The following is a 144,179-nucleotide window of genomic DNA, read 5'->3' on the forward strand; positions in this document are numbered from 1 at the left end:
AAAAAGTAAAAAAGATCTCCACAGTGGCATCGCATTTTTTGAATATGCATGGTGGTACACCCCGTGGGTTACATGTGGTTGGACTCCAAAAGGTCCAGCCCAACCCATGGTGCCTGGACTATTCCAACCAACATTTAAAATTGGAGTCCAGGTGGATCTACACCATGGACTCTGTACCACCTAAAGGCATTAATGAAGAACATTACTTTACAGGCTTTTTGATTAAATAGAATATAACAATATATAATGTAGTCTAATGAAACAGTGTCTTAACATCCTAACCGGTGGTTTATTTTTGAATCAATTGCGAAATAGCCTTTGACAGTTACGCTTTTTTAATGATATCATGTGCTTTGGAATTTGGTGTTTACCCCCTTTTAGTCCATATGCGGGCCCTTTGGATATTGATTGGGGATTCTGTGGCTGTGCCTTCCCATACGGTTTTTGGTGGTCTTTGGCTTCTTGGATATGGCTCCCTCATTAATCATCTGTTATATATGCATACAGTGTGGTTGGATCCCCCTTGGTTGGGCAGAGGGGATCAATAGGGGCCATTTGAGTCACGGTTGTACCCCAGGAATATGTAACTTGTTTCTTTTTATTGGATCCCTGCCCCTGGATTAATGGTTCTTTTGCACTATCCAATATATCTTTATGCCTGTTGTGTTGTTGGATCTCCCCTTTATTGGAGTTGTTTTATTTGTCTCCCTGTTATCCACCAGGGTTAATGTTGGCCCATATATACTTGTCTGAGCCCATTTTGTACTTATTGTTTCTTTATATGATGATCTATTACTTTTGTGTATCCATGTATGTTTTCACTTTTTCTGCATGTTTATGACTCGCCCCCTGGGCCGTGGGGCACTCGGATCCGGGCAATTAGGGAAACGATGGGAGTAGTAGTGGCAACCCGGTTCCGTGGCTCAGGGTGGTCAGGCCAGTGGTAGTCCGTTAGGTGCTATTGATAATGTCCGACTACGCCACCCGTGGATTTGCGGTCATTAGGTACCGCCGCTGCAAGGCAGACCGCTGGGGCTGATGAGGTGTGCAGCTGGGATGGTGTGACCCCCCACGGGAAGAGTGCGGCCCCAGGGCAGTGTAGTGTATGGTGGGAGTGATGGTGGTGAGAGTCCCAGTACCGGTAGTGCTGGAGGCGCGAAGGAGCACACAGACAATAGGTTGCAGTCCAGGGTCTTTACTGAAACAGGTAAACTGACCCATAAACAGTCCCAGCTAGGAGGGGACCTGGATGTCTGAGAGTAACGGGGAAATTGGCCCTGGTCAGGGTGAGGGTGTAGGCCTACCGTGCTTTCTGCGCTCCTTCTGGCTATCTCCTCCTGATAGGGTAACAGCCCACGTTTCCGAGCTTTCCGTGTATTCTCGCCTGTATGGCCTGCGACGTGGGTTCCTTTCTGCTCCCAGCCTTGTACGGCTTTACTGGTCCCTTCGGTTGTGGCAGGGCCTCCAGGCTTCTTAGGCCAAGGAATATACAGTCCCTTGCGGACTGGTTCTCTGCTGGGGGATGTGGAATCCTTCCAGCCTCAGACACCAAAGTCTGGTAGATTAAGTCTGTTATCTGCCAAGACAGGCTCTCTTTGCCTCTTGTCTCTGGCTTGTGGCTCTCCTCCTGCCACACTTCCTCTTAGGTTACAATGCAACTGTCTGTCCCTGCTCTGCTGAGACACGTCTCAGTCCTGAGACAGGTCATCTAGTTCTCCCTAACCCTGCCCCCAGTACCAGCTTTTATAGGGGCAGCCAGCTCCCCCTACTGGCCTGAGACAGGAGGCATTGCATGCTAATGTTCCCCTGACCAGAGAACCTCCCCCTTGCTCTCAGACACAGCTATATTTACACTTGTGGCATCCAGGCCAGGGTGACACATTTACACACAAGTATTATTTAGCTAGCACAGCGCATTTCATATTTATCTCCACAGGTCCCCTATCTATGGGGAACCTTGCGTTCCACATTGTTGGGACGCATGTACCGCTGTAACGGGTCTGGGAGGTGGAACCTCTGAGCAACGATACAAAGGGGCAGTCCTTGTAAGGAAGCGGGTGGCTCCCAGGGTAGGCGGGCAGGTAGTCACGGCAAGTGACGGGGACAGTCTCTGGGTAGAAGGGCAGGAGGTCACGGCAAGTGACGGGGACAGTCTCTGGGTAGAAGGGCTGGAGGTCACGGCAAGTGACGGGGACAGTCTCTGGGTAGAAGATCACGGCAAGTGACGGGGACAGTCTCTTGACAGGCGGGTGGTCACGGCAAGTGACGGCTAAGCCTCCAGATAGGCTAGCAGGCGGGTAGCAGGTGGACGCTCCCAGGTGAGCGGGCAAGAGTCTCTGGACAGGCAGGTGGTCACAGCAGGTGACGGCAGAGCCTCCAGGTAGGCTAGCAGGCAGGTAGCAGGCGGACGCTCCCAGGTGAGCGGGTAAGGGTCTCTGGACAGGCAGGTGGTCACAGCACGTGACGGCAGAGCCTCCAGGTAGGCTAGCAGGCAGGTAGCAGGCGGCCGCTCCCAGGTGAGCGGGTAAGAGTCTCTGGACAGGCAGGTGGTCACAGCACGTGACGGCAGAGCCTCCAGGTAGGCTAGCAGGCAGGTAGCAGATGAGCGCTCCCAGGTGAGCGGGCAATCAGATCCATAGACAGACTGGCAGGGCTGGTAGGCAGACTGTCGGACCGCAGGAATGCAAGTAGATAGACAATTATCAGGTAGGTATCAAGCAGGAATCTGGCAGGTAACTGGCAGGTAACTGGCAGGTATCTGGTTACGGGACCTGAGGGCTGAAACAGAGTGATAGGCTATGCAACAACATTGCTCGGGCACCTCCATCTTGGAGGAGGTGCCTTATATATGGTGAGGTCCTCCGGCCATTGGCCGGGGACTCCTTAGGACGGCGCACGCGGCCCCTTTAAGAGAAGGGGAGCACGCGCGCGCGCGCCCTAAGCACAGTGGCCGGGAAGCAGCGCGCGCTGCCAGCAGAGCGGGAGGAAGACGCCGGGCACGGAGCGGAGAGGTGAGGGGAACAGCGTCCCTGCCTAGCAGGAGGCAGGGACGCTGACGCTACAACTGCTCTGCTATAGGGTTGTATCACTTCCGGCTGGAAGTGACGTTCATTGCATTCCACCTCTATCTCTTGGTGGAGCGCCTGTAGTGCCGGACCGGAAGTGACGTCAATTATGTCCCATATACAAATCCGGACGGAAATAGTGTCTGCTGCGTTCCACAGCCGCTGTGGTGAGATGCACTAGGTCCACTTACAGGATGCATGCATTAGCTGCCATCTACAGTAGCGGTCAATGCATGTATCCACCCTGGATCCATTCAATAAACTTAAATACACTTATCAATTAACCTCCTACAACTGGCTTTTTTCCCTGACCCACCTATATACAGTGGTGGCCAAAAGTATTGGCACCCCTGCAATTCTGTCAGATAATACTCAGTTTCTACTTGAAAATGATTGCAATCACAAATTCTTTGCTATTATTATCTTCATTTAATTTGCTAGCAAGGAAAAAACACAAAAGAGAATGAAGCAAAAATCAAATCATTGATCATTTCACACAAAACTCCAAAAATGGGCCAGACAAAAGTATTGGCACCCTCAGCCTAATACTTGGTTGCACAACCTTTAGCCAAAATAACTGCGAACAACCGCTTCCGGTAACCATCAATGAGTTTCTTACAATGCTCTGCTGGAATTGTAGACCTTTCTTCTTTGGCAAACTGCTCCAGGTCCCTAATATTTGAAGGGTGCCTTCTACAAACTGCCATTTTGAGATCTCTCCACAGGTGTTCTATGGGATTCAGGTCTGGACTCATTGCTGGCCACCTTAGAAGTCTCCAGTGCTTTCTCTCAAACCATTTTATAGTGCTTTTGGAAGTATGTTTTGGGTTATTGTCCTGTTGGAAGACCCATGACCTCTGAGGGAGACCCAGCTTTCTCACACTGGGCCCTACATTATGCTGCAAAATTTGTTGGTAGTCTTCAGACTTCATAATGCCATGCACACGGTCAAGCAGTCCAGTGCCAGAGGCAGCAAAGGAACCCCAAAACCTCAGGGAACCTCCCCCATGTTTGACTGTAGGGACCGTGTTCTTTTCTTTGAATGCCTTTTTTTTTTCCCTGTACACTCTATGTTGATGCTTTTTCCCAAAAAGCTCTACTTTTGTCTCATCTGACCAGAGAACATTCTTCCAAAACGTTTTAGGCTTTCTCAGGTAAGTTTTGGCAAACTCCAGCCTGGCTTTTTTATGTCTCGGGGTAAGAAGTGGGGTCTTCCTGGGTATCCTACCATACAGTCCCTTTTCATTCAGATGCCGGCGGATAGTACGGGTTGACACTGTTGTACCCTCGGACTGCAGGGCAGCTTGAACTTGTTTGGATGTTAGTCGAGGTTCTTTATCCACCATCCGCACAATCTTGCGTTGAAATCTCTCGTCAATTTTTCTTTTCCGTCCACATCTAGGGAGGTTAGCCACAGTGCCATGGGCTTTAAACTTCTTGATGACACTGCACAGGGAAGACACAGGAACATTCAGGTCTTTGGAGATGGACTTGTAGCCTTGAGATTGCTCATGCTTCCTCACAATTTGGTTTCTCAAGTCCTCAGACAGTTCTTTGGTCTTCTTTCTTTTCTCCATACTCAATGTGGTACACACAAGGACACAGGACAGAGGTTGAGTCAACTTTAATCCATGTTAACTGGCTGCAAATGTGATTTAGTTATTGCCAACACCTGTTAGGTGCCACAGGTAAGTTACAGGTGCTGTTAATTACACGAATTAGAGAAGCATCACATGATTTTTCAAACAGTGCCAATACTTTTGTTCACCCCCTTTTTTAGGTTTGGTGTGGAATTATATACAATTTGGCTTTAGGACAATTCTTTTTGTGTTTTTTCATTGAAGACAAATTAAATGAAGATAATAATACCAAAGAATTTGTGATTGCAATCATTTTCAGGAAGAAACTGAGTATTATCTGACAGAATTGCAGGGGTGCCAATACTTTTGGCCACCACTGTATGGACAATCCACCACACTTATGGATTACCCCTGACGAAGCTGCCAGTGGGCAGCGACACGCGTTGGGTGACTACAGCAGGTAGACTATACTGATCTCTCAATGGTGTACATGTATTTCTATCTGTGCCCTATTTACCATTGAATTTATACCTCTATTTATCTGCACATTGGGCTGTTTATTGTTAACCTCATGGTCAGTATTACTTTTAACCTACACATTATCTAATACTATAGTCTATTCTGTGGTGTATTTCACTCATACCTGCTGTTGCATGTTTGGGATGATTCTACCCTTGCATGGGATTATATGTTTTAAATGTTTTTAATCTTTTTGTGTGTGGTCACATTGTCCTTGTTATTTATTGTCTAAATAAAATTTGCTATATTTTCCAATATATTTTTGCATGTGCTCAGTTCTTTGTACCTGTGGCTTTTTCTTTGCTCTACACTGTGTTCCAAATTATTATGCAAATAATATTTTCTCAGATTTTCCCAAATTACCTATATGAATTGCAGTCATTGTAATTTTCCAGTCAAATAACTATTAGAGTACAATTGAAAGGTTTTTGTACAAACTGCCTATGATAACAGTATATTTTTAAAAAAAATAAAAAACTCAAACTGCACTCAAAATGCATGTTCCAAATTATTATGCAAAGCAGAGTTTTCAACCTTTTCATTTTAATAAAGAACAAAAAAATGTTCATTTTTGAAATTATAAGCATTAGCAGGTTATTACAAACTGAAATCAAACAGTTTTCAACTCAAAACTTTATTCTAGGTGATGTTACATTTGCACATAGGACCGCTTTTTCGAAAGGAGCTTCTGAACTCTCTCATTCATTGAATTTGTCAGGTTTTGGATGGTTTCTGCTTCAATTGTTTTGCATGAGGACAGAATACCCTCCAAGAGCTGCTGCTTAGATGTGAACTGCCTCCCGCCATCATAGACACTCCTTTTGATGATGCTCCAGAGGTTCTCAATGGGGTTGAGGTCAGGGGAGCATGGGTGCCACACCATAAGTTTGTCCCCTTTTATGCCCATAGCAGCCAGAGATGCAGATGTGTTATGTGCAGCATGAGACGGGGCATTATCATGCATGAAAATGATCTTGCTGCGGAATGCACGGTTCTTCTTCTTGAACCATGGAAGGAAGTGCTGTTTGAGAAACTCAACATACATTATGGAGTTCATCTTTACCCCTTCAGGGATCCTAAAAGGGCCGACAATCTCTCTCCTCATGATTCCAGCCCAAAACATTACTCCACCTCCTCCTTGTTAGCGCCGTAGCGGTGTTTGCATGGGGTGTCCATCAACCAGCCATCCTCCACTCCATCCATCTGGACCATCGAGATCATTTCATGCATGATAATGCCCCGTCTCATGCTGCACATAACACATCTGCATCTCTGGCTGCTATAGGCATAAAAGGGGACAAACTTATGGTGTGGAACCCATGCTCCCCTGACCTCAACCCCATTGAGAACCTCTGGAGCATCATCAAAAGGAGTGTCTATGATGGCGGGAGGCAGTTCACATCTAAGCAACAGCTCTGGGAGGGTATTCTGTCCTCATGCAAAACAATTAAAGCAGAAACCATCCAAAACCTGACAAATTCAATGGACGAGAGAGTTCAGAAGCTCCTTTCGAACAAGCGGTCCTATGTGCAAATGTAACATCACCTAGAATAAAGTTTTGAGTTGAAAACTGTTTGATTTCAGTTTGTAATAACCTGCTAATGCTTATAATTTCAAAAATGACCATTTTTTTGTTCTTTATTAAAATGAAAAGGTTGAAAACTCTGCTGTGCATAATAATTTGGAACATGCATTTTGAGTGCAGTTTGAGTTTTTTATTTTTTTAAAAATATACTGTTATCATAGGCAGTTTGTACAAAAACATTTCAATTGTACTCTAATAGTTATTTGACTGGAAAATTACAATGACTGCAATTCATATAGGTAATTTGGGAAAATCTGAGAAAATATTATTTGCATAATAATTTGGAACACAGTGTATACTACATGAGACAAAAATTGAGCATTTTGACATCAACTCAACTCGCCGTGTTTGGAGGAAGAGAAATGTTGCCCATGACCTAAAGTACACCGTCCTCACTGTCAAGCATGGAGGTGGAAACATTATGTGGCGCCCCTGGGGGTTCAGTCGCCACAGAGGTACTGCACCTCACCCAGAGGTGTGGTATCTCCTTCTCACAGGTAAGGAGGGAGTGCTGCCTGGAACCTCAACACCCGCATTCAACACTACACTGCTCCAGGCCGGCTGGAAGGGCAAGATGCAATGTGTTTCCTGCTGAGCCCTGTCCCTGGCTGGAGTGGGGGGAACCAAAGGTAGGAGGAACCAGTAGTGGGTGTGGGTGGAGGATGTAGAGTAGGGGAGCACCATTGTAGGAGATATATAAAGGGAGGCCATCTAGGGTGGCAGTTCAGTCACTGAGGACAGTCAGTCAGTGAGCAGAGTCTCGTTAGGAGCTCTGCTCCACAAGTGGGGCCTAGTGATAGAGGCCCAGGAGCAGAGCAGAGGAGGAAGGCTCTGTTCTAAAGAAGGGATCCCAGGGGGTACGGCGAGTGCAGAACGGCACCCGTACGCCCCGAATCTGCCTGGTGTCAGAGGGATCAGGCCGCAAGAAGGGGACCGGCCCCTGGACCAGCCGTGTTACTCCAGGTCTCGGCTGGAAATACCGGAGGCTTCTGCACTTTCATGGTGCAGTCGCCACAGTCTCATCCTAGTCACCGTGAGGGTCAAGCAGGTCCGGGAACTCCAGGTTGCCCAGAGGGACTTCAGAGCACCCGATCAGGATTGAGTGTGTGGGAGGTGCAGGGCAGGAGGGAGAAGACCCAGCGCAGGAAGTCAGTCTAGTTAGGAACATAAAGAAAGCGGGGTTCCGTCAAGTGCTCCTGACATATCTGAGGAAGAGTTGAACCCCTGGTCTGGTAGACGCAGTGCGACGCGGAGGCGGACACCCATACAGTGTACCTGAGAACCTTGTACAAGTAAAACTCAGATGACTGCACTGTACTGCCTCAGTCAATTATTTCAGCTGTGCCGTCCATCCCGCCTGCACTACAAATCCCAGCACCACCCACCACCAAACTCCAAACAGCCCCAGGGGCCCGATCCGCCTGTGGGGAGCAGAAACATCCCAGCTGCCATCCCATCACCCCCCTGGAGGTCTGCAGCAGCGCTGGTAATCCTTACCAGGTACCACAGGTGGCATCATGAACTATTTACTTTATTTTTATTTTCTATCCAAGTTCCAATCCCCTTTTTCAAGAGTGACCCCAGGGTACGGGCCCGGGAGCCGACCACCTCGACACCCCCAAACCAGACAGAGGCCAGGGTACCGAGTCGTCCCCATCCCCTGGGTGCGTCAATTATGTTTTGGGGGGGTGTGGCGCCCCTGAGAGTTCGGTCGCCACAGAGGTATTGCATCTCATCCAGAGGTGTGGTATCTCACTCTCAGGTAAGGAAGGAGTATGGCTCGGGACCCTAACACCTGCATTCACTACACCACATTTCCGGGGGAGAGGGCGAGATTGCTCCTACGGGACAGCACAGTCCCTGATCCCTGGCTGGAGTGGGGAGGAACCACTTAGAGAGGGGGAACTATGTAGTGGATGGGGTGGAGGACGTAGATCCTGGGAGCACTTGAAAAGAAGCTGTATATAAACTAGACACCATCTTAGATCAGTGTGGAGTTGGTTCAGTCCAGTCAGAAGAGAAAGGTGACAGGAGCAGAGGCTCTGCACGAGCACTGCTCCGGAGGCGGGCCTAGCAGTGAGGCCCAAGTCTGAGAGGAGAGTGGCAGGACTGCTCCAGGAATGAGGAGTGAAGGGACCCCAGGGGTACGGGCCGTGCAGCAAGCCACCCGTACGCCCGCCGCTACTAGGAGGTAGGGGGGTCACGCCAGAAAAGGGGAACCGGTCCCTCAACTAGCACAGAGCTACAAGGCCCAACTGGGAAACCGGAGGCAGCAGCATTTCAAATACTGCAGGCCACAAGTCCACACCAGTACACTAAGAAGGTAGCCGCATAGGACCCAGGGGACGGAACACACGTCGCCCGCCAAGGCCCGAGGACACCGGATAGAAGTGCTACTTGGTGTGAGGTGCAGGGAGCAGGCCAGAGAGAGGACACACAGAAGGGGGTCCTGTAATATGCTCTGCAGTTACCTGAGGGTCGACTGAGCCCCTCACTGCGTGGGCCCCTACACTGGCCCTGTATCTGGAACTGCTACAATTGTGAGTAAAAGACCTGGGACTGCACTACCTGACTCCGTGTCATTACTGATTACCTGCACTACAACCACCATCATCCATACACGCTGCCCTGAAGCGCCACTCTTCCTGTGGGGAGTTACATCACCTTGCTGTGACGCGCCCCCTGGGCCATGTTCAAGTGATTACCCGGAGCCGGATCTGGATAGGGGTAGTAGTCCTTGTGGCGGTGACCCGGTCCGTGCCCAGGGTGTCAAACTAAGCGGCAGTCTATGGCAGTAGATGTTAGAATATGTGTCGACTACGCCACCCGTTGAGTGCGGCTTTGAAGCCGCCGCTGCAGAACAGTCCGCTGAGGCCGGTGGTATGGGTGCAGCGATGATGTGATAACCCCCAACGGGAGGGGTATGGCCTCAGGGCAGCAGATGAAGATGATAGGGGTTGTGACGGTGCAGTAAGAAGAGTCAGAGTCAGGAGATGCAGTTTCAGGGGTTTTACTCACAAGTGTTCTCTCAGTCACTCTGGCTTTGAGTGACCACCCGAGCCGTGCTGCGTCCACCAGGTCCTGGACTCGGCTAACCCCCAGGCAGTTCTGGAGCGTGGTCCTGAGCTCCCTTCTCCCTCTCTGTCTCTGGCCATTCCCACCAGGGATCCACCTTTGGCCGGCTCCCTCGGGTCTCTTAGTGGTCAAACCTCCTCTGGGTTCCCTGACCCTATGCTTGGTGTGCCTTTCTGGTGGATTTGGTGAGGGTCGTGGCAAATCTTGACCACGACCTCCGGTTCCTGGCTGAGGATAAGTGGCCTCCACCAGTTCGGGTTCCGGTACCCATGTCCGCCAACCCTTCACCCTTTTTGGTCTGATTCTGGGTTCTTAGGGTTCCCTCTGATCTTCCACTCTGGGCCTTTCTTTCTCCTCTCTCCTCTGCAGGCTTGGCTCTGGAGCTGGGCCCAGCCGGAGCCACAGCTCCCTGTCAGCCCTCCTGGCTGAGCTCCCCTGCTAAAAAGACCCTGTCCTAAGATGGTGCCCACCATATATACTCCCTCTATGTGTGAGACCAGGTGACTAGCACCCAATGAGCTCCTAGCTTTACCCAGAGTACTCCCCCTATCTGCCCCTACACTACTGGGATGTTCCACCCCCCTCCCACTCCAGCCAGGGACAGACGCTGTCGTACCTGCACATATACTTGGTGGGAGTACCGTAGTTCTGTCCCCCGGAAATGGGATGTATGTAGTGCATGCAGCCTACTGAGCTCAGTCCCACACTCCATCCTTACCCGGGAGTGGAATACCACACCTCTGGAGTGAGGTGCAATACCCCTGTAGCAGCCGAGTCCTCAGGGTGCTACATTCCCCCCTGGTAAATCACAGCACGTCCTCGGGCTGTAAAAGAATAAAATATCCAAAAACATACAATTTTTTTTTCAAAACATACAAGAACATATCAAACATTAAACATTATCAGATTTAAACAAGATAAACTTTTTCTTTCATATAAAACTCTTTCATAATAATGTTCTTTGAGTTACTGGCCACTGTGCGCTTGTGACCAGGTAGAAGTGCAACAGTCAGTTCAAGAACAACAGTTTCCTATAAAACCAGTAGGGGGCGCCTTAGAAAGCGCAACTATATACAAGGGGAGGTGGCCGCTCTCAGTCCTCGGCCAGTGGGGAAAAGGAATGGCTGCTCACAGTCCTCAGCCTGGTAAGGGATAGGGGACACACGGGTAACAGTTCACACTTGTCCCAACGGGGAACATATTTAAATTAGCAGCAGTTCTTATACCCTTACGGATAACTATGTACAGTTCTTTTTTACCGTACTCTAATAACGGCGTCCTCCTGATGCTTCCTCCCTGTATTCTTCAGACCCGTCCGGGTCCTCTTGCTCCTCCTGACACCTCAGCTCTTTCTCTGTCAACCGGTGTACATGAAGGGCATAGGGTCCTTTGGCACATTGGTGCCGGGTAAAGGTGACCTCGTCACCCAGGTATAGGTCACGACCTCTGTGTCCCTCCGGCAGGTGGGACTCAACATCTCTGCGGGTCACGAAGACGTCGCCTGGCGTGTGGTGATCCCGGATGAAGCCCCAACCGTGCTGCAGTTGGAATTTGATTACAGTCCCGGTGGCACGGGGAAGGTGGGCTGCACGGGGGTTCCGTCGGGTCCGGCTCTTCTGCTCTGCACTCTTCACTTGCAGCCGCTCCTCGCGGACCCGCCTCTCTCGCCGTTCCCGGTCGAAAACCTCTAACTGCTGCCGGCAGCACTCTGCACGCTCAGCTGCAGCCGCCCGGGTCTCTTGAGTGAACCCGATGAGGTCTCCTCCAGTGGGGTCCCACGCAAACTGCGCTTCCTCCAGCGAGAGTGGGGTGATCTTAGCGGGCGCCGGAGCCAGGATCAGGGGCTCATCCAGGGGCCTCTCCTTCCGGAGTCGGGGATGGTAGTACTCCGGTGGCCACTCAAAAGGCTGCCCATCCGGGCAAGTGTGCTGGGCAAACAAGTCTTCACCCAGGTGCGGCACTGTGGAGGTTGAGGGCACGGTGGTGGCAGCGGCGCCCGGGATCACTAGGCCTTGCGACCAGGCTTGGGGTACCCTGAAGGTAAAGGGCACCGTGAAGACGGCGGCGCCCGGGGGTACTTGACTTTGCGACCAGGCCGGTGGCTCAGTAGAGGGCGCTGTTGGTACTGCGGCGCCCGGGGGCACTCGGCCCTGCGACCAGGCCGGTGGCGTCTCCTGCTTGGCCGCGCTCAGGGTTGAGGCGCGTGACATCACAGGGGGCGTGGTCGCGGCTCCTGCTTGGGGCCTAGTCTGGAGCGGTAGCGGTGCGGCAACGGGCACGATCGGTGGGATTTCGGGCTCTGCGACGGGGAGCGGGGGTAGGCTTACGGTGGCTGGGCTTGGGGTAGTGACGTCCCCTTTACTTGCCTCCGTCTCTTCAGCTCCCTCTGCGGCATCGTCTCCAGCCTCCGTCCCTTCTGCATCCTCTTCAGGGGCAGGCGTGCTCCTCGTTGCGGGTGGTGTGCTCCGCTGGCGGGTTCCAGCCTGCTGGGCCATCTCCCTGCTCCATTCCGTCAGCGTTTCTCGCTGCACCTGGGCCATCCTCCTTGCGAGGCCCTCCAGCGCGGTCTGTGCACGCTCCCGGTCTCGGGGGAGCTGTGCCAGGATCTCCACCAGGTCTTGTGGGGTGGTTGCTTGCATCAGGCTCCTGACCACAGGGTCGGTGCTGCCTGCCTCTCCCTCCATCTCCGGGTACGGCTCCTCCAGACTCCTCCAGGCTGCACCCATCTTCGCTCTTTTATTCTGTCTCCGCCCACACTCAGGGCGGTCCTGGGGCAACTTGGTGATTGTCAGTTCCAGGGGCAGACCCCCCACGCTGATGGACATCTCAATCATTGCAGTCTCTGCTGGTGGGGGCGGTCTTCGTTTTTGGCGCCATTCTTGGTCCTGGCCCACGATGGGAGGTCGTCTCTTACCACCCTCTGGCACGCCCATAATGGCGTCCGCTCTGCCAGGGCGGGAAATCTTCTCAGATGGCGGGAATCGCCTCCCAGTGGCGGGAAACTCTGTGGATGGCGGGAAAAAGCTGCAGATGGCGGGCAACCGGCGGGAAACGACCCGTGATGGCGTCCGATGGCGGGGACCCTCCGGAATTGGCGGGAGACTTCTTTTTGAGGTAAATGTGAACTTTTCTTCAGGCACGCAGTACCCGGTGGTTGCGGGCACGGAATCCTGCCGACTACGCCAAAGTTGACGCACCCCCTGGGCCATGTTCAGGGGATACCCGGAGCCGGATCTGGATAGGGGTAGTAGTCCTTGTGGCGGTGACCCGGTCCGTGCCCAGGGTGTCAAACTAAGTGGCAGTCTATGGCAGTAGATGTTAACTTGATCGACTACGCCACCCGTTGAGTGCGGCTTTGAAGCCGCCGCTGCAGAACAGTCCACTGAGGCCAGGTGTATAAGGATGTGCAGCGTGGTGGTATAACCCCCAACGGGAGGGGTATGGCCTCAGGGCAGCAGGTGAAGATGAGGGGGGTTGTGACGGTGCAGTAAGAAGAGTCAGAGTCAGGAGATGCAGTTTCAGGGGTTTTACTCACAAGTGTTCTCTCAGTCACTCTGGCCTTGAGTGACCACCCGAGCCGTGCTGCGTCCACCAGGTCCTGGACTCGGCTAACCCCCAGGCAGTTCTGGAGCGTGGTCCTGAGCTCCCTTCTCCCTCTCTGTCTCTGGCCATTCCCACCAGGGATCCACCTTTGGCCGGCTCCCTCGGGTCTCTTAGTGGTCAAACCTCCTCTGGGTTCCCTGACCCTATGCTTGGTGTGCCTTTCTGGTGGATTTGGTGAGGGTCGTGGCAAATCTTGACCACGACCTCCGGTTCCTGGCTGAGGATAAGTGGCCTCCACCAGTTCGGGTTCCGGTACCCATGTCCGCCAACCCTTCACCCTTTTTGGTCTGATTCTGGGTTCTTAGGGTTCCCTCTGATCTTCCACTCTGGGCCTTTCTTTCTCCTCTCTCCTCTGCAGGCTTGGCTCTGGAGCTGGGCCCAGCCGGAGCCACAGCTCCCTGTCAGCCCTCCTGGCTGAGCTCCCCTGCTAAAAAGACCCTGTCCTAAGATGGTGCCCACCATATATACTCCCTCTATGTGTGAGCCCAGGTGACTAGCACCCAATGAGCTCCTAGCTTTACCCAGAGTACTCCCCCTATCTGCCCCTACACTACTGGGATGTTCCACCCCCCTCCCACTCCAGCCAGGGACAGACGCTGTCGTACCTGCACATATACTTGGTGGGAGTACCGTAGTTCTGTCCCCCGGAAATGGGATGTATGTAGTGCATGCAGCCTACTGAGCTCAGTCCCACACTCCATCCTTACCCGGGAGTGGAATACCACACCTCTGGAGTGAGGTGCAATACCCCTGTAGCAGCCGAGTCCTCAGGGTGCTACAGCTGCACATACCACCAGCTTCAGCGGACTGCTCCGCAGCGGCGGTTCCCAATAACCGCATTCCACAGGTGGCGTAGTCGGACTATATATAACCTATACACATAGACTACCCTGGTTTGACCGCCCTGGGTCACGGACCGGGTCGCCGCCACGGTGACTACAACCCCCAGCATCTACAAGGCCCGGCACCAGGTGCCCCACGGCCCAGGGGGCTCGTCATAAGCAGAACACCACCATTATGTACATTGTGTAGAGGCCGGTACCAGATACTGGAGATCAGATCCTATTCAAGAAGTGGCCAATAAACCATGTACAAACCTGCGTCGTTCCACTCCATACATTGGTTAGATACAGCCGCTGCCGGAGCAGATAATCACCTACTCAGGGTGTCAAACCCTCACCAATCGCTTATAGATTAACTACCACAGATAGGTCAGAGATGTTAGTCCCGAACAACCCTCCCCCTTTTCAGCTTTTTACTTAAAAGCAATTGAAAGAAGGGACCCACAATGGTAATATTAGTTGTAAGTAATTCTAGGAAGATTTGTGATCATAACTGAACATGAGCAGACGAGGCCTGCAAGATAACAAGATTTTAGTGAATGCTTTAGGAATAGTTCATGTGGCTGCGGTAAAATATAGAAGCAATATTGGATCCAGCTCACCGTAGGGAACATCTTGGAAGTGTTCGGAGCACGGAAATGTCACGTTGTGGCGTAACACAGTCATAAAATGAAGGTAATCCAGATCATCGTACCATGAATAGGCTTTTATTCACAAAGTGCATAACAGAGGCAGGATCAAGCAGTAGTTTGGAGAAATGTGAGAAAGCGTTTCAGGTGACAGCCCACCCTTATTGACTGGTGGTGGGCTGTCACCCGAAAACTGTTGACGCATTTCTCCCAGCTGTACTGCTGATCCTGTCCTCTGTTATGCACTTTGCGTGAATAAAAGCATTCACAGTTCGTTGAGCTGGATTACCTTCATATCATGCGGTAAAGTATACCTCTAAATGAAGTTAATAAATGTTCAGTCGAGATGGTTACCTCCATAATCATGTAAAAAAATCTGTTTTGTAATTATTAAAAATATTATAAGTGATACATTTGCTTAAAAGGGAACATGAAAGCAGACATGGACATCATGCATCAGGCGCTGGCTGTATGATCTCAGCCAGGTATGTTTGACTTTCATACACTGCAGCGTTTTAGAGAAAAACAGTCTAAAAACCGAGACGCGCTATAAACTAGTCAAAAAGACCGGTCCCCGGCAACTTCTCCCGCCCGCTACCAGCAACTCACAGGCCCCTGCGTGTATGTGTAGCACCCCGAGGGTTCGGTTGCTACAGGGGTATTGCACCTCAACCAGAGGTGTGATATTCCACTCCCAGGTAAGGATGGAGTGTGGACCAGGGCTCAGTTAGCTGCTCATACACATACACAGTGACCCCATTTCCGGGGGACAGCTTGACGGTGCTCCCATCTTATTGCAGGCACAACTGACCATGTCCCTGGCTGGAGTGGGGAGGGGGAAGAGAATCCAGTGGTGTAGGAGCAGAAGGGGACGGTTTCTGGAGCATAGGAAGGAGCTCATTGGGTGGAGGTCACCTGAGCTCAGACACAGAGAAGCAGATAAAAGGTGGGAGCCATCTTAGTTCAGTTCAGAGAAGCAGAGCAGAGTGAAGGAGGAGAGAGCTGACAGGGAGCCAAGGCTCAGCCTGAGCTCAGCTCCACGAGGCAGGCCTAGAAAAAAGGCCGGGGCCAGAGAGGAGAAGAGAAGAAGGAGAAGGAGGAAGAGAAGGAAGGAAAGAGGAGAGACAGAGGAGTAGAAAGGCTCCAGAAAAAAGAAGGCAGAAGGGACCCTAAGAGAGCAGAACGGACAGCAACCGTTGCAAACCCGCGTTATATCGGGTGAAGGGTCAGGCTGTGGAAGGGTACCGGATTCCCAAGTTGGTGGAGATAAATTATCCCTCAGCCAAGATTCGGAGGTCATGATCATTTATTGGTGCGACCCCCCGCCAAACCTGCTAGGAAGGCGCCATATAGGATAGCGGGAAGAGGAGGCCAACGCTTACCCGACACGGTCCGCGGTAGCTGGACAGAAGTTTGGTCACTGGTGGGGCACGAGAGGCCAGAGAAAGGACAGAAGGGGGTCCTGTGCCATACTCCTGAATTGCCTGGGGGTTGACCGAGCCCCTCACCTGACAGAAGTGACTTGGATAACAACTGTGAGTAAAAGACCCTGGACTGCACCATTGGACTCTGTGTGATTTCTGCTGTGCCTGCACCATCACCCCCAGCGTCCACTTACACTGCCCTGAGGCTACACTCTTCCCGTGGGGAGTTATCCTATCCCTGTGCTGCACACCAACACCAGCCTCAGCGGTCTGCCTTGCAGCGGCGGTTATCCCTGACCGCAATCCACGGGTGGAATAGTTGGACATTCAAAACATCTATAAATAGACTGCCACAACATTGCTCTGACAGCCCTGAGCCACGGGACCGAGTTGCCACTACTACCCCCATCAGCACCGTACACCAGAAGGCCCGGTTCTGGGTACCCCACGGCCCAGGGGGCGAGCCAGCTTTGGCGTAGTCGGCAGGATTGTGACCAACCCGCCACAAACGGGTATTGCGTGCCTGAAAAGAGACTGTTTCACTGTATTGAAAATGGCGCCCGCCCCGGCAGAACGGACGCCATAATGTGCGCGCCAAAAGATAACAGGAAGCCACCTCCCATCGTGGGCCAGGTCCCAGAATGGCGCCAAAGAAGGAGCCCACCCCCAACAGCCATGAGTGCGGCTGTACAGATGTCCATCAACGTGGGGGGGCTGCCCCTGAGAGTGATTGTCAGCAGATTGTCCCCGGGACCACCCCCAACAGGGGTGGAAAGGGAAGAAAACCGAGGGGCAGGGTGTGGTTTGGATCAGTCTCGCCAGATCACACCCGGAGATGGAGAGGAGCATCAACTCCAGCACCCTGGCAAGAGGCCTGCAGCAGGCCGAGGCGTCCCCGTACAACCTCACGGAGCTGATGGCTCGGCTCCCCGCAGAAGACCCTGAATTCCTGCGGACAGTGCTGGAGGAGTTGGATCGGAGGATGGTCCGGGCGCAGAGGGAAGTCATCGCCGGATGGAGAGAGGAGATGGCCCGGTGGGTCGCGACCCGGCAGCAAGAGACGCTGCCATCATAAGGCAGCGCGCCTGCCCCCGAGGACAGAGAGAGAAGTCTGGAAGCCGAGAACAGTGCTGCCGTGGAGGCAGGTAAGGTAGACACCCCTGCCCCGGGTCCTGACGCCGTAGGCTTACCCCTGGTTCCCGCCGCGGAGCCAGAAGTCCCGGGAACCGCTGCAGCTTCCACGCTCCCTCCGCATACACCTGGGCCTCAAGCCGCGAGCACTGCCGCTGAACCACGCCTCCCGTCGTGCCCCCTGACCCCGGGTGCGGTCGGAAGCGGCCCTCTCCAGGCCCGGTCGCAAGGCCTGGCCTTCCCAGGCGCCCCCCAACCGCATGCGCCCCCGGTCCCGAAGCCACCACCCCTTGGGACTGACCTGTACAGTCAGCTCGCTGAACCCGATGGAGAGCCGGTCCCGGTACCAGAGGGGTGGGTCCACCCTTGTCTCCGGGAGGCCCTGTCCGCAGAGGACGGAGCCCTGCTTCGCCCGCTCCTGCCTGCTCCACAGCCCGTTGATGTCCCCCAGCTCCCGATCGAAGAGGTCCAGTACGAGTGGGACCAGGCCGGGGAGGACCTCATGGGGTTCTCGCAGGAGACGCGGGCAGCCGCAGCCCGCAGGAGGGAGATCTGTGAGCAGCTTGCGAAGGAGGAGCGGGCACGGCGCCGGAAGAGGGAACAGCTGCAGGCCTGGAGCGCGGAGGAGAAGACACGAACCCACCGAAACCCCTATGCAGCACGCGGTCTTAAAACAGCTGGGACCGTGGTGAAGTTCCACCAGGAGAAAGGGTGGGGGTTTATCCCGGACTCTGCCACAGCCACAGACCTCCATGTCGACAGGAGGGATGTGGAGGGTCACCTGCCAGCGGGTCACCCGAAGCAGGAGTTGTTCCCAGGAGATCGGGTAATATATACCCGACATCGAGGCCTAAAAGGGTGGTATGCCCTCAGTGTCCAGAGGGTGGAGGAGGAACAGTACCAGGAGCATTGCTACCCAGAGGACCCGGACGGGTCTGAAGAATATTATGAGGAGGAAGAAGGTGCGCAAGGAGGACACCGCTACTAAGGAGCGGCAGCGTACCAATGTGTATAGTTACCCGTCAGGGTAAAGAAACTGTTGCATAGAGTTACCAGGAATCGGGTCAGTTAAAACCGGCTGAGGACTTGGAGCAGCCAACTTATTGAACTATCCGGCCGAGGACTGGGAGCGGTCAATCATGTACATAATTGCACTTCTTAAAGTGCCCCCTACTGGTTTTATAAGAGACTACCACAACAACTGACATCAGAACAAAAACCCGTTAGAGGTGGCAGAAGACGAGGTCCAGCAGCTGGATCAGCTACGCCCTGCAGCAACCCCAGGGCCTACGTTGAGGGCTTACGAACGGGTCCCTCGTGTTTGTGTTCATGTGTTTGCACTTAATAGAAAGATGGACACCTGGTTGCAAAGTGCACTGTGACCAGTTAACCAAAGTTTTACCTGAAGAATGTTTACAAGAAAAATGTTTTATATGTGACAGATGTGGTTATAAAAGTGAAAAGAGTTTTATAATGTTTTATATATGTGAAGAAAGTCTTATAATAATTGCTGAAACAGAAAATGTGCCAGTAACGTTAAAAGAAAAAAAAAATTGCCTCCCATAAACGGATGAGTTATAATGGTTTATAATCTTATATGTGAATGCATTCTAAAAACTTACATGTCTTTGAATTGCCTTTTTCTCTGTTCCAGCCTGAGGACGTGCTGTGGTTTACCAGGGGGGAATGTAGCGCCCCAACGGTTCGGTTGCTACAGGGGTATTGCACCTCAACCAGAGGTGTGATATTCCACTCCCAGGTAAGGATGGAGTGTGGACCAGGGCTCAGTTAGCTGCTCATACACATACACACTCACCCCATTTCCGGGGGACAGCTCGACGGTGCTCCCATCTTATTGCAGGCACAACTGACCATGTCCCTGGCTGGAGTGGGGAGGGGGGAGAGAACCCAGTGGTGTAGGAGCAGAAGGGGACGGTTTCTGGAGCATAGGAAGGAGCTCATTGGGTGGAGGCCACCTGAGCTCAGACACAGAGAAGCAGATAAAAGGTGGGAGCCATCTTAGTTCAGTTCAGAGAAGCAGAGCAGAGTGAAGGAGGAGAGAGCTGACAGGGAGCCGAGGCTCAGCCTGAGCTCAGCTCCACGAGGCAGGCCTAGAGAAAAGGCCGGGGCCAGAGAGGAGAAGAGAAGAAGGAGAAGGAGGAAGAGAAGGAAGGAAAGAGGAGAGACAGAGGAGTAGAAAGGCTCCAGAAAAAAGAAGGCAGAAGGGACCCTAAGAGAGCAGAACGGACAGCAACCGTTGCAAACCCGCGTTATATCGGGTGAAGGGTCAGGCTGTGGAAGGGTACCGGATTCCCAAGTTGGTGGAGGTAAATAATCCCTCAGCCAAGAATCGGAGGTCGTGATCATTTATTGGTGCGACCCCCCGCCAAATCTGCTAGGAAGGCGCCATATAGGATAGCGGGAAGCGGAGGCCAACGCTTACCCGACACGGTCCGCGGTAGCTGGACAGAAGTTTGGTCACTGGTGGGGCACGAGAGGCCAGAGAAAGGACAGAAGGGGGTCCTGTGCCATACTCCTGAATTGCCTGGGGGTTGACCGAGCCCCTCACCTGGTGGACGCAGCACGGCTTGGGTAGTCATTGCTAACAGAAGTGACTTGGATAACAACTGTGAGTAAAATAATAATAATAATAATAATAATAGTTTATTTTTATAGCGCCAACATATTCCGCAGCACTTTACAAATTTTAGGGGGGACTTATACAGACAATACAGAATAAGCATATCTCATATCGAACGGAGTGAGGGCCCTGCTCGCGAGCTTACAGTCTATGAGGAAGTGGGGGAGACACAAAAGGTAAAAAGTACATATATTGTATAATGCAGCCTTGATATACTGAATAGGATAAATAATAATACATGGACTGGTCGCCAGCCAGTATGTGTGCAGTCCTGACAGAGGCTTTTATGTGCATGGTTGGTTTGAACCCGAAGTTGAAGAAGATTTTAATATGGGGGAAAGCTGGGATGGACAGAGTGTGTTTAGGTGATACGCCAGTCTAAAGAAATGTGTTTTTAGGGTTCGCTTGAAACTGTGGGTATTGGGAATTAATCGAACTGTCCTGGGTAGTGCATTCCAGAGAATTGGCGCAGCACGCGAGAAATCTTGGAGACGGGAGTGGGAAGTTCGGATTATGGAGGATTTTAGTTTCAAGTCATTTGCAGAACGGAGGGCACGTGTAGGGTGGTAGACTGAGACAAGGGAGGAGATGTAGGGGGGTACTGAAGCATGGAGCGCTTTGTGGGTAAGCGTGATAAGTTTAAAACGAACTCTATATTGGATGGGCAACCAATGCAATGACTGGCACAGGGAAGAGGCATCTGAGTAGCGGTTGGCGAGGAATATGATCCTGGCTGCTGCGTTCAGGACGGATTGGAGAGGGGAGAGTTTAGTAAGAGGGAGACCGATTAGTAGAGCGTTGCAATAGTCAAGACGAGAATGAATAAGAGCGACAGTAAGAGTTTTTGCCGAGTCAAAGGTGAGAAAAGTCCTGATTCTTGAGATGTTTTTGAGGTGTAGATGACATGAACGAGCGAGTGATTTGATGTGAGGAGTGAAAGAAAGATCTGAATCAAAAATGACCCCAAGACAGCGGGCTTGTAGCTGGGGAGTAATGGTTGAGCCACAAACGGAGATGGCAATATCGGGCACAGGTAGATTAATGGAGGGAGGAAAGACGAGTAGTTCAGTTTTTGACAGATTCAGTTTTAGGTAGAGGGAGGACATAATGTTAGACACAGCAGAAAGACAATCACTGGTCTTTTGTAGTAATGCAGGGGTGATGTCCGGAGCAGAGGTGTATAATTGGGTGTCATCAGCATAGAGATGGTACTGAAAACCGAATCTACTGATTGTTTGTCCAATAGGAGCGGTGTATAAGGAGAAAAGAAGGGGGCCTAGGACTGATCCTTGAGGAACCCCGACAGTAAGAGGAAGTAGGGAGGAGGAGGAGCCGGCAAAAGACACAGAGAAGGAGCGGTCAGAGAGATAAGAGGAGAACCAGGAGAGAACCGTGTCCTTGAGGCCAATAGTGCGGAGCATAGTGAGGAGGAGCTGGTGATCCACAGTGTCAAATGCTGCAGAGAGATCCAGGAGAATCACCCTGGACTGCACCATTGGACTCTGTGTGATTTCTGCTGCGCCTGCACCATCACCCCCAGCATCCACTTACACTGCCCTGAGGCTACACTCTTCCCGTGGGGAGTTATTCTATCCCTGTGTTGCACACCAACACCAGCCTCAGCGGTCTGCCTTGCAGTGGCGGTTATCCCTGACCGCAATCCACGGATGGCGTAGTCGGACATTCAAAACATCTATAAATAGACTGCCACAACATTGGTCTGACCGCCCTGAGCCACGGGACCGGGTTGCCACTACTACCCCCATCAGCACCGTACACCAGAAGGCCCGGTTCCGGGTACCCCACGGCCCAGGGGGCGAGCCATATGCGAGTGCAGGGAGAAGGGGCCGGGACCTCACTGTCCGACTAGTCTTACATGCGACTTTCACCAGCGGCTTTTAAATTATTTTCCAAAACGTCACAGCATTTCCGAGTCCTACAGTCAGTGCCTGATACTCGCTGCCCGATTCCCCTTACGCCTCATTGACCCGTTCATGTTTAAACACGTATGTGTAAAAAGGTACCAGTGTCATCAGTCTGTTTTTACCATTGGGGATTTTCACGGATGAATTAAGAAATAAACGACAAAGTTCCTCCTATACGTTGCAGTGTTATATACGGATAGCATACGGACGCTATCCATGTGCTGTATGTGTTTTTCATGAACCTAAAGACTCATATTCATCCGTGCTGCCATAAAAAAACTTTGACAGGTGAAAAGCATCATAGAACACGTACCCAATATAGCCTATCCGTGAAAAACACACACGTACGTGTAACATGGACGTCTGAATGAGGCTTAACAGTACTTAGTCTGTTATTTCCACTGTTATTGACTCTGCGTTTACTGCATCTTACGGCAGGGGCACTCCACCAACCATGCAGAACCTCTCCGGTTTATTACTGATGCCCCCGACGTATTAAACCTTAGAATATTTTAAAATCTTCATATACCAATCTTTTCGTCGAATATTGATATCTTGTATCGCTTGTATTTTGGCAGTATGGCGGCGATATCACAAGGAAGATGAAACTGCTGAAAAGACAAGCTGAAGGCAAGAAAAAAATGAGGAAAATCGGCAATGTGGATGTGCCTAAAGATGCATTCATTAGTGTATTAAAGAGAAGGTTGGACAAGTGACACCGTAGACCTAACACTACCTCCTCAGCAGACTATGGATGTAGAAAAGCAGAAATGCAAGTCTGGTTGGGACAAAGATTTCCCAACGTGCTGCCATACCTCAGGCTAGGAAACCTAATAAAACCTGATCTTTAAGGGGTTTTTGCAAATCTTTTCATTTTAGAACCAACAAACCCCAGATAAATGGCATTAGCATCCTGTGCATTCCTGGTTCAAATTCAAGCGAGGGGGGTCATTAATTTTTAAGGGGGCCGTCTGGTTACCTGTAGTTTATTTTTAGAATGGTAGAGTTCTGCATTCAGGGCTATTTTTTTTCAGTTCTAAAAATTATACAGTACACGGACCCCCGTATAAATCAATGGGGCCCCTCTACTTCTGTTTGAAACGAGATGTTAATTTAGTTTATCTGGAAGAAGTTTGTGTGTTCTCCCTGTGAGTTTCCTCCCACACTCCAAAGAGATTGACAGGGGATCTAGATTGTGAGCCCCAGTGGGGAGAGCGATGATTGTAAAGCGCTGCAAAATATGATGGCGCTATATGCGCAAAGCATAATAAATCTGTTCCATTTGTCTGTTCTATATGGTATCGACAAACAAAAGATAAGCGGACATGTAACAATTCTGAGGGGAGGATTTGTAACTTTTGTCTTTTGTAGTGTAAATCTATGTAATGATACTGTTTATTTTCTTCTTTATAAACAAACTTAGTTCTCACATCAATATGAATAATCATATTGCCATTTTTTATGGGTTATTGACAAGTTTATAATTTTTTTGGAATGGCTGGGGGTTGGGTAAGGATTGCACAAAACTACAACAGCTGGCAAATATTATGGAATCACCGGGCTCGGAGGATGTTAATTCAATGTTTAATGTTGAAAAAAAGCAGATCACCGACATGGCACAAAACTAAAGTCATTTCAAATGGCAACTTTAGGGCTTTAAGAAACACTGAAAGAAATCAAGATTAAAAATGTGGTACTCATTAAAGGTAATTATTTCAGACCAAGCAGAGGGAAAAAATTATGGAATCACTCAATTCTGAGGAAAAAATTATGGAATCGCCCTGTAAATTTTCATTTCCAAAATTAACACCTGCATCAAATTAGATCTGCTCGTTAGTCTGCATCTAAAAAGGAGTGATCACACCTTGACAGCTGTTGCACCAAGTGGACTGACATGAATCATGGCTCCAACACCAGAGATGTCAATTGAAACAAAGGAGAGGATTATCTAACTCTTAAAAGAAGGTAAATCATCACGCAATGTTGCAAAAGATGTTACATAGTTACATAGTTTATAAGGCCAAAAAAAGATAAGCGTCCATCCAGTTCAGCCTATTTCTTGTGCACTGCAGCTATTCCGCAGCGTTGATCCAGGGGAAGGCAAAAAAAACCCATGCGGTATAGGCCAATCTACATCACTGAGGAAAAACTCACTTCCCGACTCCAATCTGGCAGTCAGATTAAATCCCTGGATTAATTAACTATCACTAAGCATAAGATGTAATTTTATTGTTCTCAAGAAAGGCGTCCAGGCCTCTCTTGAACTCATTAAGTGAGTTGGACATCACCACTTCCTCTCCCAGAGAGTTCCAGAGTCTCACGGCTCTGACCGTAAAGAATCCCCTTCCATGCTGGTGCAGGAACCTCCTTTCCTCCAGACGGATAGTGTGCCCCCTCGTCTTTGTCACCATCCTTGGTATAAACATGTCATGGGAGAGATCTCTGTACTGCCCCCTGATGTATTTATACATGTTTATGAGGTCTCCCCTAAGCCTTCTCTTTTCCAACGTAAATAGGCCTAATTTTGACAACCTCTCTGGGTATTCTAGTCCCTCCATTCCCTTTATTACCTTAGTCGCCCTCCTTTGTACCCTCTCTAGCTCCAATATGTCTTTCCTGAGCACCGGAGCCCGGAACTGTGCACAATATTCTAAGTGCGGCCTTATCAGCGCTTTATACAGAGGAAGAACAATGTTCTCATCATATGCCCCTATTCCTCTTCTGATGCATGCCATGACTCTATTTGCCTTCTCAGCTGCTGCCTGACACTGTTGACACTGCTGCCTGACACATGTTGGTTGTTCACAGTCAGCTGTGTCTAAAATCTGGACCAAATACAAACAACATGGGAAGGTTGTTAAAGGCAAATATACTGGTAGACCAAGGAAGACATCAAAGCGTCAAGACCGGAAACTTAATGCAATATGTCTCCAAAACAGGACATGCACAACAAAACAAATGAGGAACGAATGGGAGGAAACTGGAGTCAATGTCTGTGACCGAACTGTAAGAAACCGCCTAAATGGGATTTACATACAGAAAAGCTAAACATAAGCCATCATTAACACCTAAACAGAAAAAAACAAGGTTACAATGGGCTAAGGAAAAGCAATCGTGGACTGTGGATGACTGGATGAAAGTCATATTCAGTGATAAATCGCGAATCTGCATTGGGCAAGGTGATGATGCTGGAACTTTTGTTTGGTGCCGTTCCAATGACTTCATCTTGCAGGAACTGCTGACACACTCCAGCCACATGAGGTCTGGCATTGTCCTGCATTAGGAGGAACCCAGGGCCAACCGCACCAGCATATGGTCTCACAAGGGGTCTGAGGATCTCATCTCGGTACCTAATAGCAGTCAGGCTACCTCTGGGGAGCACATGGAGGGCTGTGCGGCCCTCCAAAGAAATGCCACCCCACACCATTACTGACCCACTGCCAAATTGGTCATGCTGAAGGATGTTGCAGGCAGCAGATCGCTCTCCACGGCGTCTCCAGACTCTGTCACGTCTGCTCAGTGTGAACCTGCTTTCATCTGTGAAGAGCACAGTGCGCCACTAGCGACTTTGCCAATCCAGGTGTTCTGTGGCAAATGCCAAGCATCTTGCACGGTGTTTGGCTGTGAGCACAACCCCCATCTGTGGACGTCGGGCCTTCATACCACCCTCATGGAGTCGGTTTCTAATGGTTTGCGCAGACACATGTACATTTGTGACCTGCTGGAGGTCATTTTGCAGGGCTCTGGCAGTGCTCCTCCTGTTCCTCCTTGCACAAAGGCGGAGGTAGCGGTCCTGCTGCTCGGTTGTTGCCATCCTACGGCCCCCTCCATGTCTCCTGGTGTACTGGCCTGTCTCCTGGTAGCGCCTCCAGCCTCTGGACACTACGCTGACAGACACAGCAAACCTTCTTGCCACAGCTCGCATTGATACCTGAGCAACTTCTGTGGGTTGTAGAGTCTGTCTCATGCTACCACAAGTGTGAAAGCACAACCAACATTCAAAAGTGACCAAAACTTCAGCCAGAAAGCACTGGTACTGAGATGTGGTCTGTGGTCCCCACCTGCAGAACCACTCCTCTATTGAGGGTGTCTTGATAATTGCCAATAATTTCCATCTATTGTCTATTCCATTTGCACAACAGCATGTGAAATTGATTGTCAATCAGTGTTGCTTCCTAAGTGGACAGTTTGATTTCACAGAAGTTTGATTTACTTGGAGTTATATTCTGTTGTTTAAGTGTTCCCTTTATTTTTTTTGAGCCGTGTACTTTTTTTCCCCACTGTATATAGACAAGATGTACAGCCCAAAAAGGGTGTTCCGTGTACCTATGGTCCCTGGAACTTGTAGGGTCTTATTTGTGAACCTAGGAAGGGGATAATATTAAAAAAATCGCCAAATCACCTCCCAAACCAGTGCCCTCTTATACTCATTGTTGCGTATCCCGCCATTCTTCTGACATAAACATCTGGCAGAGCCGTCATGTGAGCACTACTTCTTCTGGCTTAGATGAAATATGAATGCTGCAACCAATCAGAAGCTGAAACACTCGTGTTGCCCCCACCGGTTGTTAACCTCAGGTAACTAGTGGGGTATGCAGCGCTGGTCTGGAGATATCAATTTCTTTTAGTTTTCTCACCTCCCTTGGCCCATCAATAGTTGGTGTCTAGTAGTGGATAACCCAATTAAAGGGTTATTTCCCTCTCAGATATATCCACCGAATAAGCCATGAATGGCTAATAGATGTTGGCTCCATCTCTGTAGCCCCCCGCAGCTATCGAGATAAGGCTGTATCTCTAGTTAATATGAACATAGAAGTGGCTGGGCATGATCGGCTTTCTCCATTCACTTCTATGGAGGTTCAGAATAATACAAAGGGTTGTAGATGTGTTAATAAAGACTACAATGGAAGTCTAATGACAATACATGGGCACTGATTCCCTGTGGGCACCTGAGATCAGCCACTGAAGCTGTAGGGGGGCAGTGTTAGCTTATATATGCACATTTATATGGAAGGTGTTTGTACATATCCCTATGGACCTGTCCCTCATCTATGGATTATTTTACATAAATGAACACTGTCCCATTGTGCAGCAAGGTCTATACAATAAACTATGTACACCGCTGTCTAATGAGGATAATAGAACTGTACTGGTTATTGTATCATTATAAGATCTAATTGATGGCTGTCGTAGCGCAGTGTTTTAATAATTAATTTACTACATCTTTTTACAGAAAACAACATTGGCAGTGCGGCATATACAGTAAAATGTTACATACATATCACATCAAGTGAAAAATCCCCATGGAAATGCCTCTACTAAAGCACGCTGCTATAAAAAACACTCTGTAAAGTAAGTCCACGCTGCAGCATGAATATAACGTGCGAACTAGAAAACAGGTTTGGCAAAAAAATGTATCCATCAGATAGATGTCAACTGTATACTTTTATAATATAGATCCGGACAGGGGTATATATAGCATAGACAGGATTGGGTTTATTAAGGATTGCATTCATAAGACAACCCTACAAGGGAACCTGTCACGTGAAAGAAAGGCTATTAACCTGCAGATATGCGGTTAATCTGCAGGTTATTTGTCAAATATATATACAGGTCTCAAAAAGTCAGAAATCATAAAGGGATCTAATAATAAAATGTAACCTTTATTTATACAATGCTAAAAAGTCATAAATATGATCTAGGACATAAACAAAAACAGCACCCAAAACGTGAAAATATATGAAAGAAAATTATCATTTTTAAAACCAATTCAAATTGCTGTATGTGAACCTCTCTGATGACCCTCAAATGCTCCCATGGAGGGAGGAAAAAAAGCCCCATGTTTAGGAAGTGGGTGAAATGATGTTGAAGGGAAAGGATCTAGCATGAGGTCCTGGAGCCATGGATGAATCGCCTATGGAGTTTGGAGATCGGTTGCTCACTGGGCTGGATAAATGTGCTACAGTTGTGGAATCTGTCGTCTGGATTTGATGAACTTTCTTAAGGACTGTTGCTACTGGATACCTGTGTTTCTATTGTTTTATCTTGTCATCTGGAGGAGCGAGGAATGTGAATATAGACTATACTGGTTGGCGATACGAAATCTGTGAGCCAACCAAAAGTTGGGAAACAGTGAGTATCGCCAGGTACAAAGGCAGTTGAACTACCGCCCCAGGAAGGGTATCTTGTGAACTGGGAGCAATGTATTTTGGCCATTTACCTAGAGTTGTAGTAAAACCTTGGATGTAAGAGATAAAATATTGTTGCATCGTTAACCTGTCTAGGTGATTATTGTAACCCACAACCTCAGAACTTCACATACAGGATTAGAAAAACATGGTTGTTTTCTTTCAAAAGCAATACCACATCTGTCCATAGATTGTGACTGGCATTGGACTTCAGCTCTACTGATATAAATGGAGCTGAGCTGCAATACCACACAGAACCTGTAGACAGGTTGTGGTGCTGTTTTTAGGAAAAAAAACAAGTTTCTAATCATGGACAACACCTTTGAAGAGTTAGGCTGCATGCCCTCTATGTGGTTTTCAAGCCTTTTTGACGCGGAATTTCCGCAGCGAAAACGCTTAAAAAAACGCTTGGTAATACGTGCCCCATGGTCCCCAATGATAATCCGCAAGTGCTGTGCACATGCTGCGGAAATTTCCGCTGTGGATTATCGTTGCGGAAAAATACGCATGTCCATTAATTTTGCGGACACGCAGCGTAATTTCCGCCATTGACTTGCATTGAATCGTTTAATATCCGCATGACTACATGTGCACATGCGGATATTAAGCGATTCAATGTGCGGATGGTACCCGGGTCTGGAGAAGAGAAGACACTCATCCAGACTCGGGTACCATAGACCGTCGCGTGACCTGTCACATGACTAAATGACGTCATGAAAGGTTCTTTTACACCACCGCGAGCCGTATAAGAGACCGGACGCAGCGGAGAAAAGAGCGGGGGCCATCAGAAGATAAGTATAATGTTTTTTATTTTTTTTATTTTTTACCATTTTTATTCTTTTTTTCAACTATTAACTTGGTCAAACTATATTAATCCATGCCGGTTGCATGGATCTATATAGTGTGACACTCTCTTGTCTGCTATAGACACTCTCTTGTCTGCTATGACATATGGAATCTGATTGGGCAACTGCTCCACTTTTCCACGTCATTTTCGGGTGGAAACTTCCGTGGAGATGGCCTGAAAAAGCGCAAACTAAACGTTAAAAAGAATGAACATATGAACTGCAATGTCAGTACAACCTGCTGTGCACATGCTCAGGCCTCTTTGCGTCTTTTAACTGCTTCAGGAACACCAAGGGGTTAAAAGAAGTGACCCGACCATTCTTCTGGGGTTTTTCTGCTCGGAAGTCAATGGGAAAGCTCAAAAGACCCCAGAAAAATTCAGCTGCATGGAAAGAACACATTCTAAAAATAATAGCAAGTGTTCACATAATATACACATCTCTGCTGCATAAAGATTGTCATACAGGTCTGCTGTAGGCAGATCACAGACCCGCGTCATACACAATCTCCTGTATGCACAAGTACACAAATACTGCTATTGTCAGCACACACAGCTCTGCTACATCCATAATACAAAAAAGGGGTTTGGTACAGTGTTAGCCACTTAAAAAAAAATGTTGCTCAGTGGGAAAAACAAGATTATCTTGTAGTTATGATACCTTTTAATTGCTAACAAAAATAAAATAAATGATGTTACAAAACAAGGTTTCGGGACTTCTTAGGCTCCTTCCTCAGGCATGGAAAAAAACAAAATATCTGAAGAAACACAAATACATGCACACAAAGAAAAAAAGAACCGGGCTGACACACAGCTCTGCCACACCCATTGCACAGACACACACAGCTCTGCCACACCCATTGTATAGACACACACAGCTCTGCCACACCCATTGTACAGACACACACAGCTCTGCCACACCCATTGTACAGACACACAGTTCTGCCACACCCATTGCACAGACACACACAGCTCTGCCACACCCATTGTATAGACACACACAGCTCTGCCACACCCATTGTACAGACACACACAGCTCTGCCACACCCATTGTATAGACACACACAGCTCTGCCACACCCATTGTACAGACACACACAGATCTACCACACCCATTGTAGACACACACAGCTCTGCCACACCCATTGTACAGACACACACAGCTCTGCCACACCCATTGTACAGACACACACAGCTCTGCCACACCCATTGTACAGACACACACAGCTCTGCCACACCCATTGTACAGACACACAGCTCTGCCACACCCATTGTACAGACACACACAGCTCTGCCACACCCATTGTACAGACACACACAGCTCTGCCACACCCATTGTACAGACACACACAGCTCTGCCACACCCATTGTACAGACACACAGCTCTGCCACACCCATAGGACAGACACACACACAGTTCTGCCACACCCATTGTATAGAAACACACAGCTCTACCACACCCATAGGACAGACACACACAGTTCTGCCACACCCACTGTACAGACACACACAGCTCTGCCACACCCATTGTACAGACACACACAGCTCTACCACACCCATAGGACAGACACACACAGCTCTGCCACACCCATTGTACAGACACACACAGCTCTGCCACACCCATTGTACAGATACACAGCTCTACCCCACCCATTGTACAGACACAGCTCTGCCACACACATTGTACAGACACACACAGCTTTACCACACCCATAGGACAGACACACACAGTTCAGCCACACCCACAGGACAGATACACACAGCTCTGCCACACCCATAGGACAGACACACACAGTTCTGTCACACCCATTGTATAGACACACACAGCTCTGCCACACCCATAGGACAGACACACACAGTTCTGCCACACCCATTGTACAGACACAAACAGCTCTGCCACACCCATTGTACAGACACACACAGTTCTGCCACACCCATTGTACAGACACACAGTTCTGCCACACCCATTGTACAGATACACACAGTTCTGCCACACCCATTGTATAGACATACACAGCTCTGCCACACCCATTGTACAGACACACAGTTCTGCCACACCTATTGTACAGATACACACAGTTCTGCCACACCCATTGTACAGATACACATAGTTCTGCCACACCCATTGTACAGACACACACAGCTCTGCCACATCCATTGTACAAACACACACAGCTCTGCCACACCCATTGTACAGACACACACAGCTCTGCCACACCCATTGTACAGACACACACAGCTCTGCCACACCCATAGGACAGATACACACAGCTCTACCACACCCATAATACAAAACTTTTGGTATGAGCACTTTTGGTGTTGCACTTTGCTGAATGGAGATCCTGGACATTTGCCTGAATCTCCATTGAGCAAAGTACAACGCTCTGCAGGACCGTTCATTTGAAGCAAACAAAAGGATCATCATACCAAAAGTTTTGGATTCACTTCTTAGCGCATCTCTAACTTTTTTCATTCGATTTTACTGATTTCACAAGTCTGCGCTAAGGCAAAGATGCCCTTGGAAGTTAACAAACACTGTGCTAGTGCAAAACCTTTTTTCTGTACATCCATAATACAGACACACACAGCTCTGGTACACCCACAGTACAGACACACACAGCTCTGCTACACCCATAGTACAGACACACAGACAGCTCTGCCACACCCATAGTACAGACCCACACACAGCTCTGCTACACCCACAGTACAGACCCACGCACACAGCTCTGCTACACCCAAAGTACAGTGAAATACAGCTCTGCTACACCCATAGGACACACACACACAGCTCTGCTACACCCATAGGACAGACACACACACACAGCTCTGCTACACCCATAGGACAGACACACACACAGCTCTGCTACACCCATAAGACAGACACACACACAGCTCTGCCACACCCATAGGACAGACACACTTAGCTCTGCTACACCCACAGGACAGACACACACAGCTCTGCTACACCCACAGTACAGACACACACAGCTCTGCTACACCCACAGCACAGGCACACACAGCTCTGCAACACCCACAGCACAGACACACACACAGCTCTGCTACAGCCACAGCACAGACACACACAGCTCTGCTACACCCACAGGACAGACACACACAGCTCTGCTACACCCATAGGACAGACACACACACACAGCTCTGCTACACCCATAGGACAAACACACAGCTCTGCCACATCCACAGTGCAGACACACACAGACAGCTCTGCCACACCCACAGTACAGACACACACACAGCTCTGCCACACCCACAGTACAGACACACACAGCTCTGCTACACCCACAGGACAGAATCACACAGCTCTGCTACACCCACAGGACAGACACACACAGCTCTACTACACCCATAGGACAGGCACACACACAGCTCTGCTTCATCCATAGGACCAGGGCCGGCTCCAGGTTTTTCTGGGCCCCGGGCGAAAGAGTCTCAGTGGGCCCCTTTAACACATACCACGATTCATGATGCAGAGATACGGCGGAGAAATATATATATATATCTATATATATAGTACAATGCAAAGGTTTCACTTCTTACATTACATGAGTGATATCTATTGTAAATTCCACAATAGCTCAGAAACAGGTGAATCGCTCCACACAGAATACTGGCCCCCATATAAGGCTCCATACGGAATACTGGCCCCCATATAATGCTTCATACGGAATACTGGCCCCCATATAAGGCCCCATACGGAATACTGGCCCCCATATAAGGCCCCATAAGGAATACTGGCCCCCATATAAGGCCCCATACGGAATACTGGCCCCCATATAAGGCTCCATGCGGAATACTGACCCCCATATAAGGCTCCATACGGAATACTGGCCCCCATATAAGGCTCCATACAGGATACTGGCCCCCATATAAGGCTCGATACGGAATACTGGCCCCCATATAAGGCCCCATACGGAATACTGGCCCCCATATAAGGCTCCATACGGAATACTGGCCCCCATATAAGGCCCCATACGGAATACTGGCCCCCATATAAGGCCCCATACGGAATACTGGCCCCCATATAAGGCTCCATACGGAATACTGGCCCCCATATAAGGCTCCATACGGAATACTGGCCCCCATATAAGGCTCCATACGGAATACTGGCCCCCATATAAGGCTCCATACGGAATACTGGCCCCCCTATAAGGCCCCATACGGAATACTGGCCCCCATATAAGGCTCCATACGGAATACTGGCCCCCATATAAGGCTCCATACGGAATACTGGCCCCCATATAACGCTCCATACAGGATACTGATCCCCTTATAAACCTCCATACAGGATACTGGCCCCCATATAAAGCTCCATACAGGATACTGGTCCCCTTATAAAACTCCATACAGGATACTGGCCCCCATATAACGCTCCATACAGGATACCGGTCCCCTTATAACGCTCCATACAGGATACTGGCCCCCAAATAATGCTGCATGCAGGCTGTTACCCCCCACATAATGCCCCATGCAGGCTGTCCCCCCCTTATAATGCTCCATGCAGGCTGTTACCCCCCACATAATGCCCCATACAGCCCCCCCTTTTAATGCTCCATGCAGGCTGTTACCCCCCACATAATGCCCCATACAGGCTGCCCCCCCCCTTATAATGCTCCATGCAGGCTGTCCCCCCCCCCCACATAATGCACTATGCAGGCTGCCCCCCCCCCCTTTATAATGTCCCATGCAGGCTGTTCCCCACCTTATAATGCCCCATGCAGGATGTCACCCCCCCTCTTTATAATGCCCCATGCAGGATGTCACCCCCCCTCTTTATAATGCCCCATGCAGGATGCCACCCCCCCCCCTTCTCTTTATACTGCCCCATGCCTCCATACATTAAAAAAAAAAAAATCAAATACTCACCTCCCTTCTCCTCACCTGCTGCCCGCTGCTCGGGTCCGAACTCCAGCGTTGTCGGCGTCTTCCCGCTCAGCGCTCCCTGTGACGGCTCAGGGGAGGGCGCGGTGTAAAGACGTCACAGGGAGCGCAGAGCAGGAAGACAGCTGATCTGCGGAGGCACGGGGAGAGGTAAGTATCCAGCTGCCGGGGCCCTGAGCAAGCGGCGGAGAAGGGCGGGCGCTGACACCGCTCTCCTCCGCCCATAGCCCAGCGGGGTGCGCGACCGCCAGTGGGCCCCTCTGCCTGCTCAGGGCCCCGGCATTTGCCCGGGTGCGCCGGGTGCTGAAGCCGGCCCTGCATAGGACACAAACTGCTCTGCTAGATCCATAGGGCAGCCGCACAAATACAGCCAGGTCGGATACGTCCATCGTGCAGCCAGTCATACTCGTAACTCGACACACTCTTTATTTAGCCAGTCAGAGTCAGGACTGCAGTCACATGACCGACAAGGAACCAAGCACACCCATCAGCGAATCCCTCTCAACTAAATCCGCACAGTCCGAAGCCTGACTCCTCCCCTGCACGTGACCAGTCATATGGCCGTGACGTAATCAAAGGTCCTAGTGGCTGCTGGAGCTGCGGCGGAGGGAGGAGGGTTGAGCCTAGAATGTATTGGCTCCTTTCAGGTCCTGACTGCAGCCTATACATTCTAGTGTCTTTACTAATGAGCCAGCTAGAATGTATGGGCTACAGTCAGGACCTGCAGGACCTGGAAGGAGCCCATACATTCTGGAAGATAGCAGAACGTATGAGCTCCTGTCAGGTATATATTATTGGAGGCAGCAGAATGTATGGGCTCCTGTCAGGTATATATTATTGGAGGCAGCAGAATGTATGGGCTCCTGTCAGGTATATATTATTGGAGGCAGGAGAATGTATGGGCTCCTGTCAGGTATATATTATTGGAGGCAGCAGAACGTATGAGCTCCTGTCAGGTATATATTATTGGAGGCAGCAGAATGTATGGGCTCCTGTCAGGTATATATTATTGGAGGCAGCAGAATGTATGTGCTTCTGTCAGGTATATATTATTGGAGGCAGCAGAATGTATGGGCTCCTGTCAGGTATATATTATTGGAGGCAGCAGAATGTATGGGCTCCTGTCAGGTATATATTATTGGAGGCAGGAGAATGTATGTGCTCCTGTCAGGTATATATTATTGGAGGCAGCAGAACGTATGAGCTCCTGTCAGGTATATATTATTGGAGGCAGCAGAATGTATGGGCTCCTGTCAGGTATATATTATTGGAGGCAGCAGAATGTATGGGCTCCTGTCAGGTATATATTATTGGAGGCAGCAGAATGTATGGGCTCCTGTCAGGTATATATTATTGGAGGCAGCAGAATGTATGGGCTCCTGTCTGGTATATAGTATTGGAGGCAGCAGAATCTATGGGCTCCTGTCAGGTATATATTATTGTAGGCAAGAGAATGTATGGGCTCCTGTCAGGTATATATTATTGGAGGCAGCAGAATCTATGGGCTCCTGTCAGGTATATATTATTGGAGGCAGGAGAATGTATGGGTTCCTGTCAGGTATATATTATTGGAGGCAGGAGAATGTATGGGTTCCTGTCAGGTATATTTTATTGGAGGCAGCAGAATCTATGGGCTCCTGTCAGGTATATATTATTGGAGGCAGCAGAATCTATGGGCTCCTGCCAGGTATATATTATTGGAGGCAGGAGAATGTATGGGTTCCTGTCAGGTATATATTATTGGAGGCAGCAGAATCTATGGGCTCCTGTCAGGTATATATTATTGGAGGCCGGAGAATCTATGGGCTCCTGCCAGGTATATATTATTGGAGGAAGCAGAAGCTATGGGCTCCTGTCAGGTATATATTATTGGAGGTAGGAGAATCTATGGGCTCCTGTCAGGTATATATTATTGGAGGCAGGAGAATGTATGGCTCCTGTCAGGTATATATTATCGGAGTCAGGAGAATCTATGGGCTCCTGTAAGGTATATATTATTGGAGGCAGCAGAATGTATTGGCTCCTGTCAGGTATATATTATTGGAGGAAGCAGAATCTATGGGCTCCTGTCAACTCTATATTATTTGAGGCAGGAGAATGTATGGGCTCCTGTCAACTCTATATTATTTGAGGCAGGAGAATGTATGGGCTCCTGTCAACTCTATATTATTTGAGGCAGGAGAATGTATGGGCTCCTCTCAGGTATATATTATTGGAGGCAGCAGAATGTATGGGCTCCTCTCAGGTATATATTATTGGAGGCAGGAGAATCTATGGGCTCCTGTCAGGTATATATTATTGGAGGCAGCAGAATGTATTGGCTCCTGTCAGGTATATATTATTGGAGGCAGCAGAATGTATGTGCTCCTGTCAGGTATATATTATTGGAGGCAGGAGAATGTATGGGCTCCTCTCAGGTATATATTATTGGAGGCAGGAGAATCTATGGGCTCCTGTCAGGTATATATTATTGGAGGCAGCAGAATGTATTGGCTCCTGTCAGGTATATATTATTGGAGGCAGCAGAATGTATGTGCTCCTGTCAGGTATATATTATTGGAGGCAGGAGAATGTATGGGCTCCTCTCAAGTATATATTATTGGAGTCAGGAGAATGTATGGGCTCCTGTCAGGTATATATTATTGGAGGCAGCAGAATGTATGGGCTCCTGTCAGGTATATATTATTGGAGGCAGCAGAATGTATGGGCTCCTGTCAGGTATATATTATTGGAGGCAGCAGAATGTATGGGCTCCTGTCTGGTATATAGTATTGGAGGCAGCAGAATCTATGGGCTCCTGTCAGGTATATATTATTGTAGGCAAGAGAATGTATGGGCTCCTGTCAGGTATATATTATTGGAGGCAGCAGAATCTATGGGCTCCTGCCAGGTATATATTATTGGAGGCAGGAGAATGTATGGGTTCCTGTCAGGTATATATTATTGGAGGCAGCAGAATCTATGGGCTCCTGTCAGGTATATATTATTGGAGGCAGCAGAATCTATGGGCTCCTGCCAGGTATATATTATTGGAGGCAGGAGAATGTATGGGTTCCTGTCAGGTATATATTATTGGAGGCAGCAGAATCTATGGGCTCCTGCCAGGTATATATTATTGGAGGAAGCAGAAGCTATGGGCTCCTGTCAGGTATATATTATTGGAGGTAGGAGAATCTATGGGCTTCTGTCAGGTATATATTATTGGAGGCAGGAGAATGTATGGCTCCTGTCAGGTATATATTATCGGAGTCAGGAGAATCTATGGGCTCCTGTAAGGTATATATTATTGGAGGCAGCAGAATGTATTGGCTCCTGTCAGGTATATATTATTGGAGGAAGCAGAATCTATGGGCTCCTGTCAACTCTATATTATTTGAGGCAGGAGAATGTATGGGCTCCTGTCAACTCTATATTATTTGAGGCAGGAGAATGTATGGGCTCCTGTCAACTCTATATTATTTGAGGCAGGAGAATGTATGGGCTCCTCTCAGGTATATATTATTGGAGGCAGGAGAATCTATGGGCTCCTGTCAGGTATATATTATTGGAGGCAGCAGAATGTATTGGCTCCTGTCAGGTATATATTATTGGAGGCAGCAGAATGTATGTGCTCCTGTCAGGTATATATTATTGGAGGCAGGAGAATGTATGGGCTCCTCTCAGGTATATATTATTGGAGGCAGGAGAATGTATGGGCTCCTGTCAGGTATATATTATTGGAGGTAGGAGAATCTATGGGCTTCTGACCGACAACTCTTCCACTACAGCCAATCCAGCAGATGAAGACCCAACCAGGAGTGTTCACATTTCAAAAAATTAGGGCCTGACACCACCATTTCCGTGGCCAACAGATTGGAGATGGTGGAGTTCAATCTCTTAGCATTGTCATGTGTAGGCGGAAACAATCTTTTGCTGGCTGCAGTGCTGAGAGAGGGCGGAGTACGGTGGACCGGACAAACAGCTGGACCGTGAGTGAGATGCAGACGGAGATGTTACGATGGATAAGGTTGTGGTGTGCTTGTTCTCTGACATCGGTCAAAAACAGCAGGCATGTCCGCTTCCATTACAGGTGATGGGCTCTCACTCAGCCTGACTGGAGCGGGTAAAGAACCGGAGGTTCAGCTGTTGGAGACCTGCTTGACAATACTTGGCACGGTAACAAAAGAGGAGGAAGAAGCAGCAGATGCGTTTGATGAGGCGGCTGATGGTTGTTTATTGAAAATCAATTTTGAGTTTAACATGTTTGTGTACCCCTGTGTGGAGATCAAGATCTGTACCAAAAATTAATTTCATTAAAGTATAACTATTATAATAGAGACCAAAACCTCTTCCATTATAGGCAACCCAGCAGATGGAGACCCACAGACTGTCCAGGAGTTGGCGGATGCTTTAGTCCAGGTCTGGGAGGAGATCCCACAGGAGACCATCCGTAACCTCATCAGGAGCATGCCCAGCCATTGTAGGGAGGTCATACAGGCACGTGGAGGCCACACACAATACTGAGCCTCATTTTGACTTGTTTTAAGGACATTACATCAAAGTTGGATCAGCCTGTAGTGTGTTTTTCCACTTTCATTTTGGGGGTGACTCCAAATCCAGGCCTCCATTGGTTAATAAATTTGATTTCCATTGATGATTTTTGTGTGATTTTGTTGTCAGCACATTCAACTTTGTACAGAACAAAGTATTCAGTGAGAATATTTCATTCATTCAGATCTAGGATGTGTTATTTGAGTGTTCCCTTTATTTTTTTGAGCAGTGTATTTTTGTGTTCTGCACTCAGCTCTGTATAACAGCTGAATTTCAATCCCATAAAATGAAAAGGTGTGCTAGTCTTTATTAAAGCCATAAAAATTAAATAAAAAGTTGAATAAAATGTAACACTAAAGCCATGTTCACACAACATAAAGACTGCATTTTTTTATGCAGGTGTCTGCACCATACAACAAAATAACAATCTTATTATTGTGTGTTTGCTGAATTTCTTTTGAGTTTTCCCCCTTAAAATGTGTTTTGGTGTAGCTGTGAATCTACATTTTTAATACTACAGAAAAACTTAGACTTTTGAGCTTAAATTTTTATTTTTTATTTTTTACAGGCTCCACATAGTCTTATATATATATAAAAAAATGCATGAAATCCGCACAGTTCAGCAGCGTCTTTAGACTCACTGCAGGCGTAGATTTCATTAAATCACATCCACTGTACTTGGACATTTAGGCCGTGTTCAGATGTAGCATAAGTGCTGTGTTTTTTCAGCTGCTTTTTTGGAACAGTCATTTTGCAGCATTTAAATGGCCAAGAAAAGTGGATGTGATTTCATGAAAACTGCTCTGTGGTCTAAAGACGCTGCTGATCTGTACGGTTATGTTTTATTTTACGTCTAGAGGCTTCTATGTGGAGCCTAAAAAGAGAAGGTAACTGCAGTCTTTTTACATGTGACGCGCCCCCTGGGCCTGTGCTGCTGCTGCTGTGCAGGGGGAATACCCGGAGCCGGATCGCTGGGGGTTGTAGTTCTCCGTGGCGGTGACCCGGTCCGTGCCCAGGGTGGTCAAACCAGTGGCAGTCTATTTGTATTGTAATAAGTGTCCGACTACGCCACCCGTGGATTGCGGTCAGTGGGGACCGCCGCTGCGCTGCAGACCGCTGAGGCTGATGTTGTTTGCGCAGCTGAGTATGGGATGACTCCCCACGGGAGAAGTATTGCCTCAGGGCAGCTAATGTGGAAGATGATGGGAGTGATGGTGTGAGGGTCCCAGTGCTAATGGTGCAGGAGCGGCAAGGAATCACAGAGACGTGTGGTGCAGTTCAGGGTCTTTACTGATGGTACAAGGCAGACCCTCCCGGGAGTACTGGCTAGTATAAGGGGCCTGGTCAGTCTGCGAGCAAGCAGGAGTTCCCCTGGCCAGGTGGAGTTGTAGGCCTCCCCGTTAATCTGCACTCTTCCTGGCTACCTTGCTGTCAGCGGTTACAAGTAGCCCACGTCCCTGAGTATACCGTGTGGTGCTCACCCGTATGGCTGGTGACCTGGGGCCTTCTGTTAGCCTCCGCTCCTGGATGGCGGCGCTGGTCCCTTCTCTGTGACTGAGCCTCTGGGCTTCTATGGCCAGAGGACCTGGAATCCCCTGCCGGCTGGTTTCTGCTGCTGGGTGTAGATCAGTCCCCACAGCCTCGGACTCCTGTGTCCGGTTTTAGTGTCCTTGTCCAGGGCGAGCTCTGCGGCAACCAGACCCCTGGGGTGTCGCATTCCCCCCTAGTAAATTTTAGTACTCCGGGACTAAACACATTTTTGAAGAAACATAAATACAAGGTATAACAATAACAAGACAACATATTTACAAGAAGCTTTAGTCTGTAGAGGTCACGGCGTTTCCGTGACCGGGTGTCCATATCACCCAAGGTGAAGTTTATGAAACAAAGGGGTGTCCATGTCACCCAACAAGGCGAAGTCTTGGCACAGAATAGGGGACCTGTCCAAAGCAAACCCCTTGCGTTGTCCTTGGGCGTGGCTGCAAGGGTGGAGCTAGCTACTTTGGGCCGCAAGTAGGCCACGCCAGACAGGTTTTCTCTTCCGCGACCGTCTTCGCAAGGGGCACCAAGGTGCAACTATCTACAAAACTGTTCCGGTTATCCAGTGTCCATAACCTGTTAGTCCAAATAAATCTGCAGGGTAACTGAGAAACATAATTAGTAACAGGCAACAAACATAAACCATAAACATTTTTCAATAAACAGTCAACTTTACAGTGCATTGGTTTAGATTCTCCAGCAAGCGGGCATCTGACCTCTAGTGACTCTAGTGGACCTACGGAGCTCACTAACTGGTTCTGCACTACAGGGTGTAGGAGGTGTTATGGGCAAGCTGGGCAGCTTTCTGCGCACTCTTTGGCTCACTAGGGGCACAGCAGGCTCACTACTAGCAGAGGGTTGATCCTCCTGTACTGCTGGTGTGGACTCTTCTGCCTCTTGGGCCGGCTGCTCTTCCAGCTCTACCGGTTCCTCTGTAGGCACTTGCGGGGCTGGCTGGAGAAAGGTGAGGACGGGTACCACGACAGCGCCGTTTACTTGTGTCCAAGACCGGGGGAAGTCTCCGAGTACGGTACTGATCATTTCTTCCCTTTCCTCTGCGGGTTGAGGGTTTTCTTGATCTTCTTCAGGGCTTTGCAGCTGCTCGGGACACTTCTTCAGGTAGTCTCTGGAGACAATGGCTGTGGTTTCTCCTCCATCCTTACTGATTACGCAGATTTTTGGGTTCTCATGGCTTGATGGCAGTACGGTGTACGGGTCCTTCTCCCACTGGTCGTCCAACTTGTGGAGCCGCCTCTTCCTCTTCAAGACCTGCTCTCCAGGTACCAGGGGAACAGCGGGAGCATACTGGTTATAAGCCTTCTCTTGCCTTTCTCTAGCTTGAGACAGACTTCGCTCGACGCTCTCCTGCACTTTCCGATACTGCTGCTGCCGTTCTGTATCCCAGTCTGCCTCTGGCGAGGTGTCCTCAGGCGTCAGGACTCCCATATCCAGGTCAATAGGCAGCTTACCAGGTCTTGCTCTCATTAGGTAAGCCGGGGTACAGTTGGTGGAACCTACAGGGATGTGGTTATACAGGTCCACCAGATCGGGCAGTTTCTCAGGCCACAGACTGCGTTCTTCCAGGGGCAATGTTTTTAGCAGATCTATCACCACCTGGTTCATCTTCTCGCAGAGTCCATTGGTTTGAGGGTGATAGGGCGTTGTTCTTATCTTCTTGCAGCCATACAGGTTGCAGAACTCCTGGAAGACCTCCGCTTCGAAGGCTGGTCCTTGGTCTGTCAACACTTGGTCCGGGTACCCGTGTGGACGGCAGAAGTGCTGCTGGAAGGCTCTAGCTGCTTTTTGAGCCGTTAAGTCCTTGACCGGGACCACCACTAGGAACCGGGAGTAATGATCTACGATTGTGAGGGCGTAGACATACCCAGATCTGCTTGGAGCCAGTTTCACATGGTCCAGGGCTACCAGTTCCAGTGGCTGTCTGGTGATGATGGGCTGCAGGGGAGTCTTCTGGCTGGCACGGTCTTTTCTTCTCAGGTGGCACGGGCCACAGTCTCTGCACCACCTCTCGATGGCTCCTCTCATGCCTACCCAGTAGAACCGTTCACGCAACAAGAACTCCAGCTTCTTCCATCCGAAGTGTCCTGCTCCGTTGTGGTATGCCTCCAGAACCATAGCCGCGTCTCGTCTTGGGACCACTACCTGCCAGGTCAACTTATGTGTTCGAGAGTTAACCATTCTCCGGCACAGCTTCTCCCTATAGAGGAACAGCTTACTTTTCTCCTTCCACAGTTGCTTGGTCTCCTCCGGAGCATCTGGGTCAAGACGGGCATCGGCCTGGGTCAGCATTTCCTTCACCAAATGGACTGCGGGATCACTGTCTTGCGTCTCCGCCCAGTTGTAGTGGGGCAAGGGATTGAATGTCACAGAGCGCCTGTCCTTCACACGGTGGGAATACAGGGTAATCCCATGACGGTGGAATGCAGGGAGCTCAACTTCTTCCAGATCTTCTGGATCTTCCCCTACATCCGGTAAGTTCGGCATTCTAGAGGCATCCGCGTTGGCATTTGAGCGTCCTGCCCGGTATTTGATGGTGAATTCAAAGTTGGACAGGCGGGCCATCCATCTCTGTTCCAGGGCACCGAGCCTTGCAGTGTCCAGGTGTGTCAACGGGTTGTTATCCGTGTACACGGTAAATTTGGAGGAGGCAAGGTAATGCTTGAAACGTTCAGTCACTGCCCACACTACTGCCAGGAACTCCAGCTTGAATGAGCTATAATTCTCAGGGCTCCTCTCCGTGGGCCGTAGCTTTCGGCTGGCGTAAGCGATTACCCGTTCTTTCCCTTGCTGGATCTGGGACAGTACGGCTCCTAGCCCGATGTTGCTTGCGTCCGTGTGGAGGATAAAGGGCTGGCTGTAGTCTGGATATGCCAGGATTTCATCCCCCGTGAGGGCCATCTTCAGCTGGCAAAAGGACTCCTCTTCCAGCTTTTCCCACCTGAAGGGCGGCTTCTGGTTTTTGGCTTTCCGAGATTGACCTATCAGGAGGTCTTGCATAGGGGCTGCCATTTTGGTGAAACCAGGAATGAATCTTCGGTAGTAGCCTACCAACCCGAGGAACTGCCGCACTTCCTTTATGCTGGAGGGTCTTGGCCAGTCCTTAATCACGGTGATCTTATCAGGGTCAGGAGCCACTCCGTCAGCACTCACCACGTGTCCCAGGTATTGCACCATTGGTTTCAGGAGGTGACACTTGGAGGGTTTCACCTTTAGGCCGTAGTTTGCCAGAGCTTCGAACACTTCTGCCAGGTGTTTCAGGTGGTCCTCGTAGGTCTTGGAATAGACGATGACATCGTCCAGGTATAACAGGACCGTCTCGAAGTTCCGGTGTCCCAGACAGCATTCCATCAACCGTTGGAAGGTTCCTGGTGCGTTGCAGAGCCCGAATGGCATGCAGTTAAATTCACTGAGACCCATCGGGGTGGTGAATGCGGTCTTCTCCCGGTCCGCCTCTGCTACAGGAACCTGCCAGTACCCGCTAGTGAGATCCAAAGTAGAGAAGAAGTTAGCAGATTTTAATGCAGCTAAGGACTCTTCTATCCTTGGTAACGGGTACGCATCTTTGTGTGTGATACGGTTGACCTTCCTGTAGTCTACACACATTCTCATGGTGTTGTCTTTCTTTTTCACTAAGACTAGTGGAGCTGCCCAGGGGCTACAGCTGTCCCTGATTACCCCAGCCTCCTTCATGTCTCTAAGCATCCCCTTGGCGTGTTGGTAGTGTGCCGGGGGTACGGGTCGGTATCTCTCCTTTATGGGAGGATGGTCTCCCGTGGGGATGTGGTCTTCTACCCCCTTTACTCGCCCGAAGTCTAGCGGGTGTTTACTAAACACTCTCTCGTACTCTCGAACCACCCGATAGACTCCCTGTTTCTGGTGTGAGGGAGTGGAGTCAGTACCCAAATGTAGTTGCTGACACCAGTCCTCCATTGGTTTCTTAGAGCCGTTACCTTCCTCTGGTTGAGATGGAGGCAAGGGTTCCACGGCCTGTACAGAATTCTGGTTTATGGTGAACAATTTGGCTAGCGTGGCATACCGGGGCAGGTGTACTTCTCTCTCCCCGATATTTATGATGCGAACGGGCACCCTCCCATGGCGTACATCGACCACCCCCCGTGCTGTCAAAATGGTGGGCCTACTGTCTGAGTAGACGGGTTCTACCATTGCTTGGTAGTCTCTACCTCTTAGACCAATAGCTGCCCGGCACCAAATCATCTCACTTTTTGGGGGCATGGCAATAGGGAACGGGTCACACATTCTCACGCTACCTATCTCACCACCAGATAGTTCCACCTGTTGCCGCTTCATCAGTGCCCGGATCTCTTTTTGGAGCACACGCTGCTGGCCGGAACTGGCGTTCTTGGCAACCTGCTGTAAAATGAGAATCACCTCTGCAAGACAATTTTCAATCACATTGGTTCCCAAGGTTATTCTAGGGTGACTCTCATGACGGTCTATGTCCACTATAATCAGTCCTTGTGCCGCCAGTTCGACTTTACCGATCTTAATGGTCACCTCTTTGAATCCCACCTGCGGCACGGGCTGACCATTGCTGGCGATGATACTCAGGTCGTCATCTGGGTAGCGGGTTATGTCCGAGTCATTCCAGTACTGTTTAAAGAGCACGTACGGGATGGTGGTGACCTGTGACCCGGTGTCTAGTAGGGCACTCATAGGAATGCCATCCAGTACCACAGGCAAGATTGGACGTCCCCCTACGTATTTATCACGCCAGTTTGATGGGCCTGATGGTCTTATGCCTGGGGGTTGGCCCTCTACCCTAGGTTGTGCCCGTTTAAATGACAGTACCTTGCCACATGTCCGGGTTGATTGCAGCGGCGGCAGATGGGTCGTCCATCCTCGTTGTATCTGTCGCTGGGTCTTCCTCTGGCCGGTGGGGTCCTCCTCAGTCGGCGCCACGGGACGTCCTCCGGTCCGGATGCCAGCTGGATCTTCCCTGGAGAAGAGACCTGTAAAGACTGCACAGTTCTGGTTAGCGCGGCAACGCTCTTAGTCAGCTCTTGGACCTGATGGTGCAGGTCTGTAGCCGGGTCACTGTTTAAAGCCTGCGCATCAGCTCCCACAGGCCCTGCAGACAAGGGCGCCGTCTCCTGGTGGTAAGTGATAGCAGGGCGCCTGTGGGTCACAGCGCCACCTGGTGCCGGTTCTCGGATCACCCGGATGGCTCTGTCCTTGAACTGTGCAAAGTCCAGGTCAGGGTCCTGTAAGGCCATTGCCCGCAACTGGGTTCGGTGGGCATTGCACAGTAGACCCTCAATAAATTGTTCAGTCAACAGCTTATCTTCATTTCCCACGCTGTCAGGGTCTGCCTGCTTAATGGCTCTCAGGGCCTCTTGTAGGTTTAGAGCATAGTCTCTTATACTTTCATGTGCCCGTTGTTTGCACCCATAAAATCTTAGTTTTATTTCGGCTGAGGTGCGGGTGTCAAATGTGTCTTTCAGCCGGGTTAGTATGTCTCTGACAGTCCTCTTCCTCCCAGGTGGCCAGGACTTTACCTCCCTTTGGGCTGCCCCGATTAATTGGGCCACCAGGATGCTCACTTTTTGCTCTTCTGTGAGGGGGTATACTTGGAAGAGGCTATCCAGTCTTTCTCTAAAGTCATTTAGGGTATGTGACTCCCCTGAGTACTGGGGTAGCCAGGTTGCCCCCGGGATATAGGGCATGGTGAATGGCATGACTGCTGCAGCGGTTGCGCTGGCGGTGGCTGTGGCAGTGGAGCTCCCCTCGGTATCCGGCATCCTCCTCCCCCCTAGTGGACCGTGGCCTACCTTGCGATGCTCTTCTTCCGTAGGCCGCGGCTCCGCAGTCGATCGTCGGGGTTGAGGACCTGGCGTCGCGCTCCGATGACGTCAGCGTCGCTCTTCCTCCCTTCCAGGACCTTGCGCAGCATCAGAGCGTGGGGCGGAGCTTCGGATCTCGCGCGCTTTCGGCGTCCACGCCCCTCTTCTTCCCGTGCGGCGTCCCGAAGATGGCATCCGAAGGCGGGAAGCAGCTGCGGATGGCGGGAAGAAGGCAGAAGACGGCGGGAAACGGTCCAAGATGGCGTCTGATGGCGGGAATCGGCTCCGGATGGCGGGAAACGACTCCGGACGGCGGGGAACTTCACCACAGGTAGATATAAAAGTCTCTTTTTCAGGCACGCAGTACCCGGTGGTTGCGGGCACGAAATCCTGCCGACTACGCCAAAGTTGACGCGCCCCCTGGGCCTGTGCTGCTGCTGCTGTGCAGGGGGAATACCCGGAGCCGGATCGCTGGGGGTTGTAGTTCTCCGTGGCGGTGACCCGGTCCGTGCCCAGGGTGGTCAAACCAGTGGCAGTCTATTTGTATTGTAATAAGTGTCCGACTACGCCACCCGTGGATTGCGGTCAGTGGGGACCGCCGCTGCGCTGCAGACCGCTGAGGCTGATGTTGTTTGCGCAGCTGAGTATGGGATGACTCCCCACGGGAGAAGTATTGCCTCAGGGCAGCTAATGTGGAAGATGATGGGAGTGATGGTGTGAGGGTCCCAGTGCTAATGGTGCAGGAGCGGCAAGGAATCACAGAGACGTGTGGTGCAGTTCAGGGTCTTTACTGATGGTACAAGGCAGACCCTCCCGGGAGTACTGGCTAGTATAAAGGGCCTGGTCAGTCTGCGAGCAAGCAGGAGTTCCCCTGGCCAGGTGGAGTTGTAGGCCTCCCCGTTAATCTGCACTCTTCCTGGCTACCTTGCTGTCAGCGGTTACAAGTAGCCCATGTCCCTGAGTATACCGTGTGGTGCTCACCCGTATGGCTGGTGACCTGGGGCCTTCTGTTAGCCTCCGCTCCTGGATGGCGGCGCTGGTCCCTTCTCTGTGACTGAGCCTCCGGGCTTCTATGGCCAGAGGACCTGGAATCCCCTGCCGGCTGGTTTCTGCTGCTGGGTGTAGATCAGTCCCCACAGCCTCGGACTCCTGTGTCCGGTTTTAGTGTCCTTGTCCAGGGCGAGCTCTGCTCAGCTCCAGCCCCTGGACTTCTGCTACTGCTCCTACAGAGCTCCTAGTTCTTCCTTTCCCTCTCCAGGCTCTGACTCTGTCTGCAGCTTCACTCTGACTGCTCTAATCCCGCCCCAGACCCAGTTTATAAGGGCAGATTCCTCCCCTCCCAGGTCTGGGCGGACCGTGTTGCATGCTTAGGGATCCTGACCAGAGAAACCTCCCACTTGCTCTCAGACATAATATCTCTATTACTGCGGCAACCAGACCCCTGGGGTGTCGCACATGCGTTTTCTAAGTGCAGAATCAAAGCTATTCTGTATTATAAAAAAAAATTAACAATGTGGCTTCACATCTGCACCAAAAAACATCAAATAAGGGGGAAAATGCATAAAAAACCTGCAGCAAATATGCAATAATCAGAGAAGACTGTTATTGTGTAGTTTGGTGTGGACATCTGCAGAAAACAAAAAAAAAATACAGTATTTATTCAACATGTGAACACAGCCTTGCAGACGCTAAAAAAACAGATGTCAAATAGTGAAGCTACATAAAGATGAGAAAGTTGAATGGACAGAAAATAAATCCATAGATCCCAACTGAAAGAAGCACGACGCATAGATGACATCATGCCAGCCTTGGCCAATCAAAAGTCACGCCGGATGAGGTAAGGTTAGTAGTGATCCATGAGCGTGTTCTCTTAACCCTCTCACAGAGCACGCTCAGGTGCTGCCCGAGTATTTTCGGCATTTATGCTCGAGCCGCCGCGGCTGCATGTGTCGCGGCTGTTAGACAGCTGTGACACATGTAGGGATTGCATGGTTGTTAGACAGCTGTGACACATGCAGGGATTGCCTAACAGCCCCAGCGGCTTGAGCATAGATACCGAGCACGCCGAAAATACTCAGGCAGCACCCGAGCGTGCTCGGTGAAAGAGATTCGTGGCCTCCTATCCAGCGTCCCATGAATTGATCCTCTCAGCTCTAGTTCCAACTGTCCCGGATACGGTGAACAGCCCCGTATAAATAAACTAGCTTCTGTGAGCGAAATACGCTCTCCTCTATGCCTTCCGAACTCCAAATTAGTACGATTTGTTTCACGAGCGCTCAGGAAATCAATACTGCACAGCCTTGTATGGTGTACTAGAAAAGACTTCTGCTTTATTAGCAAATGCGGCACTTTAAATAGGGTCAGAGACAAAGGAAGAGTTCCCTCTGACCTATGAACCAATAGTAACCTTAAGGGAGTGAATAGTAATGTGAAACCTCACTGCCCATCAGTGTTACCTGATGACCATTACATAAGAGTGAAAACAAAATGGATACCACAGACAAACAAGATGGATTCTTTTCTCTCACACTACTGAATCCGTTCTACACCCGAGTGGCGAGAATCTTTATTGGTATATGGTCTCCCATGCTGGTATGTGCTGCCCCCTCCTGGTATTTGTGCTGCCCCCATCATCCTATACTGGGATGCATGGCACCCCTCACCCCCGAATCCTGGTATGCATTGCCCCCCTCATCCCTATTCTGGTATGTGTGGCCCCCCTCATCCCCCAATCCTGGTATGTATGGCGCCCCTCATCCCCCAATCCTGGTATGTATGGGGCCCCTCATCCCCCAATCCTGGTATATATGGGGCCCCTCATCCCCCAATCCTGGTATGTATGGGGCCCCTCATCCCCCAATCCTGGTATGTATGGGGCCCCTCATCCCCCAATCCTGGTATGCATGGTACTCCTCATCCCCAATCCTGGTATGCGTGGCACCAGTCATCCCCCAATGCTGGTATGCGTGGCCCCCCTCATCCCTATTCTGCTATGTGTGGCACCCCTCATCCCCCAATCCTGGTATGTATGGCACCCCTCATCCCCCAATCCTGGTATGTATGGCGCCCCTCATCCCCCAATCCTGGTATGTATGGCATCCCTCACCCCCCAATCCTGGTATGCATGGGGCCCCTCATCCCCCAATCCTGGTATGTATGGGCCCCTCATCCCCCAATCCTGGTATGTGTGGCCTCATCCCCCAATCCTGGTATGTATGGCCCCCTCATCCCTTTCACGCTGCACACACATACAAAAAAATAAACACTTATACTCACCTTTCTTCCCTGTGCTCCAGCGCTGCTGTGTCCTGTTCTGCCGGGGGAGGAGTGTAGCGACGGAGTACGCGCGTGCCCATACCACGCTGTCCGGCGCCACTTTGCTGAAGACACACTGCAAATGAGTCTTCAGTAAAATGGCGCCGGATAGCGCTATGCGCCGATCCGACGCCTCACTCCTGCCCCAGTCTCCGGCGAAGAGAGAGGTGCCGCGGCAACGCTCCTCCCGGTCAGGTAAGTATATAAGTATGGCACCGGAGAACGCGGTATGCGTTCAGTGTCTAGGCATACCGCGATCTCCGGCGCCATACACTCCTCTTACCTGTAACGGCTCCATGCGTTCTTCTGTCTAGAGCCAGACGGCCTGTGTCGCGCATGCACAGTCTATCGAGGCTTCAGACAGAGGAACGCTTAGCCCATTATATTATAGATACATATATAAAATTATAACACTATCAATGTACTATATTTTGTTGCTGTGGTGCTCTTTCAGTCATATTTTGTTTTTTCATATCTGCAGCGTGTGGTCTGGGGAACGGCAGGCACAATCTAGTACCGCCCTCCCGTGTGGTCTGGGGCACGGCCGGCATTATCTAGTAACGTACTTGTGTGTGGTCTGGGGCACGGCCGGCATTATCTAGTACCATCCTCCTGTATGGTCTGAGGTACGGCCGGCATTATCTAGTAACGTCCAGTCCCATGGATGTCGCTGGTCTTCATCCGACACTGTCCTCCTTCTCTGCTTCATGTGGATTACACGTCAAACGTCAGCCACACAGCCTCTGCCATCATGCTCCTGCGCAGGCACACTTCTCTGCTCTGTGCGGGGAAAGGGGAGAGAGAAGTACGCCAGCGCAGGAGTGCGATGGAAGACACTATCTGGAAGATGTAGGACACGTCATCCACTTGAAGAAAGGACAGCAATCTCAGGAAGAGGAGGCGCCAGATTAACACTAGAGAAACCCATTGGACGGGACTGCCCTGTAGGTGAGTCTAATATCAGGCTATGTGCCCACGATGCAGAAATGCTCCGGATTTTTCCTCAGTGTTTCTGCATCTCCCTGGCAGAAAAAACGCATGCGGATTCCTGCCAGGGACAAGAAGAAGTGAAGCGTTCCTCACATGCATTTCCGCATGCGGGTTGTCAAGCACTTTCCTAGCGATTTTAGCATCACTTGGAAAGTGCTTGACAACTTGGTCACAACTTGGTCACTTGCAACCGGCATGGATTTATATAGTGTGACCGAAAGAATGGTAAAAAATAAATATATACTTACCTTCAGATGTCCCCCAGTGTCCTTGTCTTGCCGGCTAAAGGACCTGCCGACGTCAGAGGTCGCGTGACCCGTGACATGACTAAATGACGTCACCGCAGGTCCTTTTAGTCTACCACGATCTGCCGGCAAGCCAAGACAAGGACACCGGGGGCCATCAGAAGGTAAGTATAATATTTATTTTATTCTTTTATTTCACAGGTACTATGGTACCCGGGTCTGGAGGAGAGTCTCCTCTTCTCCAAACTCGGGTACCATCCGCACATTGAAACGCATGGAATCCACATATACTTATCTAGTGATGCGGATTCCATGCGTTCCAATGCAAGTCAATGGCGGCGAAAACGCCGTGTTTCCGCAAAATAATTGGTAGTGCTGCAGATTTTTCCGCAATGATAATAAGCAGCGGAAATTTCCGCAGCATGTGCACAGCACATGCGGATTATCATTGGGGAACATTGCAGACCTTCTACCAAGCGTTTTTCCAGCAGAACTGCCGCTGCGGAAACGCTTAAAAAACACTCTCCTTATGGGGTCTCTGGGGGGATATGTTTGTAGGGGGCCGTCTGCTGGGAGGCCCCCCCACCACAAGCATGCATCCCTCCCCCCACAAGCGTGCATCCTCCACCCACCCCACAAGCGTGCATCATCCGCCCCCCCCAAAAGCGTGCATCATCTGCCCCCCCCCACAAGCGTGCATCATCCGCCCCCCCCACAAGCGTGCATCATCCGCCCCCCCCCAAAAGCGTGCATCATCCGTCCCCCACACAAGCGTGCATCATCCGTCCCCCACACAAGCGTGCATCATCCGTCCCCCACACAAGCGTGCATCATCCCCACCCCCCAGAGCCCCCACACGCGTGCATCATCCTCACCCCCCAGAGCCCCCACAAGCGTGCATCATCCCCACCCCCCAGAGCCCGCACACGCATGCATCATCCACACCCCCAGAGCCTCCACACGTGCGCATCCTCCACTCCCCCAGAGCCTCCACACGCGCGCATCCTCCACTCCCCCAGAGCCCCCACACGCGTGCATCATCCCCACCCCCCAGAGCTCGCACACGTGCGCATCCTCCACTCCCCCAGAGCCTCCACATGCGCGCATCCTCCACTCCCCCAGAGCCCCCACACGCGTGCATCATCCCCACCCCCCAGAGCCCCCACATGCGTGCATCATCCCCACCCCCAGAGCCCCCACACGCGTGCATCATCCCCACCCCCCAGAGCCCCCACAAGCGTGCATCATCCCCACCCCCCAGAGCCCCCACAAGCGTGCATCATCCCCACCCCCCAGAGCCCGCACAAGCGTGCATCATCCCCACCCCCCACAGCCCGCACAAGCGTGCATCATCCACACCCCCAGAGCCCCCACACGCGTGCATCATCCACACCCCCACATCACCCCCCCCACACACCACACACACACACACACACACAATCGCCCCAGAATACCCAGAGCATGCCCCCACAGAGCCTGCAGCATGCCCCCAGAGCCCCCACAAGCCCGCAGCGTGCCCCCAGAGCCCAGCACTGACCTCCTTCTGAAGCTTCACCGTATCACTTTTTGCATGAATCTATGGCGTCTGGTGCTAAACTAGAACACGCCCATAATGCAGTCAGGACAGGCCCCCGGAAACAACGTCATACCTGGAAGGAGCCCATACATTCTAGCGTTTACCAGGGAGGAGGCTGCAGAGCGAGTGGTGGGTGGTGAGGCTGCTGAGTGTTGGAGAGACATGGCGGATGACTGAGCTCCCGGGCAGCCTCAGTCCCGGGGGGCAGCCTGGCTTCCAGTGGATGTGGTTAGTCCCCTGCACTCTAGAGAGCGGCTCATAGACTGCTGTAGAGCAGCAATGGTCGGTGACGGGTCAGAGCCGGTGATTCCAGGGAGCCGCAGCCTCTCACCTGTCAGCAGTTGGGCTATAAACCAGGTTTCCAGTCACTGACAGTATGGCTGGAGCTGCGCCCATTATGCACTGTTAGAACTTGGCGATTTCTGCCATGTTTGGAGGTTCCTGGATTCTGTATTTTTCTGCACAGGGTTTGTCCAGGAGGAAAAGGATCACAGAGCGCCAGTCCTGGCCACAGGTTGTGTCTGGTACTACAGCTCCGGTCTAGTGATGTGACAGGTGCTGAGCTGTAATGCTACACACAGCCTGTGCCCAGGGGTGGCGCTGTAATCCATCAGCTCTGACTTTCTACTCTGGGACAACTTCTGTAAGGCTGAATTCACACATCTGTGCACCACGGACCGAGCTCAGATCTGACAACTGCTGGGTCACCAGTGCTGATCTGTGATTACCTCCTAGGAATAGATGAGGCACTGATCAGGTCCGGAGAGCCGGGCCGGGTGGTCTCGCCCACCACGGATGTGTGAATTCGTCCTTAAGTTAATATCTTAGTGTTAGAGTTCTCCTTTAGAATTTGTGTTCACATGAGAGTAATTTATTATAGTTTATTGTGTAACTTGCGAAAAACGTATCGATTACTAATCCTGAGTTACAGCCAGTGATAGTCTAGAGCTGCTTTCAGAGATCTGCAGGCTTCTGAGCTGAAATCTCCCAGCAGTCCTTGCTGAGATCCCTATTGTTAGCGTTGCAATGATAAGGCTGGTGCAGATAACCGTGTTTTCGGTCGGAGTGCGATCTGACAAAACATTGAATCGCACTCTGGCCAGTGTTTGTCCAAGGAGATAAATCGGACATGTGCACGGTCCCATAGACAGTCTGTCCGAGGACAAAAATCACTATGCTTGAGTTTCATCTAATATTTGGATCACGCTCGGCCATGCAAGTTAATGAGTTCTTGGAAAAGATCGCACTGCACTCAGATGACATCTGAGTGCAGTCCCATTTTTCACGGATTGACGTAATGGAGAAGATGGAGAATTTTTTTTGGACCTATGTCATGTATCTTGTTTTGTGTCACTTTATGTACAGTTCTGGCCAAAAGTCTTGTGACTGATGCAAATTTTGGTGTTCACTTCAGTGTTTTTAGATCTTTTAGTCAGATGTTTCTGTGGTTACTGTAGTACAATTATCAGCATTTTATAAGTTTTACACTTTTATTGACAAATATATCAAGTTTATGGAAAGATTCAATATTCACAGTGTTGACCCTTATTTTTCAAGACTCGTTCCCTTCGCCCTGGCAGCTGGATATCGGCTGCTGGGCCAAATCCTGACTGATGACGGACAATTTTTGTCTAATCAGTGCTAGGAGCTCACTACATACATTTCTGTTTGTCCACCCGCTTTTTGAGGAGTGACCACTATCGAATTGAGATCTGGAGAGTTTACTGGCCATGAACCCAAAATGTCAATGTTACCCAGACACTTAGTTGTCACTTTTGCCTTGTGACACGTTCTCCGTCATGCTCATATATGCATTGTTAATCACCAAAATGCTCCTGCAGTGTTCTTAGGCAAAATTGTGAGTGAGCCCACTCCCTTTTGATGATGGATAACTCCACACATGACTCGTCTCGGGGTGCTTTACTGTTGGCATAACACAGGACTTAAAGTAGCGCTCCGCTTTTCTTCTCCGGACATTCATTCTTCCATATGTCCCTAACAGTTTGAAGAGGGCATTCATCAGGGAAAATAACTTTACCCCAGTCCTCTGTAATCCAATCACTGTAGTTTGCTGCATTTTATAATCCTGTTCTTAATCTTTTTCATGGAGAAAAGTGGTTTCTTTGCTGCCCTACTTGACACCAGCACAGCCTCCAAAATCCTTCTTCTCGCGGTGTGTACAGATGCACTGACGCCTGCCTGCTGCCATTCTTGAGCAAGCTCTGCACTGGTGTTGAACCAATTCCAGAGCTGAATACTGTGTAGGAGGTGATACAGGGACTTGCTGGACTTTCTTCAGAGTCCTGAAGTCTTCACAGCAAATTAACCTCCCCCTATTAAGTTATGTATTATAGAGCCATTTATTACATGAAGCTTTACATGTGAAAAGGGATATACATAGCAAAAAACAAGTACAATAATCTTGAACAAAAACGAATCACCGACTGGTACAGGAGGAGAGAGGATCCTGCTCGCGAGGGCTTACAGTCTACAATGAATGGGTGAGGATACAGTAGGTGAGGGTAGAGCTGGTCGTGCAGTGATATGATGGAGCGGTGGTTACTACAGATTGTAGGCTTGTCAGAAGAGGTGGATCTTCAGGCTCCTTTTGACGTTTTCCACGGTTGGCAACAGTCTGATATATTGGGGTAGAGAGTTCTAGAGTAGGGGGATGCATGGGAGAAATCTTGTGTGCGATTGTGGGAAGAGGAGATAGGAGGGGAGTAGAGAAGGAGATCTTGTGAGGATTGGAGGTTGCGTGCAGGTAAGTACCGGGACACTAGGTCACAGTTATATGGAGGAGACAGGTTGTGGACGGCTTTGTATGCCATGGTTAGGGTTTTCAACTGGAGTCTCTGGATAATGGGGAGCCAGTGAAGGGATTGACAGAGGGGAGAGGCCGGGGAATAGCGGGGGGACAGGTGGATTAGTCGGGCATCAGAGTACAGTTATCTGACAGGAGAAAACAAACTCCTTTGCCATGCTTGCCGATGGGGCGAGGGGTGTGGGAAAGGTGGAATCCAACTTATGAAAGTGCAGCTGGAGAGGCCATGTCAGAGGGGGTGAGTCAGGTACCATGGATGTAGGAAAGTTTGTTGCAGATGGAGAGAGTGTTCCATAGAGCTCCTGTTAGTGGGATTGGGGAAGTGGGGGGTGGGCAATGGGTATAGGGTTAGAAAGGTTGCGGATGAGAGGTAGAAGTGACTGTGGGGATGTGGTGAGGAGGGCCATGATTTGGAGAGATATCGTCAGCAGTGAGGAGAGAGCGTGAGGTGGCTGTCTGTGTTTGGAGACAGAGGATTGTATGTTGAGGAACAGATCTGAGGAGGAGGTGAGATGGAGGGAGACCAGTTCATTACTAGGTGTAGAGATTAGAAGGGTTAGTAGAACGTGTAGGACTATAGGGGTGAGAGTGAAAACAAAGAGAAACATTTTTTACTCTGGCTGTGCAGTTACCTTCAGTTATCTTCTGGTTCAATTCTGGTCTAACACCGTGCAGCACACTGTAAGGTGGCTGCCGGACAGGTCGTGGGCGGGAGGTATGTGTCCCCGAAGTGCCAAGCTTCGGTGATGTAGGACCCGGAGAAGCAGGCTCCAGCACACATAGTGCTGAGAGGGAGTTAATGGGCCCGGATTAAAGGGCCGAGTTTTACGAGCAGCTGAAAGAGCTGTTATGTTTTGTTTTCCTGGTTGGTTTATGGACATTTAATAAACCACCAGTTTGTTTTGGAACCTGCGGACTGCATTCCTGTGTGAACCTGCGCCTACCCAAGAGCTGATCCGTCACAACACTTATATGATGCACCGCAGACTAAATTTTTAATGATCCGATAAATGGTTGATCTAGGGGCAATCTTACAAGCAGCAATGACCTTGCCTGCAAAGCAATGATGACTGCACATGTTTCCTTGAAGGTAATCAGAAGACAATGATTTGAAGCACCAGCCTGCTCTTGTAATTCAGTAAGCATGACTGAGTGCTATCAGCTGCCTTGTTTGTCCTCTTTTATACTTTGTGGTAGGGCAGAAATTCAATGGAAATGGGGGTTTTGTGGTTAAGGTATTTCCTTGGGAAAAAATTAATATGCATTTTTTTTTTTTTAACAATTCATCTGATCATTCTTCATAACAATCTACAGTTAATGCAAATTGACACTATAAAAACTGAAGCAGCAAACTTTATGAAAGCCAGAATGTGTTTCAGTCTCCAAACTTGACGACTGTGTATTATTGTGTTACCTCTTTTGTATATTATTGTGTCACCTCTTATCTTGTGTATCGCTTCTCTCTTCAGATTGTTAGCCACATGCTGCCAGGACAGAGCTTGTGGTCACAGTCATGCGGCTGGTGATTCTTGATGACTATGCCCTGGCCAGCGAATGGGCAGCAAAATACATAAGTAATCGCATCGCCCAGTTCAATCCTGGACCTGACAATTACTTCACACTTGGGCTACCCACAGGTAATCTGCCTTTTATCTAACTTTATCCAGTTTTCCACGAGTTGGTTCTAGCGTTTTAGTTGTGGGTTGAACTATTTTTGCACATGTGAATTATGAGAAGTCCTCACGAGTACGTCAGATGTGTACGGCAAAGCTTCATAGAGGAGGGAGACTCCAAGTTCACTGCTGAACATCTGCTCTCTCCATGTTTTGTTGCGATCTACCAGTGTCTCCGTAAGATTTGGCCATTCTCTACTGTTATATGCAAGAGTGTGCCAATTTTCCAAAGGAACAAGGAGATTGAGTAGCTCAACAGCCTCTTGCCACTGATCGGCAAACAAATTTGGAGAAAATAATTGGACAAAGCCTGAAGGACGCTGTAATGCAGGACTGTGTTCTGGGGGAAAGATGAAGACATAAGAAGCATGATCTGTGCTGAACAGTATGGATGGTAATCCAAAGCCTCCATAACCAAGCTTGGCGTGGAAGGCACTCAGGAAATAGGAGTGTGAGTTGGGGGTCTCCCAGTGGTAATACAGTTGGAATCACTGCCTTATTAATACAACGGGCAACTGTTTTTATTTCAATTAACAATTTAAAGGGGTTGTCCTAAACCAACACTGATTTAATCCTAAATCTCTATTTAATTTAATAATCTACCGTATTTTTCGGACTATAAATCGCACTTTTTTCCTCCAAAATTTTGGAGGAAAATGGGGGGTGCGCCTTATAGTCCGAATGTTGGGGGGTGTATATATATGTGGAGTGTGGGGGGAGCGGTAGCGGTGGAGGAGCGGGGCACAGGAGGCAGCTGCCGCCCGCTACAGCCTACACTGTCCCCGCTGCTAAAGAAAATGAATATTCACTGCTCCCCACGCCCTTGGGGCGTGGGGAGCACTGAGTATTCATGCTCCTTAATAGCAGCACACCATGCATACCAGAATGGGGATGAGGGGTGCCATGCATACCAGGATGGGGATGAGGGGTGCCATGCATACCAGGATGGGGATGAGGGGTGCCATGCATACCAGGATGGGGATGAGGGGTGCCATGCATACCAGGATGGGGATGAGGGGTGCCATGCATACCAGGATGGGGATGGGGACCACGTATAAAAGGAAGGGGGTTGGGCATATATACCAGGATAGGGGATATTGTCAGAATTGGGTATTACCCCTATACCAGTGTCAGCAGAAGACCCCCCCCCTCCCCCTTAAAAGTGCATCATGAACACATTTTTTGATAAAAAAAAATTTTTTATTTTCCTCCTCTAAAACCTAGGTGCGTCTTATAGTCCGAAAAATACGGTTATTGCTTTTCTAATGTACTTTAATTAAAAGTTAATCTAAATTTATCTAACTGGGGTGTGTTTGCATGTGTGTATATATTTGTTTTTTTTACCAACTTCCTGTTTGATAACATTTAGTTTGAAAATCCCCAGTGCATCCTGGGATATTAAGACTGACGTGATCAGGGAGCAGAGGCTGCGGTCACTGCTGCTGCCTCTTTCCGCACCCTGAATGAAGCGTCATCAGTGATGCCTGTTTCAGGGGCTGGGCTAGTCCCTGCTACTCTGCGCATGTGTCGGTTGTCAATTCTAACTCTCATTTGCTCAGCAGGATCTTGTCACTGTGCAATATTCTTTTTAATGCGCAGCGTCAGGGATTCCTCAGAGACGACTCCGGGGAGATCACGCAATATCTCACCCTGCCGTCACTGTGTCACGGATTTCGTCCGGAATCGCGAGCACACGATCCAGATTACTCGACAGTTCAGCAGTTTTTGGGGATTGCGAATCTCAAGAATGCTACCTCCCGGAAGCTAAATACAATAAATGAGGGGCCAGGTGAAGAAAGCCATAGCTAATTCGGTCATGTCCCTTGGAGGTGCAATGTACCTGTTGGGTACCCTGACATCGTGCTTCCCAGGGGTTCTGTGAGCACAATACCGTTCCAGGGTTTTACAGTGGGATCTGCTACATAATGAAGTTTCTCTTCAGGGGCACTTGGAAGGGAAGATGTCCTTATCACCCCGGTCCGTAAAATCTTTATAAAGGTTAGGCTCCTCCTGCCACCAATCTAGAGGGGTTCCCTGGCTACTTGGGGTCACTAGAATAATTACCACAGATGCGAGTCCCAGAGTGTGGGGAGCCCAGGGGACCTGGTCAGATATCAAAAAGGGTCTCTCCTCCAATGCAAAAGAACTTCTGGCGGTAGATAAGGCTGTGAATAATTTCTTACCTTTCCTTCAGGGCCAGAATTTAAAGATCCTCTTGGATAATCTAGTTGTGGTAGCATATGTGAACCACCAGGGGGATACATGGTCAAGATCGCTGACGAGAGTGACAGATCATCTCTTCCAGATTACAGAAAGTCACCTCGTTTTCCTGATGGCCCTCCATATAAGGGAAAAAGAAAACGCAGAGCAGATTTCCTAAGCTGCTCTCCTCTGATGCAAGGGGAATGGGAACTAAATCAAGAAATTTATACCCAAATAGCTGAAGATGGGGGCGGGGGTGGACCTCCGGTCAGGTAGATCTGTTTGCCACAAAACTAAATAGGAAGACAAAGATCTTGTGTTCCCTAAATTCCCTAGCTGTGGATGCTCTCCTGATACATTGGGATTTCAGCCAGTTGGCTCTTCTTCTCATGGTCATAAGAAAGATCAGGGAGGACAAGGCCAGGGTTCTGCTGCTCGCACCCTTTTGGCACAGGAGGCCCTGGTTCTCATGCCTGAGGAGTGTGTCCATCTCCGATCCTTGGGTTCTTCCAGAGATTCCGTATCTCCTCAAGCAACTGGCCTCCACTTGATGGTGTGGAACTTGAAAGGACACTGCTAAATCAGAAAGGTTGTTCCCAAGGTCTAGTAACCATCCTGATGCACAGAAGAAAACCTGGGGTTTATGGGGGAGGGGAAGGCGCCAATAGGAAAAATCTTGGCGTTTTTACAAAAAGGTCTTGAACTAGGGTTATCCACCAGCACCCTTAAAGTTCAGGTTTCTGCCTTGGGTTCCCTATATAGCTGTGATCTAGCGGGTAACTACTGGGTTTCTCGGTTCATTAAGGCAGCTTTTAGATGTAGACCTATTATTAAAAGCAGCTTGATTCCCTGGGATTTTAATTTGGTTCTAAAGGCCTTGACTAGCTCGCCGTTTGCGCTAATAGTCAGCAACCCTTAAATCCCTCTCCCTTAACACCGCTTTGTTAATAGCTTTAACCTCGGCCAGGAGCATTAGTGACATCCAGGCCCTTTCTATGGCCTCGCCGTTTACTCAAATTCTGGATGATAGGCAGGATCTGGTCTAAAAATCACTCTCACTCCCTAAGGTAGCCACTTGTTTCTACTGACTTCAGGAAGTCCTCCTACCCTCCTTTTGTCCAAATCCTAGTAACCAGAAAGAGGCGGAGTTACATACGTTAGAAGTGAGGAGATGTGTGGTTGGGTACCTTTCAGTTACCAGAAGTTTTAGGAAAGCTAACTTGTTGTTTATATCCTACCAAGGGGCTAGAAAACGGTCTAATGTCACGAAGTCCACCATAGCTAAATGGAATAGGGAGGCCATTTCTCTAGCATATACATCTAGCGGCAAGGAAGTGCCAGAAGGGTTGAAGGCTCAGTCCATCCAGGCTGTGGCGACCTCCTGGGCTGAGAAGACAGGTGTCTTGATTAGAAGACATATGGGACCTTGGGAGAAGAGTGTTCCAGGCTGTGGTCCTTCAATAGATTACTTCATCCCTGTAATTATCTCGTGGTGCTGTCATGGTCGACCGATAAAATCTTAAGTTACTTACCAATAATGGGATTTTTCGGAGACCATGACAGCAGCCTTACATTCCCTCCCTTCACGTTGGTGGGAGCACTCCCCTTTTATTAATTATAATCTCACACTCAATAGGTGTCGTGTGGTATGGCAATTTTGTGATTGTTGTGTTCATTAACCTGGCGGTCCTCTCAATGCTCTGTAATCCAATCTGAGGTGGGAGAGAGGTGGCGCCCTTTTAAGCCTGTAGGTTTCCTCTCCTTGGTGGGCGGATCCTCTCTCTCGTGGTGCTGTCATGGTCTCTGAAAATTCCCGTTACCGGTAAGTAACTTACGACTGTTCATTTGATGGAGCAATCAAAAAGTTGTACCCCAAAATGGTAAGTATTAAAAACGGTCTTAGAAAATTGAAACACAGCCAAACAATTTGTTTGCAAAGTGTAGAATTTTTTAAAAGCAGTAAAATGTTTTTGTTTTTTTCTAATGCACCATTTCACTTTATTTGGAGTTCATTACCCTTTTTTTCTATATCTTGCACAGTAAAGTGAATGGTGTCATTCAAAAATACTGTAATTTTGTACCACAATATACACCTCAACCCTGCTGTATAGAATAGTGTCTGTGTTATTCACTATGTAATATGTTGTTGTTTTTTATGGTATACTAATGTATAGTGACTAGTGATGATCGAGCGTGTTCTATGAACCCCTTCGGCGAGCACGCTGTCTAACAGCCGTGACACTTGCAGGCACGGCGACATTAAAAGAAATGCCGAGCATGCCAAAACACTCAGCGAGCACCCGAGCGTGCTCGCCAGAGGGGTTGATAGAACACATTCGATCATCACTAATAGTGACCAGATGCCTCTAAGGAATCTTTTTTACTGGTGCTTGAAGTGCAAATTTTTGTAGTGCTAATGATTAAGTAGTATGCAACTATGTGAACTGCAATTGCCATTTAATAATTTAAGGGAATCCATCAGATATATCCCTCCCTCCAATTCCCATTCATGACCATGCAGGATTTGGAAAGCTAAATCCATAGACTCCTCTGTATCTTTTATCTGTTGCTGCATTTCTGAGTGCTCTGGGTGTAACAGAGCCTCAGCTTTCCAAGGTTGCTTCCCTGCCCAGCACCAGCCTTTATCTTGATTGATCGCTTACTTTCTGATTTTCCTTGCCTGGTGCCTGACGTCCCAAAAAACTGTGAGCTATCATTGACACTGAGGCTAAGTTCCCACCATGAGCTTTCAGTGAGTTTTTGATATTACAGATTTAAAGAAAAAAAAACAAGTAACCTATTTTACTTAATAGGTGCAGGAATGCTGTAGAAAATCTGCAACATCGAAAACTCATCAAAAGCAATGGGAATGTAGCCTAAAGAGAGCGGATGCTTGATGTGGGAGATAATATCAGGAGACAGAGACTTAACTCCTCATTTGCATGTGAACCAAAATTCTAATTATTTAGGAGTGCAGCAACAGGTAGAAGATATAAAAGTGTCCATTGGTTTAGATTTACATTTCAAAGGCCTGCATGCCCACATCTGAGGTCTAACAGATTTCCTTTTAAAATTAGTGTATTGCTTTGAACTGGAGCTATTGTTCAATCAGTAGCGCCACACAGTCACAAGGTAGCCCTAGCCTAATGGAGCACCATAGACACTAGCACTGGGAACTTTCCCTCCGTACACGCAAAACATACACAAAAAAAAAGCAATTTGGCACGTTACTTAATTATTTATGTAGATTTATAGAATGAAATGTTGGCTCTCGTACGAGCTCGATCCTTGTTTTTCACAGAACTCATATCTATTATAGTCTAGGGCTGTTCACATATTTCTGCGGACCGCGTATCTTTCACTGAAACACGTTGACCTGTCGGATTTTGATCCAAATCAAAGTTTAGAACTTCTTGGATGCAAAACAAAGCTGATGAAAATCGGTCTTTTTTTTTTTTTTTTTACCTACAAGAGAAATCACTGTGGTCTGAATGAGGCCTTACTCTATTATTTTTAAGCAGCGTTCATTCCAGGCTGCTGTACACATGAAGAGGGTTTACACACCTAAAATACATATATAAAACACAGAAACAAGTTAACCTTGACCGACTAGTATGGAGGGGGACACTGCCACCACGAGCTAACGGTGTGGATTCTGGTGTCTCGCGCCTTCCCTCAGGGTGTATTCCAAAATCCGCCTCCAATAAGCAAGTTCTGGACGAGCTGCAGGTGGAGAGGGAGCCGGGATTACGGTGAAGGCCCAGACTGCGTCTCTGTTTTACACTTACCAGGGAAAGAAGTCTCCTGAACCTGTTCGACACTCCGGTGAGTGTGATGTTTCTTCTTGATTTGTTTCTCTGTGGTCTTGTTGCAGATGTTCAGATACTGAATGAGTTATACAAAATGCAGCAGCTGCAATAATAATAATAATAATTTTACAGGGTGGGCCATTTATATGGATACACCTAAATAAAAATGTTTTCAAAGTGCTGCCCATTGTGTTGGATTGTCAATGCAACCCTCTTCTCCCACTCTTGACACACTGATAGCAACACTGCAGAAGAAATGCTAGCACAGGCTTCCAGTATCCGTTGTTTCAGGTTGATATCACCAACCATTCCCATTTAATTTAGGTGTATCCATATAAATGGCCCACCCTGTAGATATAACACTGTTTTTTTTGTTTGTTTGTTTTTTATAGACGCTCATAAGAGCTATCCAATATCTTAAAATTGAAAGCGTTTGCTCTCAGATTACAACTTATCACTTATCCACAGAACAGATTGCTTGCTAATTGCTGGGGGACCCATCTCTGGGACTCCCAATCACAGGAACTCAGGTGCACGAGCCATATTACGCCAATGGATTGGCAGATGAGCGCGTGCACTGCTGCTCCACTCAAAGTCTAACAGGCTGCCGGAGATGGCCGAATTCAGAGCTCAGCTATCTCCATCAGTCCCGTAGACAATGGCACCACTCCATTAAAAAAGGGGATGTGAGGCATCTGTTCTGATCATTGGAAGTCCCGGTTGTCACACCCCCCACAGAATAGCCAAAAAGTTGCGATCTTGGCACAGCCTATTTAAGAATGCTATAGAAAAAAAACACCAGCTCACAGCGGCTCTCGGCGTGCTGAAGCCCGGAGATCGTGTGGCCACACGTGTGTAAATCACAGGAAAAAGAAAAGGAACTCCAGCTCCATAAAATCCATCTTTATTATTTCATCTTTAAAAGTCCATTAATCCACAAGGTAAAAGTGAAAAATTTATGCAACATAGCAACATGTTTCCAACGCTCAGCATTCTTTGTCCATCTACATACGAAATGACTCCCCTAACATTTATACATGGTTATTTAAGAATGCGCCTTGTATCCATCAATCCATATTTGTCCAACATGTTTTCCCTTTTAACGTTTTTGTACTTTTGTAGGGTCATGCTGATTTTAGCTACGAAGTTTCAAGGACCCTTTCTGCTTGCCAAGGTGTATTATTGCTGGTCGACGCAAATGAGGTACTTTTTCATAGTGACGTTGTATGTAATTATAATGCATATGCTACCTGTAAGGTAGATATAATTTATGATATACTGATACTTCTTTATTCTTCCAGATTTATTGTACACTTGCATCTATACTCTTATTAGATTCTGATTATATAAAGACAGAGACTCTGATTCCAGCCATGTGTCAATAACTGGCTGCTTGTTTTAGTTTTATCACTCAAGGACTAGTAAACCTGCTACCATGTAGTCCTCCACATTCATGAGCTCTAAATATATAGCCCCACCCCACCACTGATTGACAGCTACCCTGTGCATAGGCAGAACATCTGTAGCTAATAAAGGGATTTTATCAACACTGCATCAAGCAGCTCAGTAAGTGACACATCGCTGGAATCCAGGTACCACGGGTTTACCGTAACTAGAGGGGCCAGAAGACTGTGGTGTCTGATGTCCTGCATTGATTAGAAGCACTTCACTATCATATTAAACCGTGAAGGTTTCTGCTAGCAGTGCAAAGGTTAATCTGTTCAGTTGAGAGCTGCTAGAGCTTTCCAGAATTGATGGTCTCAGCTGTTCAGTGTTGGCCTCTCCCCTCTCCTATATATATTCGCCTCTGGCAATCTTGGATTGGCAGTGTTAGATTTAGGCTGAGTTCACACGATGCATTTTTAATGCGTTTCCGCGGTGTTTTTGCAGTTGCGTAAACGCCGTGTAAACGCATGAAAAACGCATGGTAGAAGGGCAGCAATGTTCCCCAATTGAAATCCGCATGTGCTGTGCCCATGATGCGGATTTGCTCAAAAATCCGCAGCATGTCAATTAATTTTGCGGAAACGCTGCTTTTTTGGCGCCATTGACTTGCAGTAGACCGCATGGAATCTGCATCACTGTATATGTTGATGCGCTTTTCATGCTGTCTAATGTGCGGATGGTACCCGGGTGTGGATGAGAGGACTCTGTGTGTGTATGATTATATATATATATATATATATATATATATATATATATATATATATATATATATATATATATATATATATATATATATATATATATATATATATATATATATATATATACATATACATATACATATACACACACATATACATATATACATATATACATATATACATACACATACACATATATACATATATACATACATACACACTCTCGCCTTCTGACGGCAGGCGCAGCGCTCCTGCTTGGTTCCCCGCACTTCGTTGTTGAATGAAGAAGGACCTTCGCTGACGTCAGAGTCATGTGACGGGTCATGTGACGCTGACGTCTGCAGGTCCTTCAGTCTTCACTGCCGGGACCGAGCGAAGCAGGACACCGGGTTCCATCAGCGGGTAAAGTATATATTTATTTTTTGACATTCACACACTATATAAATCCGGTTGCATGGATTTATATAGTGTGAAGTTGACAAGCACTTTCCAAGTGATGCTAAAATCGCTTGGGAAGCGCTTGTCAACCCGCATGCGGAAATGAAAGTGAAGACCGCTTCATTTCCGCATGTCCCTGGCAGGAAACCGCATGTACAATCCGCATGCGTTTTTTCCTGCCAGGGAGATGCAGAAATGCTCAGGAAAAAATCCTGAGCATTTCTGCATCGTGGGCACTTAGCCGTAGACTGGCAGACTTTGGAGGTGGTAAAATGGAGCGAGTATTGCCAAGAACACTACTTGGTCACTCGGATAGCCATGGTGGGTCTGATTTCAGGAATGTGTTTTCTGAACAGGGGTGTCAAGAACTTTCTCCCCATCATCCTTATGATTGCGTCGGTAATATTATTCCTGGGGCCAGGCTGCCAAAAAAGCAGGTTATATAATATCTCTGGTTCAGAGAGGCAGGCCATGAAAAACTAGATCACTGAAAGTCTACCAAAGGGCCATATAAGACGTTCTTCATCTCCAGTTGCAGTGGGGTTTTTCTTTGTCAAAAAAAAAGACTAGGGGTTTCGCCCCTGCCTTGATTTTCGCGAGTTTAATCAGATCACGGTCTGGGATGCACATCCTCTCCCTCTCATCCCAGACCTCTTTAGAAAACCATTTGGCTCCTACGATTTGATTAAACTAGACCTCAGGGGGGCTTATAATCTCATTCACATTGAGGAGATGAGTGGAAGACAGCCTTCAATACTCCTGAGGGGCACTATGAAAACCTTGTGATGGCATTTGGGTTGACTAATGCTCCCATTTTTACTCATCTGGCAGGTAGATCACAACAAACCCATCTTCATGACATAATAATTTATTGACCTTGTATCCCATCAGGTACATGTCAGGCAGGTCTTACAGATACTCAAAGATAATAAATTATTTGTCAAACCAGAGAAATGTATGTTCTCCATTCAGGAGGTCCCTTTTTTTGGGTTATTTCTTATCATTCACCGTTTTTTGCATGGATCTGGCAAAAGTCCGAACGGTACTGGATTGGTATTATATTCAGGATTTAAAGGCGTTGCAAAGTTTTTTTGGGTTTCGCCAGCTGCTACTGTAAGTTCATCAAAAACTTTTTGGTAGTGGCCAAACCTCTGATGGACAATTTTGCCAAATAATAAAATCTTAATTTTTTTTTTCTATTTTTCTTTCCATTCTTGTAGCTAAACACAATCCAGCTAAGTTTAAAATGTAAATGAAGCCCCTGTACCCCCCTCTCTAGGTGCTTCTGTACCAACTCCTCCCTGGTCCAGGACGGTCTCTGTATCACGGCCTCCAGCAATAATCTGTTGACACATGATTGTGGCAGCCCTCACGTGCTGGTATAACACGCTGCCAATAGAAATGGGAAGCAGCACAGAAATCACAAAATAAAGGCAGTGTTTGTGGTAATGCAAGAATCCATCAAGCAGAGTAATCCACACGTCGTACAACAGCCCAACATGGATGATGCAAAGCAGCGAATGTCGTGTCTTCAGGCGTCTGTGTAAGAACATCACATTTTTGTTTTCTTCCCTGAATAAGCACCAAATGGAATAGCTGAATGTCAGGATACCGAGACCGGCGGGGGGCAGGGAAGCGCTGTCCGCTGGATGTTGTTCTGGTTTCACAAGCGGTCACCCTGCAGTTTTCTCTGAATTTGCTGTGGAGACTTTTCACAACACATCTAATAATTGTGAACCTTCCACCTCACATGTTTATTATCTTGTGAGGTGGTCAGACTGAGCTGGATGAAAGCCGGACAAGAATGATCCTTATTACATATAATGGCTGCACTGAGCGATGGTGAAAAGTCGCAGAGGACTGAGAGCAGAAGGGCTGAGGGGTTTCCTCTTCCTCATAGGAGAAAGTCCACAGGGACCAGTACAGAAGGGGAGACCAGGGCTGAGCCACTTACACAGACAGAAAGCTGAGGAGAGGAGGACATGTTATTACTCCAGGATCCGCTCCATTCCTTCCCTATATGGCATTAAAGCACTGAGCTCTGCTTTTCCGGAGCCCCATAGAGAATGAATGGAGCTGCAGTTGATCCCTGACTTTCCACTCCTTCCCGATCAGACGATGGTTCGCAGCGGTCAGACCCCACGATCAGTAAGTGATCACCGAGCCTGTGGATAAGTGATTACTTGTTTTCTTCAGACATCCCCTTTAAGCAATGGAGCATGCCAGCAGAGAAGGTGGGAGGAGGCTCTGGTTACAGGGGAGACTTTACCTCTGGAGGCCGCATATAGGACATGTGAGGGGCGGACACTTCCCGTATTCATCATTACTGAGCCCCCGCTCTGTACGGCTCTTATCTGAGCTGCAGGAGAGCCGCTCTCCGTGCACTTGCAGCCGTCCCAGCTCTGCTGGGCCTTTTTGGGGTGAAGTTCGGGTCCTAGGAGGCATCGACTATACAGTCTGCACAGCAGGTCACAGCCCGGGCACCGCGTCTCCGGGTAAATCTCCACCTTGTGAGTTGCTTCTTGTGCAGCAGCCCCATGCAAGTTGCTCCGCTCTCCTCGGCCAGCTCCTGCTGAAGACTCAGCTCCTCTGCCCAATCTAGGAGCTCAATAGCCCTTATCACCTCATTGCTAGCCCAGCGCTGCTGGATCAGATTTACAAATGGCAAACTAATCAGCCCTAGGCATTTCTAATATGTGCAGAGCAGGCGACATAAGTCTGACCGGTGTCCTCATAGACCTTTCCTCAGCCGGGGTCTAATGGGAGCAGTAAGATGGCCGTCATGGGGTCCATTGTTAGATCTCGGCTGCCATAGAAACTCATCGGCACCATGATCGTGCCTCCCTCTCCTGTCTAAAGTGCCTAAATGCTGTGGAAACCCCCTACTGTGTCATACAGTGGATTAAGCTGCCAGGGTCAGGGTTGGCTCCACTGTCGGTGGCTGAGGCAGGAGCAGGATTGTGTTATACAACCACACTTCTGCCGCAGATCTTGTAAGAGCCCTGACAGGACCTTCCTGATGATAATGTGTCCTATAGAGCGGACTGCCCTGTACATATTCACCACTAGCTGGGAACCAGTTACTTACAAGGTCTAGTTTCGGATGTGTTTCCAGGATCTGTAGTTATCAGCATTTTATCCTTAAGGCCGAGTTATAATATCACTGTAACACTCTCGCCCTGTACCTGTATGCCTGCCCTGTGTTTTGCACAAAAGTATGTAACAAAGTGTGTGTACACAGATATCTATTTCCTGAATGGTATTACTGCTAGATCTGTACATAGAAATATGAGGTTCTTAGCGCACATTTTGAGAAAATTGTGCGAGCCCATCTGCCAACGTCAAGGCGACCTCTTCAGATGGGTCCCTACACTAACACTACACTAATTTAGTAACTGAAACTGTTTTTTTGTATTATTATTACCACCATTTTTACTATTTATTATTATTGCATGAATGCAATTAATTGTAACGGTTATAAAACTAATTAAAAAAATAAAATTCTATTTTTTTTTATTATTCTTGTGACTCTAATAATGGTATTACTAAAATCCCTATGCCTAAAGCTGTTGATCCAGAAGAAGGCAAAAACCGCAGGACACCTAAAGCCAATTTGTGCCACAGGGGAAAAATTCCTTCTTGACCCCTGGAAAAGGCGATCAGTCCTAGGACCCTGGATCAAACCTAATAATGTTATTACAAGTTATATAATATTGCACTAATTATTGTACTACTGGAGTTATTTTAATTTGTTTTTATAAATCTAACTATTTGATATGGTTATTATTAACATTGTGCTATCTTATTACAGTATTATTCTTTTTTCCTATCACTACTAATATTCCCCTATACCTACAGTGTTGATCCAGAAGAAGGCAAAAACCCCAGGACACCTTCAGCCAATTTGTGTCACAGGGAAAAAATTCCTTCTTGACCCCGAGAAAAGGCGATCAGTCCTAGAACCCTGGATCAAACCTAATTATATTACTAGTTATCTAATTACTATTACTGTACTAAATGTACTACTACAGTTGTTTTTAATATAGGTTTTTTTTATATATATTTTTTCTTATGTCCTGCTTTCTTATTAAAGTACTACTCTCTTATCTTTAACTAATATTACAGTATTGATTGAACTACGTCTATAATTATTTTTATTTACTCTTTGTTCTTTCTATAGATATACCTAGTTTATATTATTATTATTATTATTAACCTGCTATCTTATTACAATATTATTCTTCTTTCCTATTACTACTGATACTACCCTATACCTACAGTGTTGATCCAAAAGAAGGCCAAAACCTCAGGACACCTTCAGCCAATTTGTGTCACAGCGGAAAAATTCCTTCTTGACCCCGAGAATAGGCGATCAGTCCTAGAACCCTGGATCACACTGCTATTTTACCTACTACTATTACTACTGTTATTTTATTGCTTTCTTACTATTATCACTAGTATTATTACTCAAATTACACTAATACTGATATACTACCACTATATTACTACTATCCTGCTACTATTACTTTGGTGGATTTATACTTACCAGCCGGTATTGCCGTATGATGTTATCGGAAGAGAGGTCCCAGCAGGATGGTCCACATGATGTTCCTCTTTCCTCTCAAATACCGGTTGATGTAATGGCGGACGTTGTTCTGGTTCTGCTTCTTCCCTTTTCTTGTAGGATCGATTGTTGTCTTTTCTGGCCTTTGGCCATCCCTTTCCCCCTAGGGATCTTAAGGTCCTGTCCTCTTCTGTCCTCTTCTGTCCTCTTCTGTCCTCTTCTGTCCTCTTCTGTCCTCTTCTGTCCTCTTCTGTCCTCTTCTGTCCTCTTCTGTCCTCTTCTGTCCTCTTCTGTCCTCTTCTGTCCTCTTCTGTCCTCTTCTGTCCTCTTCTGTCCTCTTCTGTCCTCTTCTGTCCTCTTCTGTCCTCTTCTGTCCTCTTCTGTCCTCTTCTGTCCTCTTCTGTCCTCTTCTGTCCTCTTCTGTCCTCTTCTGTCCTCTTCTGTCCTCTTCTGTCCTCTTCTGTCCTCTTCTGTCCTCTTCTGTCCTCTTCTGTCCTCTTCTGTCCTCTTCTGTCCTCTTCTGTCCTCTTCTGTCCTCTTCTGTCCTCTTCTGTCCTCTTCTGTCCTCTTCTGTCCTCTTCTGTCCTCTTCTGTCCTCTTCTGTCCTCTTCTGTCCTCTTCTGTCCTCTTCTGTCCTCTTCTGTCCTCTTCTGTCCTCTTCTGTCCTCTTCTGTCCTCTTCTGTCCTCTTCTGTCCTCTTCTGTCCTCTTCTGTCCTCTTCTGTCCTCTTCTGTCCTCTTCTGTCCTCTTCTGTCCTCTTCTGTCCTCTTCTGTCCTCTTCTGTCCTCTTCTGTCCTCTTCTGTCCTCTTCTGTCCTCTTCTGTCCTCTTCTGTCCTCTTCTGTCCTCTTCTGTCCTCTTCTGTCCTCTTCTGTCCTCTTCTGTCCTCTTCTGTCCTCTTCTGTCCTCTTCTGTCCTCTTCTGTCCTCTTCTGTCCTCTTCTGTCCTCTTCTGTCCTCTTCTGTCCTCTTCTGTCCTCTTCTGTCCTCTTCTGTCCTCTTCTGTCCTCTTCTGTCCTCTTCTGTCCTCTTCTGTCCTCTTCTGTCCTCTTCTGTCCTCTTCTGTCCTCTTCTGTCCTCTTCTGTCCTCTTCTGTCCTCTTCTGTCCTCTTCTGTCCTCTTCTGTCCTCTTCTGTCCTCTTCTGTCCTCTTCTGTCCTCTTCTGTCCTCTTCTGTCCTCTTCTGTCCTCTTCTGTCCTCTTCTGTCCTCTTCTGTCCTCTTCTGTCCTCTTCTGTCCTCTTCTGTCCTCTTCTGTCCTCTTCTGTCCTCTTCTGTCCTCTTCTGTCCTCTTCTGTCCTCTTCTGTCCTCTTCTGTCCTCTTCTGTCCTCTTCTGTCCTCTTCTGTCCTCTTCTGTCCTCTTCTGTCCTCTTCTGTCCTCTTCTGTCCTCTTCTGTCCTCTTCTGTCCTCTTCTGTCCTCTTCTGTCCTCTTCTGTCCTCTTCTGTCCTCTTCTGTCCTCTTCTGTCCTCTTCTGTCCTCTTCTGTCCTCTTCTGTCCTCTTCTGTCCTCTTCTGTCCTCTTCTGTCCTCTTCTGTCCTCTTCTGTCCTCTTCTGTCCTCTTCTGTCCTCTTCTGTCCTCTTCTGTCCTCTTCTGTCCTCTTCTGTCCTCTTCTGTCCTCTTCTGTCCTCTTCTGTCCTCTTCTGTCCTCTTCTGTCCTCTTCTGTCCTCTTCTGTCCTCTTCTGTCCTCTTCTGTCCTCTTCTGTCCTCTTCTGTCCTCTTCTGTCCTCTTCTGTCCTCTTCTGTCCTCTTCTGTCCTCTTCTGTCCTCTTCTGTCCTCTTCTGTCCTCTTCTGTCCTCTTCTGTCCTCTTCTGTCCTCTTCTGTCCTCTTCTGTCCTCTTCTGTCCTCTTCTGTCCTCTTCTGTCCTCTTCTGTCCTCTTCTGTCCTCTTCTGTCCTCTTCTGTCCTCTTCTGTCCTCTTCTGTCCTCTTCTGTCCTCTTCTGTCCTCTTCTGTCCTCTTCTGTCCTCTTCTGTCCTCTTCTGTCCTCTTCTGTCCTCTTCTGTCCTCTTCTGTCCTCTTCTGTCCTCTTCTGTCCTCTTCTGTCCTCTTCTGTCCTCTTCTGTCCTCTTCTGTCCTCTTCTGTCCTCTTCTGTCCTCTTCTGTCCTCTTCTGTCCTCTTCTGTCCTCTTCTGTCCTCTTCTGTCCTCTTCTGTCCTCTTCTGTCCTCTTCTGTCCTCTTCTGTCCTCTTCTGTCCTCTTCTGTCCTCTTCTCAGGAAACGCAACCAGATATTAGGAGCAATCCTCAACTGACAGAGCATGACTGCTGCGCTGCCCTCATCCTGCTAAGTAAAAGTGTTTTTCCTGTTTTACACAGAATGCAGGCTACCGTGCAGCAACCTATACTCCCAAGGGGCTGCAGGAAACTGGAGTGAATAATGTCCTCCTCTTCCTTTAGCTTATGCTTATGCCGTGTTCTCACTGGTGCTATCGGCTTCCATTGGAGATTTAAGCTTTTTGGTATTTTTGATGCTGTATAGTTAGTCATAAAGTTACCTGAGATGTAATAAATAGCATTAAAGCTGCAGTAATTTTTTTTATATACACTGCTCAAAAAAATCTTAAACAACAGAATATAACTCCAAGTAAATCAAACTTCTGTGAAATCAAACTGTCCACTTAGGAAACAACACTGACAATCAATTTCACATGCTGTTGTGCAAATGGAATAGACAATAGATGGAAATTATTGGCAATTATCAAGACACCCTCAATAAAGGAGTGGTTCTGCAGGTGGGGACCACAGACCACATCTCAGTACCAGTGCTTTCTGGCTGATGTTTTGGTCACTTTTCAATGTTGGTTGTTCTTTCACACTCTCTTGGTAGCTTGAAACGGACTCTAAAACCCACAGAAGATGCTCAGGTAGTGCAGCTCATCCAGGATGGCACATCAGTGAGAGCTGTGGCAAGGAGGTTTGCTGTGTCTGTCAGTGTAGTGTCCAGAGGCTGGAGAAGCTACCAGGAGACAGGCCAGTACACCAGGAGACATGGAGGAGGCCGTAGGAGGGCAACAACCCAGCAGCAGGATTGCTACCTCCGCCTTTGTGCAAGGAGCAACAGGAGAAGCACTGCGAGAGCCCTGCAAAATGATCTCCAGCAAGCCACAAATGGGGGTATGCGGGCCCGACGTCCACAGATGGGGGTTGTGCAGGATGCTTGGCATTTGCCACCGAACACCAGGATTGGCAAAGTCACCACTGGCTCCCTGTTCTCTTCACAGTTGAAAGCAGGTTCACACATCCTTCAGCATGACCAGTTTGGCAGTGGGTCATTAATGGTGTGGGGTTTCATTTATTTGGAGGGATGCACAGCCCTCCATGTGCTCGCCAGAGGTAGCCTGCCATTAGGTACCGAGATGAGATCCTCAGGCCCCTTGTGAGACAATATGCTGGTGCAGTGGGCCCTGGGTTCCTCCTAATGCAGGACAATGCCAGACCTCATGTGGCTGGAGTGTGGCAGCAGTTCTTGCAAGATGAAGGCTTTGAAGCTATGGACTGGCCCGCCTGTTCCCCAGAGCTGAATCCAATTGAGCACATCTGGGACATCATGTCTCGCTCCATCCACCAACATCACATTGCACCACAGACTGTCCAGGTCTGGGAGGAGATCTCACAGAAGACCATCTGCAACCTCATCAGGAGCATGCCCAGGCATTGTAGGGAGGTCATACAGGCACGTGGAGGCCACACAATACTGAGCCACATTTTGACTTGTTTTAAGGACATTACATCAACGTTGGATCAGCCTGTAGTGTGTTTTTCCACTTTAATTTTGGGGGTGACTCCAAATCCAGGCCTCCATTGGTTAATAAATTTGATTTCCATTGATGATTTTTGTGTGATTTTGTTGTCAGCACATTCAACTTTGTACAGAACAAAGTATTCAATGAGAATATTTCATTCATTCAGATCTAGGATGTGTTATTTGAGTGTTCCCTTTATTTTTTTTGAGCAGTGTATTTTAACCCAGCTAAAAAGTGAACTGCCCCCCTCCTGAGGGGCAACTTGAAAAAATGTCTGCAGTCAGATCAAGTCCATTCTCTTCCTTCAGCTTGGCTCCGCTGGGTACAGTTCTTCTTTAGCAAATGTTCATACAAAATCATCAATGGAAGTCAAATTTATTAACCAATGGAGGCCTGGATTTGGAGTCACCACCAAAATTTAAGTGGAAAAACACACTACAGGCTGATCCAACGTTGATGTAATGTCCTTAAAACAAGTCAAAATGAGGCTGACACACTCCAGCCATATGAGGTCTGGCATTGTTCTGCATTAGGAGGAACCCAGGGCCAACCGCACCAGCATATGGTCTCACAAGGGGTCTGAGGATCTCATCTATGTACCTAATGGCAGTCAGGCTACCTCTGGTGAGCACATGGAGGGCTGTGCGGCCCTCCAAAGAAATGCCACCCCACACTTACTGACCCACTGCCAAACCGGTCATGCTGAAGGATGTTGCAGGCAGCAGATTGCTCTCCATGGCGTCTCCAGACTGTCATGTCTGTCACATGTGCTCAGTGTGATGCTGCTTTCATCTGTGAAGAGTACAGGGAGCCAGTGGCGACTTTGACAATCCTGGTGTTCTGTGGCAAATGCCAAGCGTCCTGCACGGTGTTGGGCTGTGAGCACAACCCCCATCTGTGGACGTCGGGCCCTCATAACACCCTCATGGAGTCGGTTTCTAACCATTTGTGCAGACATATGCTCATTTGTGGCAGTGCTCCTCCTGTTCCTCTTTGCACAAAGGCGGGGGTAGCGGTCCTGCTGCTGGGTTGTTGCCCTCCTACGGCCCCCTCCATGTCTCCTGGTGTACTGGCCTGTCTCCTGGTATCGCCTCCAGCCTCTGGACACTACGCTGACAGACACAGCAAACCTCCTTGCCACAGCTCGCATTGATGTGCCATCCTGGATGAGCTGCACTACTTGAGCAACTTCTGTGGGTTGTAGAGTTCGTCTCATGCTACCACGAGTGTGAAAGCACAACCAACATTGAAAAGTGACCAAAACATCAGCCAGAAAGCACTGGTACTGAGATGTGGTCTGTGGTCCCCACCTGCAGAACCACTCCTTTATTGAGGGTGTCTTGATAATTGCCAATAATTTCCATCTATTGTCTATTCCATTTACACAACAGCATGTGAAATTGATAATCAGTGTTGCTTCCTAAGTGGACAGTTTGATTTCACAGAAGTTTGATTTACTTGGAGTTATATTCTGTTGTTATGTGTTCCCTTTATTTTTTTGAGCACTGTGTATTTTATTATGTCCATGTATTTACTACTAAAAGTAATTTTTTACATTTAGGTTTCATTAAGTGTTTTTCATTGGCTATTACAGACTTATTGCTTCCCTGCACGTTCAAGTTTCATGTTTTCTTTGGGCATAGATCAGCTAAAAGGCTCTCAGGAAAAAAAAACAGATGAAAGATCTGCAAACCCTCCCTTAAGACTGTCAGAAGGAGCTCACTGATAGATTCTCAGTTAGCTAATTTTGCAGCCAGGAATAGACAGTGCAGCACAGATGCTACAGAAGGCAACATTTTTAATTAAACTCAATTACAGAACTCAATTTTAGCTTCGAATACTTGCATTAAAGTAAAAAAAACAAATGGCCCCAAAGCTGGACAACCGCTTTAACTTCTTACCAACATCTGCCATACATGTATGGTATAAGTCAGTAGCGGGTGTATGGAGCAGAGTCAGCTCGCCCCGTACATGGCAGATAATGGCTGTGACAAACAACCAGGGCCAGAGCTGCGAGTGGAGCGAAGATCTGCCCACCACTGTTAACCTGTTCAGTGCTGCTGTCAATCAGCATTAACAGCTCGCCGGCATTGGGACGCATCGTTCCATGCGTCCACCGGCGCTCCTGTAACGCGATCACAGGGCGCCGATGTACTGCTTAGACATCCGGGGGTCTGCTGAAGCCTCCGTGCCTGTCATCATAAAGCTTCATTTGGGCTGTAAAGAAGACCGTGATTTTGCTATATGGAGCATTACTGTGGTATCGCTGTATATAGCACAAGCAATCAGATAATGTATACAAATACAGTGAAAATTAAAAAAAAAAAAAAAAAATGTTTTTCTTTTCCCAAAACTATTGGAGAAGTTTGTCATGCTGTAATCACACTGAGGAGCAGGATCCTATTACCAGGTCATTTTTACCACACAATGTACGCCGTTAAAACCGCTCCCAGAAAAACCGTGTCAGGCTTTTTTTTCGCACTTTTACTGCACTTGGAATTTTTCTCCCGTTTTCTAGTACTATGTGGTAAATGAATGGTGTGATTTATAAGTACCGCTCGTCCTGCAAAATAACAAGACCTCACACTATGTGGACAGACATGAAAAAGTTATAGCTCTTGGAAAAAGGAAGGAAAAAACAGAAAAAAACCATAAATTGGTTATGTTGGGAAGGGGTAAAGCTGAAGAAATGCATGTACCAGCAGAATATGGAGGAATGTCAGATATCACAGGCTGGTGGATACTACCTGCTCCATCGCTGGCAGAGGAACCCATCCCCATGGTGGCCGCTGATATCTTGTCTTGTAGAAACGTCTCCAAAATCTATAAAACATCGGGAACAGTCAGCAGAGGGTTTGGTGATCGGCTCATATTGGCGATATACCCAGGGGCATTACTGGGCACAGGGAAGATTGGGAATGAATAGGATTGGCTGTTAGATATGTGATCTCTGGATAGGTGATGACTCTTAGATCGGTGGGTTTGGCCGCTATGACCCAGTCAGCAGAACAGCACTTACAGATAGAAGTGAGCGAAGTGCAAATGTTCAACCGCCGGTCCGTTCATTCTCTATGGGGGGCGCTGTACTCCGCTTTCTCCTGCATAGAGAATGAATGGAGCGGTGGTCCGGGGTGGTACTAGCAGGGATTAGTTGGGTTCCCAGCAGATGTACCCCCACCGATCTAGAAGTTGTCACTTATTATGTGTTGGGGAATAATGACTTATCCTGTGATAAATGTGCTGACTCCTGTCAGTTGTGGTCGCTGAGTGCGTGTGATGGGATGTGGCTCCGTCCATTATATTATATCACGTCTTATACCTATAATCTCTCGTTGATCGCAGGTGTCTGTCTTCACACTCAGATGAGATGGAACAAACTGACGATATAGGACTTTTTTTTTTTCTCAGTATGAATGTAGTTACCATGGTGACAGAAGTAGCTGCAGATTTAAAGGGACAAGATACTAATATTGTACTAAAGTGTATTTTATTATATACTTCACATAACTGACTGGGTGCACCTTGGCTGGTGGGATGGCTTTTTTTTTTTTAATCAAAAACCATGTTTACTAAGTACCCTATATTATATATATTCCCTATTGCTTTTACTTACTTATAGCAGGGTATATGTGCATATTATTTCTATCCTAAGTTTGTCTATTTTCTAATAGAGACATGACTAGTCCTCTTTAGATTTTTATAGTGACCCCATTGAGGTCATGGACTGATATTGGGGATTGCAGAGTTGGGGCAAGGTGTTGGTGTAAGTAAGTAGATAAATAGTATCTGACCCAGCACCACAATTATCAAAATACACGCTTGTGCCAAAGTCCCTGTATAAGTGTTAAGCAAACAAAAGAGGATACGAGGGACAATAAAGGCACCAAGTGCGTTAAATGATTAAATAAGAACACAATATAATGAGAAAAATATAGAAATTTTATTATTAATAGGACACTAGACACAACCATTTAAAAACATGATTAAGAAACATGTAAGGCAAAAAAGGGACATATAAGCGAAAAAATCCCCTTACAGGAATTGACATATAGATCCGATATAATATATAATTACAAACAATTAGTCTGTGGAAAATATTTAACAGATGTAATAAATAACCTAACACATATGGTATTTGCACAATAACAATTGATTTTTTTGCTATGTATGGAAAATCAATTGTTTGTTGTATGCATCTCATTTGTAGGATGCACACTATTCATTTCAATATGGAGCGGAGTAGGAGGAGACTTTCATTACTGTCGCCCTTTACTTCCTCCCTGCTGATAGGAAATGCCATGCTGTTTGCTTGTGTCCTGTGATTACAGCAGCCTGCAACAGTTTTCAAGCGTGCACTCCCCGGCTCAGGCATCAAGCAGTAAATGATAACATTAAAACGCTGCTACCCCTTTGTTAGTCACCTTTTTATCTTCTTCCCCTTCTACGAATGCTGTAGTCCGTTATTCTAGAACTGCTCTGAAAATGGTTCTCTCTGGAGTGTTGGGATTTGGGTTTAGGGTGGGTTATGGGAATTGAAGTTCAGATACTTTGTTCATATTTTTACTATGGAATTACTATGTCATGTATGTTATTTGAAAGATAGAATATTTGTATTTGGAGTTTTTCAATGAAAATGATTTGATTAAAACAAAATATGAAATTAAAATTCCTCTATTCTTGAAAAAGCATAGGATTTTTAATAAGAGGTAAATTGCAAGTTCCTTGTTTTACAGGCACTTTTCATTTTTGCTAGTTTTGTATGATTACACAATCCCTTTTAAAGGCCAGTGCCAGTTGTACATCTCTCCCTAAACTCTTGTTCAGCACTATATTTTAAGCCAGTTTTATTATATGATTTCTAGATGTTGTCCAGCTTTGATAAATAATTTGTATTTATACTTTTGCTTTTAGATAGACTTGAAGAATGCAGATCCCGAGAGGGTGGAGAAACAAATTGAGAAGATGTTTGACATTCCCGCCAGTGACTGTGTCCGGGTACGATGCGCGCCAGATCAAAATCATTCCTGTAGGCAAATTTAACTTTGCTGTCTGTACCTTGTCTTTTTATTTTTTTTCTACAAAATGTGGCTGGAAAAGGGGCAATGTAGCGAGGAATTTACATCAATTTTTGGTGTTAAAAAAAACCCCTAACTTTTATTCGTACTCCCATGACAGCACCACGAGAGAGAGGATCCGCCCATCAAGGACTGGAAACCTACAGGTTAAAGAGGGCAGCACCTCTCTCCCTCCTCAGTTTTGGTTTCCTGTCCATGATGGGAGACCTCTCAGGCTTACCTGCAGGATGAAGATGGTCTCTTGCCCCAGATGGAATCGACAGGGTGTTTGGAACGATGACGTTTCCCACCCTAAGTCGGTCCTGGACCTCTGGAGACGCCATGGCAGGGCTCATTGAGGCACCTCCGTGTGCTTTGCGGCGGGCGTGACATCCCCTCTCGTGGAGGTAGATGTCCGCCATGTGTGGAGCCGCATGCGGGCATCCTCTCACCCCACCCCACTATACTACGCAAGAGATCTGGGGAACGTGACAGGCGCGGCCCTGTGACGTGTTTCCTGTGCATCAGAGACTCCACCGGAAGTGGGCGGAGCTCACGCACGACCAGGAAACCGCATGCGAGCATGATGACGCCGGAGCAGGAGTCCAGGGGTGTTCCCCTGGTACTGCTAACAGCGGCGATTAGCCCACCGGGGAAGGGGGTGTGAATTCCTTCCAGAGCCTCTAGAAAAAAAAAGAAAAAAAAAACCCACACAGGTACCAGGTATGGCCAGTATAAAAGGTTCCTGGCAACATAGGGAGGTGCTTCCCAGCCCATTGTTTTTTGCCTTGGTAAACATGGGAGATACACAGGAGCAGCTATCACCTCGGCAAGAACAACTGCTGCAGGAGCAGCCCTCTGGGGAGCCCTCACAACTGGCGGTGCAACGACGTTCCCGGTCTGGGTCCAATTGTTCAGCTAGGAAGTTTACTGCAAAAATCAGGAAAGAAGGTTCGGTTGTTCGGCGTGATTCTCCGCCAGTTAAGATGGATTCTTCTGCTTCTATGGTACCAAATATTCCAAGGGGTAAGTGGAATCTTCGTGAAAGTTCTACTAATTCTTCCTCCTCCTTCTCTATCTATAACTTTCTTTCAGAGCAAGAAATGTTCATTTAAGTCTAAACATAAGGAATGTTCCCTATGCAGCAGTCCGCTCCCTGATGCATATGTTAAGAAATTGTGGCAATCTTGTAATGACAAGGTAATGACGGAAGAAACCCCGGGGTTTTCCTTAGGCCTAAAGATTTTAATTAGAGAAGAAATAGGCAAGGCTTTGCAAGGGAATTCTGAGTCCAGGCATGTTCCTCGGGACCCTCAGCCAGGCTCGGACTCTGATATATCAAACATTTCTTCCTCCTCTCTCTCTTCCTCTGATAGCGAGTCGGATAGACAGTGTTTTCCTCTGCAGGAGGTTGATGCCTTGGTGAAAGCTGTCCGGACTACCATGGGCATTGTAGACCCGAAACCAGAAAAATCTGTAGAGGATGTAATGTTTGGGGGATTAGGTCAGAAGAAGAAGAGATGTTTCCCCATAAATACAAAAGTCAAAGATCTCATTGATAGAGAGTGGCAAAAGCCAGACAGGAAGGGCAGCATTCCTCCCTCTTTCAAAAGGAGGTATCCATTTGACGATGCCGCATGTAACTCTTGGTCAAAAGCACCAAGGTTAGATGTTGCCATTGCTAAGGCATCAAAAAAATCTTCTCTCCCATTTGACGACATGGGAGCATTAAGAGACCCCCTGGACAGACGAGCCGATACCTTCCTGAAAGGTGCTTGGGAGACAGCTGCAGGAACCCTGATACCAGCAGTGGCAGCCACCTGCACATCGAGAGCCCTAATGGTTTGGCTGGAACAGATAGACAATCAACTAAAGGAGGGTGTCTCCAGGAAGGAGATTATTTCTTCCCTTCCCCTGGTCCAGGGTGCAGCGGCCTTTCTTGCTGATGCGTCTGCGGACTCGGTTAGATTGGCAGCAAAATCATCAGCTCTATCAAATGCTGCTCGGCGAGCCCTATGGATTAAATGCTGGCCTGGAGATGTACAAACGAAGTCTAGACTTTCTACAATTCTTTGCAAGGGGGAATACTTTTCGGCCAGACCATGGACAAACTGTTGGAAAAAGCCGGAGATCCTAAGAAGGGATTTCCATCTGTACCTCTACCCTCTTTTAAGAAATCGTTTCGGAAAAATAAATTTATCTGAAGATTTTTCAGAGAACAAGAGAAATTCGAAGTAAGGGGTCGCAAAGGTAGAGGCCTACTCTTTGGTTCTTCTTCCAAAAATGAGCAGAAGCCAGGGAAATCACAATCGGCCCAGGTGGGAGGGAGATTGTCGTTATTTTTCCAAGCTTGGGAACGTATTTCACATAGTAATTGGATTTTGAGCCTGATTAGATTTGGTCTTAAATGTCAATTTCAAACTCTTCCTTACAGAAGATTCATGATTGTTCCCTCTAGTTCCTCCCCAGAGCGGCAGACTGCCCTCGTATCGGAAATTCAAGTCCTAATAAAGAAAAACGTCCTGATTGGGGTTCCGGATTCAGAAGAGGGTCACGGATTCTAGTCCCCGCTCTTCCTGGTCCCCAAACCAGATGGGTGTTTCAGGACAATCATAAATTTAAGATCTTTAAATAGTTTTCTTAAAATAGACACCTTTAAAATGGAATCCTTAAAAACGATAATAAAATTACTTTTTCCCCACTGTTATATGGTAGTTCTGGATCTTAAAGACGCATATTACCATGTTCCCATTCATAAGGACTATCAAAAGTATTTAAGGGTGGCCATTGAAATAAGTGGGGTGGTTAAACACTTTCAGTATACTGCACTTCCCTTAGGGTTAGCTATAGCCCCGCAAATTTTTACCAAACTAGTGGCAGAGGTTATGGCCCATATAAGAGAAAAAGACATCTTAATAATCCCTTACCTTGATGATTTCCTGATAGTGGGGAACTCCTTTGTTCAATGCGAGGCCCACCTTCAGGTAACTATTTCTGTCCTGGAAGGACTAGGTTGGTTTCTAAATCTGGAAAAATCTAGATTGACTCCACTAAAAGCTCAACAGTTTCTAGGGGTCATTTTAGATTCTGAAAGACAGTTATGCTATTTATCAGAAGAAAAGATTGCAAAAATCCAGGGCTTAGTAAGACATTGTATGGATAGACCCTCTATGTCACTCCGTAAAGCCATGTCATTATTAGGGACCTTGACCTCGAGTTTTACCGCGGTGCGTTGGTCCCAATTTCACTCAAGGGCACTTCAATGGGATATATTGTATAACGACTCAATCCTAGATGGACATTTAGACCGGGAGTTTACCTTGGCCCCTCGCTCCTTACAATCCCTTCGTTGGTGGTTAGTACACGCTAATCCTTCTAGGGGAGTCCCTTGGGAATGTAAACCTACTGCAGTCTTGACTACAGATGCAAGTGCTACAGGTTGGGGAGCTCATTTTGAAGGTAACTTAATTCAGGGGACCTGGTCAGAAAATGAGGTACGGTTTTCCTCAAATGTTAAGGATCTTTTGGCGGTTGATTATGCGTTCAATAAGTTCCTTGTATATTTACAGGGCCAGGATGTCCGTATACTCTCGGACAATCAAGTCTCAGTAGCATATATAAATCTTCAAGGGGGAACCCGTTCAAAAGACTTAATGAGAGTAGCGGACAGACTTCTTCAGAATGCAGAGGATCATTGTCTTTCCCTTTCTGCTGCTCATCTAAGAGGGAAAGAAAACGTCACAGCAGATTTTCTCAGCCGTACTTCCATAAAGGGAGAATGGTCCTTGAACCCTCAGATATTCTCCAGGATTGTGGCAATGTGAGGTCTTCCAACAGTGGACTTGTTTGCGACAAAATCCAATCGAAAAGTGATGTTTTGTTCCCTAAACCCCAGGGAAAGACCCCTGGCAGTGGACGCCTTCATGGTTCCCTGGGAGTTCCCTTTGGCATATGTATTTCCTCCCATGATCCTGCTTCCATCAGTCATAAGGAAGATTAGGGCAGACAAAGCCAGAATAATCCTCATATGCCCCTTTTGGCCCAAGAGACCGTGGTTCCCTTGCCTCCGAAGAATGTCCATATCAGAACCCTGGGTTTTTCCGGAGATTCCGGACCTTCTCACTCAGGGTCCGGTTTCCCATCCTCCAGCCTCAAATCTCCATTTAACGGCATGGAATTTGAAAGGGCGCTGTTAGTCAGCCAAGGTTTCTCCACAAATGTAGTAAATACTCTCTTATGTAGCAGAAAACCCGTTACTACCCGCATCTACGCTAGGACTTGGAGGAAGTTTCTGTCCTTTTCGAAATTTAAACCAGAGGATGGGCCCCCTATTGGGAAAATACTAGAATTTCTGCAGCGGGGTTTAGGACAGGGCTTAACCACTAGTACATTGAAAGTACAAGTTTCGGCTTTGGGAGCTTTGTTTTCTTCCGATATAGCGGCTAATTATTGGGTAGCGCGATTTATAAAAGCTTCCTTTAGGTGTAGACCTATTATTAAAACTAAATCCTCTCCCTGGGATTTAAATCTAGTCCTAAATGCCTTGACTGACCCTCCCTTCGAGCCCCTAGATTCAGCCTCCCATGAAATTATTCTTCTTAAAACAGCCCTGTTGCCCTGACTTCAGCCAGAAGAGTAAGTGACATACAGTCTCTTTCTATATCCCCACCATTTACTCAAATTCTGGATGATAGAATTGTATTAAAACCTGACCCAGCCTTTCTTCCAAAGGTAGTCACTTGGTTCCATAGGACTCAGGAGATTAATCTTCCAACTTTTTGTTTTCCCCCTAAAAAGCAGAAAGAGGAGAAACTACACACATTGGATGTTAGGAGGTGCGTACTTAAATACCTGGAGGTTTCACACAGTTTTAGGAAAGATAGTTCCCTATTCATATGCCATCAAGGGGCTCGGAAAGGTGGTAAAGCTTCAAAATCTACGATTGCGAGATGGATTAGAGAGGCCATCTCCCTCGCCTACTCCTCAGGGGATAAGGAAGTACCGGAGGGGTTGAGAGCTCATTCCACCAGAGCAGTAGCAACCTCCTGGGCGGAGAAGACAGGGGTTTCCATCGAAGACATATGTAAGGCTGCCACCTGGTCTTCTCCCTCCACCTTCTATAGGCATTATAGATTGGATTTGGGTGTCTCTTCTGATCTCACCTTTGGGAGAAGGGTGCTTCAAGCTGTAATCCCTCCCTAGTCTCCTTTCGTCTCTGTAATTCTCTCGTGGTGCTGTCATGGGAGTACGAATAAAGCCTTAGTTACTTACCGTAACGGGATTTTTCGGAGCCCATGACAGCACCCTTATATTCCCTCCCTACACTGGTGTTTTTTCGCACTCCCGTAGAGTTAATTTCCTTTTTTGCACCCTCGAGGGAAGCTAGTTAAAGTAATTGGCTTAAAATGATTTTGTTTGTTGTTATTAACCTTGGTGGTCCTCTCATGCTCTGTTAACTAAACTGAGGCGGGAGAGAGGTGCCGCCCTTTTTAACCTGTAGGTTTCCTGTCCTTGATGGGCGGATCCTCTCTCTCGTGGTGCTGTCATGGGCTCCGAAAAATTCCGTTACCGGTAAGTAACTAAGGCTTTGTGATTAATCATTTTTGCGCAAAAATGTGCAGCTTCCTATTTTACAGCACTCTTGCAACTTTTAGAAATTGGGCTTGGTAAGCTACACAGGTCTAAGAATGACGGGTGACGTTAAAAGTGGATAAAGATACACGGTGGCTCAGTGGTTAGCATTGTTGTTTTGCAGCACTGGGATCCTGGGTGCAAATCCCACCAAGGACGACATCTGCAAGAAGTTTGTATGTTCTCCCTGTGTTTGTGTGGGTTTCCTCTGGGTTCTCCGGTTTCCTCCCACACTCCAAAGATATACTGATAGGGAATGTAGATTGTGAGCCCCAATGGGGACAGTGATGATAATGACTGTAAAGCGCTGTGAAATTAATGGCGCTATATAAGTGAGTAAAATAAATAAAGATAGATGGAAGTGCTACATAAACATTTATCAAACATCGTGCAACACTTTGATACATTTGGCACAAATAATGGTAACACAACCACAAGCAAAACTGACCTGAGGAAGTCCCTTTATGATACATTTTTCGGAAAGAATTTGAAAGATTTAAAGCGTTAGAAATGAACAAGATTATCCAATATCACAGAAAAAGGAAAAGTCTCCAGATGTCTTTATGCCGGATGCCGGTCTGTGTCCATACCTAAAGAAGAGCTGTCAAAAGAATGGGAAAGGAATCTTTTAGTAAACATAAATATCCATAGGGGTTTTGAGTGTTAAAAAAAATGATCATATGAAAGATTTTGTCATCTGCGTTTACATGATTGTAATAACAACATTAAAGCCCCATTCAGATGTACAGGTTTTATCCATGAGGAACTGAGCAGAACGATATATAGGTTTGTGGGAGAAGATTCAGTATAAATTGTAATTCATTAATTAGATTTTAGAGTCCTCAGTGGTTGATACCTTTAATGGCTGACTGAAAAGGTGGTAACAAATTGCAAGCTTTCCAGACTACTCGGGCCTCTTCATAAGGCAGACCTGAGACCTGAGTAGTCTGGAAAGCTTGCAATTTGTTACCTTTTAAAGGCTAACGGAAAAGATGGTATCAACCACTGAGGACTCTCAAATCTAAATACTCTTCTATCTACTGGCTAACACGGTACAAAGATAGATATTTTTCCTGTATCAATTTATTCAGTGGAATTCTGCTGTTTGTACAGATGAGTCCAGTGGGCGGTCCTACTAGTGATTGACAGCTATCTTTGCCTGCATGGTCATACAGGGAACTGTCAATCACTTAGTAGGACCGCCCACTGGACTAGTGTACATACGGCAGGACTTTCGCTGCATAAAATGCAAGTTTTGCTGACTCTCTTCCCACAGATATGTCCATCAGTCTGATCAACTTCTCTGCTCTACAACACCCCCCTACAGATCTTATACCATTTCAACATGACAGGTTCCTTTAATCACCTGCAGATGACATAAGTAGCCATGTTCTGTGTGGCTTGCTGAGGGGCTTGATTGCTTGTCAGCTTCAAACAGGTTTCATTTCTTCAGATTCGATGTAGCCGAGTTCTAAACTGTATTAAGAAATTAATTTCTCTGTTTATTTCTATTAGATGTTGGCGAAGCTTGGAACAAATGTGGAAAGTGTTCTTCAAGAAGTTGTCAGGAGGCTTCCACCGTGAGTACGGACTAATGCGGCTCTATCCATCTTCTCTTTATTAAAGGGAACCTGTCACCTTGGAAAATGCTATGTAACTGCAGGTATAGGGTTAATCTGCAGATAAATATTGTTGCAATGCTGCCTGGCCGCCTTATTGATAGTGCAGGTACCGGGAGAAAATTAACTTCTTTCCTCCCTGCAGCCGCCGGCCTTCACTCATCGTTGTGCACGGAGCGGCTACAGTCTTGGATCACAGCACCGCTCACTATATCAGGGGCGACGGCTGTAAACCCGGCCCGGATTTTGATTGACAGCTTGCTCTGCACAAATGCGCTGCAGAACCACTTAGAATCTGAGTGAAGGAGTAGTATGTTCACAGATCGAGAATAGGGCTCATCCACGTGCGGATCCGCTCCACGTCCGATTATATATTTGTGGGAGAAACCCTAGTGGCAGCCTCATATTTCTGACATGGATCCTCTAGCACTATTTGTGAAACTGCGGCTCCCAGCATTACTTGACGAGAGACCGTCAGCCTGCTGGGATCTGTAGTTTCACTACAGCAGGAGTGTCACAAGCTGCGGACCTCTGCTCACTCCAGCACTGGTCGGCATTTTCAGCACGTGAACGTACGCTATGCTTTCCGGAGACAAAAGGGTGTAGATAACTTTATCAAACCCTTGACTGTAAGTTTGCTGAACCCTAAGTGGATTATATTGTTCCCACAGTTTCAGTTTTGGACCAGTTAAGGGGGATTTAAAGGGTTCTGGCCACTGATTTTCCTTAAAGGGGATCAGTATCCCTGTATGTCTTTGTATATACTTGATAAAGACCTATAACAGGTCGAAACATTATGTGATGGCGGAATAAACTTTGTCTTTTGGAATTCATCACTCCGTACTGAACGCGGTTTACTTGCCTTTATTCCCCTTCACAGGATGTCTTATTTTTGTGTTTTAGTCCCAAGATTGAAAAGGGCAGCCGTCTTAAAGCCCTGCTGTTTGACTCAACGTTTGATCACTACAGAGGCGTCGTAGCCAGCATCGCCATGTGTGGAGGTGACGTGTGTAAAGGCAATAAAATCGTGTCTGCCCACTCTGGTAAGTGCTATGAAGTCAATGAGGTTGGCATACTGACCCCAGAGGAAGTGCCAGCCGAAAAACTAAGTTTTATTTTAATAATTTTATTAGCCTTTCCCTCTGTCTTCACCAATCAGCCCTCTGTATTGATGATCAGGTCAAAGATCTAGACAGGGATTGTCTCACGCTGCATCTCCTTCCTGATTGTATCACTGAGAAGACAGAAGCTGCCCCATCCCATTCTCCAAGAAATGCAGAACCCAATGCATCTGCTGTCCGTCATCCGCTTATTATCAGAGGACATCATTAGGGACTGCATTTTCTCATTGCTTAAGAAATTGTTGGGGGATCCTGCTAATTGCTGAATAATAAAACTGCAGCTCCGCTCCATTTAAAGCAGTGTTTCCCAAACTCCAGTCCTCATGGCCCCCAACAGGTCAGGTTTTCCCCCCAGCAGGTCATGTTTTCAGGATTTCCTCAGTATTACACATGTGATGAAAGTATCATCAAGGAATCAGGAATTCTCTCACCTGTGCAATACTATGGAAATTCTGAAGACATGACCTGTGGGGGGCCGTGAGGACTGGAGTTTGGGAGACACTGATTTTAAAGGGACTGTCCACACAGAATGACTGTTGAAACCAAGTACAAGCTCTCCGTGGATCACGGCGTGGGCCAATCATTTATATACACCTTCCCACCTGCTTGTTTTACCTCTATCTCCTTTCTTCTCTGGTTCTATGAAGCCAGAGCTGTCAATCAAAGAAGAGAAGGGTGTGGATAGAGGGAAAACAAGCAGGTGGGAAGGTGAATATAAATGATTGGCCCCGCGATGAAGCACTGAGAGTTGGGGCTTAGTTTGAACAGTCATTCTGTGCTGACAGTCCCTTTAGGTGGACGAGATCCAGATGCAGCTCATTTAACCGCGTAAGGCTGTGTGCCCACTATGCGTTTTTTAAGCGTTTCCGCAGCGGCAATTCCACCGCAGGAACGCTTAAACGCTTGGTAGAAGGTCTGCAGTGTTCCCCAATGGTAATCCGCATGTGCTGTGCACGTGCTGCGGAAATTTCCGCTGCGGATTATCATTATGGAAAAATCCGCAGCATTACCAATTATTTTGCGTAAGCGCGGCGTTTTTGCCGCCATTGACTTGCATTGAATCACTTAATATCCGCATGACTACATGTGCACATGCAGATATTAAACGATTCAATGTACGGATAGTACCCGGGTCTGGAGAAGAGGAGACTGTCCTCCAGACCCGGGTACCATAGTACCTGTTAAAAAACAAAGAATTTAAAATAAAAAATAAACCTTATACTCACCTTCTGATGGCCCCCGGTCTCCTTAGTGATGCGTCCTGGCTCACCGGCAGCTCGCGATGGTCTAAAAGGACCTTTCATGACGTCATTTAGTCATGTGACGGGTCGCATCGGATAAGGAGACCGGGGGCCATCGGAAGGTGAGTATGTTTTGTTTTTTTTTTACCATTTTTATTCTTTTTTTTTTAACTAACTTGGTCACACTATATAAAATCCATGCCGGTTGCATGGATTTATATAGTGTGACCAAATTGTCAAGCACTTTTCCAAGTGATGCTAAAATTGCTTGGAAAGCACTTGACAACCCGCATGTGAAATCGCATGTGCAAAACGCGTGACAAACGCTTGTCCCTGGCTGAAAAAAATGCATGTAAAATCCGCATGTGTTTATTCTGCCAGGGAGATGCAGAAACGTTCAGGAAAAATCCGGAGCATTTCTGCATCGTGGGCACATAGCCTTAGAGTGCCGCTGTGCAGGCAAAGACCGCATCCCCCTCTTTCTGAGAATCAGTGGGGCTTGAAGGGGTACGGCTCCCCATCAGTTATAAAGCCATGTCATATCATCAATCATATGAGTGTTATGTGGCAATGGCATTGTCTTGACAGCCAAGGATCCTACTGAAGGCCTCCATGTCGTCCATGATTGTACAGCTATGAAGCCCATCCCATAACTGGGATTAATATGAGATTGGTCATTTTACTCTACACTGTAGCAGTGAAGCGATTGTATGTTTTCGGTGACCTGAGCCTGCAAAGTTAAATTCTCCCGTTACATCATTTTTGGCTTCACCACATCTGTTCGTGTTAAAACTAAAAAAAAATCTTATAGAAATCCAATCGAGTGGATGATGGAATGAAAAAGAAAAAAAAAGATGAAACTGCAGAATCTCTGGAGTTTATTTTGTTCACTTTGCCTCACCAAGAAAAGTAATCTGTAAACAGAAAGATTGTGAAGGAATATTTAGCTAACATAAATGAGTTCAAGTCACCAGGTCCAGATGAATTACACCCCAGAGTACTGAAGGAGATCGTAGAAGAAATTTTAGAACCACTCTCCATAATCTTTGAAAATTCTTGGAGAACATTAGAAGTCCCAGAAGACTGGAGAAGAGCAAATGTTGTTCCTATCTTCAAAAAGGGGAAGAAGGTGGACCCAGGGAACTATAGGCCGGTGAGTCTGACTTCTATACCAGGAAAGATCTTTGAACAAATTATTAAACAACATGTATGTAAGTACATGGATAAGAATGAAGTGATTAACCAGAGCCAGCATGGGTTTGTAACTAACAAGTCATGTCAGACTAACTTCATTTCCTTCTATGACAGAATCACTGACTGGGTGGATCAGGGAAATGCTGTAGATATAGTATATCTTGACTTCAGCAAAGCATTTGACAAAGTATCTCACACCATCCTTATTGAAAAAATGACCAAGTATGCAATGGACCAGGCAACTGTTAGGTGGATTCATAACTGGCTTAGTGATCGGACTCAAAGGGTGGTTGTAAATGGCTTCACATCCAGCTGGGTGAATGTCTCAAGTGGGGTACCACAGGGCTCCGTCCTGGGACCTGTATTGTTCAACATCTTTATCAATGATTTAGATGAAGGAATTGAGGGTAAACTGATTAAATTTGCTGATGACACAAAGCTAGGAGGGATAGCTAATACTAGAGAAGAGAGAGAGACATGATTCAAAAAGACCTAAATAAACTGGAGCAGTGGGCAGCAACCAACAGAATGGTTTTTAACAGGGAAAAATGCAAAGTACTACATCTGGGCAATAAAAATGAAAAAAGCATATACAGAATGGGAGGAATAGAGCTAAGCAACAGTACATGTGAAAAAGACTTAGGTATACTAATAGATCATAGACTGAACATGAGTCAACAGTGTGATGCAGCAGCAAAAAAGGCAAATACAATTCTGGGATGTATTAACAGAAGCATACAGTCTAGATCACGTGAAGTCATTATCGGTCTTTACTCCTCTTTGGTCAGACCTCATCTGGAATACTGTGTACAGTTTTGGGCACCACATTTTAAAAAAGACATAGACAAACTGGAGCAAGTTCAGAGAAGAGCGACCAGAATGGTGACTGGTCTGCAAACCATGTCCTATGAGGAACGGTTGCAGGATTTGGGAATGTTTAGCTTGCAAAAAAGAAGACTGAGAGGAGACTTAATAGCTGTCTACAAATATGTCAAGGGCTGTCACATTGTAGAAGGATCATCTTTATTCTCATTTGCACAAGGAAAGACTAGAAGCAATGGGATGAAACTGAATGGGAGGAGACACAGATTAGATATTAGAAAAAACTTTTTGACAGTTAGGGTGATTAATGATTGGAACAGGCTGCCACGAGAGGTGGTGAGTTCCCCTTCAATGGACGTCTTCAAACAGAGGCTGGACAGACATCTGTCTGAGATGATCTAGTGAATCCTGCTTTGAGCCGGGGGTTGGACCAGATGACCCAGGAGGTCCCTTCCAACTCTACCATTCTATGATTCTATGATTCTAATAAAAAGAGATCAGAAAATAGTTATAAAAACTACAGCTCTAACTGCAAAAAAAGCCCAGATACAACGAATCTACTGGAAAAAAAAGTTTTATAGCTTTTAGAAGGCAAGGATAAAAAAAATTGTAAAAGTGAAGATTATCCCACTTGTCACCCAAGGATCTGCATAAACTGCAGCCGGCCCATCTCAGCACCACTTCTTTTGTTTGTTCTTTTTCCTTATGCCATTCTGTGCATTTTTAAAAGGGTTTTTCCATCATTTTTTTAAAGTCATTTTTTCCGATATCCAAAGCATTTAAAATTGTGTACGACCCTGTGCAGGATATAATAGAGCGACATTTTAGCACACTAGGAATATTGTTACAGTGCCACTAGATGGCGCTCTAATCCTGCGTCCAGTAGTGATGCTCCTGTCTGTGCTGCTTTCTATGAATATACATGTGTGTTTGGTGCCCAGGAGAGTGCAGAGCTGAAAGGGGATTCTGTTATTAAAGCAAATAAAATGTTAATATTGTGTTATGGAAAGTTCTGCAAATTAAAATACAATTTTGTGTTTTTTTTGCCATTCAATACAAATCTGTTGTGGCCGCATGATGGCTCTCAGCTTGTTACAGTGCAATTAGCAGAGCTCTCTGATGTGGTATTTAGGCTCTGGGAAGTTATAACATATATGTTGATAGATCCAAATTAGTTTTAGATCCAAAATTCAGTGCTGACTAATCTCACAGCATTTCTGACTTAAATGAATGTAACTAGATGAAATACTATTTTTGCTGCATGCTGCCACCACCAGGGGGAGCTGTTGACATGTGATTTATGTTCAGCTAGTATTGGACCCAACCGCAGCAGTAGAAGTCTGTCTCCAGTGAGCGCCCTCTAGTGCCAGCTGTATATAGCTGTAGTGAACTCATGCAGTGCTGGGTCTCAGAGCCGTTGCTGCCTTCTTTTATGGTAGATTTGTACCTGATATTCAATGTAGAATTTGATGAATCTGCACTAATTGTGATGATACATTACTCTCATTGTTTCCAACATATGCTGGGCAAGTAGGTTATCTAATCGCTGGGATGAAGGACGTACAGGAAGCACAAATAGGAGACAGTCTGCATTTACTGAAGCAGCCAGTGGAGCCTCTGCCTGGCTTTAAGCCTGCGAAACCCATGGTGTTTGCAGGTGAGTTGAACCCTAATACAAATTAAATGGTCTCTGTACTTGATCTCATTCGATAGATAATGTGCAAAATCCCTTTATAAAGTTCAATTAAGTTGGAGTTACTTTTCAGGTGTTAGATAACCTAAAAGTGTCGGCCTCTAGGGTCTCCCTTCTGCCCAAGTGTAATTTGTCTCTAGCAGCAGAAACCCCCCTATATGGATTACCGGACGTGGGGCTTGGCCTTTGTGTCTCTGCTCCTGCCTGTCAAACAGTATATGCAGGCATAACAGAGATGCAGCCTTTCAGTTAATTGTAGGCATCTCATTAAGCAATGGCGGAAGCAATGCATGCTGAGTAATGAGAGAAAGGATGTCCCAGGTCCTATAGTGCTGACAGAATGCTGATAACGAGGAATCGTCCACTCCAAAAGAGTGGATGGCAAGTTACAGAGCATGTGTATTGGTACTGTTCCAGGACATACTGTTTTATCTACAGTCCATTTAGAATCAAAATTCTGTTCTACATAATATTGTACATGGAACAGAGTATTATGCCAATGTAACTGCAACACACATCGAAGTCAAAGTCTAGGCAGAATTACACCTATAGCCCCCTCAGACTATGCAAAACACCAAATGAGCCTTAACAACTTCAGCTCAAGTGCTCAAAAACTGTGTAACCGGGTCAGAAAGCTATTGTACAGTATACAGTATATATTTTATTAGCGTAATATTAAAACCTGCATTACAAGAGCACTTAGTTCAAGATTCAGCCTCCAGATGGCGTGACATCAGAGATTAGACACATCTGCAAGAGCGTCCTCAACAATGAATATATAGTCAATCACAGGGACTAGACGTGTAATGTATTAGTACAACAGTATAACGAGTGTTGTGTAGAGATGAGCGAACCCGAACTGTAAAGTTTGGGGTTCATACCGGACACCTAGTGTCCAATGCTGAACTCCGAACACTGACAAGTCCGTTTTAAGAGAGAGAGACCCCCTAGCCCTTACTACGACCATTTTACAGCATCAAAGTTTGTGTCTCCATTGACTTCTATGGGGTTCGGGTTCAAGTTCTGGTACCCGAACTTCACTTTGGAGTAAAGTTTGGTCGAAACCGAACATCCACGGGGTTCGCTCACCCCTAGTGTAGTGTAAATTCTACATATTTTGCTCCTGAGTTCCAGTATTGAGGAGAGCCTTACCCATTATGTGCCTGTCACTCCTAAACACCCGTTTCACTTTTTGGCTGTGTGCCCACGATGCATATTTCATGCGTTTTTGGTGCGGAAATTTCTTCAGCGTAAACGTATGATAAACGCGTGGTAAGCCTTCTGCCATGGTCCCCTATGCAATTCCGCACTTTCAATGCCCATGCTGCGGATTTTTCCGCAGCGTTTATGCTGCGCTCAAAAATCCGCAGCATTTCCATTAATTTTGCGGGAGCGCAGCGTTTTCGCCGCCATTGACTTGCATTAGAACGCGCCAATGCCGCAAGACTGCATCTGTACTTGCGTAATTGGTGCGTTCTAATGTTCGGATGGTACCCGGGTGTAGAGTAGAGGAGAGTCTCCTCCACACCCAGATACCATTAAAAAATCTGTAAAAAAAGAATAAAATAAAAAATAAATGTATATTTACCTTCCGGCGGCCCGCGATGCGCTCCTCTTTGCTTCCCGGCACTTCACAGTGGATTGAAGGACCTGCGCTGACGTCAGTCATGTGACGGGTCACGCGACGCTGACTTCGGCAGGTATTTCAATTCACCGCTGCCGGCAGCCGGGACCGAGCTAAACAAGCCAGCGCGGGCCATCGGAGGGTAAGTACAGTGGTGGCCAAAAGTATTGGCACCCCTGCAATTCTGTCAGATAATACTCAGTTTCTTCCTGAAAATGATTGCAATCACAAATTCTTTGGTATTCTCTTCATTTAATTTTCTTGCAAGGAAAAAACGCAAAAGAGAATGAAGCAAAAAACAAATCATTGATCATTTCACACACAACTCCAAAAATGGGCCAGACAAAAGTATTGGCACCCTCAGCCTAATACTTGGTTGCACAACCTTTAGCCAAAATAACTGCGAACAACCGCTTCCGGTAACCATCAATGAGTTTCTTACAATGCTCTGCTGGAATTGTAGACCTTTCTTCTTTGGCAAACTGCTCCAGGTCCCTGATATTTGAAGGGTGCCTTCTCCAAACTGCCATTTTGAGATCTCTCCACAGGTGTTCTATGGGATTCAGGTCTGGACTCATTGCTGGCCACCTTAGAAGTCTCCAGTGCTTTCTCTCAAACCATTTTATAGTGCTTTTGGAAGTGTGTTTTGGGTCATTGTCCTGCTGGAAGACCCATGACCTCTGAGGGAGACCCAGCTTTCTCACACTGAGCCCTACATTATGCTGCAAAATTTGTTGGTAGTCTTCAGACTTCATAATGCCATGCACACGGTCAAGCAGTCCAGTGCCAGAGGCAGCAAAGTAACCACAAAACATCAGGGAACCTCCGCCATGTTTGACTGTAGGGACCGTGTTCTTTTCTTTGAATGCCTTTTTTTTTTTTTTTCCTGTACACTCTATGTTGATGTTTTTCCCCAAAAAGCTCTACTTTTGTCTCATCTGACCAGAGAACATTCTTCCAAAACGTTTTAGGCTTTCTCAGGTAAGTTTTGGCAAACTCCAGCCTGGCTTTTTTATGTCTCGGGGTAAGAAGTGGGGTCTTCCTCGGTATCCTACCATACAGTCTCTTTTCATTCAGACGCCAACGGATAGTACGGGTTGACACTGTTGTACCCTCGGACTGCAGGGCAGCTTGAACTTGTTTGGATGTTAGTCTAGGTTCTTTATCCATCATCCACACAATCTTGCGTTGAAATCTCTCGTCAATTTTTCTTTTCCGTCCACATCTAGGGAGGTTAGCCACAGTGCCATGGGCTTTAAACTTCTTGATGACACTGCGCACGGAAGACACAGGAACATTCAGGTCTTTGGAGATGGACTTGTAGCCTTGAGATTGCTCATGCTTCCTCACAATTTGGTTTCTCAAGTCCTCAGATAGTTCTTTGGTCTTCTTTCTTTTCTCCATGCTCAATGTGGTACACACAAGGACACAGGACAGAGGTTGAGTCAACTTTAATCCATGTTAACTGGCTGCAAGTGTGATTTAGTTATTGCCAACACCTGTTAGGTGCCACAGGTAAGTTACAGGTGCTGTTAATTACACGAATTAGAGAAGCATCACATGATTTTTCAAACATTGCCAATACTTTTGTCCACCCCCTTTTTTTGTTTGGTGTGGAATTATATTCAATTTGGCTTTAGGACAATTCTTTTTGTGTTTTTTCATTGAAGACAAATTAAATGAAGATAATAATACCAAAGAATTTGTGATTGCAATCATTTTCAGGAAGAAACTGAGTATTATCTGACAGAATTGCAGGGGTGCCAATACTTTTGGCCACCACTGTATATACAGTACAGACCAAAAGTTTGGACACACCTCATTTAAAGATTTTCTTGTATTTTCATGACTATGAAAATTGTACATTCACACTGAACGCATCAAAACTATGAATTAACACATGTGGAATTATATACTTAACAAAAAAGTGTGAAACAACTGAAAATATCTTATATTCTAGGATCTTCAAAGTAGCCACCTTTTGCTCTGATGACTGCTTTTTCACACTCTTGGCATTCTCTTGATGAGCTTCAAGAGGTAGTCACCGGAAATGGTCTTCCCACAATCTTGAAGGAGTTCCCAGAGATGCTTAGCACTTGTTGGCCCTTTTGCCTTCACTCTGCGGTCCAGCTCACCCCAAACCATCTCGATTGGGTTCAGGTCTGATGACTGTGGAGGCCAGGTCATCTGGCGTAGCGCCCCATCATTCTCCTTCTTGGTCAAATAGCCCTTACACAGCCTGGAGGTGTGTTTGGGGTAATTGTCCTGTTGAAAAATAAATGATGGTCCAACTAAACGCAAACTGGATGGAATAGCATGCCGCTGCAAGATGCTGTGGTAGCCATGCTGGTTCAGTATGCCTTCAATTTTGAATAAATCCCCAACAGTGTCACCAGCAAAGCACCCCCACACCATCACACCTCCTCCTCCATGCTTCACGGTGGGAACCAGGCATGTAGAGTCCATCCGTTCACCTTTTCTGCGTCGCACAAAGACACGGTGGTTGGAACCAAAGATCTCAAATTTGGACTCATCAGACCAAAGCACAGATTTCCACTGGTCTAATGTCCATTCCTTGTGTTCTTTAGCGCAAACAAGTCTCTTCTGCTTGTTGCCTGTCCTTAGCAGTGGTTTCCTAGCAGCTATTTTACCATGAAGATCTGCTGCACAAAGTCTCCTCTTAACAGTTGTTAGAGATGTGTCTGCTGCTAGAACTCTGTGTGGCATTGACCTGGTCTCTAATCTGAGCTGCTGTTAACCTGCGATTTCTGAGGCTGGTGACTCGGATAAACTTATCCTCAGAAGCAGAGGTGACTCTTGGTCTTCCTTTCCTGGGGCGGTCCTCATGTGAGCCAGTTTCTTTGTAGCGCTTGATGGTTTTTGCAACTGCACTTGGGGATACTTTCAAAGTTTGCCCAATTTTTCGCACTGACTGACCTTTATTTCTTAAAGTAATGATGGCCACTCGTTTTTCTTTACTTAGTGCTTTTTTCTTGCCATAATACAAATTCTAACAGTCTATTCAGTAGGACTATCAGCTGTGTATCCACCAGACTTCTGCACAACACAACTGATGGTCCCAACCCCATTTATAAGGCAAGAAATCCCACTTATTAAACCTGACAGGGCACACCTGTGAAGTGAAAACCATTTCCGGTGACTACCACTTGAAGCTCATCAAGAGAATGCCAAGAGTGTGCAAAGCAGTCATCCAAGGAAAAGGTGGCTACTTTGAAGAACATAGAATATAAGACATATTTTCAGTCGTTTCACACTTTTTTGTTAAGTATATAATTCCACATGTGTCAATTCAAAAAAAAATGTGATTACTTCTGTCTGGTTGTTGTGATGCCATTTTCCTGGTAATTTTAGTAAACCAGAAGTAAATGGTTGTCAGCTATAAGGACGAAAATTGTGTTTGACATTGTTTTATCCCTTCATGTGTTTGTTTTCAACATTTTCTGGACCAAATGTTTTATATATTTTGTCATGGGTAGTCGAATTTTGAGATAAAATTGCAACTTGTGCTGGACAGGTAGACGTTTAAAAGTAAGGATGATCAGAGAATTCTTAAAATAAGCAGTTTTATTAATTGGGGTTTTAAAACAAGGACAGGGAAGGGGGAACAAAAGAGGGTAAAAACGGGACTGAGGTAGTAATGGTCGTGGCCTGTTGGTAATAAATGGTGGGTGTCTGTCCCTCTTCTTGATGTGTGATTCCTAGGTTAAGGTCATCGCCTAGGTGAAAAGAAGCGTGAATAGGATTTAGGTAGATAAATAAATTGGTAGAAATGAAAATTACCTCATGGTAGAGGATAGGGAGATGGAGAAGGTGGAGCCAACTGTTTGGCTTCAGTGATAGTCAGCTGGGGGTAAAGAAATGAATGTAGTAAAAAAAAAAAAAAAAGGTGCAGTGTATGGCTTCACCTCAAGAGGGCAATTTAAATACCCTAACAGGTAAACTATTCTCTTATGCTCATTTTACTACTTCTTAAGTAGACTCTGCTACATTGACCTATTCCTTTTAACCCTCAACACAGGGCACTCTATGCACTTAACCAAGGGGCTATATCTCCACCAGGATCCGTGAGCTACCTAACAGACCACCACCAGGTATAATGCTATTATCAAGGGAGCTAAAAGCCATACACTGCACCCTTATTTTCCACTACCTTATACAGTAGTCAAATTTTGCCTAAAATTTTTATTTTTATGTGTGTGTTTTTAGGTTAAAACATGACAAAGCCAAATTTATCACCAGATGTCAGGAAGCTTATTCCGAGAGTGAAGTCTGGCGAAAGCTAAAAACATGTAGCTTTGGAATTCAACTGTTCTCAGAGGCAAGTGTTATGTATATTAAAGAAAGAAAAATACGGTTATGGAACAGCTGACAAAGCCAGAAGTGGACGACCACAGAAAACTTCCTCCAAAGTTGATCACATTCTTAAAGTCAGTATCTGATGTCCATAAAAGTGCTGTACAGATTTCGCACAAAATGAAAGAAGAATATGGGGTCAAAGTGAGTCGCCAAACTGTGATGGACAGCTAAGAGCAGTAGCGTTGAATGCACGAGTTCCAGTCAAGAAGCCTTTCATTGCTGTAATCGCACGGACACGAAGAATAAAGTCATCTAATCACTTATACTGCACAGTGAACGGCGTAAAAATAAATAAAACCAGTTCTTGACCTGCTGTTGATTTGTTCATTGTATCTCCCAAAGATCACTGTAAGGCTAGGCGCACATTTATCCTGTGCTCTACGCTGAGCGCTTACACCGGGGTTTCCGTGTAAATCTCTGAAATACGTGATTCAGACAGAACCTCCGGCGGAAGGTTTCTTATAATGAGGCAGATGGAAGCACTGTGGACGCCGTCTGAACTGTGATATGGCAGTGTCCGTCTTTTTAAGCGTGCATAAAAGTGTTGTCGGCCACAATTTTGTGCACTTCTGAAAAGGACAACGCTGAACAGAGGCCAGGCAGGGTCCAGAGTAATTCTGCTCTATCATTATAGTGAATGTATCTCTCAGGGGTTTCATCTGAATCACGTCACTCTTAGATTTCGATGGAAACCCGGATGTAAGTGCTCAACGTAGAGCGCCGGATAAATGTGATCCCAAACATTATGTAAAATGTTCCCAATAAAAGCTTCAACTCAATCTACAAAAAAAGCAAGTCCCCCCTCAGGTCCGTCATCTGTCAATGGAAATATAGGAGGCTTCCACGTTAGCAGAAACACAAAAGCTCTGAAAAAGCACTTTGGCTCCTCACCCCCACCCCCCAATAAGAAATCCAGCAAATTCTGCAATCCCAAATCCAAATGCCCCCCTCCCTTCTGAGCCCCACAGTGTGCCTAAACCACATTTAGCATCCACATGTTTGGCATTTCTTTAGCGATGAGAGTCCGTCTAATTTACAGGGTACATGTCTCCAGAAGCATGAGCTGTGCACAATGTATTGACACTACAATGACAGATTTGCAATTTCCACTCAGCAACATCCACTGCGGCACTTAGGGGCTCTGTATGTGGAGTCTGCAAACTATTCTACGATAACTTGTTATACGAGAGTCAAATAGCGTTCCTTTCCTCCCAAGTCTTGCCATGTGTCTAAGTAGTACTGTACAGACACATATGGGGTATTGCCACATTCAGCAGAAATTGTTTGACAAATTTTGGTGCCATTTTATCCATTTTACTGTGTCAAAATGTAAAATCTAGGGCTTAAACAAAATTTTGTGGTAAAAATGTAATAATTTTTTTCTTTACTGCCCAATGGTATAAAATTCCGTGACACACGTGTGGTGTCAAGATCACTGCACCCTTATGATCCCCACCAAGCCCTGCCCTGTACCCAAACAGTAGTTTTCATGAGGAATCGCTCCTGCCAAACAAACCTGATTGACTTCTACGAGGAGGTTAGCTCTCGAGTAGATCAGGGGGAACCAGTGGATGTCGTGTATCTAGACTTCTCAAAAGCGTTCGATAGCGTGCCACATAATAGGTTGGTATACAAAATGAGAATGATGGGGCTGGGGGAAAATGTCTGCAAGTGGGTAGCTAACTGGCTAAAGGATAGAAGGCAGAGGGTGGTTATAAATGGAATATACTCAGATTGGGTAAGCGTCACTAGTGGGGTACCACAGGGATCAGTACTGGGCCCAATGTTATTTAATATCTTTATTAACGACATAGTCAACGGGATAAATAGTAAAATATCAATATTTGCAGATGACACAAAGTTATGTAAAACAATTAATACAAAAGAGGATAGTGAAGACCTTCAGAGGGATTTGGATAAGCTGGGTAGGTGGAGCATTAAATGGCAAATGAGGTTTAACGAGGAGAAATGTAAGGTCATACATATGGGAAGGAAAAATGGAAGTCACCAGTACTCACTGAATGGGAAATCATTGGGGAATTCAGAGATGGAGAAGGACTTGGGCATCTTGATTGATAGCAAACTAAATTGGAGTGCCCAAAGTCAGGCTGCTGCTGTAAGGGCAAACAGGGTAATGGGATGTATCAGAAGAGGTATAGCTGCAAAGGATGAGAACATTGTTCTTCCACTGTACAAAGCACTGGTCAGACCACACTTGGAATACTGTGCTCAGTTATGGGCCCCAATATATAGAAAGGATATAAATGAGCTTGAAAAGGTACAAAGGAGGGCAACAAAATTAATAAAGGGAATGCAGGGACTGCAATACCCAGAGAGGTTGGCAAAACTAGGACTATTCAGCCTGGAAAAGAGAAGGTTGAGGGGGGACATAATAAATGTGTACAAATATGTTAGGGGACAGTATAGAGATCTAGCCCGGGATTTGTTCAAAAGGAGGGATATTACGGTAACAAGAGGGCATTCACTAAGACTGGAAGAGAAAAGGTTTCAGCACCAGCATAGGAAGGGGTTCTTTACGGTAAGAGCAGTGAGAATATGGAATTCACTGAGTGAGGAGACGGTAATGTCGGATTCACTACACCAGTTCAAGCGGGGACTGGATGCATTTCTAGATACCAGGCAGATTTCAGCATATACTTAAAAATAAAATAAAATAGTAGGTTGATACAGGGATTTATTCTGACTGCTGGTTTCAGAGTCGGGAGGGAATTTTTCCTCAGGTGAAGATTGGCCAAATCATTTGGGGTTTTTGCCCTCCTCTGGATCAACTTTAGCAATTACAGAACTAACAGGTCGAACTTGATGGACGCAAGTCTTTATTCGGCTTTACAAACTACTACTACTATAATATACCACATATGAGATAAGCAGTGTACTCAGGAGAAATTGCACAACAAATTATATGGTCCATTTTCTCCTGTTACCATTTTTAAAATGCTACATTTAGGGCTAAATCAATTTTTTGGTGTGAAAGAGTACAATTTTTAATTTTTCTTTCCACATTGCTTTAATTCCGGTGAAGCCCCTAAAGGGTTAATAAACTTCTTGAATATGGTTTTGAGCACTTTGAGTGCCGCAGCTTTTAACTACTTCAACCCTCAGCCTGTTTTCACCTTCTTCACCAGGTCAATTTTTTTTTTAAAATTGGACCATAATTGTGACAGCTGCGGCTCAGCTATCACTTAAACCAGTTGCAATTGTGCATGCATAGAAGAAGCTGGCAGTAAAACGCGCGTTGGGGTGAGGGGATGCGACCTGTGACCATCCATACCTCGTGGGCAAATACTTCCTTTGATATACAGTACAGACCAAAAGTTTGGACACACCTTCTCATTTAATGATTTTTCTGTATTTTCATGACTATGAAAATTGTACATTCACACTGAAGGCATCAAAACTATGAATTAACACATGTGGAATTATATACTTAACAAAAAAGTGTGAAACAACTGAAATTATGTCTTATATTCTAGGTTCTTCAAAGTAGCCACCTTTTGCTTTGATGACTGCTTTTCACACTCTTGATGAGCTTCAAGAGGTAGTCACCGGAAATGGTCTTCCAACAATCTTGAAGGAGTTCCCAGAGATGCTTGGCACTTGTTGGCCCTTTTGCCTTCACTCTGCGGTCCAGCTCACCCAAAACCATCTCGATTGGGTTCAGGTCTGGTGACTGTGGAGGCCAAGTCATCTGGCGTAGCACCCCATCACTCTCCTTCTTGGTCAAATAGCCCTTACACAGCCTGGAGGTGTGTTTGGGGTCATTGTCCTGTTGAAAAATAAATTATGGTCCAACTAAACGGAAACCGGATGGAATAGCATGCCGCTGCAAGATGCTGTGGTAGCCATGCTGGTTCAGTATGCCTTCAAGTTTGAATAAATCCCCAACAGTGTCACCAGCACAGCACCCCCACACCATCACACCTCCTGCTCCATGCTTCATGGTGGGAACCAGGCATGTAGAGTCCATCCATTCACCTTTTCTGCGTCGCACAAAGACACGGTGGTTGGAACCAAAGATCTCAAATTTGGTCTCATCAGACCAAAGCACAGATTTCCACTGGACTAACATCCATTCCTTGTGTTCTTTAGCCCAAACAAGTCTCTTCTGCTTGTTGCCTGTACTTAGTAGTGGTTTCCTAGCAGCTATTTTACCATGAAGGCCTGCTGCACAAAGTCTCCTCTTAACAGTTGTTGAAGAGATGTGTCTGCTGCTAGAACTCTGTGTGGCATTGACCTGGTCTCTAATCTGAGCTGCTGTTAACCTGCAATTTCTGAGGCTGGTAACTCGGATAAACTTATCCTCAGAAGCAGAGGTGACTCTTGGTCTTCCTTTCCTGGGGCGGTCTTCATGTGAGCCAGTTTCTTTGTAGTGCTTGATGGTTTTTGCAGCTGCACTTGGGGACACTTTCAAAGTTTTCCCAATTTTTCGGACTGACCTTCATTTCTTAAAGTAATGATGGCCATTGGTTTTTCTTTACTTAGCTGCTTTTTTCTTGCCATAATACAAATTCTAAGTCTATTTAGTAGGACTATCAGCTGTGTATCCACCAGACTTCTGCACAACACAACTGATGGTCCCAACCCCATTTATAAGACAAGAAATCTCACTTATTGAACCTGACAGGGCACACCTGTGAAGTCAAAACCATTTCCGGTGACTACCTCTTGAAGATCATCAAGAGAATGCCAAGAGTGTGCAAAGCAGTCATTAAAGCAAAAGGTGGCTACTTTGAAGAACCTAGAATATAAGACATATTTTCAGTTGTTTTACCCTTTTTGTGAAGTATATAATTCCACAAGTGTTAATTCATCGTTTTGATGCCTTCAGAGTGAATGTACAATTTTCATAGTCATGAAAATATATAAAAATCTTTAAATGAGAAGGTGTGTCCAAACTTTTGGTCTGTACTGTATACAGGTACTGTTATCCTATTGTATATCCATGCAGCTGATGGCACCACTTCATACGATATCTATATCTACACAATGCTTCATTAGCTCTACTAGTTTTATGATTTGATGTGATCCTTAGTTATCATGACTATCCCTGTAGTCTCTTAATAATATCATATGCCAGTGCATTAACGTGTGGTATGTCTTTAGGGATTTAGTTGTGATGCACGCATTGTGTGATTTTTCCACCTCTGGATATACTGCATGTACAATTGATCATGTATATAGTGCAATATAGAACCTGATTGATTATATTCTCTATTGATGTGGGTACCACTGTGTATGTTATTTACACAATAATTATTTGTTTTTGGTCATATCTGCATTCCCTGTTGGACATTCTGCTTTTCTACTTGGTATTTTAATTTTCATTAAAATTTGACTGCATTATAGTCCAAGTTTGTTTTACCTATGGGGTATTGCCACGTTCAGCAGAAATTGTTAGACAAATTTTGGTGCCATTTTTACCCATTTTACTGTGTCAAAATGTAAAGTCTGGGGCTTAAACAAAATTTTTGTGGTAAAAATATAATTATTTGTTTCTTCACTGCCCAATGGTATAAAATTTTGTGACACACCTGTGGTGTCAATATGATCACTGCACCCTTAGATGAATTCATTAAGAGGTGTAGTTTGTAAAATGGGGTCACTAAAGGGGAGGTTCTGCTGTTCTGGAACCTCAGGGGCTCTGCCAATTTGACATGGCGCCCGCAAGCCATAACAGGCAAATCTGCACTATAATTTGGTGCCTCTTCCTTTCTATGCTTTGCACTGTGACTCAAAGTAGTTTTTGACCACATATGGTATATTGGCATATTCAAGAGAAATTGCGTAATAAATTTCATGGTCCATTTTCTCCTATTTTACCCTTTTGAAAATTGAAAACTTGGAGCCAAAGCAACATTTTAGTGGAAAAAATGATAATTTTCCAATGATTCAGCCCAATTTAAATACAATTCTGTGACTCACCTGGGGTTAAAAATGCTCACTACATGCCTAGATGAATTCCTAAAGAAGGGTAGCTTCCAAAATGGGGTCATTTGTGGGGTTTTCTACTGGTTTTGCATGTCAGGCGCTCTTGAAATGTGACATGTCATCCGCAATCTATTCCAGCGAAACTGTCCTTCACAATTCAATTGGCTCTCCTTCCCTTCCGAGCTCTGCCAAGTAGTTTTCCACCACATATGGGGTATTGGTGTACTCAGGAGAAAATGTACAACAGATTTTGGGTCCATTTTTCCTGTTACCTTTGTAAAAATGAAAAATTTGGGGCTAATGCAACATTTTTGAGGGGAAAAATTTATTTTTTCATTTTCATGGCTCAACGTTCTGTGAAATACCTGTGGGTTCAAGATGCTCACGACACCTTTTTACAAATTCTTTGAGGGGTGTAGTTCCCAAAATGGGGTCACTTGTGGGGGATTTTCACTGTTTAGGCACATCAGGGGCTCTGCAAATGTGACATGGCTTCAGCTATCGATTCCAATCAATTTTGCACTCCAAAAGTCAAATGGCGCTCCTTCCCTGCCGAGCCCTGCCATGCGCCCAAACAGTAGTTGTCAACCACATATGGGGTATCTGTGTACTCAGTAGAAATTGCACAATGAATTGTGTGGTCCATTTTCTTCTGTTACCCTTTCAAAAATGATTAATTTGAAGCAACATTTTTGTGTCAATAATGTGATTTTTTTATTTTCAAGGCTCAACGTTATTAAATTCTGTGAAGCAACTGCAGGTTCAAGGTGCTCACCACACCTCTAGATAAGTTCCTTGAGAATGTAGTTTCCAAAATATGGTCACTTGTGGGAGGGTTTCCACTGTTTAAGCACTTCAGGGGCTCTCCAAGCGTGACGTGGCATCCGTTATGTATGCTAGCCAATTTTGCGCTCCAAAAGTTGAAGGGTGCTACTTCCCTACAAGCCCTGCCCTGTACCCAAACAGTAGTTTTCCATCACATATGGGGTAGCAGCGTACTCGGGAGAAACTGCACAACAAATTGTATGGTCCATTTTCTCCTGTTACCATTTTTAAAATGCTTTTTATTTTTTCTTTCCACATTGCTTTAATTCTTGTGAAGCCCCTAAAGGGTTAATAAACTTCTTGAATATGGTTTTGAGCACTTTGAGGGGTGCAGCTTTTAACTACTTCACCCCTCAGCCTGTTTTCACCTTCCTGACCAGGTCAATTTTTTCAAATCTGACCCTAACTGTGACAGTCGTGGCTCAGCTATCACTTAAACCAGTTGCAATCACGCGTGTACAGCTCCTGTGCCATGCACAATCGCCATGACATACCTACACGTCATTGGTTGGGAACACCAAATGTCGTGAAGAGGTTAAGGTTGCTGAAAAATCAGCAGTATCATACCCGTTACAAATAAGGCTGTTAGATAATCCTGCCAATATTGGTAGATGTTCATGTATTGTTATGTATGGGGGCCTCAACCCTTTCTCTAGCCCTCATGGTAACCCTAATCCTAGTCTTAACCCTTGTCTTTATCCTCATTGTAGTCATAGTTTTAACCTTAATCTGTTAATTAACCCTAGTCCTAATCTCAGTTCTAAGTCTAGTTAGGGCTAGAAAAAGTATGTAAAAATGAAAAGTTTATAATACAATAAACTAATACAACTATTTTTTTTAAGAAACTAATTATATTGTGACATGCAGAAGTAGTGCTGTTGCTTTAAAAGCATTCAGCAACTATTAGAAGTAACACAAGCAAAGGACGTATTGTGCTCCAGAAGCATCCAGCAACTAGAGGGGTTAACACAGCCACAGGAGAAGGGGAGTGTTTTAGCAGAGCCCCAGGGGGATTGTGGGGAAGTTATTTACTGTTTGGCTGGAGCCAAAGAGAAAGGTGGCTTATGATCTGTATCTCACAGAAGATAAGGGAACAGAATTCATGTCAGGAGGGAAGCTAAACAAAGGTCAGTTAGACTCTCTGAGCTAACAATGTGGAGTATTATCTGCCAGTAAGATGAGGACAGGCTGGAAGGAAGCCTGTCATAGAGATCATCCCCCCCCCCCCCTCCATCTCCATGCAGGATAAAGAATGCTGTGTACTATTGAGTTCTTGTAAAGGAAAAGCCTGTGGTTGTGTGTGCATTAAAACTGTGCTGTACTGTGTTACCAGATAATAGACTGTGTACTGCTGTGCTGCAAAGGAGACTGTACTGTTCGGCATCAGCTGACTCAGACAATGAAGAAGATAGAGAAATTAAGTTCTCAGTTTTCTCCTCACCTGTGCTACGATTCTCTCATGTGAGAGAATCAGATCACACTAAGCTGACACTTGGATCAAACTATGAAAGAGTTCACAATAGCTGCTGCCAGTACATAAGGCCTCCTTCACACGTACTGGTGATTCCTGTACAGGGAAAACCAGTATTGGTGAGATCTGTGGTCCATGTGCCATCTGTTTGTATGTATGTGACATCCGTCTCACATCCGTGTATCCATTTGCTGTCCGTGTTCGCAATGATCCGAGGCGTCTTCTGCTGAAGGCAGCTCTCATCTTTGTTGCCTGGTTGCTCTGAAATTAGCATGACCAGGAGATAATGATGGAAGTTGTATTCAGCACATGCTGTGTATATCCTGTGTAAAATTAAGAATTAAACAAAAAAAATTACATGGGCTACAACATAATTTTCATAAATGACCTGATCTGTGTGAAAAACCTGACGTGCACATACCCATTAAATACAATGGGTGTACATATGTCCGTATTTGCGGTCATTAAAAAACGGACCGCATACAGACATAAAAAACGGACATGTGAAGGGGGCCTTAAGCACAGCACTTGTGAGGAGTTTGTCATCTGGTTGCTGCAACTTGTAACCGCAGTGATGGAGATGACTGAACTCTCCGAGAAAACCCTGTCATAGTGAACGCTGCCTATGTACAGAGCAGCAACCAGATGCCAAACTCATCACAGCTGTTCTGCTCTGCACTGGCAGCATCTATTGATAAGCCAAACACTTATTTAGGATGAAGATGGGGGCAGGTGGTCACTTTAGATGCTCCCCCCACCTAACAGCTTTCGGTCGGCTAAATGAGATCTGGCTAACTGAGGTGGAGGAATTCTCCTGCATGGCTGAGGTGGCCAATTAAAGGAAGAAGGAACAGTGCATGTTCGGTCACTAGTAAAGAGGTTTAGATGGACAGAAATAGAGGCCAGTAATGCTAATGCTACGGGAGTACATATTTGAATGAGGCATCATTTTTAATCAGTTTAAATTACAAAAGTGTTTCTTTTTTTTATGTCTGCAGCATTACCTAAATTTTATATGGTGGCACAATCCCTTTAAATGATGGTAATTTGAGATGTCTTTTGAGATAAGATGACGCTTTGTCAGGGTGAAGTAAATCACCCCCATTATCTGAATGCAAGGAAGAGTGTGAACTTGTGCTAATTGTACAGTAACACTTTGTCAAATTTGCTCTGTCCTGACTTCCAGCACAGGGTTAAAAATGCTCCAACTCCACATCTGGCTTCATTGTTTGATCATCGACTTTGGATTCTGATTCCCAAGAAAATCCCACCAACCCATGATTGTGAAAGAAAGACACAAAACACATTCATTGGATGTTAAATCTACTGAATTTTATTACAAATCACATTATTGTTATTTTATTCAGTGTCTGAAATTTAGAATCAGCCAATTGCTATGAAATAGACACTGAAAATGGCAAACCTCTGACTCACGGAGAATCATCCTTCAGCACTCCGGAGAGGAAAACCCCCTGTGGAGGAAACCTCTAGGGAACCATGGCTGGAGGACTACCCTTCCCTTGGGCTTAAAAGGTTAATGCCAATACGTAAAAGCAAAATTGTAGCAGAATTTGTACATTGTGTCATATTTACAGTGAGACATAATATACATCCACTATAGATATGATAGCAGTGACATCATATAGTCACATAAGTTACACATTACATCAGCAGAAAACAGACAGTAATGGAGAAGGTGAAAGTAGGTGTCCTGTGCGAGCGCCAAATAGAGAAGCCTAATGCGACCTCTCCAGGCCGTACACATAAAAGTGAAGGCGGCTAGTACTGGACGTGTGGGAGATCTAGCTGCAACATCTGTCACCCCATTGATCGCTAGGGTTAGTTTGATCTGGCTGTCTAGGCGGTATGGCTGATCTGGCTGGCTAGGCGGTATCCCCTTCTTCCCTTATAGATTGTGGAGTGATGAAGCTCCTGGTCTCCAGACACATCAAGTACCGCACCTCATACGGCTGAATGACTTGTGGTTCTGGAATCTTCTTCTATATCATAGATGCATGTGTTTATGACATCCGCACAGTTGCTGTAGTTACCACCGGTGTTTATTGCTGATGCTTCATTGGCTAGAAAGTCCCTCTGTTTTCCAAAGAATTAACCCTTGAATGACTGGCATTGTGCTTTTCTCTAGAAGCCTGTAAAATAAACTTGTCACTATGCAGGACCATTATCATTATTATATTTTAAAGTTTCCCTAACCAAAGTCAAATTAGTGAGGGCATCTATAGATTTGTTGCGTAACAAGTACAATAATTCCCTTAACCCCTTCACCCCCGGGCCATTTTCCGTTTTTTAGTTTTTGTTTTTTGCTCCCCTTTTTCCCAGAGCCATAAGTTTTTTATTTTTCCATTAATTTTGCCATGTGAGGGCTTGTTCTTTGCGGGACAAGTTGTAATTTTGAACAACATCATTGAATTCACTATATAGTGTACTGAAAACTGGAAAAAAAATTCCAAGTGCAGTGAAATTGCAAAAAAGTGCAAATCCTCAATTGTTTGTTGTTTTACCAACAAACAATTGACCTCAATATCATTGAGCCACTCTGGGGAGATCTCAAGCATGCAGTTAATGCTACACAGCCCAGGAATTTACAGGAACTGGAGGCTTTTTGCCAAGGAGAATGTGCAGCTTTACCATCTGAGAAAATAAAGAACCTCATCCACAACTACCACAAAAGAGTTCAAGCTGTCATTGATGTTAGAGGGGGCAATACACGGTATTAAGAACTGGGGTATGTGAACTTTTGACCAGGGTCGTTTGGATGTTTTTGGTTGTCATTTAAGATTTAAAAAGAGAAAACACAGTATGTTGACAATAAATGGCTTCACCCAACCGATAACAATGAGTGGAGAAAAAGTTTTTTTTGCTATCATTCATATTCTCTGAAACAAGGCCAAGAAAGGAAAAATTCTGCCGGGGTATGTAAACTTTTGAGAACAACTGTACCTATACGTCATGTCGTGAAGGGGTTAAGTCCTACTAAATGCATAAATACACAATATGAGTACAGAGCAGTCCCATAGAGAATGAATAATACGAAGGTTAATGCAATTAGATAAAGAAGTAGAAAGCCAAACTGGGGTGAGTGTTTCCCATGACACAATACAGTACGCTGCAGAGGAATGGCATGCATGGGTGTCATCCACAAAGGAAGCCACTTAAAAAAACTGAGGCACAAAAATGCCTGCTTCCAAGTTGCCAGGACCTATGCTGAAAAATATGAATACTACAGGGACTCTATACTCTGGAGTGATGAGACCAAAGTAAATGTTCTTGGAAATGATGGCTTCAAAACTGTATGGCGTCACAAAGGTGAGGAGGAATACAAAGAAAAATGCATGGTGCTTACAGTGAGACATGGTGGTGTCAGTGTCCTTATGTGAGGCTGCATGAGTTCTGCTGGTGTCAGGGAGCTACAGTGGGGCGAATAAGTATTTGATACACTGACGATTTTGCAAGTTTTCCCACCTACAAAGAATGGAGAGGTCTGTAATTTTTATCATCGGTACACTTCAACTGTGAGACACAGAATCTAAAAATAAAATCCAGAAAAGCACATTGTTTGATTTTTAACCCCTTTAGAGCCCATGACGTCTTAGTACGCACATTTGCGTACTGCCCGTTCAGTGAGGGCTGCTGCGCTGAGCCCTCACTGAACCGAGCACATGTCAGCTGATTATTACAGCTGACATGTGCCCGCAACAGCCACGGGTGGAATCGCGATCCACCCGCGGCTGTTAACCTGTTAAATGCCGCTGTCAATCTCCGACAGCGGCATTTAACGCGGGCTTCCTGGAAGCGCGTCCTAAGCCCCGCCCACCGGCGACCCCGTCACGTGATCGCGGGTTGCCGATGGGCGTGCATGACAACCCAGGGTCTGCAGCAGACGCCTGTGGTTGTCATGATCTGGTCGCTGTGAGCGCCACCTAGTGGTCGGCGCTCATAGCACAGGACCAATTCTGCTATATGCAGGGGATCTGCTGGACCTCTGTATGTAGCAGAGCCGATCACACAACTGCTGCTTCTAGTCTCCTATGGAGACTATTGAAGCATGCAGTAAGTGGAAAAAAAAAAGTTTTTAAAAAAATAAAAAAAATATAAAAGTTTAAATCACACCCCTTTTGCCCCATTCAAAATAAAATAATAAAAAATAAACCCCACATACACATATTTGGTATCGCCGCGTTCAGAATCGCCCGATCTATCAATGTAAAAAAAGAATTAATCCGATTGGTAAACGGCGTAACGAGAAAAAATTCTAAACGCCAGAATTACGTTTTTTGGTCGCCGCAAAATTGCAATAAAATGCAATAACGGGCGATCAAAACATCTGATCTACCCCAAAATGTTATCAATAAAAACGTCAGCCCGGCGCGCAAAAAATAAGCCCTCACCCAGCCCCAGATCACGAAAAATGGAGACGCTACAGGTCTCGGAAAATGGCGCCTTTTTTTTTTTTTTTTGTTTACCAAATTTTGGATTTTTTTTTCACCACTTAAATATAAAAGAACCTATACATGTTTGGTGTCTATGAACTCGTAATGACCTGTAGAATAAGAAGGGCAGGTCAGTTTTAGCATTCAGTGAACGTGGTAAAAAAAAAACAACAACTGTGGTATTGCACTTTTTTTGCAATTTTACCGCACTTGGAATTTTTTCCCGTTTTCCCGTACATGATATGGTAAAACTAGTAATGGCGTTGAAAAGTACAACTCGTCCCGCAAAAAATAAGCCCTCACATGGCCATATTGACCAAACAATAAAAACGCTATGGCTCTGGGAACAAGGGGAGCAAAAAACGAAAAAGCAAAAACGACAAAACCCAAGGTTGCGAAAGGGTTAAATAATTAATTTGCATTATATTGCATGAAATAAGTATTTGATCACCCATCAACCAGCAAGAATTCTGGCTCTCGCACACCTGTTGGGCTTCTTAAAGAAAAACTCCTACTCTGCACTCATTACCTGTATTAATTGCACCTGTCTACATAATCAAACATACTCCAACCTCTCCACCATGGTCAAGATGAAAGAGCTGTCTAAGGACACCGGGGGCAAAATTGTAGACCTGCACAAGGCTGGGATGGGCTACAGGAAAAATAGACCAGCAGCTTGGTGAGAAGGCAACAACTATTGGCGCAATTATTAGAAAATGGAAGAAAAACAAGATGACTTTCAATCTTCCTTGGTCTGGGGCTCCATGCAAGATCTCGTCTCGTGGGGTAAAGATGATTCTGGGAAAGGTCAGGAATCAGCCCAAAACTACATGGGAGGACCTGGTCAATGACCTGAAGAGAGCTGGGACCACGCTCGATACATGTACTACAAAGAGTGCCTATCCTCTGGCGTACAGAGAATGATTGCATGAAGTAAAGGTAACCGATCCCTGATGCACTGTGGGACTGGATGGGAAAACCCTGTGCTGACAGGAAGAGTAAAGATAGGGATAGTCCAGGAGGAATGGATAGTAAGGCTCAAGACACAGTGTATTAAGAAAAAAAGAACTAAGAAGTGTTGTGCCCAATACTGCGTGTTATAATCTGATGACCTTGAGCTGTCCAGTAAACTTCTGCTTGTTAAAATGAAGTGCGTGTCCCCTGAGTTATATGTGGCTTCTACTGAAGATGGAGGCCTGGAGAAAGCGGAAGCCTGCAGCCTACAGATGAGTGTGATGCATCCCACACTAGACAGCACATTGGGACTGGGACACGATTTTCCTGTAAAGTGCCAGGACATTATGGAGCAGCTGCTCACCCATGGCTACTTCCCCCGGTCACTTTACACCTTAGTGAACAACTCTGTTCTTGATGAATCAAGGCCATAGTAGCTGCTGTCTGGCCTTGAAGGAGTTGTCCACTATTCGGACTGCCCCTTCTAAATCCCTGTTTTCCCAGCAGTAAAATAATAACAATTATAATCCCCTCTGGCGCTGGCTTCACTCTCCCCTCTTTCGTATGTAATTAACATTCAGATGAGATGAGAGAGCAGCAGCTCTCGCTTCCTCTGGATGTCTGATTTGTCCGAAGGAGGGAAAAGTGAAGCCAGCATTGACTGGCTGCAGGGATCTCGTGACATAGTGTCACATGAACCCCGGGAAAGCCTGTGCCGACACCGCTGGAAAGGCACCGGAGGGGAGTATGTGTTATTATTTTACTATGGTGAAAACATAGGGATTGAGAAGGGTTGTCTGAGTAGTGGACAGTTCCAGTAAAGGGAACCTGTCATCTCAAAAAATGCTATTAACTTTCAGATATGGTGTTAATCTGCAGGATAATAGCATTTTAACCACTTCGCGCTAGAGCCTGTTTTTGCCTTCGTGACCAGGCCAATTTTTTCAATTCTGACCACTGTCACTTTATGAAGTAATTGCTCTGGAATGCTTTCACGGATTGCCCTGATTCTGATATAGTTTTTTCGTGACATATTGTACTTCATGATTGTGGTAAAATTTCTTCGATATCACTTGCTTTTATTTGTGAAAAAATCGGAAATTTGGCGAAAATTTTGCAATTTTCAAACTTTGAAGTTTCATGCCCTTAAATCAGAGATATGTCACACAAAATAGTTAATAAATAACATTTCCCACATGTCTACTTTACATCAGCACAATTTTGGAACCAAAGTGTTTTTTTATTAGGAAGCTATAAGGGTTAAAAGTTGACCAGCAATTTCTCATTTTTCCAACAAAATTTACAAAAACATTTTTTTAGGGACCACATCTTATTTGAAGTGACTTTGAGGGGCCTTTATGACAGAAAATATCCAAAAGTTACACCATTCTAAAAACTGCACCCCTCAAGGTGCTCAACATCACATTCAAGAAGTTTATTAACCCTTCAGGTGTTTCACGGGAATTTTTGGAATGTGGAAGAAAACGATGAACATTTAACTTTTTTTCACAAAAATGTTACTTTAGACCCAATTTTTTTATTTTCACAAGGGTAACAGGGAAAAATGGAATACACAATTTGTAGTGCAATTTCTCATGAGCGCGCTGATACCCCATATGTGAGGGAAAACCACTGTTTGGGCGCACTGCAGGGTTCGGAAGGGAAGGAGCGCCATTAGACTTTTTGAATGTAAAATTTGTTTGAATAATTAGCGGACGCCATGTTGCGTTTGGAGAGCTCCTGATGTGTCTAAACAGTGGAAACCCCCCACAAGTGACACCATTTTGGAAACTAGACCCCTTAGGGAACTTATCTAGATGTGTGGTGAGCACCTTGCACCCCCAGGTGCTTCACAGAAATTTATAATATTGAGCCGTAAAAATAACATTTTCACATTTTTCCCACAAAAAATGTTTTTCATCCCTTAATTTTGCATTATCATAAGGATAACAGGAGAAATTGCACCATGAAATTTATTGTGCAATTTCTCATGAGTACGCCGATACCCCATATGTGGGGGAAAACCACTGCTTTGGTGTACGGCAGGGTTCGGAAGAGAAAGGAGCGCTATGTTGGCTGGGATAGATTGCAGACACCATGTCACATTTGAAGAGTCGCTGACATGCCGAAACAGCAGAAACCCCCACAAGTGACCCCATTTTGTAAACTACACCTCTCAAGGAATTCATCTAGGGAAGTAGTGAGTATTTTTTAATTTTTAAATTTATACCATTGGGCAGTGAAAAAAACATAATTATATTTTTACCACAAAAAAATGTTTTACCCTCAGATTTTACATTTTCACACAGGGCAATGGGTAAAAATGGTGCCGAAATGTGTCACACAATTTCTTCTAAACATGGCAATACCCCATATGTGGCTGTCCCGTACCGCTTAGCCATACGGCGAGATCTGGGAGGGACGGAGCGCTATTTGACAATTGGAGAACAAATTATTGTAGATTAGGCATTTGGATTTGGGAGCACAAAATTTTCTGAATTTCTTTTGGGGGGCAAGGGCCATTTCGCTTTTCCAGAGCCTTTCTGCTACCAGTAACTTGGAAGTCCCTTATATTTTTAACAGCTAACGGGCCTGAGTGGGGACTAGCTTTTTTTGAGGACTGAGTTGAAGCTTTTATTGGGAACATTTTACGTAACATTTATCCGGCGCTCTAGGCTGAGCACTTACATCGGAGTTTCCATCTAAATTTCCAAGTGACCAAGTGATGTAATTCAGATGAAACCCCTGCGGGATCCATCCATGTAATGAGGCAGCAGAGTTACTCTGGACTCCGTCTGGCCTCTGTTTAGCGGTGTCCTTTTTTTCAGAAGTGCACAAAACTGTGGCCAACCGCACTTTTATGCACGCCTAAAAAAACTGACACCGTGGGATCACAGGCCAGATGGCATCCACAGTGTCTATATCTGCCTCATTACAGGGAATCTTCCGTCATGAGTTCCGTCTGAATCACGTATTTCAGAGATTTACACGGAAACTGTGGTGTAAGTGCCCAGCGCAGAGCGCAGGATAAATGTGAGCAGAGCCTTACTGGGAGACATAATAAATCAGTAGAAGGTAAAGAATTAGTTTTATTTGTTTTTTACGCTGTTCCTCGTGCGGTATAAGTGATGAGATTACTTTATTCTGTGGGTCAGTGCGATTACAGAGATACCAGATTTATACCGGGTTTTTATGACTGACAGCTGTCACACGCTAAAAGACGCTTTTTTTTGCAAAATCTAGTTTTTGCATCGCCATATTTTGAGAGCTAGAATTTTTCCATATTTCGTCCGACAGAGTCATGTGACGGCTTTTTTTTTGCGGGACGAGTTGACATTATTTGTACCATTTTTGGGTACGTGACATTTTTTGATCGCTTTCTATTCTGTTTTTTGGGAGGTAAAATTAACAAAAACCAATAATTCAGGAATTGTTTCTTGAGGGTTTTTTTTATGCCGTTCTGCGTGTGGTAAAAGTGATAAGGCAGCATTATTCTTCGGGTCAGTACGTTTACAGCGATACTACACTTACTGTATATTTTTTTATGTTTTGGCGCTTTTACACAATAAACAATTTTATAGAAAAAATATTTTTTTTGTATCGCTTTACTCTGAGAGCTATAACTTTCTTATTTTTCGGCTGATGGAGCTGTATGGCGGCTTTTTTTTTTGTGGAACAAGATGACGTTTTCAGTGGTACCATTTTTATTTCCATTTTGCTTTTTGATCTAATTTTTTTCCACTTTTTGTTTGGCTATATGATGAAAAAGCATAGTTTTTTGCTCCGTTTTTTTTTATTACGGTGTGCACAGAAGGAGTTAATTAGTGTGACAGTTTTATAGATCGGGTTGTTTCGGACGCGGCGATACCAAATATGTGTACTTTTTTTTGTTTTTGCATAAATATACGGATTTATTGGTTTAATATTTTATTTATTTTTATTTATTTTGTGATTTTTTTTTTAAACAGTTAGAAAAAATTTTTTAGACTTTTTTTTACATTTTTACTTAGTCCTGTATGGGACATTAATTTTTATTTTTCTAATCACTGTTCTCATGCAATGCAATAGACATGTATTGCATTGCATGAGAGCTTTGCTGACAGTTTCACACTGTCTGTCTCCTGCTAGACTTCAGCTGCAGGCTGAGCCTAGCAGGACACCATATATGGCAGATTCGGAGGCGGTCATGTGACCTCCGTCTGCTATGACAACGGCAGGTCCTGTAAGACATCAGGGGGCCGTCGGAGAGGTAAGTGGACGACCCCCTCTCTTCTCACTATCTTCTAAATGCCGCGATCACTATAGATCGCGGCATCTAGAAGATAGCGAATGGTTAACATCATTGGGACCTGATAAAATCAGGTCCCGATGATGTCCCGTGTCAGAGCTGTCGCTCTGCACCGCACACGCAGCGCTTGCAGGACCCGGGGGGTCCTGAGGGCTGCGGGACTACCAACCGTTCATAAACGTTTGCGCTGCACAGAGCCCAGGCAGCGCCGTCGTTTATGTACAGTGGACGGTCTGGAAGCGGTTAAAGCTCCCTGGCTGCCATACTGACAGTCCGGCTACCAGGAGGAAATTAACTTTATTTCTTCCGGTAACCTCCAGCTTTTAGGGAGCAGACATTGTGACGTATTTCTATACAGCTATCACGCTTAGGTCAGGAGAGCAGATAGCCAATAGGAGGATGGCAATGCCATCCTCGCACCAGTTATACGACCGTCTGGGTGAAAGCCGGAGGCCACCAGAAGGAATAAAGTTAATTTCCACCTGATAGCCGGACTGTCAGCTGCGCAGCTTTAGATTAACAAGCATATTAACCAGATATTTGCAGGTTAATAGTGTGAAAAATTTCAACTGCCTCTCAATGGTTAAAATCAGTATGCAGCACAACAAAAAGTGTATCCTAGGCCTAACTGACAACTGGGCGTCACTATTCCCCTTCTCAATAGGATGTGTTCTTACACAGTCTGATATTGGGAGGGATAATGGTACACTGCCAGATCTTTGATACAAGAATAGTGACAATTTATTGAATTAAGGCCATTCACACATTTGTGTGTTGTGGTCTGAGAACAGACCGTAATTCACGAACTTGCAACTTGTCTTTTGACCCAAAATTGACAACCTCATAAGCATATAAAGTATGAGGCTGCAAAGTTTAGGTCAGAAGACCTGCGGCCTTTTGGTGAATAACTGTCTGTACTCAGCCTGTGACATATACACTGTGTGCAGAATTATTAGGCAAGTTGTATTTTAGAGGATTATTTTTATTATTGATCAACAACTATGTTCTCAATCAACCCAAAAGACTCATAAATATCCAAGCTTAATATTTTTGGAAGTTGGAGTGGTTTTTTTTTTTAGATTTGGCTATCTTAGGAGGATATCTGTTTGTGCAGGTAACTATTACTGTGCAGAATTATTAGGCAACTTAATAAAAACAAAATATAATCCCATCTCACTTGTTTATTTTCACCAGGTAAACCAATATCGGTGCACAAAATTTAGAAATAAACATTTCTGACATCCAAAAACAAAAACCCAAAAAATTAGTGATCAATATAGCCACCTGTCTTTATGATGACACTCAACAGCCTTCCATCCATAGATTCTATCAGTTGCTTGATCTGTTTTCGATCAACATTGCGTGCAGCAGTCACCACAGCCTCCTAGACACTGTTCCGAGAGGTGTACTGTTTTCCCTCCCTGTAGATCTCACATTTCATGATGGACCACAGGTTCTCTATGGGGTTCAGATCAGGTGAACAAGGGGGCCATGTCATTACTTTTACTGGCCAGCCACGCTGTGGAGTAGATGGATGCATGTGATGGAGCATTGTCCTGCATGAAAATCATGTTTTTCTTGAACGATACCGACTTCTTCCTGTACCACTGCTTGAAGAAATTGTCTTCCAGAAACTGGCAGTATGTCTGGGAGTTGAGCTTCACTCCATCCTCAACCCGAAAAGGTCCCACAAGTTCATCTTTGATGATACCTGCCCAAACCAATACCCCACCTCCACCTTGCTGGCGTCTGAGTCGGAGTGGAGATCTCTGCCCTTTACTGATCCAGCCTCTGGCCCATCAAGAGTCACTCTCATTTCATCAGTCCATAAAACCTTTTAACCCTCCGTCACATACAATAGGCCTGACAGGCACATCTCTTTTGCTTTCATTTCTCCTTCCTCACTAGATTGTGAGGAAATCCCCCCCTCCAGGTAGTCTCCTGTCTCTAGCAGCTCTGTGAAACCTCATACCACAGTTGGATTGCAGAGCTTCAGGAGGACAGATATAACTGCGCTAATCTTTCAGGCTCATTGTATGTGAACACGTCACACTCAATAAGGTTGGTATTTTATGTTTTTATTCATCCCAATTGTTTATTTAGCTTGTTTTATGAATGTATAGCACAAAGTGTGAGGATATTTCATAGAAATAAGGCAGATTAAAAAAGAAAGTGTGCTGCTCAGGCATATACAGTAGTTCCCTAACACATATTCCTTCTCTTGCTTCAGATTATCTGCTATAATGGAGAGGAAAATGTACAATTTATCAAAAAAACTTGATGTTGAGGAAGTAACAAACATGCTGTTAGATGATGCAGACCCCACACTGAATGAGGATTTAGGAGAGGAAAGTGAGATTGATTCTCATGATGAGGTGGAAGTATTTGAAGTGGATTCTGAAACAGAGCAAGATGGTGACAGTGATGAGGATGAAGATGTAGAATCTTATTATATGGGAAAAGATAAAAAAACAATGGAACAAGAAGCCACTCCAGAAAAAACGTAGGGAACCTCAAAACATTATTACTCACCTTCCTGCAGTTATAGGAACTGCAAGTAATGCAAAAACTGCAGTTGAATGCTGGAATAGTTTATTCACAGATGACATTCTGGACTCTATTGTCACATATACCAACCAATATATAGACATTATAAAGGACAAGTTCATCTGCAACAGAACCATCAAGGCCACAGATGAAATAGAACTGCGTGCTTTTTTTTGATTATTATACCTTGCAGGAGCTTATAGGGCAAATAGACAAAGTTTGGAGGAACTTTGGAGTAAAGATGGGGATGGAGTTGAAAAATTTGACCTTGTTATGTCCATAAACAGATTCAAGCTTCTAATTCGTTGCCTTCGGTTTGACGACAGAACTACCCGAACCGAACGTAAAACACATGACCGACTTGCTCCAATTCGTGATATATTCCAAAAATTTAAGAGAGAGGGAGCGCGGCCGCGCCCTAAGCACAGTGACCGGGAAGCAGCGCGCGCTGCCAGCAGAGCGAGAGGAAGACGCCGGGCCCGGAGTGGAGAGGTGAGGGGAACGGCGTCCCTGCGTAGCAGGAGGCAGGGACGTCGACGCTACACCACGCAGCCGTCGCCGCCTCCTTCTGCCTCCTTGCAAGTCCCGGAGCTTCCGAGTGGAGAAAGTCTATATATCCCGGAGTCAACACGCCACCGCCTTGCTCTCTACCGGGTGAAGGGCCTGGACCGGGTTCAGTGGTCGCATGGTCTTGCTCCCCAGAGGCATCCATGTCCGCCTCCGTTGACTGCCAAGCTCCGACTCTCATGGCCGCACCTTGTTGCTTTCCTTCTTCTTCCTCCTCTTTCAGGGCGGTTCCTGGGCGGCATGCTGACAGGCCCGCCTTCGTTCAGTCCATCCTGTTTGACGGGCATTACCCCGCGGACAGTCTCTGATGGAAGGGGCAGTCCACATTTTTGGCGCCAAGCGGGAGCCCAGCCCACGATGGGAGGTGTACAAAGACAGTCTTTTCACCGCATTATGGCGCCTCTTCTTCTTGGGCGGGCGCCATTTTTAAGTGCAAAACAAAAGTCCAAGGTGTAAGGCACACAGTACCCGATAGCAATGGGCACTTTTCTCCGTTGCTGCGGGCACGATATCCTGCCAACTACGCCAGTGATGTGACGCTCGCAAGCCCTGCCCTGGGAAGATGGGGTACTCGGAGCCGGGTCAGATGTTGAGAACGGGGATGCAGTCGTTTCCTGGCCCCGTTCCGTGCCCAGGGCCGTCACATTGAAAATTATGTTAGGGCTTTCCGGGTTGAGTGGTAATTTGTCGACTACGCCACCTGTGGTGTCTGGTGATGAGCCACCAGCGCCGCTACAGTCCGCTGAGGCTAAAGTTCTCGCTGCTCCCCACAGGCGGAGCGCGGCCTCAGGGCAGACAAGGCAGGATGGAGGGGGGTTAGTAGTGCTGGGAGTACGGGCACCGCGTCGCGTGGTATGGCGTGTAATGAACAGTCCGGAGGCCATAGGGATGAACTTCCAAGGCTTTACTCACAGTTCTCTCTCAAGCAGCGCAAGGCTTCTCCCTGCTCCTCGCGGAGTCCTGCGGCCACCAGGGACGGGGGTCCGACTACCTCCGAGGAAGTCCAGTGTGAGGTAGCATCCCTACACCAGAGTGTTCCTGCACTACAGACTTTACCCTTTCCTGTCTGTCCGTGTGTAGATAGGCCGGGTCTCCCTCTGAGCTCCTCTCAGGTGTAGGGCTCGGGTGGCAATTCCTCTCCATCCGAAGCCCGCCGGGATCCTCAGGGCCTAACCGGGCTTTCCCGTCCTGGACATAGAGTACGAGGTCGGGTGTCGGGAGCCGGAATCCCTCTGAATAGATCAGGTAGGCGAGGACAGGTGGCGTGCTCCGCTCCGTCTGCATCCTCCCCGGGACCCATTTGCTAGGGAGCCACACTCTAAGCGCCCGGGCCTTCTTGATCCTGGTCCTTGGCCGGGTTGAGACATTCCTTGTCTGCAACCTCCCTCTCGTCCCATAGATCGGGGTACGAGGGCTCTGTCCCATGCCGGTGCAGGCCCACACAGGATCTGCGCTCCCGGAGGGAAGTCACTTAACACACAGTATTTTGACAGCACAGTACGACCACTTGACAGACAGACTGTCCGAGGCCACACAGGTCTGAAGGGCTGGACAGGTCCACACAGGACCAGAGAAGAACCAAGATCCAAGGACTGAAGAACCAAGATCAAAGATGGCATTCTATTAAATATGAAATTAGAAGTGTTACTAACTAACTGTTCCTCCACCCACACCCACTAACTGGTTCCTACTACTTTGTGTTCCCCAGTCTCCCTGTAACCAGGGGAGCAGCACCTAGTGCCTACTAGCTCCCTCTAGTGGAAATGTGGTGTTGGATGCAAAAGGCTGGAACACTACCATCACACCAGGCTTACTTCAGCGGAGGAACACCACACTCCATTAAAGAAGTGCAGCATTCCTGTGGCGGTCGAACCCTCAGGGGCGCCACATGTGTAACACTGGTGGGTGAATGTAACGCTGGTGGATGTGGACTCACTGCACCACGGGCCGGGCTTACCTTGGAAGGGTGTGACTAGGTGTCTACTGGACTTTTCAAAGGCATTTGATACGGTGCCATGCAAAAGGTTGGTACATAAAATGAGAACAATGGGACCAGGGGAAAATATGTGTAACTGGGTCAACAACTGGCTCAGTGATGGGAAACAGAAAGTGGTTATAATTGGACACACTCAGACTGGTCACAGTGAACAGTGGGGTCACAGGGGTCAGTAATGGCAGGGCGGACATATCGCCGGTGAAGCTGCACAGGGGGCCCAAAGTTAGAGGGGTCTTGCAATGGTGCACATCCAGCTAAAATGTATTGTGATGCCGAATCACTACACTGCTACATACGCCGCTGGCCAATCAGAGGTTGGCGGCTGATGTCGGCGTGCCCCTGACTGGGGGGCAGTGACGTCATGTGCCATGGCTCGCATGCCGAACATCATGTCTAGCAAGATGGGAGCTGCAGATCAGGAGCTGCTGGGCAGAACAGAGGACAAGTGTTTCACACAAGACATCCTCCAGCACACCGGGAAAAAGTCCTTCTCACCCACTGGACCGGGGAAGGGTTCCTGCATTAACGTGCTGCTGCTCTTCAGTGTGTACCTCTGCCTGCTCCTGCGACACCGGCTGGTGGTAATGCCCATGCTGACTGCCTGAAGCGTCCTTTCCTCTGTCATCTGTCACCTGCATAACTTGAATGTGAAGAAAAGGAGGTCACGTGGGACTCGTGGGAGGAGGGGTGCGGCGTTGATCCCTGCGCAGTGGAAGATACTAGGAGACACCAAGTGACAGAGCGGCCCACTGCAGGTACCAGCCCATCTGGCAATTGCCAGATGGCCAGTCTGGCCCTGATGATGGTGCATGCCGAGGCCGTGGGCAAGCTGAAATTGTGCCACAACAAACACCCACATCTTCTCACTCGACCTTCCTGCCCCAATTAATAGGGGACTGCGGAACACCACTATTGAACACAGAGCAGTGTGAAAAGGTTATTGGTTGGATAGCAGATAATGCTTCCAGTCACTTAGCCACCACCTCCACCACCCTGTCTTTGACATGGTCAAGTCTCAGTTGCCAATAGATTATGGAGAAACTATCACACTCCTGGTATAGGTTGGTGCACGGGTAAGGTACCAAGCCGAGTATTAATATGTAATATAAAACCCGGCACTCGAAGACTTTGATACATTTTCTTGTTTTTAATAAAGTGGATAATAATACAGAGTACAAACGTTTCGGTCGCTTAGGACCTTCATCAGTGTACTAAAACAACAAAACGAAATAAATGACAGTCATTATGTGGTCACAAAACTCGAGTGAAATATATGTAATTGTATAATACATAACATATGGCTATGATTGTTATTAACTACCTGGAATGGGAAAAGGAAGGGACAGGGAAGGAGGGGAAGGAGGCATGATGTAGATGTCCCAGAGATAAAGAAATGAAAAAAAACATACCAGTATATTAAGATGAAGTTGCCTGGAGTGGGGTGAGACCACAAAGGAGGCTATGGAGAGAAAAGGTAATAATTATAGCAAGTAGCTTGTGGACCCAGAGAGGGGCAAGGGATAGGCACATACCTTGTAATGGCAAATAGGATGTTCCAGTGGTGTAAGGTATAGACTGTGGGTGGCAGGCCTTAAATAGGCGGTGGGTGGGTTCAATGTGGATAGAATAGCATTGGTGGCAGTGAGACGCCGAGATTGCGCGCGGTGTTTGAAGGACCTGCCGGACCGGAGGTGACGTAGCGGCTGAGTCACTAGGTCCTAGAGCTAAGCGGTGGTCACATGGGGCGGAAGTGACGTGCCGCTTGCGTTCCACTGTGCGGCTTATGAGCATGGATGGCTAGAACAAAGAGTATTGTGAAGATAGGAGAAAAGGATCCAAGGAGGGGACATCAGGAGGGATCAGGGAAGGAGCAGGGATCTAGGTATGATTCTAGAAGAAAAGAAAAAGAACGTTAGAATGCACAAAATAATTGGCGAAAGTACATACAATAATAGCAAAATAAATACTGTCTATCAGGGGTGGATTAAGAGTAGCAAGGGCCCCGGGCAGTTTAGAAGGCGCGGACCCCCCCCCCCCACACACACACACACAGACACACCTGATGTATCACAGGTCACATGATCCCCTGTGATAGATCATGTAATAGTTCACGTGAAATTAATTTGGCACAATATTAATATATTAATTATAATAATTTATTTTAGGCTGTGTGCCCACTATACGTTTTTTAAGCAATTCCGCTGCAGAAACGCTTAAAAAACGCTTGGTAGAAGGCCTGCAATGTTCCCCAATGATGATCCGCATGTGCTGTGCACATGCTGTGGAAATTTCCGCTGCGGATCATCATTGCGGAAAAATCCGCAGCACTACCAATTAATTTGCGGAAGCGCGGCGTTTTCGCAGCCATTGACTTGCATTGGACCGCATGACATCCGCATCACTGGATCTATACATGCGGAATCCATGCGTTTCAATGTGCGGATGGTACCCGGGTCTGGAGAAGAGGAGACTGTCCTCCGGACCCGGTTACCATAGAACCTGTAAAAAAAAGAATAAAATAAAAAATAAATATTATACTTACCTTCTGATGGCCCCCGGTGTCTTGATCCGATGTGTCCTGGCTTGCCGGCAGCTCGCGGTAGACTAAAGGACCTGTGGTGACGTCATTTAGTCATGTGACGGGTCACGCGACCGCTGATGTCGGCAGGCCATCAGAAGGTAAATATATATTTTTTACCATTGTTTTACGGTCACTCTATATAAATCCATGCCGGTTGCCCATGCCGGTTGCATGGATTCATATAGTGTGACTAGGTTGTCAAGCACTTTTCCAAGTGATGCTAAAATCGCTTGGAAAGCGCTTGACAACCCACATGCGGAAATGCATGTGAAGAACGCTTCACATCCGCATGTCCCTGGCAGGAAAAACGCATGTACAATCTGCATGCGTTTTTTTCTGCCAGGGAGATGCAGAAAGGCTCAAAAAAAATTCCGGAGCATTTCTGCATCGTGGGCACATAGCCTTACATTAATTGTTTGGCTTAATATTGAGCACACGTAGCCATCTATACACAACAGGAGGTCACACGTAGCCATCTATACACAGCGGGAGGCCGCACATAGCCATCTATACACAGCGGGAGGCCGCATGTAGCCATCTATACACAGCGGGAGGCTGCACGTAGCCATCTACACACAGCGGGAGGCCACATGGCGCCATCTATACATAGCGGGAGGCCACACGGCGCCATCTATACACAGCGGGAGGCCACACGGCGCCATCTATACACAGCGGGAGGCCGCACGTAGCCATCTATACACAGCGGGAGGCCGCACGTAGCCATCTATACACAGCGGGAGGCCGCACGGTGCCAACTATACACAGCGGGAGGCCGCACGGTGCCATCTAAACACATCGGGAGGCCGCACGCAGTCATGCACACACACAAACATACAGACATATACATACACGCATAAACACATTTGAAACACAAAAATACATATAAACAGACATCACACAATGATATCTGCCTACACACACTCACACACACACTCACCATCCCCGGTCTCCTCCAATCCTCCAGCTCCTCTCCGGTGCAGTAGTGCAGCGTAACATCACACTAGCAGACACGGCCGCACACAGGGCCGTGTCTCCCAGCAGTGACGTGGCCGGGCCAACACAGAGAAGTTAACAGCTGCAGTGCTGGCCCAGCCGAAGAAGAAGTAGCGGCCGTGCGCCTCTGCTAGAGGAGCGGTCCGGGGGCCCCCCGCCTCTGACTGCCGGTATGCGCCGCGGCGCCGCACATACTATAATGAGGGCAATCTGGCCATGGGCCCCCTGGAGACCCAGGGCCCCGGGCGGTAGCCCAGATTTCCCTCATTATAATCCGCCTATGCTGCCTATAGATGACACTGGCAAATATATACAAAATTTATATATATAAGTGTAATGGCACTTATGCATAGTAATGTTTAATAATGTAGCACGTATTGTACGTAGAACAACAACAGAATTGTACCAGTAGATCCCATCTCTTATTAAGATATGTCTCTGGCTGAAGAGCCTTTTGTGTAAAAGACCGAATTAGTATGGGTTCAACGCAAGGATTGTAAAAAAATTATAGGAATTATCTAAATGGCTATTAGTATTTTAAGTGAAGGAGAGAAGATCATATTCACTATTGAGTCCCCTGGGTGTAAGAAATTGTAATTCATGAATCCAGTAAGCCTCCTGTACTTAAGCATCCGTATACGGTCACCCCCTCGGCGTGGTAGTGGTACCTGATCAATAACCTGGAATTTATGTTGTGAAATGGTATGGTAATGGTAATGGTAAGTTCTTGCAGCGTATGGTAGACTTGTGTTTCGATATGCGGTCCTTGACGGATTGTGTTGTCTCTCCAACGTAAATAAGCCCGCATGGACATTTGATCAGATAGATCACAAAGGATGAATTGCAAGTATAATAGTCCTTGATTTGGTATTGTTTACCTGTGTGTGGGTGGTAGAACGTATTACCTCTGGTGACGTGATTACACTGAGAGCATTGTAAACACGGGAACGTGCCGGTTTTAGTGTTTGAAAGAAATCTTTGTCGGAGTAAGGTTTTAGTGGTACCAAAGTCAGCTCGGATAAGTCGGTCTCTGATGTTGGGGTCTTTTTTAAAACAAGGTAAGAAGGGGCTGTTAAACTCAGGTACAGAGGGATATGCTGTTTGTAGTATTTTCCAATGTTGTCTGATTTTCTTATGGAGGATGAGTACAGCCGGATGGTACGTATGAACAAAAGGAATGCGCTTAGAGATAGTGGAGCAGGTGTTGGCCTTGGGTTGCATAGATTTCTTCAGTAAATCAGGGGGATATCCTCTCTCTTCAAATTTACTTTGCATTTCTTTAAGTCTAAGGTCACAAATGGCCGGATCACTTACTATCCTTTTAACGCGATGGAACTGTGACTTGGGAATCGAAGAGACAGTGGACTTTGGGTGTAAGCTGTCAAAACGAAGTAGCCCGTTATGGTCAGTGGGTTTAACATAGAGGTCAGTAGAAAGTGTGCCCTCTTGGTTCTTGATGACCCTGGTGTCTAAAAAGTTCATAGAATCAGGGTGCGAGGAAATCGTGAATTTGAGGCCCTCCCATGCTGAATTGATGGTATTAAAAAAGTCTGTGAGTGACTCGACCGAACCCCCCCCCCATATGCAGAATATGTCGTCTATGTATCTTTTCCATAGAATGGCATGAGTTTTATATAGTATGTTTGGGTAGACGATATTATCTTCAAATGTAGCCATATAGCAGTTGGCATAAGGAGGGGCTACATTAGAGCCCATAGCAGTCCCCTGTCTTTGGATGTAATAGGTATCTTGGAACAGAGAAAAGTTTTTGGTCAAGACTAAGGTGAGGAGATCTATGCAAAGATCTCGTATCTCTGGAGATATATCAGATTTGTCCAAAAGTTTCCCAACACATTGGATGCCTTTTTCATGTGGAATAGAGGTATAGAGATTATTGACATCTAGAGTCACTAAGAGGGCGTCTGGATGGATTTGATGAACTGTTCGAATCATACTGAGAAAGGCTCCTCTGTCAAGTATGAAGGATGGGCTTTCTTTTATCAATGGGCTAAGTATTTTTTCTAAAAAGATTGACAACGGGGACAGTATGGAGTCAGTTGAGGCGACTATCGGGCGTCCTGGTGGATTTTCTAAACATTCATGAATTTTAGGAAGTGTGTAAAACACTGGGGTTATGGGAAATTTTTTAATTAGAAAATCTCGTATTTTGAGATCAATAGTGCCCTTTCTCAAGTGTTGATCAATAATCCCTGTGACAAGTGTAGTAATGTTGTGTGAGGGATCATTTGATAATTTCAAGTACACTGTGGTATCATCAAGTTGGCGCTGAATTTCTGTTAGATATGTAGTCTTGTCCATTACGACTATAGCTCCACCTTTGTCAGCAGGTTTAATTATGATCGATTGGTCAGCCTGCAGGGATTTAAGGGCTTGTTTGTCCAAACTGGACATATTGTGGTGATAGTGTATATGTCCCCTATCCATGTCAGATCGTAGTTTTTGAAAAAAATGATCTATAAATTCAATAAAAGTTTCCACTGCATGTTGGTTGCGTGGCGGTCGATAGGTGCTTTTAAGCTTTAAACCTAGACTGACTGCGGTAATATGGGGTGAACTCAGAGGAGTAGTGGATAGTGAAGTGGTTGTGTTCAGGGTGGACTCCTGTGAAAAATGTGCTTTGAGTCTGAGAGAGCGAATGAATCTTTTCAATTCCATATCTAATGTAAAAGTATTACACCTGTTGGAGGGACAAAAATTGAGACCTTTCTGAAGTACAGCAAATTCAGCAATGCTTAAGGAACGTGAGGGAATGTTCACTACAAGTGGGGCTATACCTGAGAGCGGGTGACCCGGACGAAGTCCATGTTGCCTCTTGTGGGTCCCTCCTCTCCTGGTCCTCTTCTTCTGAAGTTCTTTTTGCGGTTGCCTAAAAAATGAGTAGATGTAGTGAGGTCGCGTCTGTCTGTCTCCGATCCAGAAGTAGATTGATCTGTAGAGGAGTGCCCGAAGCGTGTATAGTTTAGCCTGGGAGCCTGTTTGTCTCGCCATCTATAGATACGGTTCTGTTGGTAATCTTCTGAATCTCTGGTGAACTTGGTATGTTTCCTATTTTCAGTGTCTCGTCTATGTTGTTCGATGGTGTACTGGATTTTATTCTTCAGGGTTTCAAATTCCTCAGTCGGGACTAGGGTTGATAGCTGCATCTCAATATTAGTAATCTGTTCTTTTGAAGTAGAAATGGCTTTCTGCAGGGATTTAATGGTAAGAGTCATTAGATCAAAAGAGCATTTGTTTATAATACGTTCAAATTTTGCACAATATTCCCCTTGGTCACTGAATAGGTTAGGGCGAAGTGGTACCCTCAAACCTCGTGGGATGCGCTAAACGCGTACTTATTCCGTCAATGTGGCACAGTGGAGTTCGATGTTAGTTAAGTGCCGGAGCTCCCTTTCCCAATCTCTTCCTCGTGTTTCCTTCGGTGGAGCTTGGAGGAAGTCGCAGGATAAATTAGATTGAGAGATAATTTGAGAAGTTTCTTCAGCGTTATAGAAGAATGTGTTGGAGGAAGTCATGACCAACCAGGGTGCTGATATACAGGAACCAATAGATTATGGAGAACTATCGCACTCCTGGTATAGGTTGGTGCACGGGTAAGGTACCAAGCCGAGTATTAATATGTAATATAAAACCCGGCACTCGAAGACTTTGATAAATTTTCTTGTTTTTAATAAAGTGGATAATAATACAGAGTAAAAATGTTTCGGTAGCTTAGGACTTTCATCAGTGTACTAAAACAACAAAACGAAAAAAATTACAGTCATTATGTGGTCACAAAACTCGAGTGAAATATATGTCACTGTATAATACATAACATATGGCTATGATTTTAGGATTTAAGGATTTTTGAGCAGAAGAGGGCAGTTGTTGAGTACCAGCTTCAACAAGGCCGTCGGTATTCAGTTCAGACTCCACAGATAAGACCTCAGGAGTGGACATGGATGTCAGACATATTTACCATCCTCCAAAACTTTGAGGACTCCACCAAGATGGTGAGCGGCGATGACGCCATAATTAGCATCACCATCCCGCTTCTGTCTTCTGAAACACTCTCTGCTCACAATCAAAGAGAATGCATTGCAGGCGGAGCATGACGAGATGGAGCAAGGAACCATACAGGGTGATTACACACAGCCCAGCCTCCTCTCATCCCAACATGGATTGGGTGACAGTGAGGAGGAGGAGGAGGAAGAACAGGAGCTAGTTTAATGCGCTATAGACGGTACTACCTGCAGAACTGTCATACCGTCTGTTCAACGTGGATGGCCTGAAGACCTGAAGGCCTGAAGTGAGGAGAAGGAGGAGAGCATGGTCAGTCGTCCTCTTGTTGAGGACACATAAGTCTTGCCTGTTAGTAGTCTGGCATGCATGGTTGAGTTTATGTTACGCTGCCTTTCTCATGAACCTCGCATTCTCAAAATTTTGGGTGACAGTCATTACTGGTTGGTGACACTTCTAGACCCACGCTACAAGGAGAACTTTATATCTCTTATTCCTGAGGAGGACAGGTCTACAAAAATGGGGCAGTACCAGAAGGCCCTTGTTGTGGAACTATTAAAAAAAATTCCCATCTGAAAACGCTGGCGGCAGAGGTCACAGTTCGTTGGACAACCAAGGACTATAGGCGAGAGAGACACAACTCCAATCCAGCAGAGGCAAGGGAAAACTGTCAAAGTTCTGGGAGAATTTTCTCCGCACCTCCCATCGCACAGGCCCTGAGGCGCGGGGTATTCTCACAAGGAGTGCAAAGTTTGGGAAGATGCTGAGGGAGTACCTTGCCCACCGTACCAACGTCCTCCGTGATTCCTCTGTGCCTTATAATTATTGAGTATCCAAGCTGTATACATGGAATGAACTGTCTCTCTACTCCTTGGAGGTCCTGACCTGCCCTGCCGCAAGGGTTTTATCAGAGCGGGTTTTTTGTGCCGCTGGTGGAATTATAACTGATAAGCACATTCGCCTGTCAACTGAAAATGCTGACAGACTGACTCTTATAAAAATTAACAAGGGCTGGATTGGGCCAGACTTCTCAACACCACTGAATGATAGCAGCGTATCATACACTCAAATCCAGTGTCTTTTTTTGGGAGGTGTATTCCCGCGCACCTTTTCACACCCACACATGGGTATGCGCTTCTTGATTTTGGCTATTTGCTCTTGTCCTCCTCCTTCTCCTCATCCTCCACCACCATATCACCAGGGTGACCGTGGTCCGTGATGCAGTACCCACATCATTTTTTTAAAGGGTGTTTATGATGCCCGTAAAAAAATTTTTTTATATAGTATGTTCATGTATACCCCCCAGGGGTAAATGTTTGTCAGCCCATACACTTATTGCATGGGCATTACAAGTATAGGAGACCCGCTCCTTTCTAATGGGAACATTTTTTTATGAGGCCCTCCTTCACGTCTCTTCCAAGGGGCATTGGAGTGCCTCCCAATTTTTGGCAGCCCTTGCATTCAACACTATGGGAGACCCACTTCCTAATAATGGGAACATTGTTTTCAGGAGGCCCTCTTCCAAGGGGCATTAGACATTGGAGTGCCTCCAAATTTTTGGCAACCCTTGCATTCACTGCATAGGCCAACACTATGGGAGGCCCATTTCCTAATAATGGGAACATTGTTTTCAGGAGGCCATCTGACCTCCATGTCTCTTCCAAGGGGCTATGGAGTGCCTCTAAATTTTTGGCAACCCTTACATTCACTGCATAGGCCAACACTATGGGAGACCCACTTCCTAATAATGGGAATGTTTTTTCATGAGGCTCTCTGCGTCTCTTCCAAGGGACATTGGAGTGCCTCCAAATGTTTGCCAATCCTTGCATTCACTGCATAGGCAAACACAATGGGAGACCCACTTCCTAATAATGGGAACATTGTTTTCAGGAGGCCCTCTGACCTCCACGTCTCTTCCAAGGGGCATTGGAGTGCCTCCAAATTTTTGGCAACCCTTGCATTCACTGCATAGGCAAACACAATAGGAAACCCACTTCCTAATAATTGGAACATCGTTTTCAGGAGGCCCTCCTCTAATTCACTTCAAATGGGTATTGGGATGCGTACAAATTTTGGGCAGCCCTGCCTCTCACTCGCTATAACAGTATAGGAGACCCACTCTTTAGTAATGGGAACAACAAAGCATAGCCAGCTGATGGCTCTATAAGAATAGTGAGGGCCGACTGCTGGCCCTTTAAGAATAGTAAAGGCAGCCTGATGGCCCTATAAAAATAGGCTTTGTGACTTTCAAAGTCCCTCCTTCATAAATGAAACAGGATGTGACTGATCATGTCTCACACACCACTTGGCCAGATAAGGTTGTAAAATGTCATCTCCCGGTGAATGCATTTGTCACCGTTTAAAGCAATGCAAAAGTGCAAAAATGCATCAAAACGCTACGTGTGAACATAGCTCAAGGTGTGGAGGAGTATTTTTGGCTTTGGTTATTTATTTTGCCTTATATACAATATACATTACGCTGGAAAGGATGTTCTTTAACATATTTCCCAGGAAAATCCATTTTGGTTTCATTTTTGCATGTTTTATTGTGTGTCCTGTGACAAGTCACTGGTAAAGTGGTGGAGGGGAGATATGTTTCCCTGAGCCTATGGGCCTCAGTGAATTGAAACCGATAAATTTCCTTCAGCATGTTATGTGCAAGGAGGGGTTAAGTCTCCATTTCCAAAGGGCGTGTTTTTATGAGAACAACCATAGAGTGAGTGGGAGGTTGTTCTCCATATCTCCTCCCCAGGGTGTGGTTTGTTTGGGAGGTTTAAATACTTGGCCAGCTGAGGCATTCAGCGTTCAGTAGGTCTGGAGTGAGGAACTCTGGATCTGTTTATGTGGAGCTAACCTGAACCACACAGAGTATCTGCACTCTGAGCAGGCGGATCCCTGCCTCCACAAAGACTGTGCTTTTGTGTTGCCATTTTTTGTTTTTCCTGTTTGCCCATGGACTCAGTGTTGGTTTATGCTGCATTTTTAAATAAACCAACCAGAAGTTTTAAAGAGACAGCGTACCTGTGTCTACCTCCGTGTGCAGCTGAGTGAGCGATCTACCACAGGTGGCGGTAGAAGTGTGGGCAAGATCCCCAGGAGGCACGTGTAACGGCTGAGGACAAACCGCATGTCCTGGGTAAAGGCGGCCATAAGCCAGGAAACGAAGACCGACAGTATGAAGGACCTGGTCAAGCATCTTGTGCTAGCTCAGCAAGAGACAAGCAAGCTACTATTGGAGCAGATCCACCAACACCACCAGCATCAACAGGACCAGCTCAGACAACACCAGCAGCAGATGGAATTGCTCGCTGAGGCGGTTTCGGGAAGGCCGATAGCCCCTTCCCCCAACTCCAGGTGATGACTCGAGCGTCTGGAAAGCGGTAAGGCGAGCCATGCAAAAAACGACCCTGGGCGATGATGTGGAGGCATTTTTGACTGTGTTTGAGCGGGTGGCAGAGCGGGAGAAGCTACCGCCAGAGCAGTGGTCGGGGGTACTGGCCCCCTATCTGACTGGTGAGCCCCAAAAGGTTTATTACGACCTGGACTTGCAGGATGCCCAACAGTATACTAAACTTAAAACTGAGATACTGGCACGTGCTGGAGTGACTATGTCAGTCAGAGCCCAGAAGGTCCACCACTGGGCATATTGCAGTGAAAAACCCCCCCGTTCACAAATGTTCGATCTCCTTCATCTTGTGCAGAAATGGTTGCAGCCAGAGTCCTCCACCCCAGCCCAGATGGTAGAACGGGTCGTGATGGACAGATTTGCTAAGTCCATCCCTAGGCCCGTGCAGACCTGAGTTGCCCAGGGAGACCCCCGAAATGCGGATGACTTGGTCGGCCTCGTAGAAAGATACTAGGTGGTCGAGAGATCCCTAAAGAAGCCCAGTGGTGATGCATCCCCATACTGGGGAACTCAGAGGGAGCCCGAGTCCCAAAATAGGGGTGTTAGAGCCACTGGAGGGAGTCCGAGGTCCCTAGGGGTTCCCGAGGGTCTGCAGAAAGCCGCTGGGAAAGACTTGATCTGCTGGAGTTGCCGCTTGCCTGGACACGTAGCCTCCCATTGTCCTATGACCTCTGAGCAGATGAATTGCAGCGTTGGGAGGCGCTGTTTATACTACGCATAGCCTGCCTGCAGTGTGGACTATCAGCCCGGTGAGGGGCCACAGTCATGTCTAGTGATCATAAATTGGGTACTGGTGTCTGGACTTTTGGACTCGGGGAGTTTGTTGACTCTGGTAAGGGCCATACTTTCCCACCAGTTGATCCCTGGTAAACACATGGGAGTCTGCTGTATCCACGGAGATGTCAAGGACTACCCCGTCGCCCAAGTGGCTATAAAAACGAGCCGTGGTACTGAGTCCCATAAGGTCGGGGTAGTCAGAGACTTGATACATCCAGTTATAATTGGGCGAGACTTCCAGCTGTTCTGGGACTTGTGGGGAAAGGCGGGGGTACCCACTTGCTCAGACCAGTGCCGGATCATCCACGAAGAATCCCCATTACAGCCAGAGGAGGAGGAGTTCCCCCTGTGTGTCCTTGCTGGTGACGAGGACGAGACAGGGACCCATAAGGATGAGATTCCTGAATTGGGGGTTTCTGGGGGGAATTTTGGTACTGCACAAATGCAGGATCTTACTTTGAAAGTGGCATGGGACAATGTGACGGTGATAAATGGGGTTGCCCAGGAGCCGGGGGCTGACACCAGGTTTCCTTATTTGTCAGTCAATGAGGATTTGCTTTATCGGGTCACTAAACAGAGAGGGGAAGTGTTAGAGCAGCTGTTGGTACCAGGACCCTATAGGCGTAGGGTGCTAGACCTAGCTCATTCTCATGTCTTGGGGGGGGCATCTGGGCATAGACAAAGCCGAAGAGCGGGTCCTTCAAAGGTTTTACTGGCATGGGTGTCACCGGGAAGTGGTCAATTATTGTCGGTCCTGTCCTATGTGCTAGATAACTGCTCCCGTGTCCCACTTCCGTAGTCCCCTGGTCCCCTTGCCCATTATAGAGGTTCCGTTTGACCGCATTGCTATGGACCTGGTAGGGCCCTTAGTTAAGTTCGCCAGGGGTCACCAATACATCCTAGTGGTGTTGGACTACGCAACACGGTACCCCAAGCTAGTACCATTGAGAAACTCCTCTGCCAGGAGTATAACCCGAGAGCTGGTACATATCTTCGCCCGAACGGGCCTGCCAAATGAGATCCTGACAGACCAAGGAACTCCTTTCATGTCGAAGGTGATGAGAGAGTTGTGTAAGGCTCTCCAGATTACACAACTCAGGACGTCAGTGTACAATCCACAGACGGATGGCCTGGTGGAAAGGTTCAATTAGACCCTGAAGGCCATGCTTAAAAAGGTCGTGGAGAAGGATGGTCGAGACTGGGATTGCTTTCTCCCCTACCTGCTATTCTCCGTTAGGGAAGTTCCCCAGGCCTCTACAGGGTTCTTACCCTTCGAGCCGCTTTTTGGATGGCACCCTCGAGGACTGCTGGATGTTGCGAAGGAGACCTGGGAAGCCGAGGTAACACCCCACCGAAGCGTCATCGAGCATGTGGCCCAGATGCAAGACCGGATCGCGAGGGTGATACCAATTGTAAGAGAGAGCCTCCTTCAAGCCCAAGAGGCCCAGGCAAGGGTCTACAATCGGTCAGCGAGACTAAGGCAGTTTAGTCCTGGAGACCGGGTAATGGTGTTGATTCCTACGGGAGAAAGTAAATTCCTGGCTAAGTGGCAAGGGCCATATGAGGTGGTTGAAAAGTTAAGTGACGTCAACTACAAGGTCCACCAACCAGGAAGAAGGTAGCCTTATCAGGTATACCACATTAACCTGCTCACACCTTAGCTAGACAGGGAGCTGGTTTTAGCTACGTGCCTGGGTGGCAGGATAGGATGGTGGCAGGTAGGATGTCACATTGGCAGAGACACTGTCACCGGCCCAGAAGCAACAGTGCCGAGAGCTGCTCCAGTGGAACTGGGACCTGTTTTCAGAGCTGCCAGGTTGTATGCGGGTGGTCGAACACGAAATATTGACAGAGCCGCATGTGAGGGTGAATCAAAAGCTGTATCGGATTCCAGAAGCCTGCCGTGAGATGATCTCCAAAGAGGTGAAGAGAATCTTGATCCTGGGAATCATCGAGGAGTCAAAAAGGCGCTGGGCCAGCCCCATTGTCCTGGTGCCGAAGCCGGATGGAGAGTGGCGGTTCTGTAATGACTACCGGAAGCTGAATGAGGTGTTAAAATTTGACACGTATCCAATGCCCCGCGTCGATGAGCTTATTGAGAGGCTAGGGTCAGCCAGATATATCACCACCCTGGACCTAACGAAAGGGTACTGGCAGATTCTCTTGTCTCCAAGTGCCAAGGAGAAGACTGCCTTCTCTACTCCTGACGGGTGCTTCCAGTACGCCAGGATGCCGTTCGGTCTGCAGGGAGCACCAACTACCTTCCAGAGGGCCATGGACCGGATACTAGCCTCTCATAAGAAGTATGCCGCAGCCTACCTGGATGACATCGTAATCTTCAGCCCGGATTGGGGAAGTCACTTACAGAAAGTCCAGGCGGTACTGGATGCGCTAAGGAAAGCAGGGTTTACGATAAACCCAAAGAAGTGCGCCATCGGGAAGGAAGAAGCAAAATACTTGGGCTATGTTGTCAGAAGGGGCGAAATAAAGCTGCAAGTAAAGAAGGTTGAGGCTATCGAAAACTGCCCGCAACCGAACTCTAAGAAGCAAGTTTGTTCGTTTCTGGGAATTGTGGGGTATTATCGTTGATTTATCCCAAATTTCGCCGTGATAGCTGCCCCCCTGACTGATCTTCTTAAGGGCACGAAGACATCGATGGCCAAGGGGTCCCCTGAAGCGGAGATGGCATTCCAGGAGTTGAAGCTCACCCTATGTAAGCAGCCAGTCTTAGTAGCACCTGACTTCACTAAGAACCATGCCATCGTAGAGAAGGAGTGCCTGGACATCAAATGGGCCATTGAAACCCTAAGATACTACCTGTTAGGCCGAAAGTTCAGGTTAGTGTCAGACCATGCACCCCTGAGATGGATGAGGGAAATGAGGGGAACAATGCCCGGGTAACCAGGTGGTTCCTAGCACTCTAAGATTTAAATTTTCATGTAGAGCACAGGCCCGGGAAACTACATGGAAGCACAGACGCCCTGTCCAGACTTCCCTGTTTAGCGAGTGAAGGTGCCAAAACCCCCGGCTTTGGACAGGGGAGGGGGATATGTGACAAAGTCACTGGTAAAATGGTGGAGGGGAGATATGTTTCCCTGAGGCTATGGGCGTCAGTGAATTGAAACCGCTATGTTTCCTTCAGCATGTTATGTGCAAGGAGGGGTTAAGTCTCCATTTCCAAAGGGCGTGTTTTTATGAGAACAACCATAGAGTGGGTGGGAGGTTGTTCTCAATGTCTACTCCCCAGGGTGTGGTCTGGGGGGAGGTTTAAATACTTGGCCAACTGAGGCATTCAACGTTCAGTAGGTCTGGAGTGAGGGACTCCAGATTTGTTTGTGTGGAGCTAACCTGAGCTACACAGAGTATCTGCACTCTGAGCAGGCGGATCCCTGCCTCCACACAGACTGTGCTTTTGTGTTGCCATTTTGTTTTGTTTTTCCTGTTTGCCCAGCGAGCTGTGTTTTCTTTTATGGACTCTGTGTTGGTTTATGCTGCATTTTTAAATAAACCAACCATAAGTTTTAAAGAGAAAGCGTACCTGTGTCTACCTCCATGTGCAGCTGAGTGAGGTATCTACCATAGTCCGTAAAAGTGGCGTAATACCTCTGACAACGTTGTTGACAGCAGTGACCTGGGAGTCAGAAATGCTTCCAGGGGTCTTCCCCATGCTGTTCCCATGCCATTTGAGCACTGTCCCCATCGATTTGAGCAATTTTTAGGCCCTCTACAGACCGCCGGTGAGAACCGCCTGAAAAATGCTCAAGTTTCCCATAGACTTACATTGGGCTCTTTGCTCGGGTCGAGCACCCGAGTACTCCAATGTGCTCGACCCGAGCAACGAGCACCCGAGCGTTTTAGTGCTCGCACAGCACTACTCCTAACATAAATAAAAATAAAAAAATGTCAGCATCACAAAAAACATTTACATCCAGCTACCTTAATGATGACGTTGTCTCTGGAGTCGTTCTCTTTCTTTTCTTCATCTTTCCCAGACGCCATGATGAGTTTTCTCATTCACAGCCGTCTCTGCAGACTTCCATCTTCTCCGGTCTTCTGCAGCACATTCCCACACGACGCCGTTAAAGATAGCAGTGTCATTATAATGCTCCTGAATAAAAATATCTGCCCTATGCTGAGCCCCTGAATAAATAATTGCCCCTCACTATATTCCCTGCACAAAATATGACCCCCACACTGTCCCTCTTATGGTACATGCTCTCCACACCTCCCTTTCCTTTCCATACTGGGCACCCTCTTCACACTGTCCTCACACTGTGTCCCCCCTATAGGGCTCAGTCTCTATACTGTGCCCCCTCATCACACTCCCCCCCCCCCCTTAGCATACTGTTCCCTCCTGGCTGTGACCTTACACTGTTCCCCCCCATGCTATCGCCTACCCACTACTCAGTCTCAGTTCTGTACCCACTCACACTTTTCTTCCCCCATACTGTCTCCTCATACGTTTCCTCCTACCTCCTAATATTTCATCCTCACACATCCCCCCCAACTCCCCATACTGTGTCCGCACACATCCCATCACCCTCGCTTCCCATACTGTGTCCGCACACATTTTCCCCCTCGCTACCAATAATGTGTCTGCACCCACTCCCCACAGATTAAATCTCCTCTCCACACTGAATAAATATGGCCCCTGCACAATAAATAAATATGCCCCCCTGTACAATTAATAAATATGCTCCCCATATAGCTGCACATTGGTTGGATCCCTCCCCTCTCAGGTTCCAGGAATTCTTGGATAGAATGCGTCTTTTATTAAGATTAGAAGAGGGAGTGTACAAAAAGCGGAAGGCTATACGTAAATTTGATAAAATCTGGGGTAGATGGAGCATGTTTCATGGTTATCATATTATGTCCATTTTAAATATCAATTGAGTCTGAAATGTTGTGGTCTCTCAGGTTCTACTTAACTAATCACTGACTATTAGATATTATGCTCTGTATCCATGGATCAAATTATCAATGCTTTAACAGTCAGATAAGCTATATGATAATATGCGGTCTGTAATTAAATTTGTCTTTGCCATATGGTTTTTGGGGGTGTAATGGGTGGAGGGAGGGGGAACGGGTGGGTTTTGAAGGGCATTGCCAGTTGGGTGATGCCTCAATGTTGTTTATGTGTAATGTTAAAAAAGTCTTTTAATAAAAAGTATCTGATTTAAAAAAAAAAAAAAAATACACTACTGTTCAAAAGTTTGTGGTCATTTAGAAATTTCATTATTTTTTAAAGAAAAGCACATTTTTTTTCAATGAAGCTAGCATTAAATGAATCAGAAATACACTCTATACATTGTTAATGTGGTAAATGACTATTCTAGCTGCAAACGTCTTGTTTTTATTGCAATATCTACATAGGTGTATGGAGGCCCATTTCCAACAACCACCACTCTAGTGTTTTAATGGTACATCGTGTTTGCTAACTGTGTAAGAAGGCTAATAGATGTTTAAAAAACCCTAGAAAACCCTTGCACAAGTATGTAAGCCCAGCTGAAAACGGTTTGGCTGATTTGAGAAGCTATAAAATTAACCTTCCTTTGAGCTAGTTGAGAATCTGGAGCATTACATTTGTTTGTTCTTTGAAACTCTCAAAATGGCCAGAAAAAGAGAACTTTCATGTGAAACTCGACAGTCTATTCTTGATCTTAGAAATGAAGGTTATTCCATGCGAGAAATTTCCAAGAAACTGAAGATTTCCAACAAAGGTGTGTACTACTCCCTTCAGAGGAGAGCACAAACAGGCTCTAACCAGAGTAGAAAGAGAAGTGGGAGGCCCCGCTGCACAACTGAGCAACAAGACAAGTACATTAGAGTCTGTAGTTTGAGAAATTGACGCCTCACAGCTCCTCAACTGGCAGCTTCATTAAATAGTACACGCAAAACGCCAGTGTCAACGTCTGCAGTGAAGAGGCGACTCTGGGATGCTGGCCTTCAAGGCAAAGTGGCAAAGAAAAAGCCATATCTGAGACTGGCTAATAAAAGAAAAAGATTAATATGGGCAAAAGAACACAGACATTGGACAGAGGAAGATTAGAAAAAAGTTTTATGGACAGACAAATCAAAGTTTGAGGTGTTTGGATCACACAGAAGAACATTTGTGAGACTCAGAACAACTGAAAAGATGCTGGAAGAGTGCCTGACGCCATCTGTCAAGCATGGTGGAGGTAATGTGATGGTCTGGGGTTGCTTTGGTGCTGGTAAAGTGGGAGATTTGTACAAGGTAAATTGGATTTTGAATAAGGAAGGCTATCACTCCATTTTGCAACGCCATGCCATACCCTGTGGACAGCGCTTGATTGGAGCCAATTTCATCCTACAACAGGACAATGACCCAAAGCACACCTCCAAATTATGCATGAACTATTTAGGGAAGAAGCAGGCAGCTGGTATTCTATCTGTAATGGAGTGGTCAGCGCAGTCACCAGATCTCAACCCCATTGAGCTGTTGTGGGAGCAGCTTGACCGCATGGTATGCAAAAAGTGCCCATCAAGCCAATCCAACTTGTGGGAGAGGCTTCAGAAAGCATGGGGTTAAATTTCTCAAGATTACCTCAGCAAATTAATAGTTATAATGCCAAAGGTCTGCAATGCTGTAATTGCTGCAAAGGGAGCATTCTTTGACGAAAGCAAAGTTGGAAGGAGAAAATTATTCTTTCAAATAAAAATCATTATTTCTAACCTTGTCAATGTCTGGACTATATTTTCTATTCATTTTGCAACTCATTTGATAAATAAAAGTATGAGTTTTCATGGAAAACACAAAATTGTCTGGGTGACCCCAAACTTTTGAACGGTAGTGTATGCCCCCTGCACAATTAATAGCCCCCCTGAACAATTAATAAATATGCCCCCTGCACAATTAATAGCCCCCTGCACAATTAATAGCCCCCTGCACAATTAATAGCTCCCTGCACAATAAATCGCCCCCCTGCACAATTAATAATTAGCCCCCTGCACAAATAATTAAAAGCCGCCCTGCACAATTAATAAATATGACCCCCTGCACAATTAATAGCCCCCCTGCACAATTTATGGCCACCTGCACAATTAATAAATATGCCCTCTGCACAATAAATACCCCCTGCACATTAAATACCCCCCTGCACAATTAATAACTATATAACTATGCCCCCCTGCACAATTAATACTCCCCCTGCACAATGAATACTCCCCTTGCACAATTAATACCCGCTGCACAATAAATACTCCCCTACATAATTAATAACTATGCCCCTCTGAACAATAAATACCCCCCTGCATAATAAATACCCCCCTGCATAATTAATAAATAAGCCCCCCCCCCCCCACAGTTTGAATCATTGGTGTCTTCAGCTCCACAGGAGCACTTGCCACCGTTGCTCTTCCCTCTTGTGGGCGCCGGTGAGTGACGTCAGCAGCATGATCACATGACCTGATCACGCTGCTGACGTCGCTCTAAGCCAACGGTCTCAATTGTACTTGCGTCTGCAAAGGTTGCAAAGGTCTTGAGACAGCTCACTAGTTTTCCCCATCATGAGATGTTTCTTGTGTGGCACCTTGGTAATGAGACACCTTTTTAAAAGCCATCAGTTGAAGCAGCTGATATTATTTTTCACTAAGTGGCAGGATTGCTTTCTAATTACTGATAGATTTCAGCTGGTGTCATGAATCTCCATGGCTTTTTGCACCTCTCTTTCTTCATGTTTTTGTCTGCATCATTTCTTATTATTACACATAACTTAATTTAAGGACATCTATGGTTTCATTTCTTTTCCTGTGTGAATTGGATGGGTTGTTACCGACATCTGGTGTGAATTTCATGTCAATAGCAACTTTAGAAACATATTTACGTAGAAAATTGGTGACGTGTTCAATGCTCATTTCACCCACTATATCTCCATTGGCAGAACCTCTCTTTAAACAATTCTGTTATTGTTAATAGGTAGTTCTCATGAAACCATGCCACCAATAATGTACTTAACTAAACAATATGGCCTCATTTCGTGTTTTAGGATCAACTTCTCTAAAACGAGGTGTTGACAATATTTAAATCTTCTAGCATGGATTTGGGTGGCTCCTTTTTGTCTCAAAGAAGTTCACTCCTCTGAAATACTTGGGAAGTAATTCTCAAACTTTAAGCACTTAATATTACCTCCTTGATTCATAGGCTGCTTTAGGAATTCAATAATTGAAAAACATTATCATTGCTCCGAGCAGGCAAACGTAATCTTATGAAGATGATATTATTTCCTAATTGCTTCATTTACGAATCTTACTTCTCCTTCATAAAACATCTAACAGGAAACTTTTGAATAAAGTATTTTAAGGCTATGTGCCCACGATGCAGAAATGCTCTGGATTTTTTCCTGAGTGTTTCTGCATCTCCCTGGCAGAAAAATGCGGATTGTACATGCGGATTGTACATGCGGATTGTACATGCGTTTTTCCTGCCAGGGACATGCGGAAATGGAGCGTTATTCACTGACATTTCCGCATGCGGATTGTACATGCGGATTGTACATGCGGATTGTACATGCGGATTTTACATGCGTTTTCCTGCCAGGGACATGCGGATGTGAAGCGTTCTCCACATGCATTTCCGCATGCGGGTTGACAAGCGCTTTCCAAGCGATTTTAGCTTGTCACTTTCTTGACAACCGGCATGGATTTATATAGTGTGACCAAGTTAATAGTTTAAAAAAAGAATAAAAATGGTAAAAAATAAAGATTATACTTACCTTCTGATGGCTCGCAGTCTTTTCTCCGCTGCGCCCGGTCTGTTGTACGGTGAAAGAATGGTACCTAGGTTTGGAGAAGAGGACACTCTCCTCCGGACCCAGGTACCATAGTACCTGTAAAAAAATAAAATAAAAAATATACATTTTACTTACCTTCTGATGGCCCCCGGTGTCCTTAGCGATGCGTCTTGGCTTCCCGGCAGCTCGCGATGGTCTGAAAAGGACCTGCCATGACATCATTTAGTCATGTGACGGGTCACATGACTTTGCCTCATTTAATATCTCAGTCTGGCAGCTAATTTGCATTATACTTTGGATAAGAATAGGCTGCAAATTCACATCTAACAATATTAGCACATCTAGGGTTCTGACTTCCAACTCATTCAGTAGCTCTTCTACATATTCCGGATGGGGAACGTCTATGTTCCATTAGGGACAATCCCCTTAGTAGAACGGTTATACAAACTTAGTATCTGATATGAATAAATGCTCACTGTCCCTCCCATTCTTAGCTAATTGGTTGTTTTTGGAAGGCAAAGCTCCACCCATCTTTAAAGGACTAGCCTCACAATGCTGTGTAAATATTAAATATATGTCATGGAGATATTAAGAAAATATTAACCATTTCTCACAACCCCTCCTTCCTCTCACCCCTCCCTTATCTACCATTTGTCACCAGAGAAGAGCTGACAATCTAAAGAGCGATCTCTCTGCAAATTATCACCTACAGCTGAAGTGACTTGTAAACAAATGCTGGCACAGAAGGTGCTATAACCTAATTAAAATGTGAGGGTCTTTATCCCTGGCAGATGCAGGGGATAATTAAACACAGGCTTTGCAATAAATCGACACCTAACTGAGAAATTTCATCCCCAGGATGTCAAAGGGAATTTAATAGAGATTCCCAGGACACCCGGCACCGATACAAAATATGGAATAGGTTAAGTTCCATAATTCTGACAATAATGGGACCCATATTTTTAGTGACAGGGTCTGCTAAGGAATAATATTGATATTTTCCTGTCGCTGTAAGCCCCTCCGGGGGGCTGTGACGCAAGCGTAGCAAAATAGCAGATCGCAACTACGCCATGTGTGGTCTCTAAATGAAGGTAAAATCATAATAGAAAATATGGTATCACTTTTGGGCTTCTGGGATCAACCAGTGATAAGTTATCCCAAAAAAACGATATCTTAATAAAAATGTGCAGGCTAGAGTCCAGCCCATGTGATTTCAGCACGGGGGGGTGTGTGGGCAGGTCTCCCCTTAGGCATAAAAGAATCCATGGAGGATGTAGAGTACTCATGTTGGAAGTGCATATTTATATGTGGCACGGGTTCCATTCGACCAGAAGTGCAGTGCTTCCCTCCACCTATATTGAATTGTCTCAGCGATCTCTATAGTAAGTCTTTTTTAATCCTGTTTTATTTGTGTAACTGTATATTCTGTACTGTAATTGTCCCCTTTGTAATTTTTTTTCATATTTTTCATAACACTGCCTCCCTTTTTGATTAAATATAACATTTAATAGTTCTTTTTCTTTTGTCCTGTAATTGTTCCCTCCCCCGAAGCCATACGCTACCAGAATTAAGGCATCCGACCAGGCCTGTATTATATTTCAAATCTGGATGGTGGTGTCAGCGAATAATAATAATTGGGCTATCGTGAAGCGGGCAGTAACCGTACGGGGCGTATGCACATATTCCATATCGTGGAATCCGGAGGTGTGACGCCATACGCTCACTGGTCGCTTGCCGATAACTACGTAGTGAGTAGTCGGGTTCATGTGCTCGCGAATCCCTGATGAAATCCGGACAGAGTGACGGCACGGTGAGATACTGCCTGTGGAACCCTGACAATATACTTTACACTTTAGATACAATAAGTGGGAGGGAAGTATTATCATGTGAAGAAACATCTCTAAAATTTCCAGTACTAACAAACCAAGTGTTCACATTTTTCGAGATTTGAACCTTTGCATCTCAGGATCAAAGCTTTATTAACACAGATAAAGCCATATTTAGAGCTCATACTGCCCTAGGCACTTGTAGGGCTCCCGCCCCCTATTGGTGGGTTGGCCTAATTCTGATAATACAGTTTAGATTGTTGTTGGCCAAAAACTAGTTATAAATCCCAATGAACTTATGCACATGCTCATTCAGCCTGTATTTTGCCACTTGTCACCTAATGTGCTGTACTTAGGGCGGCAAATTTTTAGAGGTGGCATCAATAGGTTTTTTGGGGGGTATTTTAACAGGGGCTAAGTTCCTTTTATGAATATGCGGCTGCTTTGTCAGCTTGTTCAGTGCCACCAGTGCCTATGCAGAGCGCAGCTGTCAGGATGAGTTTGTGATCAGCTACTACACTCTGTCTATGCAGCAACTGAGATGACAAAATTTGTAGTGTAGTAAATTCAGCCTTATCATCTTGGTCGCTGCTTATGCTGAATGCAGTAGCTGATGACCAACTCATCACAACTGCTGTTCTCTGCATTGGCAGCAATCAAGATAAACAAGACTAAGCAGGCTTGGGCTAAGTTTAGGGTAAAAATATATATTTAGGGTTAGGTTTAGTGCTTGGGTAATGCTGACCTCTGTATAATGCCGCCCCCACCACTTATTGGCAGCTTTCTGTGTATACTCTGCATAGGCAGACAGCTGTCAATCAGTGGTGGAGGCAAGGCTGGATTACTTGGCAGCAAGCAAAGTAGTTCTCTAGTGACAATCTCATGCTGATAAAACAATGATTTTATAAAAACTACACTAAATGGCACAGTCAGTGATACATCGCTGGAATCAGAGACTCTGCCCCCACTTTATGCTATTCTCAGATTAAGGCCATGGTCCCACTCTCAGTATTTGGTCAGTATTCAGTCAGTATTTCTTCTCAGG

The 144,179-nt window shown here is 46.4% G+C and overlaps 1 protein-coding gene across 3 annotated transcripts; it reads left to right on the forward strand.

Annotated features, from left to right (window-relative positions):
• The first annotated feature begins 52,035 nt into the window (after positions 1 to 52,035).
• Positions 52,036 to 100,669, forward strand: LOC141161230 (translation factor Guf1, mitochondrial-like). Of its 3 annotated transcripts, XM_073646020.1 has the most exons (11): positions 52,036 to 52,188; positions 56,254 to 56,421; positions 62,339 to 62,484; positions 63,591 to 63,671; positions 78,272 to 78,355; positions 85,561 to 85,625; positions 86,568 to 86,707; positions 88,615 to 89,179; positions 91,577 to 91,699; positions 97,399 to 97,471; positions 97,587 to 99,204. In XM_073646020.1, the coding sequence occupies exons 5-8, from the start codon at positions 78,323 to 78,325 to the stop codon at positions 88,677 to 88,679; spliced, it is 303 nt and encodes a 100-aa protein (XP_073502121.1). In that variant the 5' UTR covers positions 52,036 to 52,188; positions 56,254 to 56,421; positions 62,339 to 62,484; positions 63,591 to 63,671; positions 78,272 to 78,322; the 3' UTR covers positions 88,680 to 89,179; positions 91,577 to 91,699; positions 97,399 to 97,471; positions 97,587 to 99,204. The 3 variants fall into 3 exon arrangements, with proteins under 3 accessions (XP_073502121.1, XP_073502114.1, XP_073502130.1); XM_073646013.1 differs by lacking the exons at positions 88,615 to 89,179; positions 91,577 to 91,699 and having other exon boundaries at positions 78,272 to 78,386; positions 97,587 to 100,669; XM_073646029.1 differs by lacking the exons at positions 62,339 to 62,484; positions 63,591 to 63,671; positions 78,272 to 78,355.
• The last annotated feature ends 43,510 nt before the right edge of the window (positions 100,670 to 144,179 follow it).

This window comes from Phyllobates terribilis, unplaced genomic scaffold (genome assembly GCF_046119375.1).
Source record: "Phyllobates terribilis strain yellow unplaced genomic scaffold, ASM4611937v1 Scaffold_1__5_contigs__length_1240528914, whole genome shotgun sequence".
Taxonomy (NCBI): domain Eukaryota; kingdom Metazoa; phylum Chordata; class Amphibia; order Anura; family Dendrobatidae; genus Phyllobates; species Phyllobates terribilis.

Bases quoted from the DNA above. Each gene is read 5' to 3' on its own strand.
- LOC141161230 (XM_073646013.1), top strand. From the start codon at position 78,285: ATGCAGATCCCGAGAGGGTGGAGAAACAAATTGAGAAGATGTTTGACA. The intron at 85,626-86,567 runs GTGAGTACGGAC...TTTGTGTTTTAG, and splicing joins GTTGTCAGGAGGCTTCCACC to TCCCAAGATTGAAAAGGGCA. The intron at 86,708-97,398 runs GTAAGTGCTATG...CCCTCAACACAG, and splicing joins AATCGTGTCTGCCCACTCTG to GGCACTCTATGCACTTAACC.